A 141365-nucleotide genomic window follows, 5' to 3' on the forward strand; every position below is an offset into this window, starting at 1 on the left:
TAATTGTAAGCGACAGTGAGACAAAGAAAAAGAGTATTTAAATGAAGTCATATGAAATAGATATGTAGGCATTAATTACAACTTATTTTACAACAATAGAGAATTATTTACTGACCTGGATATTATCTTTATCTCTTTCTCACCAATAAGTTTAGCTACATTTTAATAAGATAAATGAAACACCTTTAGATTTTTTCTAATCATGAAACTACCTCTCAAGTGTTAAAATGTTACTCAAAAGAAATTCACTTTTTCTCTATAGATATGGGCATTTTTTTGCCAAATCAAAAAAATCGGTGTTGTAAAATGATTCATATATAAAATCTAGGATGGATTATTACATCAAGCTAATTCACAATATGGCAATAAAAATACTCTTTAATGGTTACAGATAATTTAACGCTTGCCTTTTTTATTAGCAAGGAAACACTTGGTCTGTGCATGAGTAGCAATGGCCATATGTGTCTATAATTAATTACAAATTACCTACTCAACTGGTGTTACCTGGAACAGCTGTTTTGTTTTTTTTTCTCTAAAGCTAATGTTTAAACATTGAAATGTTCATTAACTCTATAGCCATATGTACATTCGCATTTTTGTAATGCGGTAGTTTAATTATAAATATGAAAATTTATTCTTTGACAATCATCATAAGCATTAACATTTAATCAATAAAACGTGAACTCTTACACATAAGTGCTATGATTCCTGTTATTTAACTGTAGGAAGATGTCATGCCTATTACACTTCTCATACTCCCAGGGTTTGTAGACTTGTTAGGTACATTAATCAGAGAATATAATGACAGCAGAGCCAAATCTGAGATTAAATATTTGCCTGAATATATTTCATTATATTTCTTTCCTTGAATAATATGATCCTGTAAGCTGATACAATTCCATGATGCATATTACTAGGCATAAAACTTCTTGATTATTATTAACAGATAACATAAAAAGAATATTTTTCAAAAGGAGAGAGAGAAGGTGAGAGACAGGGAGATTCGACAAGGTTGAATAAAATCAAAGATAGAAGAGAGGTACGTGAAGAGTGATAGCCCTGGAAATACCTCAAAGCAACATGATGGGCTTCTAGTAGAACTCAAACAGTAGCAAGTAGTAAAATCTTCCTCTGTCAACAGTATGCAGGCTTTCAAGGTGGAAGGCGAACATGTACTGATCAAAAATATACATATTTCATAATAAAATCAACATACATTTTACCTTTCAAAAATTCACAGCAATGACTCTAACATCTTATCCTATTTAATTAAAGTCCTAGCCTTTGTCTTGCATAAGATATATCATTTTATAATAAAGAGGAAATTATCTTATACACTTTTATTACAAACCAAAAATATGGAAAATATTTTTCGCATTAAGTACGTCTAAATATGTAAGGAAACAAACTAGCACTTATAATAAAATATTACATGCAATGTATATGTATAATAGTGATATACACATATACACATACACGTATATATGTACCACAAACATTCATATATATGGATCAAATGTCTAATCAGTTCAGTGAGAATCAAATATGTCATGACACATACATGAACCATGCTATAGGATATTATTATAGAAAGTCCTCTTGACCAAGAAAAAATTATTTTAAGATATATATATCAAAATGATGAAAATATGAACATTTCTTTGAAAATTATCTAATCTAATTAAATTGTTCTTATCTATGTGCTCTGAGTGTAAAATATAGAAGCAGCATTGTATGTATCATTCTACATTTGTATTGATTTTACTCCACAGTATTTGACAATGACACGAGTGTGTTCATCTCATATTTCAGAATTACAAAAAAATCATGCTAATAATGAAAGGAGACATTGTATAGATAACACTGTATATCTAAATGAACTTAGGATAAAATACTCATATTCTGTAATAATTTTAAATGGCATCAGGACAATATCTGAGATTTAGATTAAATTCATTATATCAATGTTGAACAATAATCACTTCAAATCTAATATCCATAAAATGGACAGAATCTCTTTAAATATGTAGTTTTTGGTAACTGAGGCAAACAATTCAGATGATGCACAAAAACATAGTTGCATTGAATAACCTCTCATAAAAACTGTAAAAGTACTTCTAAGATATAACATTTTCCATGTGTATGTACTTTTATTATTAGTAGGAGCATATTTACAGCTATATAGTTATTAAGGCAGTGATATTTCCTATATGTCTTATAAGCATAAGGTATATTACACACTCTTGTGTTTTCTTTCTATCATTGTATACAGTATTTTATTTTCTAATTCCTCAGATGGGAAATAGATGCTTAGTGATATCATTAGTTGGATGATGGTACGTAGGAAATATCAAAGTGAGGATAAATATCTTAAGCCAAAGACTTTCATCTTAAACTTCATTAAAATGCTTCTTGCATCAAAACTTTATGGTTCGAATTTCTCTTTAAGTGACATATTCAATGCAAACATATGTTCTATAATGGTTTGATAAAGATAGTGTGTGTGTGTGTGTATCTGTGTGTGTGCATACAAAGAAACAGACATCACACAGTTATATCTTGGACAGGAGTCTGAAATGAACACCAAAAGAAACAGAGGTCAAACCTTGTAAAGAAAGGGTCAAAGACACTAAAGGAAAAAAAAATCATTTAAAACAGCATATAGGACAATGTGTCATAGAGTATAGAATGGTGAAATATGATAAAACATAAAAATTAGCAACACATAAATATTACAACTCTGCAAGAGCAGTTCAAACTGTAAAAGTGGCAACCAGAATATTATAGGTTCAACATCAAATGGTGATAAATTAAAATAAATCTTGTCAGGCACACTGAGAAGTTCCCTAATGTATCCAAGTAATTGTTAAAAAAGAGAAAGAAGCATGGCAAGAGAAGGGTTAACAGTGTGGCCTAACTTTCTTTTGCTGGAAGTGCCAGAAAGACAATGTTAAGAGAAAGACAAAAGATACAAGTGCCAAGATATATAAGCTTTCCATAAAATTAAGAAAATGTTTAGAAGGAAAAAAAGACATTTGAGAGACATAAGAAAACCAAAGATAAATGATGTTTTAAAGATAGATGAAGCAAGGCGATTCTGTAATAGCCTTGAGTCTCCTTTAGAATTGAAGAGACTGAAGAAAAGCGGTTAAGTATATTGGAAATGACCTTGTTAAAGATACTTAGGTAGTTATCGTTTTCAAGAGGTTACTTTTATAAACTTTTAATCAATGCAGAGTACACATGGGACATAAAATAGAAAACAACAGTAAAACGTGGTAGAGTATTCAAAGGGTAAAGAATGTGACACTGAGGTCATAAGGTAACAGGGAGAGAAGATGTTGTATGAAATATTATGACTCTCTGAAGACCAGATATTTTGGTATTTTATGGGCATTTTGGGAGTAATAGTCTGCAATCCACAGAGAGCAAGTGTATTAATCTCAACTCCATCTTCCTTCAGAGATGTGTCACTTATTGTAAACGAGCAGTCTCCCTCCAATAGAGACACAGAGAAACTCAAGTATCATTTAAGAAAAGAAAAAAATTCTGTTTAACATTAATGCTGAAATTTAATTTCATTGTTTTAATCAATATTTATAATATTGCTTCTACCTGAAGAACTTCCTTTAATATTTTATAAGGTGCATACCAGCTAGGCATGAATTATTTTAGCTTTTTAATTTTGGAAGCTATAAATTCTTTTACATGTTATCATATTTATCTCTTTAGGTATAATAATATTTTGATTTTATTAGCTGCAATTTCATTCATTGTTTATTTTCTCTCATAATGAATTTATATATTTTATAGCTGATTTTACTGTATATTTTTAGTCACATTCACACACTTATGTAAACTACACATGAAAATATGCATATATTTATACATTATATATAATTATGTCAACCACCTATGTTTTTTGTGTGTAAATACAGATGTAGATACACCTTCTCCCATTTGCTTCTGGAGTAAAATAACATGATATTACATTTTACATAATTACTATTACGGATTTTTGTTTGTTTTGCAGCAGAAAATGTTAACACAAACTATAGGTGATCTGCACATCTTTGAGCCATTCAAAATTCATTACAACTAAATAAATGTAGAAATAAATGTTCTCCAAATGGCTCATACTTTACTATTATTCTTCTCTTTTTTTCTTTTCTTTTCTTTTCTTTCTTTTTTTTTTTTTTGAGACGGAGTCTTAATCTGTCTCCAGGCTGGAGTGCAGTGGCGCGATCTCAGCTCACTGCAACCTCCGCCTCCTGGGTCCAAGCGATTCCCCTGCATCCGCCTCCCAAGTATCTGGGACTACAGGCATGCTCCACCACACCCAGCTAATGTTTTGTATTTTAGCAGTGATGGGGTTTCACCATGTTGGCCAGGATGTTCTCGATCTCCTGACCTTGTGATCCACCTGCCTTGGCCTCTCAAAATGCTGGGATTACAGATATGAGCCACCGCGCCTAGCCTATTATTCTTTAAAATGTCTGGACTTAGATATGAAACCTAAAACTATAAAAATCCTAGAAGAAAACCGAGAAAATACTATTCTGGATGTAAACCCTGGCAAAGATTTCATGACAGACTCCAAAACCAATTACAACAAAAACAAAAATTTACATGTGGGACCTAATTAAATTAAAGAGCTCTGCACAGAAAAAAAAAAAGTATCAGCAGAACAAACAGACAACCTACAGAATAAGAAAAACATCTGCAAACTATGCATCTCATAAAGGCCTAATATCTAGAATCTATAAGGAACTTAAATCAGCAAGCATAATACGATTTCATTAAAAAAATGGGCAAAGGACATAAGCAGACACTTCTCAGAAGAAGACATACATGCAGCCAAAAAGCATATGAAAAAAATACTCAACATCACCAATCATTGGAAAAATGCAAATCAAAACCACAATGACATACCATCTTACCACCAGTCAGAATGGCTGTTATAGAAATGTCAAAAAAATAACAGACGTTGGCATGATTTACAGAAAAAAGAGAACACTTATACACTGCTGGAGAGACTGTAAATTAGTTTAGCCACTGTAGAAAGCAGTTTGGAGATTTCTCAAATAACTTAAAAAAGAGCTATCACTTAACCCAGAAGTCCCATGATTGACTATATACCCAAAGGACTATACATCATTTTACCGTAAAGACACATGCATACATAGGTTCATTGCAGCAGCACCATTCACAATAGCAAAGACATGGAATCAATCTAGTCCCATCAGCAGTGGACTGGAATAAAGAAAATGTGGAACATACACATCTTGGAATACTACAGCCTGAAAAAAAAGAATGAAATTATGTCTTTTGCAGCACCATGGATGGAGCGGAAGGCCATTACCTTATTGAGTTAACCTAGGAACAGAAACTCAGATACTGCATGTACTTACTTCTAATTAGGAGCTAAACATTTAGTGCACATGGACGCAAAGAGGGGAACAAAACTGCCCTGCGGCCTACTTAAAGGTGGAGGGTAGGAGGAGGGTAAAGACTAAAGAACTACCTACTGGGTACTATGCTCACTACATGGACAAAATAATTTGTACACCAAACCACAACAACACGCAATTTACCCATGTAACAAACGTGCACATGTACCCTCTGAACCTGAAATAAATTTGGAAGGGAAAATAATGTTTTAAAATGTTTTTTAAAATAATTTTTAATTAAAAATAAATAAGTGTCTACTACTTTTTTATCAATAAAACTACATAAAACCATTGAAACAAATTTTTTGAGGGATTATCAATTAGTTAATGTTCCTATAGGGGAATTATCATCTAAACTAATTACAATTTTTAAAGAGAAATTAATGTCATCAGCTACAATAGATATAATACATTGTCATGTTTGAACATTCTGAAAAGAAAAAATTCAAGAAGTGACATGTTTTAAAGTAGACAATTATGTGCCCCATATGGTGGGTGACTATATATGATAGTTGAATAATTAATTTAAAATTTATTCTAAGTTATGATATGTTATTTTACCTGGGTTTTTAAATACCATCATGATTGAAATAATATTTGGTGAAAATAAGAAGAGTTAAAGAACATTGACTGAACCTTCGCTTAAGGAACTAAAACACAATTATGAAAAAGAATATACGTAAATGATGATCAATTATAAAAAGCAAAATGTCAAGTGGTACGTGAGTTCTTCTGTGTGCTTTGTCAGTCAAATGGCAAAGTGACCATTTCAGGCCCACAGCTTTTTCTATTTTTTTTTTTTTGTAATTTTTAAAGCATTTCTAATTTTACTTTGAGACTTTGTAGAAACGATTCTCACTAAAAATGTTGAACTTGAAGAAAAACATATATACAAGGTACAGCCACACAACTTATATGTGTTTAGGCATTTTGCCATTACCCTAGTTAAACAAAAATGCTAAAAGAGTTTTCAGCGTTACATAAAATTAGTCTAGTAAAAAATGAGTACTTTTATTTCAACTAACAGCTGTTCAAATATATATTTCAGATTCAGCCATAAATGGATTCAAAGTATAGTAATACATGTTAAAATGACATTATGAGTCTACAATGCACTTTAATTCAAAAGTTTCTGTATTAAATGTTACTTTTTATAAAGAAAAATATGACAAACTGAATCAAATATCTTGCTATCTTTTTATATCCAGTAAACGCCTTTTTAAATGGTAACAAAATAAAAAATCATAATCAAATATATTGTTAGTGTTAAAAGATTTGTAGGCTTGAGGAACACTTATGCTATAAGGCATTTATTTTCCTCTCTCCATCCTTCAAAAGTTCAGGACTCTTTTTTCTATAATTCAATAGTGTTTGTGCTCTGCCTTTATTAAAGCTCTCATCATAGTGTTTTGGTGTTACTGTGCCACCACTATGCTATGTACTTATATAGGGTTTAGTTGCCATGTGTATATGGTGTCTTATTTTTATTTTTATTCTTCCTAAGTACTGTGTTTGAGTCAACAATGATATAATATTTTTATATTAAATCATTGTTGATGATTCTGCAAATTTTTCTAATCAATATCTATAGAGCTAAAAGTTACATACAGTGAAATAAACAGATCTTAATACTATTTGGCATAAGCATATTTTTTATGATTTCTTTTAAATATTTCTATTTTGCCTTTTATTTTTAAATCAAAAATCTGTCTGGTATTAATATCTTACTTTTTTTACTAAGAGGCAAGTGTTGTGATTAATTTTTATTTTTATATATTTTCCCATCTCATTTAAGAAACTTTAATTTGCCATAGGATTGTCTTAGCACCCTATTTTTTAAGACTAATTTATTTCTTTCTGCATCCAAACTTGTGTGTTTGGTTTTCTGTATTTTTCTTCTGCTTCACTGATCTTTTTGTCTATATGTATTGCAATACTACATCTTATTATAGCCTCACGACTTTTTTTGAAATTAATTTTTTTGAATTAACGTGAGCCATTTACTATTGTTCTTTTTCACATTTGTTTTAACAGTTGTAAATCCTCTGCATCTCCATAGAATTACAGAATCAACTGGAAAATATCTTTTTTAAAACATGTTTACTTAGACTTTTATTGTGTTTCCACTACACGTCCACTCCACATTTCATGTGACGGATAAATTAAATATTGTTGTAAGCCATTGCGGTTTTGGGTTATTGTTATTACAGCGTACCTTAGGTTAAAGTGAAATATAAGCAAAGTTTAACACAAAGAGTTTCTCTCCAACATGACTTCCTTGACAAGGTAATTTAAATAGCAGTTCTAGTCACTCTTGACCTTATAATCCTTTTAAAATGTTAGCTTATGTCATCAACAAAAAAAATCAAAATTTATTGTAGTGAAAATGATTTATCTCTGTAATAGAACTATAGGGGTAAAGGAAAAATTTCCTCTTCATCTTCTGAAGGTTTACTAAAAAGTGAACTGAAAAAAAAATCAACTGAGACAAGGCATATCAATTTATTTGGTCATAGTCTTACATGACATTGATGTGTTCAGAATGAAGACCCAAAGATACAAGAGAAATCGTCCATTTTAATACTTAGTTTTGATGGAGAATGGATGGCCATGTAGAACTGTGATTGGACACAAGAGTTATGTTTTCATAATCTATTAGACCGAATGAGGAAGCCCCAGAAGGCCTGTCTGTCCAGATTCTTCAGTGCAGCCTTCCTTCCTTCTGGGTATGGAGCAGGACCCTTTCTGAAATGAGGGTCTTATGACCTGCAATCAAACAAAGTAGGTCAGATAATTTCTTTATGGCCAATTTTTACATAGAACAGCAGGGGAAATAGTAACATTATTAGGTTTTACAGCCGAATGGGGGTAAAAAGGGTTCCAGTTTCTATGATCGGTTTCTATGATCAACCATGAGGAAGAGGGCTTCCAGATTCTATGGCTTGGCTCTGGGGAGAATAAGGGTGACAGACAGGAGGGCATGAGAATGTCAGAGAGAAACGTTTCTTCTGGTGCTGTTTCTGAAGCCTTTATTTTGGGGTATTGTTTTCTGAGCCCCAACAGAATTAGTGCCAGGGGAGTAGGTTGTGAGCGGCTGCATGTTAGTCTCTAGAACACGGCCTGGTGAAAATAGGCACTTAAATACATATTCAAATAAAAAGTAGAGACATCCTCAACTCATTCTACTTTAGATAAAGTATATCAATTAGATTAAATCTTTTAGAGAAAGAATAATGTGAAACAAAGCACTCTTCTTTAACTGGGGATTTATGGTATACACATCTTTAGGCATATCTATATTTACATATCTAAAGAGAGATAAATACACATTTTATGACAGCTGAACATTAATTTGCTCATTCATAAATATTTTGTCACCAATATGTGAAAGTTTGCACATAAAACATGGAACAGTACTGCATAGTCAATAAATTTGCTTATAATCAAATAAGGAAATAAGTGATTCGTATATATATATAAAATAATCCTAAAAGCCAAAAGGCAAGTGTCATAGGAATAATTCCACATGCAATAAGAGTGAAGACAATAAAAAGTCAATAATTTCAAATGTTTTGAGCTTTTACACTGAATGAGAAGTCCACAGCATGAGCAACAAAGAATCATTGATGAATTTATTAAAATCAGGTTTAGTGCAGTGCTCTGGGTAGAAGTTACTACAGTTTTATTGAGAAGTAGTATGGAGACGTATAAAATTGTAGACATGGACTGAAAATCTCATTGCTAATGCTAGTTTTGATGGTAAGAAAAGAAAGCTTAGCTAGAGGGAAATATCAAAAAGATTACATATAATATATATTTATAATGTAAATTCTTATTTGAAACATTCTTGGTTAATAGTATGTGTCTACCTCCCTGGTTTATAAATTTAGCCTTTATCTATAGTTTTCTTTTTTAACAGTTTGGGAAAATGTATACAAATATTCACATTAAAAACATTATTTTTAATTTTTAAAAATTTTAATAAAAACCTTTTATAATAAATTGAAGACCATGTTCTCAATAGGACACTGTGTGTGTGTGTGTGTGTGTGTGTGTGTGTGTGTGTGTGTGTGTGTTCCATTAGGCAATAGCCATATTCTGAATACCTTTTCCTTCTCCATGAAGCAAGTTATGTTTGCCTTTCCTGAGTTTCATCCCACAGTGACTTGTACCAGTGGAATTTGCTATTGCTTCTTCAGTTGTTCTTAGTTCAACACATATAATCAATTTTCACACTTTCTAAAAGCCAATTTGCTTTATCATATAAACCTCACTATGTTGTCAATGACTAGTGATTCTCTTGTTACCTCTGAGAAGGAACACATTTTATTCCAGTATAACTTCATGTTTGTTGTAACTTTTTAGTAATGATAATTGCTTTAGTGATAATAATGGTAACTGTTTTAAGAATGTATGTATTATAGAAGGAGACCTGTAGTTTTGAGGTATAAATCTAATATCATTTTGTTCCTTACCTTACAACAAAAAAAGATGCCATATGAACTTTCAGAGAGAATATTTGCTCTTTTAAAATCCATCTGTTGAATATTGAAGACTGGTTTTTTTGAACTAATTCACTGAGGCAAAAAAATTAAAAAGTAATAATTTAAAATATGTGAACAAAGTCTTTGAGAAATATGGGATTATGTAAAGCAACCAAACCCACAGATTTTTAGCATTCATGAGAGAGAAGAAGACAACATAAACAATCTGAAAAACATATTTGATAGAATAATTCAAAAAAATTTTCTAATTTTGCTAGAGAGGTAAACATCAAGATTAAAGATATCCAGAGAACACCTGTGAGAAACTGTAGAAAATAAATACCACCAAAGCATACACTATTTGCACTGCACAAGGTCAATTAAAAAAAAATTTAAGACAGCTAGAGAAAAAGATCAGATTACATTCAAGTGGAACCCCATCAGGGCAACAGTGGATTTCTCACCAAAAGCCATAGAAGCCAGAATAAAAGGGGGGCCATTTTTGACATTCTAAAAGAAAAGCAATTCCAAACAAGAAGTTCATATGTTGTCAAAAAAAAGCTTCTAAAGTGAAAGAGAAATGCAAATATTTTATAGACAAAAAATTGCTAAGAGTATTTGTTACCACTACCCCAACCTTACAAGAGATCTTCAAGAGAGTTCTAAACATGAAGAAAAAGAGAGAGAGAGAGAGAGAGAATCAATACCTGCCACTATAAAAACACACTGAAGTGAATAATCCATTGACCCTCTCAAGCAACTATACAACAGAAACTACAAAACAACCAGCTGATGGCTTCATCACAGGATCAAAACCTCACATATCAGTATTAACCTTGAACATAAAGGGTCTAAAAGCGTTCACTTAAAAGGCACAGAGTGGCAAGTTGGATTAAAAAAACAAGATCCATTCATCTGCTGTCTTCAAGAGATACATCTGAAGTGTAATGGTACCCATGGACTCAAAGTAAAGGTTAGAGAAAGATCTAACACAAAAACAGAACACAAAAGAGAGCAGGAGTCCCTATTATTATATCAGATAAAACAGAATTTAAACCTACGATTGTAAAATAGGACAAAGACGGGCATTACATAATGATAAAGGGCTTAAATCAACAAGAAGATTTAACTATCCTAAAAGTATATGCAGCTAACATGAGAACAATCAGATTTATCAAACTAGTACTTCTAGAGCTACGAAAATACTTAAACAACCACACAGTAATAGTAGGGGACCTCAACACTCCACTGACAGCATTAGCTAGATCATTAAGGCAGCAAATTAACAAAGACTCTGGACTTTAAATGAGACACTCTACCAATTAGACCAAATATATATCCACAGAAGACTCCTCCCGCAACCACAGAATATATACTCCTCTCATGTATACGTGGAATACACTCCAAAATTGACAACATCCTTAGTCATAAAGCAAATCTCAATAAATTCAAGAAAATTGAAATCATACCAAGCATAGTCTCAGACCATGGATGAATAAAAGTGGAAATCAATACCAAGAAAATATCTCAAAACCGTACAATTATATGGAAATTAACTTGTTCCGGAATGACTTTTAGATAAACAATAAAATTAAGGCAGAAATCAAACAGTTCTTTGAAATAAGTGAAAACAGAGAAAAAAACATACCCAAAAGTGTGAAGTGCAGTAAAATCAGTATTAAGAGGAAAGTTTATAGCATTAAATGCCTACATCAGGAAGATAGAAACATTGGCCGGGCACGGTGGCTCATGCCTGTAATCCCAGCACTTTGGGAGGCCGAGGTGGGTGGATCACCTGAGGTCTGGAGTTCAAGATCAGCCTGACCAACGTGGGGAAACCCCATCTCTACTAAAAATACAAAATTAGCTGGGCGTGGTGGTGCATGCCTATAATCCCAGCTACTCGGGAAGCTGAGGCAGGAGAATTGCTTGAATCCAGGAGGTGGAGGTTGTGGTGAGCCGAGATCGTGCCATTGCACTACAGCCTGGCAACTCCAGCCTGAGTGAAACTTCGTCTCAAAAAATATATGTAAATAAAAAAAAGATAGAAACATCTCAAATTAACAACTTAACATCACACCTATGGAAACTAGAAAAATAAGAACAAACTAAACTCAAAGCTAGAAGAAGAAAAGAACTAACTCAAATTAGAGCAGAACTTAATGAAATTGAGATCCAAAAATCTGTATAAAGAATTAATAAAACCAAAAGTTGGTTTTGCAAAAGAATAAATAAGATCAATATACCACTAACTAGATTAACAAAGAAAAAAATGGGAGAAGATCCAAATAAGCATAATCAGAAATGACAAAGGTGACATGATAATCCCCCAGAAATATAAAAGTTAATAGCATACTGTTATGAACTCCTCTATGTATACAAACTTGAAAATCTAGAAGAAATGGGTAAATTCCTAGAGACACACCACCTCCCAATACTGAGTAAAGTAGAGATCAAAACCCTGAGCAGACCCTTACTGAGTTGCAAAATTGAGTTAGTAAGAAAAAACATACCAATCATTAAGAGCACTGGACCAGATGCATTCACAACCAAGTACTACTAGACATACAAAGAATAGCTGGTACCAATATTATTGAAACTCTTCAAAAAATTGAGTAGGAAGAATTTCTCCTTTACTCATTCAACAAACCCAGCATCACCCCAATAGCAAAATCTGTCAAAGATATGACAAAAAAAAAAAAAAAAGAATCCACAGGCCAATATCCCTGATGAACACAGACACAAAAATCTTCAACAAAATACTAACAAACTGAATCCAATAGCACATCAAAAATTAATTTACTATGATTAAGTGATTCTTGTGATGCAAGGTTGGTTCCACATACACAAATTAATAAATGTGATTCACCACATCAACAGAATTAGAAACAAAAAACATATGGTTATCTCAATAGATGTAGAAAAAGCTTTCAATAAAATTCATCATCCCTTTATGTGAAAAACCCTCAAGAAACTAGGCAGCAAAGGAACATACCTCAAACTAAAAAGAGGCATCTATGACAAACTCACAACTAATATCATACTGAATGGGCAAAAGCTGGAAGCGTTCCCCTTAAGAACAGGAACAAGATAAAGATACTAACTCTCACAGCTTCTATGCAACATAGTACTAGAAGTCTTAGCAAGAGAAATCAGGCAAGAGAAATAGATAAAAGCTATCCAAATAGAAAAAGGAGTCAAATTAACTCTCTGCACTGACAATATAATCCTATACCTAGAAAACCCAACAAAATAAATTTACAAAAATTAGTAGAATTTATATACACCAATAACATTTAAACTGACAGCCAAATCAAGAATATAATCCCATTTACAATAGTGAGAAAAGAATAAAATACCTGGGAATACATGTAACCACAGAAGTAAAAGATATATATATATAAACATAACACACACACACACACACACACACGCAGAATAGCAAAACACCCTTGAAAGAAATAATAGATGACACAAACAAATTAAAAAATATTTTAGGCTCATGGATTGAAAGAATCAGTATCATTAAAATGGTCATATTGCCTAAGGCAATCTACAGATTCAATGCCATCTTTTTCAAACTACCAACATCGTTTTTCGCAGAACTAGAAAAACTATTCCAAAACTCATATGGAATCAAAAAGGAGTTTGAATAGCCAAAGCAATCCTAAGCAAAAGGAACAAAGCCAGAGGCAACACATTACGTGACTTCAAACTATACCATAAGGCTATAGTAAACAAAACAGCATGCTACTGGTACAAAAATAGACACATAGACCAATGGAATAGAATGGAAAACCAAAACGAAAAAAAGAAAGCTGCACATCTACAATCATTTGGTCTTTGACAAAGTTGATAACAATAAACAATAGATAAAGTAATCCTTATTAGTAAGTGATGCTGGGACAACTGACTAGTCATGTGCAGAAGAATCGAACTGAACTCCTACCTTTCACCATGTATAAAACTTAACTCAAGACAGATTAAATATTTAAGTGTAAGACATAAACTATAAGAATCCTGGAGGCTGGGTGCGGTGGCGTACGTGTGTAATCCTAGCACTTTGAGAGATGGAGGGGGGCAGATCACTTGAGGTCAGGAGTTCAAAATCAGCCTGGACAACATGTGAAACCCCGTCTCAACTAAAAATATAAAAAACTAGTGGGGCATGGTAGTGCAAGCCTGTAATCCCAGCTACTTGGGATGCTGAGGCAGAAGAATTCCTTGAACTCAGGAGGTGGAGGCTGCAGTGAGCTGAAATTGTATCACTGCACTTGGCTGGGTGACAGAGTGAGACACTGTCTCAACAACAACAACAAAAAAAGAATCCTAGAATGAAACCTAGTAAATTGTCTTCTCAATATCAGCCACAGCAAAGAATTTATGCCTAAGTCCTCAAAAGTAGTTGCAACAAAATTAAAATTGGCAAGTGGGACCAAATTAAGCTAAATAATTTCTGCACAACGAGAAAATATCAACAGAGTAAACACACAACCTACTAAAAGAGAAAAAATATTCACAAACTATGCATCTAACAAACGTTTAATATCCAGAATCCATAAGGAACTCAAGAACAAAACAACCCCATTAAAAAGTCAGCAAAGGATATGAACAGACGCTTTTCAAAAGAAGACGTACATGTGGCCATCAAACATCTAAAAATATGCTCAACATCACTGATCAACAGAGAAGTGCACATCAAAACCACAATGAGATACAATCTCACACAAGTCAGAATGGCTATGATTAAAATGTCAAAAAATAACAGACGCTGGCAAGGCTGTTCGGGGCAAAGAACGCTTATTCCCTGTTGGTGGGAATGTAAATTAGTGTAGCCACGGTGGAAAGCAGTTTGAAGATTTCTGAAAGAACTTAAAACGGAACTACCATTTGACTCAGCTATCCCATTACTGGGTATATAACCAAGGGAAAGTATATCATTCTACCAAAAAGACACTTGCACTCATATGTTCATCACAGTACTATTCACAATAGCAAAGAAAAATGTGGTGCACATATACCATGAAATACTATGCAGCCATAAAAGAGAACAAAATCATGTCCTTTGCTGCAACATGGATGGAGCTGGAGGTCATCATCCTAACAAATTAATTCAAGAACAGAAAACTGAGTACTGCATGTTCTCACTTATAGGTGGGACTAAACATTGTGTACAAATGAAAATAAAAGTGGGAACACTAGACACTGGAGACTTCTAGAGGATGCAGAGAGGGAGGAACTGAGTGGCTGAAAGAATTATCTATTGGGTACCATGCTCATTACCTGCATGATAGGAACTTCCATTCCCTAAACCTTAGCATCACATAACGAACTTATATAACAAACTTGCTCATGTACCCCCTAAATCTAAAATGAAAGGTGAAATTATTTTTATAATGATAATAAAAATAAATAAATTGCTTCTGTGGTTTCAACAGTTGCAATTTATAATGAAATTGGATACTGCAATTAACCACTCTCTGATCAGTACAAATTTGAAAGCAATATGCCTTAATCACATTTTGCCCAAATTAGAATGGCTGAAATGCATTCCATTTTGCCCGTGAATTTTTAAAAATCATTTTGAAATAAGGGAAGGGGGTAATATAAGTGATGAATGAGACTTTTCCACTTCACTGTGGTGGCTAAACAATTTTTAAACTTGGTATTTATCACTACACATCAGAAAATACCATTTTGGGGAGATATATTTTATCAACTTAAAATAGAACACACTAGGATACAGGCTGGATTAATATGGATATTTGATAAGCATGAAACACTTTCGCTATCAGAGATAAAAGAGAATATGGGCTCAGGCACAGTGGCTCACACCTATAATCCCAGCACTTTGGAAGGCCGAGGTGGACAGATCACCTGGAGTCAGGAGTTCAAGACCACCCTGGCCAACATGGTGAAACCTCATCTCTACTGAAAAAAAAATTCAAAAATTGGGGCCAGGGGCGCTGGCTCATACCTGTAATCCCAGCACATTGGGAGGCTGAGGTGGGCGGATCACCTGAGGTCAGGGGGTCTAGACAAGCCTGACCAACATGCAAAATCCTGTCTCTACTAAAAAATACAAAAATTAGCTGGGGTGCTGGTGGACCCCTGTAATCCCAACTACTCAGGAGGCTGAGGCAGGAGAATCACTTGAACCTGGGAGGAGGAGGTTACAATGAGCCAAAATTGAGCCATTGCACTCCAGCCTGGCGACAGAACGAGACTCCATCTCAAAAAAAAAAAAAAAAAAAAAAATTAGCCAGTTGTGGTGGCAGGTGCCTGCAGTCCTAGCTACTCAGGAGGCTGAGGCAGGAGAATTGCTTGAACCCTGGAGACAGAGGTTGCAGTGAGATGAGACTGTGCCACTGCACTCCAGCCTGGGCAAGAGAGCAAGACTCTGTCTCAAAAAAAAAAAAAAAAAAAAAGAAAGAAAAAGAAAAAGGGAGAGAGAGAGAATATGGGTGAAGTAAGCAAACAATGGTATAAAGGTGCTTTATGGTTTTAAAAAATAAAATGGTAAGCCCATTTATGTGCTGAGATGACCACCGCAGAGTCATCATTAGATATATTTTAATGAAAAATAATTTGCCTTATTTACTTGTCAGAGACTGCTTTTTAAGGAAAGAGAAGAAAGCCATTTTTCCTCAGTAGGTCTAAGCTACTGTCACCTTCACGCCGAATGAAGCAATAGCACAGCAGCATATCACTTAAAGGATTCACTGAGGAGGATGCATTCTGTTTATATTTATCACTGTTATTCTTTTAAAATGGCCTAACTTATTCATTGGAGAGGAAGACCTTAATCAGTTTAAAATTGCCTTTATGTATAAGAGTACTTACTAGATGAGCAGCAGGTGTAGCAGTCAGAATGATTGAGAAAATATATTTAAAAACAGTGGGAACAGAAATTAGATAGCAGAAATGGCACTTAATTTCCTCATCATGCTCATAGAACTGTAATGGTTTCAGAGAAAGCATCAGCTGTTAGAAAATGAACATGGAAGTATATAAAGAACCAAGTATTTAAGGAACTCAATGACACAAAAGTACAGGTTACCATGAGAGTTCTTGGGGGCATGTAATGATTCTTGAAGTCGTCAGAGAATGCTAAAGACAGGAAGCGATAACTAGATCACGAAACTACAAACACGGTTTGGATAAGATTGAAAGATGCATTAAATAAATAGTCTTTGAAAAGGTTGGGAAGTGAGAGAATGATTCATATGTTTTACAAGGCAAGGATATTTAAGAGAGACTTGCAAAAAGTCCAGCAGAAGGGCGAAATGAGCTGGGCAAGATAGATTTCGGATTTTTTTACTGACTGTAACTAGAACTCACTGAAAAGTTTTTATCTGAAAAATAAAATGACTTTTTTAAAGAAAGAAACATATCTAGCTAACATTGGAGACCAGATTAAAGTAGACAAGACTGGCTTCAGGCAGATCACATTAGGAGACTGACCTAAGACATTTGGAAAGGAAGTGAGAGTCAAAGAAAAGAAGAAAATGTCTGGGAGTTTGGAAGTCAATTTTGGAAGTCAGGGTTGGGGAAAAGGGATGCTTAAATATGGTTCCTATATATTTGCTGATGTTAGCGTCACAGTAAGTTATCAAAATAGAGATGTCAGTAATAACCTCATATCAGAAGTAATCTGATTATGGAGGCCATAAAAAGCCAAATGAGAACTCGAAAATGGAGATATAAGTGATGATGACTTTGGAACACAGACAGGTTTACCAAAAAGTAGATGTTGATTGAAAGGATTTATTAAAGTGAGAAAAGTTGATATTACAAAAGTGAAGTGATAATTTATACATATGAATAAAGATTAGTCTCTGAGAATAGAGATTAGGATGGAATTTACAGAAATAAAATAACTAGCCTTACAGACAAGGAAGAAAAATGCTTTGCTCCCTGAAAACAAAAGGAAGAAGGAAAGATGTGAACCTAGCGCAAATGAAGACAGCTATAGCCGAGGTGGCAACTAATCATGGGAGGTTTTATTTGATAGTTTTTAGCTTCTTCATAAAGTAGCAGTAGAGATCATCTGTAACATTGAAGGGAGAAAAAAAAGTAAATTTGAAAAATAAATAGAAGCTCAAATAACTATGTGGAAAAGCGGGAAGACAGAATTTACTGTTTTTAGTAATGCAAATCTGAAAGTCATTAAAGACCATGAATTGATCAATAGTGGAATTTATCTGCTTTTATTATTACATTGAACTGGTCTTCTCCAGCAACTCTTAACAACTTGCATGCAATAGCAAAAAATAATACATGGAAAGGTTTGGCCAGGAATGTGCAATGTTAAAAAAAGAGTTGAGAATGCTAGCAAGATAATGTTTGAAATGATGAACTAGGGTAATTTAGGCTTAAAGGAGTAAGGAAAGAGGAAAGAATTAAAAAAGTGAAGGAAATGAAGTGTAGAATGAGGCAGAAACATAGAGGATTTGGAGATAACTAAAGAAGAGATCAGGAAGTTTCTAGAACCACTGACCTATAATTATGTGTTTCACACTATCTATGTCACCCAGCCCTGGAATTTTCTGTTAGGCCAGACCCACTGGCAACTTCAACTGTTGATATCAGTCTCCTTTTCTTAATAATACATTAGCATTTCTAGCTAACTTATTCAAGTTTTTCCTGAATAAGAAAATGGTATGAAGATACTTAACACTTTTAGTCTACAATTTTTTTCTGTTTTCTTCACCTTTGTAATATTCTTTATTCCCTTCTTTTCCACGTATAGTTATTCTTCCTTTAACTGAAGGTTTTTGTTCTGTGGTGTGAATGGTGCTTGAGATGAAATTTTTTCTTTCATGATTTTGTGCTTTCTAGTGTAGTTTCTCATTAAACTTTATGCACTCTTCATTGGGAGTCATCCTTGGAAGTTATAAGCCAAGTGTGTCATGACACATGGATGGTTTTTAGAGGTAGTATCATAATTAAGTGTTTCAACATTTTCTAGTACACTTTTGACATATTTAATTTGGTTCATTTAATAGTTGTTCCATGTTGATCCTAAATGTGACATGAAATAATGAATGAAACAGTTTCTTTGTTGAAGAACTATTATCAACTAATCCGACTTCAAAATTATTGACTTTATTTTGTGATTGCATGCTTAATGTCTCTGCAAATTCCTGAATATTTCACACTTCCTCAGTATATACATGTGGTGGGGTTCTCTGATGTCTTAAGTAACTTACAGATAACCCTGAAATTTATGCTCTTACTCCCAGTAGCCTTGTCAAATTCATAAACAACTACATGCAGAAGAACAAAGCTTTTTGGAGGGAAAATCCAAAATCACAAGAGACAAACACAAATCTAACTAACAAAATGAAAATGTTAAACTATTTTTTAAATTATTAATGTTCAGTAACATACATTTCAATATTTTTTCTTACTTTGCAGCAGCTATAACACATATGTTTGCTATTTTAAATTATAGAGAGATAATATTAGAATGTTAAGACCTATTGTGGAAGGACTTCTGGCTTCAAGATTCTAAGTGTCCTCCTGGGGACAAGATGGAGTAACTTAACAGGATTTTCTGGGGTCATCTTATTGGCACAAAAAGAAGAGACAGGAAGATGCTGTGGGAAGTGGTGGCACGTATAAGATAATTTTTTCATGGTGAAGTGGGGAAAAATTTTCTGTTGACTTTATGTTTATCTAATCTGTGTTTTAGATACTAATTCAGGAACCTAAGATTCAGTAGTTCTGTATGTTCTTGTTTTCTATTTTTGTAAATCTGAACTTTCATTAAAATTTTCAGGGACATAAATGATGCTGGAGGTCATTATCCTTAGCAAACTAACACAGGAAGAGAAAACCAAATACCACATGTCCTCACTTGTAATTGTGAGCTAAATGTTGAGAACTTACAAACACCAAGAAGGAAATTAGAGACACTAGGGTCTACTTCAGTGGGGAAGAGTGGGAGGAGGGAGAGGAGCAGAAATTATAATTATTAGATACTGGGCTTAATACCTGGGTGATGGAATAATCTGTATAACAAACCCCCATGACACGAGTTTACCTATATAACAAAAAGCTCATATATCCCTTAACTTAAAATACAATTTTAAAAAATTGAGTTGCTTAAATGAGTACTGTTTTCTGCTGTGATTATATATATTTTAAATACATGTATATTTTTTAAACAATATAGACTTGAGAAATTGCTACACTAATGTGAAACAATGTATATTAGAAGAAAATTTAATTTAAAAATATCAACATAATATAGAAGTAAAATAGTAACCACTTAGTTTATCTCTTTTCAAAAATAATAATTATACATTGTAATACTATAACATTTCTGCTTTAATTATATATAAATCTATAGTATTACTCAAAACTATTATATTAATCTCTAACTTTGGCTAAAGCCTCAACAAATATCTCACATTGGAAAATATTTAATTTCCAACATTGCTGCTACTTAAATGATAACATGAATAAGAATGACACGCACTTAATATTAACCAGCTTTTCATAAAGATAGGAAAATAGTCATATGCAAGTAAATATTCAAGTAAAACAGAATGCAGAAATTTGAGTATCCTTTATTAGTACTTAACTGGGTAGTTTGTAAAATTTATTTTCATCACTACTAAACATGAACATTTAATTTCAAATTATTTATTTCATAGATAAACAAAGCAGCTTCCTGGAATTATAGTCAGTTTCCACTCCAAAGTTTTGAAGGAACAATTTTTTTTAATGTAACATTTGTTTTTATTTGGAGAATGAGAATTCAGAAAACACAACTAACAAATTCCTATGTCTTTAAAATCGCAGTAAATGTAAAGGCATGCATTTTACTATTTTTTTGTAGTCTATATGCTAAGTAAGAATGAAGAAAGAATTTTGAATTTGCAGCTTCATTCCTCTGAGCCAATCACAAAAACAGAGCATTTGTCCCCTGTGTAATTATATGTTCCATGTTTTATTTTCCATAAAAATACTTTTTCTAAAAATTCAGTTTTCTGTTTTAGAGTTTTTTAATGAAAGAACTGGAACTTTTATGTTTTACTTTTATTGTAATCTTGAGCAGATAAATAGAACACTGATTTTAATGGTTATAGGCATAACTGTCTTAAAAAAGATTTTTCAGAGGATAATGGTTGATGTTGGGTGTTGCTGAATATATGGTAGTGATTCTTTGTTTGCAGAGGTCAGGGATGACCTATTTATATATGGCAATTATCACAATATGTTTTAAACTTCAAAATCCACAAAAGAACTGATTTTTTTTCTTTAGGTACATTAAGCACATGTAATGTGTTTTCATAAAATTTAGTAGTTCAGAAAGATGTACAAACAGAATGAGCTCTGGGCTACTACAGTCTGAAGAGATTGGATTCATAGCAGCTGTCATGTTGTCTCTATAACACATTGTATAATAGAAATAAAATATGAAACAGATGGATAACTAGAAATTGAAGCCATTTTTCTTCTGTAAAGCCCCTATTTCCAACTAAGATTACATTCTGAGGTACTGTGGGTTAGGACTTCAGTATATCTTTCTTGGGGTACAAAATTCAACCCATAACAACCAATAAAGAGGAATCCAATGCAGTAATATTCTGTATTTGGAAGGAGATGAATAGAAAAGTTTTTTTTAATTGACTGAAATATATTAATGTTTTAGAATTTGTCCATGGAGCAGAAGACAGAGAAAGAAACACTAGGTGCAGATTAAATGAGTTACTAAATATGTTAGTAATGTTATTTTCAATTTAAAAATAATAGAACAAAATGAGTAAATTACTTCTAGTACACTATTTTATGGTTACTATCTTTCAAAACTAAGAGGCTATGAGTGATGAGGCTGAAAATTTTAAAAATCTCATAGTTAATTTGAATTCATTCTTGTCACAAGAAAAAGAAAGCAAATGTATAAAAATATATGAAAATAAAACTTAGATATTATTTGTATTTTAAGGCAAATGTCTGCCTTTCACTTGTACAGATATTTGCAAACAAAAATGAAAACTTTTGGTTTATACTGATATCTGCATATCAGAACACATTCAGCCATGACATATTAAAATATTTCTGGAGACACAAAAAATTATTAAACTTCCCAAAAATATGGAATACTAAGTCATGAAACACTAAGGGTTTCCAGAGATTGATAGATATTGCTATAAATTATAAATTCCTATTAGGCTGAATCTTCAAAAAAGAAAAGCAAGACCAATGCCACTAAAAATGCTTGATCTCATTAAACTAAGGATCTATTCTCTGTAATTGAAAGTTGGCCTTCATTCCTTCTACAACCTGGCTCATAAAAAATTCATACCAACAAAATTGTTGGACAACTCATTCTTTCTGCTGGTAGGAGTTCAGTAATATCTGCTTCTCTTTAAATTGCAATTTCACACCTTTTCAAAGTTGTTTGTATCATGGGTTTGTGGGAGGGTGGGATGAAACAGAGCAAGAACAAAAAGAAATAAAAAAGCAAATGCACAGCAGGAGAAACAGAGCACAACCTAGAGCATGGCATACATTGCAGAACCCAGAGCCTGGACTCCAGTGCCAAGTAATTCCAGATTTCAATTCAGATTTAATCATTCATAGATTTAATCTAAGTACACATCAGTTTTCTTTTCTGGAACATGGAGTTAATAACATTTATTCCATAGAGTTGTCCCACTAAACAAATGAGATTATGCATATGAGATATTTAGTATAATCCTTGGCATATAATAAGCATTTAGTAATTGCAGCTAATTTGTGTCACTCAAAGTATAGACATCAGATGATATAAATTTCAAGCCAAAACAAATAAGTGGAAAAAAACAAATTTTGTTTAAAATGATACAATTATTTAAGCAAGTTATATTTCAAAGTTAAACTTTGAAAATCTCTCTAATAAATATTAGAAAGCAATAATTTGACATTGACAATATTTACCCAAAACCCCATTTATATAAATAAAACATCATAAGTAGAAGAGGGGCAGGAAAAAAATGCAATACATTATAGTCTTTATCTTGCATTCAAAGAATAAAAATTTATTCTTTTAATATGATTGTGACAACCAGAAAATGTATTTACATAATGATAAAGTTAATACATTTAGAATTCTTGACTATTTGGTTACATGATTATTATTATCTAACCAGAATTAGATAACTCTAGTTATCTATCTCTCTCCTGCCTATACATTCATATGATTTAACCAAGATAAAATTGATTAAATTGATCACTTTTAGAAATATGTGTATCTTCATTAAGCTGGGTATTTTGTGATATTTCTCTTATATAGCATATAATAATTTGGTTGGAACTGTATTAGAAGAAATTAGCAACTTTCACTTTGAAACAACTTTTTGCAAAGTAGTTGAATAGAAAATAATTAAGGGCTAAATTTCTGATGTGCCTCGGGAAAATTTAAGAGGCTATTACTTGGACATCCTTTTGAACTTTCAAGTCAATGAAGTACCTAAAATTTTGAACTCTGGGTTTCTACTCCTACAAATGATGAGTGATTTTTAGAGCACCCGAAAATTTTCTGTATATCAGGTATTATTAGTAGAAATAAAGAATGCAAGCTTAACTAGTTCCATTCATGAATTATCATAGATAAATTACATTTATTATTGCAATAGAATTAAGCAGTAATTCAAAATTATACCTGAGTAGCAAGTGTTTTAGAATAGCATCATTTTTTTAAATAAAAGCTTTCTCCGCTTTGGTCATTATTTGAAGTTTTGAAATTTTATAACATATTATGTACCCTATAACCTGCCAAATTGAAAACTAAGAGCAATATTACTAATTACATTAAGGCAGGGCATAATAGTCATGATAAAAAAAATTACACAACTTTTAAGGACAGCAATCCATGATAGAAAAAAATAATATGTAGAGTTTAGCTAGCATAGAAACTCACACTGAATTTCACAAAGTCCTATTGAGTAACATTCTTTTGTATGTAACACAACACTACATGTTTAGCATTCTAAAAATAAATGGTAAGCTTACAAAATAAGTAATAACTACAAATTATATGTATGATACTTGAAATACAGCTTACAATTTAAAAATGAATTCTGACACATAACATTTAAATTCATTATCCTTTTTTGTAAATAGATTTAAATATGTTCTGAGATATATGTCCTCTTCACTATTTAAACAATTTTGCTTTTCCCCAGGTTTGTAAATTATAATAAATCCTTCATTTTGTTTACTTGTCACAACTTGTTCAGAGATATTCAAAATATAGTACTTAGTAAATACATGATTTAAGAAGAAAATCAATAATTTTTGTCAGAATTTTCTTATGTTTGTTTATTCTTTTTTCCTTAATTTTTACAAGAGTTTACATTTCTAAAAAAGTAATTTATTGTCTGATTAAGGAAGGAATAATAGACTTTTAATTGTTCGTCTTGTTTTCATTTTTGTCACCCATCAGTCCATTCTCCAGACAGGATCCAAAGGGATTCTTTCGATAAAGTCAAAGGTCTGTATTGAAGTGTGCAGGGGTCTCTGGGCTCAGACTCCTCATTAGCCTACACCACATGTTTGTCAGATGTACTCTGCTTACATTCACTTTCTAACCCTTGATCAGGAGAGACTTTTTTCTACCCCGGGGACTTTGTACAACCTCTTGTATCTACATAGAACATTCTTTTCCCAGATCTTCGCAGCATGGCTGTTTCTTGTCACTTGGCCTCAACTCCTGACTCCCATTATAAAGTACATCCCTCAGCTTAGGTCTCTCATTCAGCTTTCTCACATTAGTATATTAATTTTTTCTCATAGAAATTATCACTGTAAGAAGTTATTAATTTATATTAATCTCTATCTCCACCAGAATAAAAGCACCGTAAGACAGTGACTAGTTTGCTCTTTGGACCCACATCAGAGACAGTCTTTGACATCTGTAAACCACTACAAAATTTAGGACAAATTAATGACAGTGAGCAAGGAAAGGAAAAATTGGAGTGGGAATTAGATCTATGTACATATTAACTCTGTGAATGAGAAGCTAAGGAAAATAATTTAGTTTTGCTTGATTTCCTTTTGCTCACTATTAAAATGAGGATTTTTAATTAAGCAAATTTGAAAGTCTCTTCTTTAAGGAGTCTCCACACTCTTTTCCATAGTGGTTGTACTAGTTTATATTCCCACCAGCAGTCTACAAGTGTTCCCTTTTCACTGCATCCATGCCAACATCTATTATTTTTTATTTTTTTCATTATAGCCATTCTTGCAGGAATAAGCTCATCTCTCTAAAATTGTAATACTAGACAATTTTAAGTTGATAATAATGCTATCAGACAAAGTATAGACTTTAGTCACGTATCTTTTTTTCTGTAGAAGGCGGTTGGATAAAAGTAGTATAAAATGTCTTACAAAAAAAGGGAAATTATCATGTCGTATATCTAAGGCGGAAGCACAATGCTCACTCAGAGAATTTTTTGATGAAAATGTGCTCGTTAAGTAATATTTCACAGATAATGAATTTAAGTGATGGTCATTAAATATTCTGCCCCTTTACAGATAGGATGTTTAATTTAAATATATGGATTTGTTGAATAGGTTAATAAAAATCTTCCTCTGTTTTCTATTAACTTTCTCTACCTCTTATACCTATTATTAAGTCAAATCTTTTCTTTTTTGATTAAACATAGAGAAAGAATTTATTTTAGGACAACTTTTAAAGTATCGTAGATGTGATTTTTAACAAAAGGAGAAAAGCATAATCCGAAAATGTAAAGAGAAATGAAGGAAGTTCTCTGGAGTTCTCCTCTATAAAAAACTTGATTATGGATGAAGGATATAGATGAGATCTACCCTATGGACGTTCCAAGTTTATAGATTTCTTTTCTTCCCTTTTATTTTTAGTTTACATTTAATAATTGTACGTATTAATGGAATACAAAAGGATAATTCAATACATGTATACAATGCATACATCTCAAATGTTTATTATTTCTTTGTGTTGGGAACATTCAAATCCTTTTTTCCAGCTTTTTGAAAATTATTGTTAACTATGTACACCCTGCAGTGCTATAGTGCACTAGAGAGTATTCTTATCTAGCTATAATGTTGTATCCGTTAACTAACCTCTCTCTATCTTCTTCTCCCTGAAACCTTTCTAGCTTCTAGTAATATTTTTTCTGCTCTCTATTTCTGAGCTCAGCTATTTTTTTTAGCTCCAACATATAAGTGAAAATATGTGGTATTTATCTTGCTGTACCTTGACTTATTTCACTTAACATAGTGTCCTCCATGCTTATCCATGTTTCTGGGAATGACAAGATTTCATTTTTTATAGCTCAATAATATTTCATTGTATATAATCACATTTTCTTTATCCAATTATCTGTTGATGGGAATTTAGGTATATTTTGTATCTTAGCTATTGTGAATAGTGCTGCAATAAATATGGAGGGTAAAGGTATATATTTGATATACTGATTTCTTTTCTTTTGAATAAATACAAAATAGTGGGAACCTGAGTCTTTCAGCAGTTCTATTTTTAGTTTGAGAAACCTCCATACTGTTTCTATAATGAATGTATTAATTTCTATGTCCACTAACAATGTATAACAACCCCCTTTACTCCACATCCTTGCCAGCATTTGCTAGTTTTCATGTTCTTAATAGTCATTCTAACTGGGATGGGAGGTAGAATCTCATTTTGATTTTGATTTGCATTTCCTTGATGATTAGTGATGTTGAATTTTTTCTTCATCTGTTTATTGGCCATTTGTATGTCTTTCTATGAGAAATGTCTATTTATATTCTTTGCCCATTTTGTAATCAATTTTTTTTGATGTTGAGTTGTTTGAGTTCCTAGTATATTCTGAACAGAAATCCCTTGTCAGAGGAATAATTTACAAATATCTTCTCCTATTCTACAGATTGTCTCTTCATTCTGTTGGCTGCTTCCTTTGCTGTGCAGAATGCTTTAAGTTTGATATAATCCCATTTGTCTATTTGTGTTTCTGTTGTTTGTACTTTCAAAGACTTATGCATGAAATATTTGCCTAGGCTGATGTCCTGAAGCATTTCCCCTATAGAAGTATTTTTATAGTTTCAGGTCATAAATTTAAGTATTTAATTCATTTTGAGTTGATTTATGTATACAGTGAGAGATAAGAAGTTAGTTTATTCTTCTGCATATTGATATTTAGTTTTGCCCACATAATTTATTGAAGAATGTATTTTTCTCAATGCATACTTTTGGCAAATTTGTCAAAAATCAATTGCCTCTAAATACCTGAATTTATTTCTGAGTACTCAGCTCTGTTTCATGGGTCTGTGCATCTGTTTGTATACCAATACCATGCTGTTTTGGTTAAGATAGCTTTGTATATATTTTGAGGTGAAGTAGTGTAATGTCTCCTGCTTTGCTGTTTTGCTCAGGATTGCTTTGTCTATTCTGAGTCTTTTTTGATTCCATATAAATTTTAGGGCTATTTTTTTCTACCTCTGTGAGGAATGTCATTGGTATTTTAAGAGAGATTCTGCTGACCTTGTAGATTGCTTTGTGTAGTATGATTATCTTAACAATGTAATTCTTCCAATTCATAAGCATGATATGCCTTTTTATTTTAGGGGTTCTCTTCAATTTTTTTTCATTGGTGGTTTTGAGTTTTATTGTAGAGATTTTCATTCACCTCCTCAGTTCAATTTATTCCTAAGTATTTTTTTCATAGCTACTATAAATGAGATCACTTTTTTGATTTATTTTTCTGGTAGTTTGTTATTGGAATATAGGAGTACTGAAGATTTGTGTGTACTGATACTGTATCCTGCAATTTTACTGAATTTATGTCTCAGTTTTAAGAGGATTTTTTTGTTGTTTTTTGGTAGAGTCTTTAGGCTTTTCTATGTATATAAGATTATATCATATGCAAATAGAAATAATTTGACTTCTTATTTTTCAATATGTATGCCATTTATTTATTTATATTGCCTAATTGCTTTGTCTAAAATTTTCAGTACCGTGCTGAATAACTGTTGTGATATTAGGTATCCTAATCTTACTTCATTTCTCAGAGGAAAGGCTTTTAAGCTTTTCCCCATTCTCTCCCCGTTCATCTGCATCTCGTTATTGGGCCGTGAGAAGAAGCAGCCCGACCCTCGGTTTGATCCGGGAACATAGTCATGGCTTAGATCACTGCAGTGGAACAGAAAATATCTTTATATTTAACTATAATAATAGTTAAATATAGATCTGAAGCTGCTTCACTTGAAATGCCTCTGAACTAGCTGATATGTAGGACAATCCTTTACATGTTCTAGATTGTAAAAGAAGATAAGAAAAGAAAAATAGCTCAGAGCAGTCTGAGCTATGAGAGGTGTGCAAATTTTATCGGGCCCAGAGTGACATAAGTGTGGGACTTCAATCATGATCTCTACACCTACGCCTGGGGGCAATTGTTTAAAGGCATCTAAAAATCCTCTCCACTGACTGCCCTGTGGACTCAGAAACTGAGTTTCCAACTATTAGCCTTTGTTTTTGTTTATTTTCATAGAAATGCCCTCTCATTAAATGCCTGATGGCTAGTACCATCTAGCAGATACCACCTACTACCAAGTCCCAACTGAGGATTCTGCTGGCTTTAACTGAATGAGAAAAGGGACTTCGATTGTTCAAAGCGGGGAACTGACTCGATTTTGAGCACTCTATTTCCCCTCTCGACTCTACATGCCCTGGGGACATTTTGGTCTGAGAACCCTTCTCTCACCTCAAGAATCAGATTCAGAATCAAAGGCTGAGCTTGTTCAAGGCAGCAAAGCTGATGGCCCGTGTATCTGGGGCACTTCCTTCTTCTCTGCACCACCCCTGTTCAACTTTCTTCTGAGGGAAACTTCAGCACATTTCAGTCATGTGTCTGCTGGGATGTATACGGAGGCTTGATTCCGAAGCCCTTCCAGGAGGACAGGAAGGCTTCTTCCTAGGCCTGCAGGGATGGTCTGTCTTCCCTCCTCGAGCTTGGCTGGGTCTTGACAGACAGTGTAGATCTTAATTAAAAAAAAAAAATCTATCCCTTTATTTATTTTCATAATCTTTTGTTAAAAAAGAGTAAGGTGTTTGTTTTTACATTTTTGTTGCTCTGTAGAAAGAGAATGAGGATCTAGGATTCCCCTGGAAGAAGCAGGGGCATTCCTTCTCTGATTGGTGCCCTCAACTGGACACACACATGCACACACAAGTACATGCACATACGTGTGCAGATACACACACATGCACACACACCTGTGGGATATGATGAGGTTTCTCTTCAAATAATCTGATCAATCTTTTATTCTTTAATTCATAGTACCCCCCCTCCTTTCTCCTTTTTCTTCTGTTTTCCTTTCTGCCTTTGTTAGATGCCCAGGCACACCACAGTACTAGGCGTTATCAGTACCACCAGCTCACATTCCTTTCCTTATTTGGAAAGAGGACTAACTTCCTAGCTCATTACAGACACCCCTTCCTCTTCGTCTCCATTTTTTTTTTTTTACTTGCCCACCTTCTCTAAAAAAATCAAATCTTTAGCCAACTGGGATTAGTTTAGATTGTACGACCCGACCCCAGCCAATGGAAAAAGGTACAGGGGAAGGACTTGTGTCAGGAATAAAGGCTCTGCTGCCTCTTTGTTCAAGTGTGCTCTCATGGCGACTGGCCAAGGAGGCACCCCTCTGCACAGAAGTAAAATTGCTTTGCTAAGAATCCTTTGTTCGAGTGTTCAATTTCCTTAGGATTTTGAGCGTTGTTCCTAACACACCCTTGAAACCCCCCACACTCACACAGTTACCTACACGGAGGGCACATACCCCCACACCCGAACACATATATACACACACGCGTGTTCTTGTCTGGCTTTCACATCCTGGGCTACAGAGATTGGAGGAGATCAGGAGAGGAGACTGGGGAGCCAAGGGAGAGTATGGCAGCAGAGGAGAGGGGTCCATTAGGAGAAGAGGCCACACTTCCCAGGGGACCAGGGAACTCCCTTTCCTGCTGCGACTTTCTAGAATCTTACATTTCTCTTCCTGGACTTGGGAATTGATTCTCCAATAATTAAACCAGACGGACTCCAAGTTTATGTCTTTCTGGGGGTTGAATTCCTGTGGAGTCTTGAGCTGAACACATGAGTTCTCTGTGGCCCTTCTGGACTCTTCTTGCCTTCAGTGATAAGGGAAGAATGAGGTACACACTTGGGGTTCAGATTTGTATGGAGACAAAATTTATTAGAACAGGAGCAAAAAACAAACAAAAACTGGAGGGGATCAGTGCGGGAAAGAACCACACATGCTGATGTCCCCCGAACACTTAGAGAACTATCCCCTGTTCTTCCTCATCTCTAGTCATGAAAGTGGCGGATTTGTTTAATTAGTTATTTCCGATCTCTTTATACTCTCGGGGAATATAAGGGGTCAGCAGACTTCCGCTGAAGCCACCTCACAGCTGGGGTGTGCAAGTGTGTGGTGACCACATTTGTCTTCTTGTGGCTATTGAGATGAGGTTTTATTACTAATGACTTACTCATCCTCCCTGCAGACCTAGGGCTTCTCCCCTGTGTGTGTCCTCTGGTGACTGAGGAGGTGTGACTGCTGGCTAAAGCCCCGCCCACACTCCCTGCAGACATAGGGCTTCTCCCCTGTGTGCGTCCTATGGTGAATGAGGAGGTGTGACTGCTGGCTAAAGCCCCGCCCACACTCCCTGCAGACATAGGGCTTCTCCCCTGTGTGTGTCCTCTGGTGAATGAGGAGGTGTGACTGCTGGCTAAAGCCCCGCCCACACTCCCTGCAGACATAGGGCTTCTCCCCTGTGTGTGTCCTCTGGTGACTGAGGAGGTGTGACTGCTGGCTAAAGCCCCGCCCACACTCCCTGCAGACATAGGGCTTCTCCCCTGTGTGTGTCCTCTGGTGTCTGAGGAGGTGTGACTTAACGCTAAAGCCCCGCCCACACTCCCTGCAGACATAGGGCTTCTCCCCTGTGTGTGTCCTCTGGTGAATGAGGAGGCTTGACTTAACGCTAAAGCCCCGCCCACACTCCCTGCAGAGGTAGGGCTTCTCCCCTGTGTGTGTCCTCTGGTGTCTGAGGAGGTGTGACTTAACGCTAAAGCCCCGCCCACACTCCCTGCAGACATACGGCTTCTCCCCTGTATGTGTCCTTTGGTGTGTAATAACATCTGATTTAACACTGAAACCTTGCCCACACTCTCCATACTTGACTTTTGCAATTCTTGAGATTCCTACCCCCACAAATAATTTGCCTGTGTTCCCTGGATTCACTTTCTGGCCTGTTCTGGACTCTTCTTCCATTATTCTTTTTCCCACTCTACAGCTCCCCATTTGTCCTTTGGGTGGGCTAGAAAAGGCCCTTGAAATCTCCCTCTGCCATGTCCTTTTATTCAAGAGTTTGGACCTTTCTTTGATCTCTTGACCTTTGGTTTTGTCATTACGGCTGCGTGGATCAGGATATTGCTGCTCCTGATTCTGATCCCCTGGGCAGGGATTCTCTGGTTGGAGGAGTGTTCTTGCAGATGGTCCTGGGAAGTTCTGAGAGGAGTGATTGCGTTCTACATGTTGACTGAGAAATTTCTGACTTGAAAAGGCCAGACAGCATGAGGGACATGGATGGATCTCTGGCTTTGGTTCTGAAAGAGGAAGTTTTTGGTCAGGGTAGATGTTTTGTTCAGGCCTTACCACATATGAAGGTATGAAGATCAAATGAAGAAACAATCATTCTTCATATGTTAACAATGCAAGCTCTCTCCCACCAAGTGCTGGATGGACCTTTACAGTCCATTTTTCCATTCCACTTTTATTCACTACATCTTAAAAAATCCAGAAATCCCACATCTTGGGCCTTTTCTACATATCTGCCAGACTAGGTAACCTCAACCAGCATCAGGGCAGTGTCATTCCTTATATAGATGGAACTGCAGTGACCTTTTCCCCACACTGCAGGTATTTTCCAAGTCCTATAAAGCCTTCCCTGATCACCCTCTGCCACATCCTCCCTCCCTGGTCCCTGGGCACTTTTGCTGACACGAGGTCTTCAGCTATTTTATTCTATTGAGAAATAACACTCTTGATGACTTAGGTGAGATTGTCCTTAGTGACTTCCTAAGAGGGGAAAAGGATCTATTAAGAGCACTCAGTCTGGAGATCCACAAATGTGGTTAAAGAGAAGATGTGCGAGCAAATCTGAGTTTGAGTCTCCTCATTCAAAAGGACATATTTAATTGAGGACTGTTATGTGCCTGGTTCTCCATCAGGAAGTGGGATGCAGGTTGGCCAACACAGAGTGGTCCAGGTCCCACTGACTAAAGGACTCTGGGTCCTGCTACCCCAACTAGGTGCATGGATTCCATTTCAGATTCCACAAATCATGAAATGAGAATATGTTCTCTCTCAGGCTGCCCATCAAGTATTCATTTTTGACATATTTCATTCAGTCTGAGCCCATTTCAAATACAATAGGAAGTCTTGTTTCAAAATATATCCCTACTCAGACTTACCTCCGTGCTCCCCACCTTCATCCTGCCCACCATTCTCTCATCTGGAAACCGGAGCAGCTCTGAGGGGATGACCCACTGCCGCCTATTTTCCAAAAATGAACCAAAGCTGAACTCTTTCTGGCCTTAGGACCATTGCACTAGCTGCGCCCTGTGCCTGGAACCCTTGGCCCACAGGCACTTGCACTTCTCAAATGCTGTCTCCTAAGAGAAATCTTCCCTGACAATCCCCTGCAACACTCTACTCTCACCTCACACGGATCCCCAGGTATTCTTTCTGGATTCATTTTCTTCAAAGCACTAATCACTGTCTGATATTACACATATGTCTGTATGTAATCATATGGTTCCCTAATTCACATGTCAAGAGCAGTTTTTCTGATTGTCTTGATCAATCTATATTTACACTTCCTGCAACATGGTCTGGCACTGAGTAGGAATTCACATGACAGCTAATTGAGGTAATTAATGAATGAATAACAACACATGCATATCATTAGGAAATATCAAGGAAATGCCAGAAGAAACTACCTTGTTGGGAGAGCTGGTAGGTGTTTGAGAACTTGATTTTTCTCTTTAAGTCTTTCAGCACTATATGCTGTTATATACTTTGTGCATGAAGTACTTAGAATATAAAATCAGAACAAAGATTTAAAAATATAAAAATTGTTCCAAAGAGGCAAAGGTATATAACATGAATGTTTAATTTTGGAAGCCACTGATTTGAAATCTTACTGACTTTAGATGGCATTTTACTGTACTTAAGAGTTAAACCATGAAAATTCTCTAGGATAATTCTTTCTTTCCTGTCCTTTTAAAAGAGTAATAGTGATGCCTACCTCTCCCTGCCATGAGCTCTTTCTTCCACTTGCTGCCCCACTTGATGCCCAGTTCCTGGCCGTATTCATCCCCATACCAGACCAGCAGTTCACAGCCTGGTCTAATGACTCTGCAGGTTCTATAGAAGATCTGCCTGTGGTACTGGAAGGCCACCAGGTTCTGCTCTTCATCATCCCGGGCACAGTTCACATACCTGGGGTCAAGGCAGGCAAAGGGAAAGAAAAGAGGCAGTGAGTTCCCAGTATCTGTCAGATCCAGGTCTGGCCCATCACCTGCTGGTCTAGGCCTCCATGGTCTAGTGCTGACCACTTCCCCCACCACTCCTCCGGGAACCTTCTGCTCATTCCTAAATCTCTTTCACAATGTCATATGAACTTGCACTTCTGACTACAGTGTTCATCCTGCCTAGAATGTTTCCCTGCCATGCCTAATCAACCATTTTTTCAAAGCCCAACTCCAGACTTACCTCCACCTTGACTGGCCATAAAACACATTGACTTCTAGCTTCTCTAAACTCTAAATTAATTCTGTTTTATACCACAGAACTTGGTGCTTGATCATGTACTCTGCTTTTAGATTAGTGCACATCATTCTATACTCAGCCCAAGTCCATCTTTCTTTGACAGGCCTTCCTTAATCACCTTACAGTTCATTCAGGTGCCATTCACCTGACTTCCCCAGAATCCCAGAGAAACTTAGAAGTCTCTTTCTCTCGGCCCAATAACATAGAACAGTAATAGTTGATTCATTTTTCTATTCTCTGATAGAACGAGAGCCCATTGTGGAAAGGGGCTGAGTCATCCTGCAGCTCACTTCTGTTCAAGTAGTGAACCTCACTTCCTAACCTGGAACATACAAAGTGCTTAATAAACGTGGATTACACAAATTAAAGCATGAATTCAGAGCCCCCCGTGAATCTAGGCTTCTCAAGGTTTATCTTGGTGCCTCAATTTTGTCTAGCATACATATTTATGTTTTGATACCAATAAATCGTAATATCTATATTTTTATTTTTTATTTCTAAATGTTGATAGTATAAAACAGCATTATATGGAGAAAAATAGAAATAGGGAATGTGAAAATCATTGAGGGAGGCATAATGATAAGGAAGGAAATCCAGCTTTGTGAGAGATGAAGGTTCTCTCTGAAACTCAGAGAGCTACTAGCCTTACCTCATCCAGTTGGCCCAGGATTTATCTTTTCCGTCCACATACTCATAGCAGTTTCTCCCCTTGGTGATCTGAGTTTCAGAAAAATAAGGCAAAGGCTTTTTAGAGGGTAAAAATCAGAAGAATTATTTTACTCCACTGTCATCAATGGCCTTTGGGCCTGCATAGCTTCAGCTGCCAATTGAGACCACATGGTATGTACCTTAGTCATCATCTATCTACACATCTGAGTTGGTTTGTCCAATCAGAGCAGAAGCTCCACAGGGAGGATGCACTTCTTTGTCTTTGTACCACTCTGCTCCCATGTAACCTCTGATCTCTAAATAGGAGTTCCATGTTCATGCAAAGACCCTTGAGTACACAGAGCTAACCATGTTATCCTTACCTATATACTAACATGTAGAAGATTATGTCCCACCAAAGGCACAGAAGGGATGTGGGAAGACAGAACAGGGGAAATGGCAGGCTCTTCTTACCAGCCAGGAGTATCCATTGTTGGCTGCCTCTTCGTCTTCTGTAATTCGGCCCTTATAGGGGCCAAAGTGCAGACCCAGCGGCAGATCAGATGCCTCATTCCACACTCCAAGTCCAGCCTGAGGGATGCCTGATGGCCCAATTCTCAGCCCTGGGGGCAGACTGAGGGCTGAACGGTTGGGGTGCCCCTTGTCCACTGCACTGTCCTTTACAAATATAGGGGGCCCATGGGCAGCACAGCTGTCAATGAAGAAGTTCTGACACATCTCACAATCTGGAAGTGAGGGAAGCAGAGATTAGGAAAGTTGTAATGCATGTTCCTTGATATAAGAGCTTCAGAAAGAGCTTGGCATCCACATTATTTAGCCCTAATCCTGTACTCTAATTCATTAGAGTAAGGGAATGATTTGTGGGCCAAATGATGAAATTATTGCACCAGGACATAACAGCAAGCTGTGTGAGTGGCCAAAAGTGTCACTTACAGAGGTAATCATCATCCTGCGGCTCGCTGACCTCTTTGTATGCGTGACCCTTTCTTTCTCTCAGGCTATACATTTTTCCTTCAGTCTCCTTCTTCCTGAGTTCTAGGTTGGAGAAGAGTAGATGGGTAAAATTGGGAATCTGGGGTGTTTGTCCTTGTTTCATAAGAAAATGTGAAATCTACCATCAAATTAGCATCTACCTTTCTACATACTCTAGTGTCCCCCTCTTTAACTACTGCTTCAGAGAGACTTAGACCCCATACCCACACTGACTGCAGATGCCTATTTAATATTAGTTTCTGGCTGTTCTCATTATACCATTAACTTCCCAACATTCCTACTTACAAAATGGTTCATTCATGCATTTATTCATTTGGAAGATATTTCTTGAGGTCACATTACATCTTAGGCATTGAACAAAGGCCTGGACATACAACACTAAGATAAAGTATGATCTCTATAGGGGATCTTCTACAAACTAGTAGACATGTGATGGAAGAGGAAATGTAGAAATGCACAAAAGAATATCTATTATCAGAGAGGTACTTATTGGACACCTTGCATGTATTGGTTCATTTATATTTTATTTAATGCTTTCAAACAATATACTTGGTCTATATATACTTGGTCTCATTTTACAGATTACCATTCAGGAGCTCAGAGAATTTATAAGATTTGCCCAAGGCCCCAGTGCTTCTATGTAGATTATAACCCAAGTGAATGACTTCAAAGTTAATGTTCTTACATGCTATTCAATACTGTATCCAAGGCTGGGCATGGTGGCTCAAGCCTGTAATCCCAGCATTTTGGGAGGCTGAAGTGAGCAGATCTCTTGAGGCCAGGAGTTTGAGACCAGCCTGGTCAACGAGGTGAAACCCTGTCTCTACTAAAAATACAAAAATCAGCCGGGCACAGTGGCGCACGCCTATAATCCCAGCTACTTGGGTGACTGAGGCAAGAAAACATCTATTTTCATGGAGGCAGAGGTTGCAGTGAACTGAGATTGCGTCACTGCACTCCAGCCTGGGCAACAGAGTGAGACTCTGTCTCAGTGAACAAATAAATAAATAATTTTAACAAAATACTGCATCTACCTTCTGGTCTCACAGTTGAGTCCAGCTTAAGCCCAGGCCTATGCAAAGTCCACCCCACATAGGTAGACCATACTCATCAACCTTTCTAGAGGACATAGAGGGACTAAAGTCCCCCCAAATATTTTTTCTTACCCAGTTTTAGCCTTGAGTGCTGTCCAGAGGTACTTGCTTCTCCAGGAGGGGACACTGGTTTCTGAGCCTGCTCTGAGCCACTTGCATTCAGTAAATTTGCTGTTCTTGACAATTCTTTCAAACTAGATTCATTACTGAATGACACCTTGGGCATTCCCTTTAATGTGAGAGTTACATATTAAAAGACAACATGAATTTCTTTAGTTCTTTACGGCTTGCGACATGTTTTCATATGCATGACTCTAGTTAATGTTCAAACCTTGAAAATACCTAGAGTGTCTAAATACTAGAGGGAAAAGAGAAGGTCTAAGTGAGTAGTGAATCTGGGACTCTAACCCATGTCTTAAGGCTCTTTCTTTCAACTTTCTCTAAAATGTTCTGTGTAAGTCAAAGGGAAGGAGGAGGAATACTTGGGAAGACTAGCTGGAGAATCAACAAGATCTGTGAAAGAAGGGGGTAAGGGCTTACAAAGAGAAGGAGGGAATCTTCCATAAACTAGTAGACTTTTGATGGAAGGGGAAATGTAGAAAAGCACAGAGGGACAAAGCACATCTGGAAAATGAGGTAATAGAGCAGTAAGATTGGGAACAGAACAAAGAGACGACTGGCAAAAATATATCTAGACAACCAAGAAAATGATGTCAAAGTTGCATGTTGCCATATCCTGGAAAGAATATTTGGCTTTGGAATTAGATTAATTAGTTCCTGTACCAATTCTGCTTGTCTGCTTGAATAAGGGTGTATTGTTAGCTAATTCTCTTTAGTTTCCTGATCCAGAAATTGGCATACTTTTTTTTTTTTTTTTTTTTTAGAAGGAGTCTCGCTCTGTTGCCTAGGCTGAAGTGCAGTGGCACGATATCAGCTCACTGCAGCCTCCACCTCCCAAGTTCAAGAGATTCTTCTACCTCAGCCTCCCGAGAAGCTAGGATTACAGGCATGTGCCACCATACCCAGCTAATTTTTGTATATTTATTAGAGATGGGGTTTCACTAGGTTGGCCAGGATGGTCTCGAACTCCTGACCTCAAGTGATCCACCCACCTCAACCTCCCAAAGTGCTGGGATTATAGGCATGAGCCCCCGCACTCAGACCATGCTAATTCTTTTTTTTTTTTTTTTTTTTTTTTTTGAGAGGGAGTCTCACTTTGTTGCCTAAGCTGGAGTGCAGTGGCACGATCTCAGCTCACTGCAGCCTCCACCTCCCAGGTTCAAGCAATTCTCCTGCTTCAGCCTCCCAAGTAGTTGGGATTACAGGTGTCCACCACCATGTCCAGCTGATTTTTGTAGTTTTAGTAGAGATGGGGTTTCACCATGTTGCCCAGGCTGGTCTTGAACTCCTGACTTCGGTTGATCTGCCCACCTCCACCTCTCAAAGTGCTGGTATTACAGGTGTAAGCCACTGCCCCTGGCGCTAATTCTTAATATTGTAGTGAACATGAAAGATAATAATGTTCACCAAAGTGTTTTTTGAACTACTTACTACAGTATGAATGTGAGATTAATAATTTTTCTCACCAGGTGCAGTGGCTCACACCTGTAATCCCAGCACTTTGGGAGGCCAAGGCAGGCGGATCACCTGAGGTCAGGAGTTTCAGACCAGTCTAGCCAACCCCATATCTACAAAAAATACAAAAAACTAGCCAGGTGTGGTGGCAGGTGCCTGTAATCCCAGCTACTTGGGAGGCTGAGGCAGGAGAAAAACTTGAACTCAGGAGGTGGAGGTTAAAGTGAGCCGAGATCACGCCACTGCACTCCAGCCTGGGTGACAAGAGTGAAACTCTGTCTCAGAAAAAGAAAAGAAAAAATAATTTTTCTCACAGACTGGGTGCAATGGTTCACATCTGTAATCCCAGCACTTTGGGAGGCCAAGGTGGGAGGATGGCTTGAGCCCAGTAGTTCAAGACCAGCCTGAGCTACATGGCAAAACCCTGTCTCTACAAAAAATGTAAAAATGAGCCGGGCATGGTGGTGCATGCCTATGGTCCCAGCTACTCAGGAGGCTGAGGCAGGAGGATCACACTAATCTAGGAGATGGAGGCTGCAGTAAGCCGAGATTGAGTCATTGCACTCCAGCCTGGGCGAAAGAGCCAGACTCTGTCTCAAATCACCCCCCACCACCACCCAGAAAAATAACAAACAAATGAAAATTATCTCATAGTCCTGATAACATCTCTACAGTTGAAATCTAACTCAAAGATATTTTCAGCATTCCTTGACCCTGTTACTTATCGTTTAATTCATAAACTTGGAATCAGTCATTCAGAAAACGCTAAGGAGGCTCTCAGAGGCCCTGATCTGGGCTTGGGAGTTCTGAGAAGAATCAGATATGGACCAGACTCCTGAAGAGCTCACAATGAAGAGGCAGCAGGCAGGCTAAACAAATAATTCCAAACAACATGACAGTTCCCTAATTGGAGCCCAGAGGAAGGAGCTGTTACTGCCTTCTGTAGGAATGAGCATTTGAAATCAGTTCCAGAAGAATATATTTTTACTTAATAGGATGTAACCTATATGAAGTCCTAAAACATTTTCTTATTTGTTGTTTCTCAGTCTTCAAACCTGAAACTCCTCAGGGCTGGAAGCTGTTTCCTCTGATCAGAATGGGTCCCTTATGAGGGTAGGGACCCTATCTCCTTCTGGGACCAAACACAGTATGAACTGTCTATTTACTTGGAACTTCCCTTAATCAGAGTGTTTTAGTGCAAATCTCACTTTACCATAACAGAAAAAAACTGAGGTTGAAAAGTCAGTTGGACGAATGATGTAACACATATGGGTAAGACAGCATAAACTTTATAAAACTATGAAACTTTTAATGATCTTGTGTTAATGATCTTGTAAGTGCTTTAGAGAAGGAGTTTTGGATTAGACTGCACCAACACTGAATGTGAACCCAGGGATATAACTGAACATTTTTATACCTCAGTTTTCTCATCTGTAAAATGGCTATAGTTACAACATCTACTTAATAGGTACTATATATAAAGTTGAATAGGAACTATATGTAAAGTTTATTCATGTAAAATGCTTAAAATAAAGTCTGAAAATATTGAGAAAATAACACCATGGTAGCAATTATTGTTGCTGTTCTTATTAACTCTTAAAATAATGATGACGTCAGACACTGTACTAAAGAGATCAGGAAAAGAAGGCATTAGTTCCTATGATAGTCTGTACATTCTCCTCCTCTTACCTGTGTTTGGATCCATGAGGAAGGTTTCTTGTCAATAGGATTTGGGAAATACTTACCTTCTGGTGTTTACGCTGTTCCACTCTTAAGGCCATACAAGGAGGTTTGACTAAAAGGTGATGAGAAATCAGTGGTTTGGTTGGTAAATGTTTCCAAACACTAGAGATTCTCTCTTCTATTTTTTATTTTTATTTTTTATTTTTGAGACGGAGTCTCCCTCTGTCGCCCAGGTTGGAGTGCAGTGGCTCAATCTCCACTCACTGCAACCTCCCTCTCCCAGATTCAAGCGATTCTCCTGCCTCAGCCTTGCGAGTTGTTGTGAACTACAGGTGTACGCCATCACACCCGGCTAATTTTTGTATTTTAAGTAGAGACAGGGTTTCTCCATGTTGGCGATGCTGGTCTCAAACTCCTGACCTCAGGTGATCCACCTGCCTCCGCCTCCCAAAGTGCTGAGATTACAGGCGTGAGCCACCATGCCGGGCCTAACTCTGGAGTTTCTCATTAGAGACAGAGAATTCTGAATCAGAGAGTGATGATTCCAAGTATTATCCAAAGGCGATTTGGAAATGTTTTCTGAAGTATCATTAAGGCCTATGTTTCTATTAGAGGCATTACTAATTTTCTTAAGACTTAAAAAAATAGATAAAACTTCATCTTTGTTTCATCCTGTCTATTAAGGTATACCTAATAAGGTACCTAATACATTAATTTTTAAAATGTAAATTGACCTTTCACGACAAACACACTGAACAAACTAGGAATAGAAGGAAATCACTTTAACATAAAAAGGTCATAAAAGAAACGCCCCCACAACCTTTTTTTTTTTTTTGAGATGGAGTCTCGCTCTGTTGCCCAGGCTGGAGTGCAGTGGTGCAATCTTGGCTCACTGCAAGCTCCGCCTAGTGGGTTCATGCCATTCTCCTGCCTCAGCCTCCTGAGTAGCTAGGACTACAGGCGCCCACCACCATGCCCAGCTAATTTTTTAAATTTTTAAATTTTTTATTTTTAGTAGAGACAGGGTTTCACCATGTTAGCCAGGATGGTCTTGATCTCCTGACCTCGTGATCTGCCCATCTTGGCCTCCCAAAGTGCTAAGATTACAGGTGTGGTGGTGGGCGCCTCTAGTCCCAGCTACTCGGGAGGCTGAGGCAGGAGAATCGCTTGAATCTGGGAGGCAGAGGTTGCAGTGAACCGAGATCGTGCCACTGCACTCCAGCCTGGGCAACAGAGCAAAACCCCATCTTAAAAATAAAAAAAAAAGAAAACTATAAATATTTTTACCAAAAAATTGTTAGAAGTAATACATGAATTTGGGCCGAGCATGGTGGCTCACACCTGTAATCTCAGCACTTTGGGAGGTTGAGGTGCGCAGATCACGAGGTCAGGAGATCGAGACCATCCTGGCTAACACGGTGAAACCCCGTCTCTACTAAAAATACAAACAATTATCCAGGCATGGTGGCGAGTGCCTGTAGTCCCAGCTACTCGGGAGGCTGAGGCAGGAGAATGGCGTGAACCAGGGAAGTGGAGCTTGCAGTGAGCCAATATCACACCACTGCACTCCAGCCTGGGCAACAGAGCCGATTCCGTCTAAAAAAAAAAAATAATACATGAATTCACCATACAAAATCAACACCCCAAATCAGTTGTGTTTCTATTTAGTAACAATGAGCAATCCACAAAGGAAATTAAGAAAAATACCCCAACCACAATAGCATCAAAAAGAATAGAATAATTACAAATAAACTTAACCAAGGAGGCAAAAAACTTGAACACTAAAAACTACAAAACGGTGCCGACAGAAATTTAAGGAGACACAAATAAATGGAAGGACATCTTGTGTTCATGGATTTGAAGACTTAATATTTTTAACATGTTCATACTATCAAAATGATCTATAGATTCAATGCCATCTCTATCAAAATGCCAATGCCATTATTTTCAGAAATGGAAAAATATCCAAAAATTCATATAGAATCTCTAAGGACTCAGAATCGCAGAACCAATCTTGAAAAAGAAGAATAAAGTTAAAGGCCTCATGGTTCCTGATTTCAAAGCATATTACAAAGCTACAGCAATCAGAAAAGTGTGGTACTGGTATAAAGACAGATATATAGACCAATGGAACAGAATAGAGAGGCCAGAAATAAACCCTTGTGTATACGGTCAAATGATCTTCAGCAAGGATGCCAAGACTACACAATGGAGGAAAGGACAGTCTGCAAGAAATGGTGTTGGGAAAATTGGATATACATATGCAAAAGAGAAGACAGACTCTTACCACATATCTCATATAAAAATTAACTCAAAATAGATTAAAGACTGAAATGTAAAACCTATAAGTACAGAACCTCAAGAAGAAAACACAGAGGAAAAGCTTATGACATTGAAATGAACAATAACTTCTTGTATATGACACCAAAAGCATAAGCAATAAAAGCAAAAATAGACAAATAAGACTACATCAAATTTAAAAACTTCTGTGTAGCAAAGAAAACATTCAACAGAGTGGGAAGGCATCCTGCAGAGTGGAAGAAAATATATGCAAACCATATATTTGATAAAGGGTTAATGTTGCTGAGTGCAGTGGCACATGACTATAGTTCAGCTATTCAGAGGCTCAGGTGGGAGGATAACTTGAACCCAGGAGTTTGAGACCAGCCAGAGCAACATAGTGAGACCTCTGACTCAAAAAAAGAAGATAAAGAGTTAATATCCAGGCCAGGCGCTGTGGCTCTTGCCTGTAATCCCAGCACTTTGGGTGGCCGAGGCAGATGGATCACTTGAGGTCAGGAGTTCATGACCAGCCTGGCCAACATGGTGAAACCCTGTCTCTACTAAAAATACAAAAAATTAGCTGGGTGTGGTGGTATGTGCCTGTAATCCCAGCTACTCGGGAGGCTGAGGCAGAATAATCGGTGGAACCTGGGAGGTGGAGGTTGCAGTGAGCTGAGATCGCTCCATTGCACTCCAGCCTGGGCGACAGGAGTGAAACTCTGTCTCAAAAAAAAAAAAAAAAAAAGAGTTAATATTCAGAATATATGAAGAGCTCCTATAACACAACAACAACAAAACAAATAATTAAATAATGAGTGCTATGGACTGAATTTTGTTTCCCCCAAATTCATATGCAGAAGCATATTTAATACCTCAATATGATGGTATTTAAAGATGGAGCCACTGGTAGGTAATTAGGGATAGGTGATGTCATGAGGGTGGGACCCTTAGGATGACATTAGTGCTTTTGGCCTGGCGCAGTGGCTCATGCCTATAATCCCAGCACTTTGGGAGGCCGAGGAGGTGGGCAGATAATTTGAGGCCAGGAGTTTGAGACCAGCCTGGTCAACATGGTAAAACTCCATCTGTACTGAAAATACAAAAATTAGCTGGTGTGCCCCTGTAGTCCCAGCTACGTGGGGGGCTGAGGCAGGAGAATTGCTTGAACCCAGGAGGTGGAGTTTGCAGTGAGCTGAGATCGCACTACTGAACTCCAGCCTGGGGCAACAGAGTGAGGCTGTCTAAAAAAAAAAATCTTCTAGTAGATATTATTGCTTTTATAAGAAGAGGAAGAAATTCCTTCTCCTTCCTGATGTGGGAACACAAATAATTCACGTAAATACACAGTGAGATGGAGGTTGCCCACAAGTCAGGAAGAGACCCCTCACCAGAACCCAACCATGCTGGCACTCTGATTTTTTACTTCCAGGCTTCAGAAATGTCAGAAAATAAATTTCTGTTGTTTAAGCCACCCAGTGTGTGGTATTTTCTTGTGGCAGCCTGGGCTGACTAATACAATGGGCAAAAAACTTGAATAGACATTTCTCAAAAGAAGATACATAAATGGCTAAGAAGCATATAAAAATATGCTTAACATCACTAATCATCAGGGAAATGAAAATTAAAACCACAGCGAGATGTCACTTATCCTGTTATGATAGCCTCTGTCAAAAAAACAGAAAATAGCAAGTGTTGGCGAAGATGTGGAGAAATTTAGAACACTTGCTTATTGTTGGTAGGTGGCTTAGTCTGTTTTCTGCTGCTTTCCTAGAATGTAACAGAGTGGGTAATTTATGTGTGTGTGTGGTTTTGTTTTTGTTTTTGTTTTTGTTTTGACACGGCGTCTCGTTCTGTTGCCCAGGCTGCAGTACAGTGGTGTGATCTCGGCTCACTGAAACCTCTGCCTCCCGGGTTCAAGTGATTCTTCTATTTCAGCCTACCAAGTAGCTGGGATTATAGGTGCATGCCACCATGCCCGGCTAATTTTGTATTTTTAGTAGGGATGGGGTTTCATCAAGCTGGCCAGGCTGGTCTCGAACTCCTGACCTCATGATCCACCTGCCTCGGCCTACCAAAGTGCTAGGATTACAGGCATGAGCCACCATGCCTGGCCCAGAGTGGGTAATTTATAAGGAGAAGAATTATTTGGCTTGTGGTTCTGGAGGCTGGGAAGTTGAAGAGTATGGCCCTGGCATCTTGCAAGGGGCTTCAAACCGCATCATGACATGGTGGAAGGGTAAGTGTGCTTGTGAGACAGAGAGAAAGACAGGGAAGGGCCCAACTCATCCTTTTCATCAGGAACCCACTCCTGCAATAACTAACCCACTCCTGTGATAGTGTCATTAATCCATTCATGAGGTTGGAGCTATCATTACCTAATTCACCTCTTAAAGGCTCCACCTCTTAATACTGTTACAATGGCAATTAAGTTTCCAATACATGAACTTCCACACATTCAAACCATAGTAGTGGGAATGTAAAATGGTGCAGACACTGTAAAATACAGTATAGCACTTCCACAAAAAATTAAAACCAGAACTACCTTATGATCCAGAAATTCCACTTCTGGGTATACAATATATTAAAAAGAATTAAAAACAGGATCTCAAAGAGATATTTGCACACTGATAGTTATTACAGCATTACTCACAATAGACAAGAGGTGAAGCAACCTAATATCCATTGACAAATGAATGGATTTTAAAAATGTGGTATATACATGGAGTGGAATATTATTCAGCCTTAAAAAAGAAGAAAATCTTGTCACATGCTATGACATGGGTGAATCTTGGGGACATTATGCTAAGTGATTAAATAAGCCAGTCACAAAAAGACAAATATTTAATGGCTGATTCCATGTATATGAGGTATCTAAAGTAATCAAATTTATAGAAACAGAATTGCAGTTGCCAGGAGCTGCAGGGAGGAGGAAATGGGGTGTTATTGTTCAATGGGTATGGGGTTTTAGTCACGCAAGATAAAAAGTTCTAGGGATCTATTTCACAACAATGTGCATATAATTAATAAAGTTGTACACTTAAAAATTGTTAGAAGAGTAAATATATGTTATATGATTTCTTACCACAGTAAAAAATAAATTAACTTAAATTGGGGATTTTAACTGAGTTCAGATAAAGATGTATAGATGTGTGGTAAACCACGGGAGATAGATTCCCTCTAAAGAGCCATTCTTTTCATGTCAAAACATTGGCAGAAAAGCAAACACTGGCCTTTCATACCTCTTACACCATTTTTAGGTCCTAAGGAATCTAAAATCCATAGATGGTGAAATCGTAGACCCAATCCAAGTTGCTATCTCTAGTTTGGGCAGATTGACTCTTTTTACTTCTAAACTCTCCTAACCAAGCAGTAGAAGAGGAAATGAGCTTCACACTTCTATTTTATAATTATGATACATTATTTTATTTACCTGATGCTGTCTCTGGTCAGTGACATATGGGAAAGATCAGGGAAACTAAACAGCTCTCTCAAACCCGCTCCAGAATCGAGACAAAGAAGTAGATTCATTTTGGTATAAGAGGATCATATAGTATGATTAAATGTACATAAATGATATATCTTTACTTAATATTATTTCTTCTAAGAAATTTAAATCAATAACTAAACTATTATGAGATTGGTATTAGAAAGCTTTTTCGTGGATTTACAGTTTAATTAAGTTTGCTTTCATTGTTCTATGATGTATTAACAATGTTTAGCAAAAACAATTAAAAAAATGACAAATTTTAAACATATAGAAAACAATGGAGAGTGGTACTGGAAAACCTATACATCCATCACCATTCAGTCCAATGTCAACATTCTGTCACAATTGTTTCAGATCTTTTTATGTTTATTTCAAAATTTAAAAACAAAAATAAAAACATATAAAAAAACTGACCAAGCCACAGTGAAGCCACCTGCCAGCCCTTCCTTCTTTTGTTGTGATGATAAATGTTCTGAATTTGGCACTCTTATTCACATTTAGATTTTATACATTTACCAGTTATTATTGTATCTATAAATACTATATATATTTTACAAGTTTTAAAACTTTATATGAGGCCAGGTGTGGTGGCTCATGTCTGTAATTCCAGCACTTTGGGAGACCAAGGCGGGTGGACTGAGGTGGGTAAGGAGTTCAAGACCAGCCTGGCTAATATGGCAAAACCCCATCTCCACCAAAAATACAAAAATTAGCCTGGAGCGGTGGCACATGCCTGTAGTCCCAGCTATTCAGGAGACTGAGACAGGAAAATCGCTTGAACTTGGGAGGTGGAGGTTGCAGTGAGCTGATATTGTGCCACTGCACTCCAGCCTGGGCAACAGAATGAGACTCTATCTCAAAAACAAAAACAAAAACAAAAAACAAACAAACAAACAACGTTATATGAATAACCTCTTACTGTATATACTGTCTTGCATTTTGCTTGTTTGTTGAACATTTATGCTTTTGAGGGAAGATTCTTTTTCCTTTGTTAAATTCTGAAATGTAGCTGAGACCTAAACCCAGGCTGGTTTCAGGAGGTCACTATTTTTCCCCGCCCTGAGATGGAGTCTTCTCATTCTGTTGCCCAGGCTGGAGGGTGGTGGCACAATTTAGGCACACTGCCACCTCTGCCTCATGGGTTCAAGCTATTCCCCAGCCTCAGCCTCCTGAGTAGCTGGGGTTATAGGCACCCACCACCACACCCGGCTAATTTTTTTTTTTTCCTGTATTTTTAGTGCAGACGGGGTTTCACCATATTGGCCAGGCTTGTCTCAAATGCCAGACCTCAAGTGATACAACCACCTTGGCCTCCCAAAGTGCTGGGATTACAGGTGTGAGCCACCATGCCTGGCCGGGAGGTCACTTCTAATTCTTCCTGGGGGCTATGCACGGTGCCTCATGCCTGTAATCCTAGCACTTTGGGAAGCTGAGGTGGGAGGATCGCTTAAGCCCAGGAGTTTGAGGCTGCAGTGAGTTATGACTGCACCACTGCACTCCAGCCTGGGTGACAGAGTGAGACCTTGTCTGTAATAATAGTAACAATCATCATCATCATTATCATCATCATCATCATCATCATCCCAGCACTTTGGGAGGCCAAGGCAGGCGGATCACTTGAGGCCAGGAATTCGAGACCAGCCTGGCCAACATGGTGAAATCCCATCTCTACAAAAAATACAAAAATTAGCTGGGCATGGTGGTGCACATCTGTAGTCCCAGCTACTCGAGAAGCTGAGGTGGGAGAATTGTTTAACCCGGAAGGCAGAGGCTGCAGTGAGCCGAGATTGCACCACTGTACTCCAGCCTGGATAACAGAGGGAGACCCTGTCTCAAAAAAATAAAAAATAAAAATAGTCCAGGTGTGGTGGCTCATGGCTGTAATCCCAGCACCTTGGAAGGCCAAGATGGGTAGATCACCTGAGGTCAGGAGTTCGAGACCAGCTTGACCAACACGGAGAAACCCCATCTCTACTAAAAAAAATTTACAAAAAATTAGCTGGGCGTAGTGGTGGATGCTTGTAATCCCAGTTACTTGGGAGGCTGAGGCAGGAGAATCGCTTGAACCTGGGAGGTGGAGACTGCAGTGAGCCAAGATCACGCCATTGCACCCCAGCCTGGGCAAAAAGAGCAAAACTCCATCTCAAAAAAAAAAAAAAAAAAAAAAAAAAGATCCTACTTCCCTTCCCTCTTACCTTGCTGCCTAGGGGTCCATTCTTCATCAGAATCTTCTGTGTCATCCACCTGGAGTTTGATGGCCTGCCTTCGGTGACACATGAAAGCTGGTCGAGTGGCTCTGAGACCTGAAAAGAAGCAAAAATTTTGTTCTAAAATGGAAGAGCTGGGAGAAGGAACAAAGGGTAGTGGCAATGGAAAGCACCACAAAGCCAGTGCTGCTCAGTCTGATGAGCTGGGAGAGTCTTGAACAAGGTCAAGATGTGACCTCTGCATGGTCAATATCCACACTCAGCCCCACACTGATGCAAAATAACAAAATTTCCCTCCAGATTTGTCTACATGAAAAAGGGAATTGTGGGCAGATGCCGCCACCTGAGAATTAAAATAATATAGGGACCAAAGACCTGTTTTATGTCTCCCAGGCTGGTCTGTTCCCAGCACTTCCTGTTACCTATAGTAATCAGTGCATTATAGTTCCTTTTCACATTCCTATAGCGAGTTTTCTCCCAGTCTCCCATCTCTGCCCATTCTTCCTTGGTGAAGTATATGGAAATGTCTTTGAAGGCATCTTTGACCTAGAGGAAGTAACAGATTCCATCAGTGATTTACTAGTACACATCCAGCTGGTCCTTTTCCTCTACCCTGTGTGTAGGACATAGCCTGGGGCCTCTGGGAGTCTCTGTGAAACATAAAGATCTTCCCTCCTTCTCCAGATTGTGTCCCGTTTAACTGAGCAGACCCTGAGCATTTTCCTAGCTCTCTGCTGACACAGAGCAGTTGCTGATGCTAGTGTTCTTTTCTCCCCCATGTCCTGGCCAGGACCAGCTGCCCCCATTCCACGCACATTCAGATAGGGTCCCCCAAGGGTACAGGCCAGGAGTCTGCAGCACTCCAGAGATCAGCTCCTGCTAGGAGTCCAGCTTCGCCTCCTCCACTTCTCACCATGGGCTTCCGCTCTGTTCTCTCTGTGTCTTCTTCTGGGCTCTCCTCTTGGGACCTTTCAGGGCTCATGGTGCTGGGACTGTCTCCAAGGCCCTGCTCCAATTCTGAGTGTGAGAAGGGCCCTGAGTCTCCCAGCTCCTAGGCCAAAGGCTCCTGTGGAAGGAGAAGGTGCTGAGAGGGGGCAACAGCCCTGAGCACTACCCAGAACCAGGCTCTGTCTTCTCCATCTGGCTGGGTGTTCAGAGCAGGAAGATGTGGGTTCCTGGTGAGGTCTCGAGCACCCCAAGGAGATTTGAGGGTACTGATGGGATGGGAAGGCCTCCACTGGCCATGAGCTACCACCTAATGTAAGCTGGATTTTGTTCTTTTAGTTCCCCTGCAGCTAGGCTCATTTGGAGAAGGGTGGCACAGGTGCCTGGAGGGTTGTAGCTACCGGTGTTTGAGGGGAGTCCTGAGGTGTGAGAGCCAGAGGAGTCCCAAGGAGACCTTGAGGCCGCCCGACTGCTGAGACTTGGGTCAGACTGAGGGGCAGAGTTCTGTTTCAGCGAGGCAAAATGAACATTTCGCATAGACAGGATTTGGGGACCTCTACCTGAGGATTCTAGAAAAATCCAGGAGTAAAGCAGTCTGCATCTCTAAGGGGAGCTATTTCTCAGGTTGAGATTTGGGGTCCCTCAGGCTGGGGTCCCTCAGCCTGAGCTTTGGTATCCCTCAGGCTGATAGTATCTGTGGTTTTTTCAGGATGAGATTTGGGGTCTTTTAAGCTGAAAAGATTTGGAGTGCTCAAGCTGACAGGATTTGAGATTCATCAGGTTAAGGGGATTTGGGGTTCCTCAGGATGAAAGGATTTGGGATCTTTGAGGCTGAGGAAATTCTGGGTCTCAGGTAAAGGAGATTTGGATCTCTCATAAAGGGGTTTTAGGGTCTTTGACACTGAGGTTATTTGGTCCTTGAAGCTGAAGGGATTGAGTTTTCAGGCTATTTAGGTTATCTGAGGTTGGGGAAATTTGGTCTGTCTGTGGGTGAGATATTTAGGGTTCCTCAGGCTGAAGGATTTGGGTTGCCTTAAGGTGAAGGGAATTGCGGCTTCTCAGGCTCAGAATATTTGGTGCGCTAAGCATTAGGAGATTCGCTGTTCCCCTGGGTGAAGGGATTTGGAGTCTCTGAAGCTGAGGTACTTTGGGGGTTTCATGCTGAGGGGATTTTAAATCCCTCAAGGTGGCAGGATTTGGGGTCTCTTGAGGCTGAGAGAATTTGGAGCTTCCCAGGGTGAGGGGATCTGGGGTCTCCCAAGCTAAAATTTGAAGGTCTCGGGATGAGGGTTTACAAGGGTTTCACGCTGCACGACAAAGGCTCCCCATGCTCTTCACAGTCTCCCGTGCTCTCCTGCCGCGGTGTTCACCCTGGCCGGGCGTCCTCTCAGAGTCCCTCAGGAGGTGAGATGTGGTGGAGGGCGAAGTGACAGGCTGTACAGCTGCCAGCCAATCAGCACGGAGACCAAGGCGAGCCCGCCATTCGGCAGTCAGGAGGCGCTAAATGGGCGGGGAGTAGGGCGGAGCCTTGCCTGTCAGTCACGGGCACAACCCGGTTTTGGGCTCAGGAGGTGGGGGAGGGGCCTGGCTCTTCCCGCCCCTGAGGAAGGTCCCTCGCCTCCCAGAGGGGCTTGCGTGTAACCCTCCGGCGCGCAGGCGCAGTTTCGCGGGTTTTAATTCTTGGTTTTCCCCAACTCCGGTGTTTGCGACTGAGTCGGGAGTCGGGGCTGCTCCTCACGTCCCTCCGCAGGCCTGGGTCTTCTAAGGGGACACTGTGTCTTTTTGAATTGCAAGAGTTCTTGCACTGATTCTCATCTGGGAGGGTTGGTGTTCCTTTAACTGTGGTGTAAGTTGGGTATTGTCAGCTGGCTTCGTTTCTGGATGCTTCAGAGGGCCAGGGTTCTGTACAGGACCCTTACGTGTGGGTGAATTGTGCGCAGGCGTGCTTTGCGGTGAGACGGGAGAGCAATAGCCCTTTACCAGCTCCTGGGCCTTGGGGGAGCCTCCTGTGATCACTGGCGGCTGCCTGCGTTTCTTTTGTTAGGTGTTCTGGGCTGCGGGGCTCCCTCGGGCAGAGGCTGCATAGGTCTCCCCTTTTCTGGACTGGCCCTCTGGAGGGAGGCATGCCTCGCTCCCTCGCTGCCCAGTGTCCCAAATGTCTCACCTCTCTCAGTGCTCTGAGAGTGGGGGCTCCTCCCCCGTTCAAGTGCTAGCCACAGATCTCCCCCCCGCCCCCGGTATCCCTAGCTACGTGCCACAGCCCTGGGGACACCAAGAAGTATGGCTTGAGGTTGGGCTCTCGCTGTGCTGGGGAATCCAATGTACTCCTGGGTCACGGGGAAGGTACTCAGGTGGAGCGATGCACTCAGGCTGGGCTGCAGAGGCTGCACTGTGTGTGCACCTGCTCTTGCAGAGTGGCTAGGCATGGGCCCTGGGAGGGGCCAGTGGGCAGGAGGACTTGCAGAACAGAGGCACCCAAGTCCCACAGGGAAGCTGCCCCTGCTGTCTCCTGGGTCAGAGGTCAGCTAATGCCAGAGTCTCCTGCAAGGAGATACGGAGCCTGGGGGATTGGCATCTGTATTAGTCCGTTCTCGCACTGCTATAAAGAAATACCTAAGACTGTAATTTCTAATGAAAATAGATTTAATTGGCTTATTGCTCGGCAGGCTGTACAGGAAGCATGATGCTGGCACCTGCTTGGCTTCTTGGGAGACTTACGCTCATGGCGGAAGGTGAAAGGGGAGTCAGCACTTCACGTGGCCAGAGCAGGAGGAAGAGAGAAAGGCGGGGAGGTGCTATACACTTTTAAACAACCAGATCTCACTATACAGTTCCAAAGAGGGATGGTGCTAAACCATTCATAAGAAGTTTGTCCTGTGATCCAATCACCTCCCACCAGGCCCCACCTCCAACACTGGCGATTACATTTCAACATAAGATTTGGACAGGGACACAGATCCAAACCATATCATTCCATTGTATGGAATGCTACCGTATGATGCATTATCTATTATCATTAACTCAAAATAAATTGAAGACTGAAATCTAAGACCTAAAAGTACAGAACTCCAAGAAGAAAAAAAATAAAATCTTTATAACATTGGAATGAGCAATTACTTCCTGGATATGACACCAAAAGCATAAGCAACCAAAGCAAAATTAGATAGATGGGAGTACGTCAAACTTAACGTCTGTGTAGCAAAGGAAACAATCAACAGTGACGAGGCAACCTATATAGAACGAGAGAAAACATTTGCAAATCATATAACTGATAAGGAATTAATATCCAGAAACTTATAAAAAAAGTCTTAAAGCTCAACAACAAAAAATAACTTGATTAAAAAATCAAAGATGGGATGCAGTGACTTATGCCTGTAATCCCAAAACTTTGGGAGGCCAAGGAGGGAGGACTCTTTGAGGCCAGGAGTTTCAGATTAGCCTGGGCAACATATTGAGGCCCATCTCTACCAAATTATGTTTTTTTAATTAGCTGGGTGTTGTGGTCCGTGCCTTAAGTCCAAGCTACATGGGAGGCTGAGGTGGGAGGGTCACTTGAGCCCAGGAGTTCAAGACTAGCCTGGGCAACATAGGGAGATCCCGACTACAAAAAATTAAAAAATTAGCTGGGAGTGAGACTCCATCTCAAAACAAAACAAAAAACAAAACCAAACAAAAACCCCCCAAAACCTAGGAGTGCCTCTATGGTGAGAGTATGTTTAACTTTAATAAAAACTGCCATATTGTTTTCTGAAGTTGCTGTATCATTATGCATTCCACTAGCATTGAACGAGAGTTCCTGTTGCAACTTATTTTAATTTTATTTATTTATTTGTTTTTTTGAGAGAGAGTCTTGCTCTGTAGCCCAGGCTGAGTGCAGTGGTGCGAACACTGCTCACTGCTGCCTCTACCATCCAGGCTCAAGCAATTCTCCCACCTCAGCTGGGATTACAGGTGTGTGCCACCAGGGCTGGTTAATTTTATTTTATTTTTTAATTTTTGGTAAAGATGGGGGTCTCACATGTTGCCCAGGCTGGTCTTGAACTCCTGGTTTCAAGTGATCCTCCCGACTTTGCTTCTCAAAATGATGGGATTACAGGGATGAGCCACTGTTCCCAGCCTCCTGTTGTAATTTTTATTACATTAAAAAAAGGTTTTAGTCACATTAGTAGATGCTCAGTGGTATACCATTGTTGCATTAATTTGCTTTTCCCTATGACATGTGCCATGAGCATTCTTTTGGATGCTTGTTTGTTGTCTTATCTTTTTTAGTGAGGTGTCTACCTTTTAATTGTGTTGTCTTCTTGCTGAGCATTAGAATTTCTTTGTATATTTTGCATATAAATCCCTTTCAGGTTTGTTTTATAAATATTTTCTCTCAGTCTGTGGCTTGGTTTTTCATTCTCGTAGCAGGATGTTTCAGAGTAGACATTTCAAATTTTAATAAAGTCCACATCATCAATTTTTTTTTTCTTTTATGGACTTGCTTTTGCTATTGTATCTAAAAATTTATCACCAACCCAAATCCATGTAGGTTTTCTTCTATAACTTTTACAATTTTATATTTGGAAATTGAAGTCTATAGATTATCTTGAGTGATTTTTTGGTCGAGCCATGAAGTTTGTGTCTTTGTGGGTAATTTATAAAGAAAAGAGGTTTAATTGGCTCATGGTTCTGCAGGCTGTCCAGAAAGCATGGCTTGGGAGGCCTCAGGAAATTTACAATCACGGTGAAAGGCAAAGAGGAAGGAGGCATGTCTTACATGGCTGGAGCAGGAGGAAGAGGGTGAAGGCACAAGTTCTACCCATTTTTAAACAACCGGATCTAATGGGAACTTATTATCACAAGGACAGCAAGAGAGAATTTACCACCATGATGTAATTACCTGCCAACAGGTCCCTCCTTCAACATATGGGATTACAATACCACATGAGATTTGGGCAGGGACACCAATCCAAACCATATCACAAGCATAAGAGAAATGTGTTATCTTTCATTGCTTCAAGTATGTATGTGTGTGTTTCTTTGTAAAAAAAAAACAACATTTTTATCTCTTGCCATGTCAGTGGGGGAATCTATACAGCTACAATTATAGACCATACTTTAAAAGAGTTAGTTGTAAGTTTAAGATGAATAAAACCTGAAGCAAATGGAAATCCATACTTTCTCCAGGATTTTATAAAGTGTTAGAGGATAGTGGTTTCATATCAGTCTCTTTAAGTGCAAACCTTATGCCAATTTTGTAAAAACCTGCATTAATAAAGCATTATTTTAAGGACCATTGGGGAGATGAAAAATAAAGGATAAATTATCTTATTTCTTAATGCACAATTTAGTAGATGAAAAGACATACTTCAATAAATTGGTATTTGTACTTTTTAGTTTGCTAATTTTATCTTTATTTTTCCAAATGAATAGTAACCATGCTTTTTAATGTGTTAAACAAAACTGCTATTACCTTATATGTGAGATTCAAGTTCTAAAGATTCAAAAGCTTTAACTCAAGTTTCAATAATGTTTGAAAATATCTTGCTGAACTTTAAAGAAATGTGTGCAATTTGTGCAATCAATAACAGTGTGGCAAACTTACTTTGCATATTGCTTTTTTTTTTTTTTTTTTTTTTTTTTAGATGGAGTCTCACTCAGTTGCCAGGCTGGAGTCCAGTGGCACAATCTCGGCTCACTGCAATCTCTGCCTCCTGGGTTCAAGTGATTCTCCTGCCTCAGCCTCCCGAGTAGCTGGGATTACAGGTACACACTACCACACTCAGCTAATTTGTGTATTTTTAGTACAGACGAGGTTTCACCATGTTGGCCAGGATGGTTTCAATCTCCTGACCTCGTGATCCGCCTACCTTGCCTTCCCAAAGTGCTGGGATTACAGGCGTGAACCACTATGCCTGGCCCACATACTGCTTTTATGTAACTTTGTTTTATATCAGTAAACTTCTGGTTTATTTCTCCTACAACCCACCATGAAAAACATCAATGAGATAACTAGAATATCTGCTTTTCCTTATGACCAATTAGTGTGTGTCCTAGAAGGATTAATCCTCCTGCAAAAACAAAGCCACACTAATGACCTTATCAGGTTCCACTTGAAAGAAAGAATAGGCAATACACAGAAGGGAGATTCAAGACCATTCTTTTTTTTATCTCTTTCCCTGTCGTATACTCAGGCGACCAAAGAGCATATGAAGACATGATTAAATATCCTTTTGGTCATCAGCTTCCAAACCTTCCTGCCAGCCAAAGCTGGAATTTTCTTCTAAAAAGGAGGAGAAAATTATACTCTCAGACCTAAATATTAAAAAGTTGAAATTGCAAATGGTATACTGGGGGGCATCTTGAGTACCTTCAGGAAATAAAATTATCACTGCTCTAACTAAGGCATGAATGAAGCCACCAAAGGATGAATAATTACGGGTGAGTTTGGAGGGTCACATCAAAAGATGTAAGATAGAAGAATCAAAAGAACTTGGAGACCAATTAGGTATGGAATTTGAAGAGGAAGGTGTAATCAAGTATAATTCACATTTTCCATCATAGCTATTCACTAAGATGATGTTTCTTCAAAACAAATTTTAAAAGACATACATAAGCATTATTTATTTTAAACACTTGCATAGTAAGTCTTTTAGTACATAGTTGCACATAGAGGAAGACAGGGACCATTTATTTATTTGAAGCTTGTCAAGAATTCAGCCATACATTTCCCAAATATTTACTGAAGGCAACTATGTACCAGGCACTGGTTTTGGTTTGGATATAAAATGGGCAACTAAGTTACGGTTTCTCTTTTACTTATAGTGCTTGTATTTTACTTAATACTACATTCTCAATCAAATTGTTACCCAAATAAATTTATGTTAAATTCTATGAAGGAAGAATGTGTATTGTGCTAGAAGTTCATAACTGAAGGATCCTCTGCTAGTGGGGCAGGATAAAGGGTACAGGAAGCAACATTAGAACCAGGGTCTGAAAGATGACAATACACTAGCCTACAGGGTAAAATCAGTCTAATGGGAAGAGGGAGAGAAGGTGAAAGTATTTCACAGGGCACCAATGTCATGGAAAATGTAAAAAAAGATGAAGATAAAAATGCAAGTGGGAGATAGACCATATGGGTACATATAAATTTTATTCTCAGTTGTATTACAAGTAGTGTTTTGACTGGCAGTATAATACGCATAACCACAGCTTATGAATGTCAGAAACTGTACACTTGGTTATAAACAACCATATGCCAACAAATCGAAAAGCCTGAAGAAAATGGGTAAGTTTCTAGACACATTCAACCTGCCAAGAAGAAATAACAAACCTGAATAGATGAATAAGTTGTAACAAGTTTGTGTCAGTAATAAAAAGTCTCCCAACAAAAAAAAGCCCAGGACCTGATGGCTTTACTTCTGAATTCTATCAAACTTTTAAAGAACTAACACCAATCCTCAAACTATTCAAAAATATTGAAGAGGAGGGAATTCTTCCTAATTCATCCTATGAGGCCAGCATTATCCTGATACCAAAACTAAACAAGGACACAAAAACAACAAAAGCTAAAGGCTAATATCCATGATTAACATAGAAGTAAACATCCTTAACAAGATACTAGTAAAAAAAATTCAACAGCACATCAACAAGACAATATACCAGGATCAAGATAATTTATTCCAGGGATGCAAGGATTCTTCAATATACACAAATAAATAAATATGATACACCATGTCAAAAGAATAAAGGACAAAAGCCATAAGATCATCTCAATAGAAGCATGAAGAGCATTTGATAAAGTGCAAGACCCATTCATGAAAAAAACTCTCAATAAATTAGTTATAGAATAAACATACCTCAACACAGAGTGCAAAGTTTGGAATATGTGCAGTCTGGCAAAGTAGTAGGAAAAAAAATACATTTCTGCAGAAGAATTCAAGCCAGATGTTGAAATCTGTGTAAGTAAAAAGTAGCCAAATGTTGATAACAAAGATAATGGAGAAAACGGGCATTTTAGAGACCTTCATGGCAGCTCCTCCCATTAGAGGCCTGGAGGCCTAGGAAGGAAGAAAGATTTCATGGGTCCAGGGCCCCACTGTTCTGTGAAGCCCTGGAACATGTGCCCTAAAGCCCAGGCACTCCAACTTTAGTCATTACTAAAAGGCCCCAGATACATCTCAGCCTGAAGCTCCAGAAGATGTAAACAATAAGCCTTGGTGGCTTTGACGTGGTGCTAAGCCTATAGGTGCAGAGAGGGAAAGAGCTGAAGCTTGGGAGCCTCTGCTTAGGTTTCAGAAGATGTATGGAAATGCCTGGATGTCCAGGCAGAAGTCTACTGCAGGGGTAGAGCCTTCATTAAGAACCTACTTCAGCAGTTCAGAGGGGAATTGTGGGGATGGAGCCACCACACAGAATCCCCAATGGGGCACTGACTAGTGGAGCTGTCAGAAGTAGGCCACCATCTGCCAGATCCCAGAATGGTAGATTCATCATCAGCTTGCATAATGTGCCTGGGAAAGCCACAGGCAGTCAATGTCAGCCCGTAAAAGCAGCTGAGGAAGCTATACCCTGCAGAGCCCAAGGGGCAGAGCTGCCCAAGGTTTGGAATCTCACCCTTATATCACTGTGGCCGGGTGTGAAACATGGAGTCAAAGGAGATCATTTTGGAGTTTTAAGATTTAATTACTGCTCTGCTAGTTTTCAGACTTGCATGGAGCCTGTATCCACTTTGTTTGGCTGGTTTCTCTCCTTTGGAATGGGTGTATTTACCCAACGCTTGTAACCCCATTGTATCTTGGAAGGAAGTAATTTGTTATTGATTTTACAGGCTCATAGGTGGAAGAAACTTTCCTTGCTTCAGATGAGATTCTGGATTGTGGAGTTTTGAGTTAATGCTGAACTGGGATAATACTTGGAGGACTGTTCAGAAGGGATAAATGTATTTTGCAATGTGAGAAGGACATGAGATTTGAGAGGGGCTAGGGTCAGGATGATATGGTTTAGATTTGTTTCCCACTCAAATCTCATGTCAAGTTTTATTCCCCAGTGTTGGAGGAGAAGCCTTCTGGGAGGTAATTGGATTATGGGGATGGATTTCTCCCTTGCTGTTCTCATAATAGTGAGTGAGTTCTCCTGAGATCTGGTTGTTTGAAAGTCTGTAACACTTTACCTTTTGCCTCTTCCTCCTGCTTCAGCCATGTAAAACGTGCCTTGAACTGTGAGTCAATTAAACTTCTTTTCTTTATAAATTGCCCCATCTCAAGTAGTTCTTTATAGCAATGCAAGAACAGACTAATACAGCTTACTTATGTGTTATAATATATCTTGTATGTAAGGCTAATGTGTTGGGCCCTATTAACATGTTGAATAATCCGTTACTCAAAATCCCCCCAATGAACAAGCATATGTCATGTGAAACAAGCATATGTCCTGGGTCCATGTTATTTGACATGTAGATTATGAAAGATGGTAAGTTAAAACAACAAATCTTTGACTCTTCTTTGCCACATCTATTGTTTTTTCCTCTGGCCAGCTTGTTTATTTACAAAAAACTACCACATCAACCTCTCTACACACATATACCTTTCTGATTGAAAAATGTTATGAAGAAGAAAATTATTTCTTGAGGCTAAGAAGACGATTGTATGTTTCTCATATCTTAAGGACTCATTTAAGGGTTGCAAGTAAAGAACAATGTGCATAATCACATTCCAGTTGTCCGAAATCTAGCTGAAGTTAGGAATCATGTTTCCTTAATTTTTTCAAGGCTATGCTATTAATATTTTGATTAAGTGCATTAATTTTTTAAAATTTATTAAAGACTGAGATTGTCATCTGTATTTAATAAAATAAACATATTTAAATACTGATCAGTTTATAATTTGTATCATTATTTCTATTTTTATACCTACTTAAAGTATATATTTATATTATCTCTTTGGAGCATCTCTTTTACTAGCAGATTTTTTTACTCAGTTTAAATTTCACAAACCAAATGGAGGATTTGTTGTGCTCCCTGTGTTGCCTCATAACTCTTAATTAAAGATTTATGTGTAGTCCATGGAAAGTAGAAAGCCTGTCATTAAAATTAAGAATCATCACCCTCCATTGAATTTTGTCAGGTGCATAATGTGTCACTGAGAAAGCATTCTGATTCTTATCAATGCAAATTTGCAAAGCTGAGAAATAACCAGGGGAAAAGAGAACATTCTTGAATAAAGAGCAAATATAGCAATCTTTGTTTTATCTAGATTAGCAAAAAATTACATTAAATAACCCATATAGATAATTACTAAATTCAGCACCCCAAAACATTTTGTCAGATTGAGTAACTAGCTTTAAGGTGGTTCTTTTACTTCTTTTTTCTTTACCAATTCTAGAAAAAAGATTAAAGAATATTGATAGAAAAATTTCTGGTAGCATGGGGAGACCATAAATGAGTTATAATAATGCCCTGGTTCCAAAGGACCCAATTTTTTTCTCCCCGTTATTCATCACCATGACCTAAGCCTTTAAAGCATTACCTGAATCATACTAGATTCCCATAAATATCTCTCTCATTGTTGGACCATCTGTTTATTTGGAGTATTTTTCTAAAATGCAAAATACGCTTTCTCGAACATAAGCACAATTTACATTGTAATATAAAAAGAAGCATAAGCAGAGAAGTTATGTCTTTGACTTTCCCTCTTCCTGTCTCTGCCAAATCACTGTCATGTGTATGCTATTTATTATTTTCTTTATTTTTCTCAAATATTTTAAGCAAATGAAATTATATTTTTATCTGTATACCTTTTGGAATAAAGGAGAACACTATATATAATATTTAGAAGCTGATCTTTCAGTTTATCAACATATCCTGGTGAGTTTTTCTTAGTAAAAATAAATTCTTATATTCATTTTTTTCTGCCTTTTTTTTTCTTTTAGAGGACTATAACCCATTTTCTATTAATGAGCACATGGAATCTTTATTGTATTTTTCTATTATAAACACTTCTACAATAATTGTGCCTGCATAAGATTTATTCTATATTTATACTGCTGTATTTCTGAAATAGAATTCCAAAATTCATAATTTTGTCAGGTACTGCCAGATATTCCTCAATAAATGCTTTTCTATTTTCTACCCACACAATGAACGCATTGAAATGCTGTCTCCCTAGAGTGTTACAGGTGTGAATTGCTGGGTTTTACTTGCATTTATCTTACCATGAGGCAACTTGACCACTTTTTCATATATATATCAATGCTGTTGCTACTTTTTCTGCTTTCCTGTGCCTTCAGCCCATTATTTTTAAATCAGCATGTTGGTCATTTTCTTCTGAATTGTAGGTGTTCTGTGCAATGTGGGAATATTACTCCTTTATTTGTAGTATGAATTGCAAATATTTTTCTAGTTTGTTATTTTTACCTACCTCTTTTTTGCTTGTGATGTTTTTAACAGCGTCTACATTGAAACAGATATTACATATTTCATTATTGTAAAAATGTCGCAATACTTTTTATACTTTATGGTTTAATGTTTTACAAGTAAGTTCTTAACTATTTGACATTTATCTTATAATGTAGAAAGAAAAATTCTGAATCTAAATTACCTTCCAGTTATCTCAATATCTTTTACTAGGAAGTCATTTTACAAACTCACTGATTTTAAATGCTTTCTTTGTCTTATATAAATTGTCTATTTATGAATATATACATTTAAAATATATGTATTAATTGTATTATATGAAATAGACATGTGCTCTGTTCATGTTTCAATATCATAATGGCTTAAATATTGGTAAATTATACCATGTTTTAATTATTGAAGGTCTAATACTTCCCACCAACCACTTAACATTTTTTTTGTGCTAGAAAATTTCTAGAAAGTTTTCCTTGTTTACTTCTGCATGTGTCGGTGTCAGCTTGTCTACTTACAAAAACAGAGATTAATTAAATTAGATTTAATTTAAATTAAATTAATTTAAATGAATGAATTCAAATTAAATTCATGAAATAATTAAATTAAATTAAAATTTAATTCATTAATTTATATTTGACTAATTTTAAATTATGTTATAGACCATTTCTTTACATACATTTTACATATATTTTGTAGTTTTTACTTGTTCTTGTTAATATTGATGATGTAACATAGATCTCCTTTATACTTTAAAGCCAGTTCTTGCTTGCATGCATGTGTATATCTGTGCATGTGTGTGCACTCACACGTTTGTAAAGTCTATTCATATTTATATGTAAAATCTATTGTTTATATTTTATCTATATATGTATGTATATATGATATATAAAAATCATATATGTGAAAATAACATATTTATATAGTTTATTGATGCTAGTATATTTGTTTTATATCTCACTAATAAAACACTTCTTGTCATTTTAATTTGATCTTATAGAACTTCCACTTTTATTTTCATATGATCTAAAAGAAAGATATAATTTTATATTTTTCTAATTCTTTAATTGCAACTTTAATATCTATAAGTTGTTTATTGCATTCTCTAACACTTCCATTATAGTCATGAATACATTACTTTTGAAAGCCTATCTCAAATAATCCTTTATTGATAAGAAAACTTGATTTTGAGATATACATATATATTTGGGTATACATGTATACACATATATATGTTACAGATATAGATATATGAAATAATGATTTAAAAGAATTTTCATTAACTTATATTGATGTAATAGTTATGGCTCAACAGTTTTGGATATTGCCAAGTGACTTTTCAGTATATTAGGTAATATTTATGTGATTTTTTTTCCTCCTGGGATCTCTTAGTGTGATAAATTATATTAAAATATTTTCAAATGTTGAGTTATCCTTTTGTTCCCAGACTAAATCCCACTTTAATATCATGCTGTATTGTTTCATCTACATGTAAGTGAGATGTACTTACAGATTTTTAAGAACCAGTTACCAGAGTTTGTATAAATAGCACATTCACTTCTTATAAAGCTTTTAAATATTTATCTTTCTCTGTCTATCTCTTTCAACAAGATCTGGAATTCTTAATAGCACTGAGAAAATCTTCTCTTAAACTTTGATAGTGTATATTATAATCTAGTAAATATAAATGAGCCAGGCACTTGGAGAAGGAAGCCTGTTCTAGGGATAGTAGTATTTGAAAAATATTATTTATTTATTCTAGATATTTTTCCCACATACATTTTGTCTCTTGTTCAACATTACGAAATTTATATTTTTCTAAAAATTATCTAATTTTTGCATATAGCTGTGCAAAGTATCTGATAATTTTTTAAATTTCCTCTATTTTCTTGATTAATTTTCTCTTCTCATTTTTATGAATGATGTGTATGTTTGTATACCCTTCCCCTTTAAGGCTGCCTAGATTAGCTTGTGATAGAACTATTTTGCAGAATTTTCAAAGGACAAGCTTTATAATGTATTCACTTTACTTTTTTCTAGGTCTTTAATTTCTTCCTCATTCTTCATTAAATCTTTTGTCTTTTCTTTGGTTTGTTTTTTCTGTTTGTTATTGACATTATGAAATTTTAAAATCATTTTTTACACTTTGCTTTATATTGATCTAAGATTTCAAGCTACAGGTTTTTTTCTGAATGAATTTTGTCTAAATACACTGTGTTTTCATTATCCCTGGCTTAGAGAAATACAACACTTTCGGTTTGAATTTCTGCTTTGACCTAAAATGATCTGTTTAATAAAAGCATTTAAAAATTTGCATTAAAAAGTCTGAATTTTTTGAATATATATGTGGTAATATCCTGTTTTGATTTTCATTTCTACTTATTCTCTGTGTATTTTTGAGATAGTAGTATAGAGGTCGTAAGCTTAAATAAAGATGGAATGTGTTAAGAACTGCACCCTCACTCCCCAGGACAGCACCAGTAATATTGCTGGTACTGAATAAATGTTTTCTGATTCAATATTGACAAAGCAAATTACATTTTCTTCTGAACTTTCACCAATCATGTTAGCTTCCTAAGGGCAGAAATTTTGAATTCTGCATATATAGAATATTATTACTTTCTTTATCTCTATGTAAATATTGTTATACTTTACACACACACACATACACAAACAAGAAAAAGCAAATAACAGTATTACTTAGAGGGATAGAATTCATTTTACCACAATATCTTTTCCATCATTGTTTGCTTTTTTCTTGTATTTTCTAAACTAACATAAGTCAGACTACTAATTATGTACAAAGAAATAAAAATTGTCAGAGAAGGAATAAATACAGGTAAAATAAATGTTTTTTAAAAATATTAATTAACCGACCCATTAACCACTAAAAAATAACATTTGCTTAAAGCAGTGATAATAACAATGTATTATGTAAGCATATAATGTGAATAAGTAAAATGAAAGGTACAATGTCAAAAGGATGGGAGGTAAGAATTAGAAACACTGTGTCATAGTGTCCCTGCACTATATGTGAAATGGTAGTTTTATTTGAAAGTAGACTTATACGGATTACAAATCTATACCGTCAACTGTAGGGTAGCCACTAAAAAATTAAAAAATAAATAGGTATATGTGATCTACTAAGAAAGAAGATAAAATAGAATCACATAAAATGCTCAACTGAAATCATTCAAGGCAGGAAAAGAAAAATAACAAAGAACAAATGCCACAAGTAGACAACAGTTACAAAAATAGATCTATTAATCCAATTTCATCAATATTGTGAATGATCAAAATATACCAATCAAGATAAAAAGATTGTAAGAGTGGACCAAAAAACAAAAAGACCCAATTGTGCTGTTACAAGAAACTCACTTTTCTATAATTACTCAAATAAGTTAAAAGTAGAGTTGAAGCCAATGGCAACTAGCACACATAGTGACCCATATTTTGATTTCCAACACTATTCTATGACAAAAAGACCCAGAGCTCCTTGGTGAAATGATTGATACCAGGTTTGAGTCAGGAAATATACAAGATAAGCATAGATCATAGTGTACCATCAATAATTACACGATGCTGGTGGGGGTGGAGAAGATTATGATATGTCAAAAGAATACTGAGCACTTTGGAAAGCTGAGATGAGAGGTTTGTTTGAGGCCAAGAGTTCAAGACAAACCTGGGCAACATAGAAATTCCCCATCTCAACAAAAGATATACAAATTACCTGGGTATGGTGGCATGTGTCTGTAGTTTCAGCTATTCGGGAGGCTGCAGCGGGAGATTCACTTGAGCCCAGAGGTCGAGGCTGCAGTGAGCCGTGATGGTGCCAATGTGATCCAGCTCTGGCAACAGAGCAGCAGACACTGTCTCTTAAAAATAAAATAAAAAATGGTATAAAAGACATCTGAAAGACACCCCTGACCACCACCACCAATGGCCAAGCATTCTGAACAACATAAATAAAGTAGGTTGGCTTAAAACCTAAAATGTAAAACAAATATTAACAGAATCATTCTAATATTAATAAATGATTGAATAAAAAATTGATGGGAAAATAATCAAATATACTATGTAAAATTCCAAATAATTTATGAAAACACTCCCGTGGCAAGGAGGTAGAGAATAAATCCCCACTATTTAAGTGGGCTGTGCACAGTGCTTTTCTTCCAGCAAATACAGCACAGAAAGGGAAGAAAAACACAAAAGCAATTTCACATTGGGGAAAAATGAAAAATACTACCTCAAGCCAAAGATAAGGTTCACATCAAAGTGATGTCATATGAAAAGTGTTGATCCCTGAGAAACCAGGGGCCAAGATGGCTGACTAGATGCAGCAAGGACAAATAGCTGTCCAAAGGAGACCAGGACATTGGGAAGACTAGTACACTCTAGACATATTCATGTAAGATGCACAGAGGACACCGTCGCTGATCTAGAGAGGAAGGAAGCTGGGAACCCTGCATGGGGCTACCAAGCATCAGGACTTGTTCCTGGCTCCCAGAGATTCCTGACGAAGGGGTGAATTGAACAGGCAAGGAGTGACTCACTCTTGTCACAGCCTTCCAGGATCCTGGCATCAGGGGACTCCACAACCCCAACAGACACCTGAGCTGCTACAAAGAACTGTTTGTCTAGGTGGTAGGGGTAGGACCCCACCCTTTGTGGAGCCCAGAGTGTTTGGTGCAGGAGTGTCTGCTATGGAGCACAGGCAGGGACACCCATCCCCCCAAGGCTTATCATGCTCATCTAGGAAGGTTTAGTTTTGGAATGACTGTTGAACCTGAACAGGGCAGTAGAGGTCTCGCCCATGGGATGGGGCCAGTCTGATCTGAGGACGCCCCCATCTGCTGTTCTCTCCTGGGGTCTCAGCCTAGCTGCTTCCATGTGCAGTGCATCCTAGGACATCTAACCAGGGTGTTTCTTGGGGGCCCGCATCATAACTCGTTGGCTGGTAAACCACGCTTGACCATTGGAAAGCTCCAGCAGAGTGGCCCCTGCCAATGTTCACCAGGCCACCTACACTCTCCCTCCACAACAACCTCCCCCATACCTTGCTGGCACACACTCGCCCAATGCCATCACCCACTGATATTACCCATGCCTGCATACACACACACGCAATTAGCTTCCTCTCACCAGTGGGCACACAAGCGCCACTCTGCACAACTCCTGCCACTACGAGATGATCACATCCCAAAGAGCCCCTACTCCATGACATGTGGGGACCCAGCAATGCTGCCATAGCTGGTACCAACAGGGAACAAACCCTAAAAATTCTGCCTCACTTGTGCTGACATGCAGCTGCAGCAAAGTGTGCACAGACACTGGCAACCCTGTCCTCACCTGCACTGTGCCCCCACCACACCACCAGTGCAAGCACACGGGAACACTGCAGCTCTGCTTCCCAGGTGACCACCCACCCAGTCAACACACATGCACAACTGCTGCACTGCTGTGGCTGCTGGCATGCGCAAGTGAGAACAGATCCCACTGCCAGTGGGTGACAAAGCCCTTTAGCCATCACCACCCATCAGACTGCTGTGGCCAGCAGATTGGAAACACCTCGGATCTTCCAGTGCAGCATGTTTTTAAATTCAAGGGGCCAGATAACAAAGCTGGGACTCCGTGCCAATCCCCGAGAGTTAGAGTACATATTCCAGGAGTGCTGTGCTGAATCTTGGCCCCCTAAAATCTTTCAGAAATGGGGCCAGTCAACTGAACCCACCATATACCACAATCAAACCTCCAAGTGCACCAAAGAAGATAAAAGAAAAAAAAAACACACTCAAAGGACAACATAAAAGACTGAAGGAACACCAGGCCACAAAGATGAGAAAGAAACAGTACAAGAACTGAAAACTCGCAAAGCCAGACTGTCTTCTCACCTCCAGGCAATGACACTAGTTCCTCAGCAATGGTCCTTAACAATTAAAATGAATGAAGCAATAGAAATAGAATTCATAATATAAACAGAAAAAAGCTCATCAAGAATCAGGATGAAGTCTAAACTCAATCCAAAGACTTTAAGAATATAATAAAATGATCAGGAGATGAAAGAGAAAATGGCCATTTTTCAGAAAGAACCAAACTGATCTGATACTGCTTACAAACTTACTTCAAGAATTGCATAACACAATTGCAAGCATTAACAGCAGAATTGACCAAGCTGAGGAACTTCAGAGCTAGAAGACCGGTTGTCCAAAATAACTCAGACCAAAATAAAGAAAAAAACAATGAAGAAGAAAGAAAAACCTTCAAGAAATATGGAATTATGTAAAGAGACCAAATCTATGACATTGGCATCTCTGAAAGAGAGAGAAAGCAAGCAACTTGGAAAAAAGACTTTTAGGAAATTGTCCATGAAAATTTCGCTAACCTTGCTAGAGAGGCCAACATTCAAATTTAGGAAACGCAGACAACACCTGAGAGATGCCGTTCAAGATGGCCATACCCAAGACACATTGGCATGAAATTTTTCACATTTGAAATAAAAAAAAAAAATGTTATGTGAAGCTAGAGAAAAGAGGCAGGTCACTTTCAAAAGGAACCCCTCTAGGCTAACAGCAGAACTTTCAGTAGAAACCCTACAAGCCAGAAGAGATTGAGACCCTACATTTAGCTTATTAAAAAAATAAATTCCACCCAAGAATTTCATATCCAGCCATACAAGCTTAATAATCAAAGAAGAAATATAATCCTTTTCAGACAGGTAAATTTTGAAATAATTCATTACCATTCAACCTGTCTTACAAGAGGTCCTTAAGGAAGTGCTAAATATGGAAAGACCATTATTGACCACCACAAAAATGCGCTTACATACGTAGAGCATTGCCACTATAAAGCAACCCCACAATCAAGTCTGCACAAAAACCAGCTAACAACATAATGACAAGATCAAATCTGCATATGTTAATATTAACCTTGAATGTAAATGGGATATATGCTTCAATTAAAAGGCACAGAGTAGCATATTGGATAAAGAAGCAAGACTCAAGAGATCCATTTCACATGCAATGATACCCATAGGCTCAAAGTAAAGGGATGAAGAAAAATCTGCCAACCAAACAGAAAACAGAAAAGAGCAGAAGTTGATATTCTAATTTTAGGAAAAAAACAGACTTTTAGCCATGATCAAAAAAGACAAAAAGAGGAGCATTACATAAAAGTGAAGTGTTCAACTGAACAGTAAGATCTAAATATCCTAAATATATATTCACCCAACACAGGAGCACCCAGATTCATAAAGTAAGTTCTTAGAGACCTATGAAGAGACTTAAATAACCGTATAATAATAGTGGGAGATTTCACCACCACACTGACAATATTAGACAGATCATATAGGCAGAAAGCTAACAAAGATAGCTGGGACCTAAACTTGATATTTGACCAAATGGACTTAGGAGACGTCTACAGAACTCTCTATTCAAAACCAACACATTACATACATTCTTCTTTTTTCGCATATAGAAAATACTCTAAAGTCCACCACACAATCAAACATAAAACAATTCTCTAAAAATTAAAAAAAAACTAAAATAATACCAAACAAACTCTCAGACCACAGTGCAATAAAAATAGAAATCAATACTAAAAAAATTGCTCAAAACCATTGCGTTGCATGGAAATCAAACTACCTGCCCCTGAATAACTTCTCAGTAAGTAATGAAATTGAGGGAGAAATCAGGAAGTTATCTGAAACTAATGAGAACAAAGATACAACATACCAGAATCTCTAGGACACAGGTAAAGCAGTGTTTAGAGGGAAACATTTAACTCTAAACACACACATCAAAAAGTTAGAAAGATCCCGGCCGGGCGCGGTGGCTCACGCCTGTAATCCCAGCACTTTGGGAGGCTAAGGCGGGCGGATCACGACATCAGGAGATGGAGACCACCCTGGCTAACATGGTGAAACCCCGTCTCTACTAAAAATACAAAAAACTTAGCCGGGCGTCTTGGCGGGCGCCTGCAGTCCCAGCTACTTGGGAGGCTGAGGCAGGAGAATGGCGTGAACCCGGGAGGCGGAGCTTGCAGTGAGCCGAGATTGCGCCACTGCACTCCAGCCTGGGCGGCAGAGCGAGACTCCTTCTCAAAAAAAAAAAAAAAAAGTTAGAAAGATCCCAAATTACCAACTTAACATTAAAACCAGAGAAACTGGAGAAACAAGAGCAACCCAGCCCCAAAGCTAGTAGGAGAAAAGAAATAACCTAAATCAGAACTGGACTGAAGGAAATTGTGATATGAAAGAAAAACCATAAGAAAGGTCAATGAATCCAGTAGTTGGTTCTTTGAACGACTAATACGATAGATAGACCACTAGCTAGACTAATAAAGAAAAGACAGAGCGAGACTCCATCTCAAAAAAAAAAAAAAAAGAAAAAGAAAAACAGAATAACCAAATAAACACAATCATAAATGACAAAGGGCACATTACCACCAACCCCATAGAAATAAAAACACCCTCAGAGGCTACTATGAGCACCTCTTTGTACACAAACTAGAAAACCTAGAAGAGGTGGATACATTCCTCAAAATGTACAACCTTCCATGATCGAACCAGCAGGAAATTGAATCCCTGAATAGACCAACAACAAGTTCTGAAATTGAATCAGTAATAACAAGTCTACGGACCAGAAAAAGCTCAGGACCACATGGGTTTATAGCTTAATTCTTCAAAACATAAAGAGCTAGTATCATTCACACTGAAACTATTCCAAAAAATTGAGAAGATACTCCTCTGTAATTCATTCATTGACGCCAACATCACCTTGATACCAAAACTTGGCAAAGACACAAGAAAAAGAAGAAAAACTTAAGGCCAATAACCCTGAGGAACACTGCTGCAAAAATCCTCAACAAAATACTTGCAACCAGAATCCAGCAGCACATCAAAAAGCTAATCCACTAAAATTAAGTAGTCTTTATCCTGAGATTCAACATTGTTTTAACTCACATAAGTCTATAGACGTGATATATCACACAAACAGAACTAAAAACAAAAACTACCTGATAACTTCAATAGACTAAAAAAAGCCTTTTGATAAAATTTAGCATCCCTTCATATTAAAAACCCTCAATGAACTAAGCATTGAAGGAACATACCTCAACATAGCAACAATCATCTATAACAAACCCACAGCCAACATCAAACTGAATGTGAAAAAGCCGGAAGCATTCCCCTTGAGAACAGGAACAATCCAAGGATGCCCAGTCTCACCACTCCCATAAAATATATACTGGAAATCCTAGCCAGAGCAATCAGGCAAGAGAAAGAAATAAAAGTTATCCAAAATAGAAAGAGAGAAAGTCAAACTGTCTCTGTTTTTACACAATATGATTTCATACTTAGAAAACTGAATAGTTTCTGCCCAAAAGCTCATAGATTTGATAAACAAGTTCAGCAAAGTTTCGGGATATAAATCAATATACAAAAATTAGTAGCATTTCTATACACCAACAACATCCAAGCTGAAAGTAAAATCAAGACTGTAATCTGGTTCACTATAGCCACAAAAAGAATAAAATAGCTAGGGATACAACTAACTAAGGAGGAGAAAGATCTCTATAATGGGAATTATAAAATGTTGCTCAAAGAAATCAGAGCTAACATAAATAAATGGGAAAATATTTAATGCTCATGGATAGGAATAATCAACATTGTTAAAATGGCCATACTGCCCAAAGCAATTTACAGATTCAATGTTTTTCCTCTCAAACTACCAGTGATATTTTTCATAGAATTAGGAAAAAAATATTTTAAAATGTATATCAAACCAAATAAGATCCTGGATACTCAAGGCAATCCTAAGCAAAAAGAAAAAAGCTGGAGCCATCATGCTACCTGACTTCAAACTATACCACAAGGCTACAGTAACCAAGACAGCATGGTACTGGTACAAACACAGATACATAAATCAATGGAATAGAATAGAAAGCCCAGAAATAATGTTATACACCTACAACCATCTGATTTTCTACAACATTGACAAAAACAAGCAATGGGAAAAAGAATCCCTATTCAATAAATGATGTTGGGATAACTGGCTAAACATATGCAGAAGATTGAAACTGAATCCCTTCCTTACACCATATACAAAAAACAAAACAAACAAAACCACAAGATGGATTAGAGACTTAATAGTAAAATCTAAATCTATAAAAACCCTGGAAGATAATCTTTGAAAAATTATTCTAGACATAGGCCCTAGCAAAAATTTTATGATGAAGATACCAGAAGCAATTGCTACAAAAACAAAAATTGACAAAAGGGACCGAATTAAAACTAAAGAGTTTCAGCAGATCAAAAGAAACTAACAGAGTAAACAGGCAATCTGTATGATGGGAGAAAATATTTTCAAATTATGCCTCTCACAAAGGTGTAATATCCAGAATCTATGGGAACTTAAATAAATTAACTAGCAAAAACAATCCCATTAAAAAGTGGACAAAGAGCACAGACACTTTTCTTTTTTGAGACAGAGTCAGTCCATGACCCAGGCTGAAGTGCAGTGGCTTGATATCGACTCACTGCACTGCAACCTCAGCCTCCCGGGTTCAAGCAATTCTCCTGACTCAGCCTCCTGAGTAGCTAGGATTACAGGCACATGCCACCACACTCGGCTCTTCTTTTGTTTTTTGTAATTTTTTTTGTTTTTTATTTGTAGTAGAGACGGGGTTTAGCCATGTTAGCCAGGCTGGTCTCAAACTCCTGACCTCAAGTGATCCACCCGCCTTGGCCTCCCAAAATGCTGGGATTATAGGCATGAGCCACCATGCCCAGCCAGGAACAGATGCTTTTCAAAAGAAGACATACACATGGCCAACAAGCACATGAAACAATGTTCAACATCACTAGTCATCAGAGAAACGCAAATGAAAACCACAATGAGATACCATCTCATACTAGTCAGAATGACTATTATTAAAATGTCAAAAAATTACAGATGGCAAGCTTATGGGAATAAGGAATGCTTATACTGCTGGTGGGAATGTAAATTAGTTTAGCCATTGTAGAAAGCAGTTTTTGGAGATTTCTCAAAGAACTTAAAACAGAACTACTATTTGACCCAGCAATCATATACCCAAAGGACCATAAATTGTTCTACCATCAAGACATGCATGCATATGTGCATCACAGCACTAATCACAATAGTGAAGACATGGAATCAACCTAGATTCCCATCAACAGTGGAATGGTTAAAGAAAATGTCATACCATATACATCATGGAATACTATACAGCCAGGAAAATAATGAAATCATGTTCTTGGAAGCCATACAAATGGCGCTAGAGGCCATTATCCTAAGAGAATTAAGGCAGAAACAGTAAATCAAATACTGCATGCTCTCACTTATAAGTGGGATTTTAACCTTGAGTACACATGGACCCAAAGAAGAGATCAACAGACACTGGGTCGACTTGAGTGGAGGGTGTTAGAGGGTAAGGATCAAGAAACTACCTATTGGGTACTATGCTTATTGCCTGGGTGATAAAATAGTCTGTACACCAAACCTCCGTTATATGCAATTTACCTGTGTAACAAACGTACATGTATACCCCTGAACCTAAAATAAAAGTTAGAGACAAAAAAGATTATGTAGCCTTGATATAATGTGGTGAAAATACCACTTTATCTCTGTGGTCTTCCTCTGGAAAACACATTATTGCAGTGTATAGTTTCCCAGGGCGGCTAAATTCCCAAGAATTGAGTGTTTTAAAATAAGAAGAACTTATTCTCTTACAATTCTGGAGGCTAGATGTTTCAATAAGTTTTACTGGATTGAAATCCAGGTGTCCATAGGGCAGTACTTTCTTCAGGAGCCTAGTAGATAATCTGTTTTTTGCCTCTTTCATCTTCTGGTGGCTGCAGCATTCCTTTGCTTGTGGCTACACAACTCCTATCTCTGCCTCTGTCTCCTCGTCTTCTATGTGTATAATGTCTCCATCTTATCTCTCCTAAAGAACATCTGTTATTGGATTTAAGTCCAAATAAGTAATTCAGGATAATCTCCTTATGTCAGTGTTCTTAACTAAATGATATCTTTAAAAACTTTTTGTAGGAAGGTAATATTTTTATGTTCCAGTCATTGGAAACTGATATCTTTTGGTGTTTTTTTGTTTTTTTGTTTTTTTTTTTTTTTTGAGACAGCGTCTCACTCTGTCACCCAGGCTAGAGTGCAGTGGTGCAATCCTGACTCACTGCAGCCTCCAGCTCCCAGGCTCAGGTGATCCTTCCACTTCAGCCTCCCAGGGATCTTGTACTACAGGCAAGTGTCACTACGCTTGGCTAATTTTTGTAGAGATGGAGTTTTGCCATGTTGCCCAGGCTGGTCTCGAACTCCTGAACTCAAGTGATGTGCCCATCTCAGCCTTCCAAGTGCTAGAATTACAGGCATGGACCACCATGCATGGCCTGGGTGGTCATTATTAAATCTACTACCAAAAGTCTAACATGAGTGAAACATTTAAAAGATCTCAATTGAAAACACTCTCTCAGTAATCTACCAGTCATCAAGGTCATCAAAAATAAGAAAAGTCTGTGAAACTGTCACAACCAAGAGGAGACTGAGGACACATGACTACTAGATATAATGTAATATCCTGATTGTGATCTTGAAAAAATAACAACAAAAAAAGACATTAGGAAAAATGTGAAAATTCTGATTAAAATATGGATTTTAGTTAATGATGATGTAGAAATATTGTTTCATTGTTTATGACAAATTTACTATAATTATTTAAATAATTATATTATAAAAAACTGGGTATGGATATATGAAAACTATACTATTTTTGTAATTATTCTGCAAATATAAAAATGTTCTAGTAATACTTATTAAAATAAAAAATTGTATTTAAATTTTCAAAAATTGAATCAGCATTTACAAGTATACTGGCTGTTTCTTGCAGGACTGCTATGAAACTATGTAGAACAGTAGCATGTGTTAGAAGCCCTGCTTCTCTTTTGCCTTCTTCCCGCTGCAGCCCGCTCTCAGTGTGACAGCAGGAACTGTGACTAGTACGGTCTTACTGACTCACCATTGCCCCATATAGCCTTGTGTACAGAGGTGAAACATAATAATAAATGACAGGGAAAAGAAGCGAGAGTAGCTAAGAGAATACAATTTTCTCAAATTGGATTACTAACCAGTGAAAAATGAAGACATATGGACATTTTTTCCATCAACATAAATTGTGCCATCCTTTTAAATATAGGCCTTATAAATATAATATGTAGAATAAAATTATCAAATTTAAATGTAAAACTCTTGGTTGTAAAATAGTGATGATGCACTGCACATATATACATAAAATGAAAATGGGTACTGTTTATACGTTTCTTAATATTGTTATAGAAATAGATATTATAAATACAATTTTCTCAAGATTCATAAATGGGTTGAGATTTATTTGTACCTGCAAACTAATGAGTGAGCCACCTACAATAACAGTATTATGAATGCTGACAGAAGACACGGGACTCACGGGTCAGAGATAAATGAATTTATCATTCTTTACAATAGCAGTAGCCAGAGTATTAGTATTTGTACCAGTTCCTCAAGATTTAGTTTCCTCAGTTTCTCCCACTGATATGAAGAGAACAAAACGATAACAGAATGAATATAGTTACATATATTCAGAGAAACAGAGAGAAAAAAATTTTTGTAAGGACTTTGCTTACATTATTATGGAAACTGACAGATCCCAAGAACTGCAGGGTGCATTGGAAGGCTTGAGATTCAGGAGAAATGGTGTAGTTCTATCCCAAAAACTGGCAGGATCAATACTCAAGACGAGCCAATGTTTCAGTTCAAGTCAAAGGCAGAGAAAAAGCTGATGTCCCAATTCAAAGGTAGCTAGAGAATTTTCCTCTTAAACATCATTTTAGTTCTATTTAGTGCCTCAACTGATGAGATGAAGTGTTCCCACATTAGGGAAGGCAATCTACTTTACTCAGTCTATCAATTCAAATGTTAATCTCAGCCGGAAATACTCTCACGAACACACCCAGAATAATGTTTAATCAGATACAGTCATGCATAGCATAGCGATGTTTCAGTCTAGAATGAATTGCACATCCAACAGTGGTCCCGTAAGTTTATAAGACCATATTTTTACCAGAACTTTTCTGTGTTTAGACACACAAATATTTATAAATGTGTTACAATTGCGTACAGTATTGACTGCAGTAACACGCTGTTCAGATTTGTAGCCCAGGAGCAATAGGCTATACTATATAGGCCAGGTGTGCAGTAGGCTGCACCATCTAGGTTTGGTTATTATACTCTATAATGTTCACACAAAAATGGAATTGCCTAACAATGCATTTCTCAGAAGGTATCTCCATCATTAAGTGGTGCATGACTGTATCTGGACACCCCATGGCACCGCTGAGTTGACATATAAAATTAACTGTCACAGGCTGTCAGCCTTCCTGAATTTGGCTCCAAAGGAGATATTAAGCTAATTTGACAAGTAAGCCTGTTATTGCCTCTAGTGGAGACACGATCTCTAATTTCAAGGCAGCTGTTGCCAAACACATCCTTGAAATGATGGTCTAGACCAAAGGCAGGCACTATCTCTGCTCACAAGACATGCAAAAATACAAGAGATTATGGAGAATTGTTTACCAACAAATTTGAGATCTTCTTGTCTCCATAACTAAAAATATCCAAATGGACAAGTATTTTATACGTGTAATGGAATGCTTTTGGCATTTGATATGATGAGGTTAGAAGTACAAACTTACATACGTAGGAGAGATTGGGGAAAGTGCTTCCCAAACTACATATGCAAGTAATGATATAAGTTGTAAAAGTTTTAAAATTTGCCAGCGATTCCACACATAAACATGAATATAGAACCATGGCTATGAAGAAGTGATTTGCCAGAACATTACAGAACTTAATTTTGAAACCCAATTTTAGGTAAATTGTTCCCATAGTGTGGTATAAAAATACTTCATCATTTTTACTTGTACATAGTTTAATAGAAAGAATATCCAGTTAATATTACATAAATATTTTATGTTTCACTTGTATTAGATAATGAACAAATTAGGTCAGGTTGATGAATGTGTTCATTTTTCCAAATTATCTTCCTGAAAAATAAAAACAACAAACCAATAAGCCTTCTTCTAATAATACCTAAATTAAAAATATTGAAGATTTCTTCACATATTTAAGGGATACTTATTTATGTCTTTAAAGAATACCAGTCTCTCAACAGGTTTTGAAAGATCCATCAGCAAATTCACAATAGAGCAACACTTTTGTTAGAATTTATTTGAAGTTAATTTTCAAATTAATATTTTACTTTCTTACATACAGTATATTGCCTGCCAACTCTAAATTATAAAAACATTATTTTATTTTTATATAAATATATTCTCCAATACTATTGGCAATAAAAATAAATATACTAACTATAATGAAACATATTTCATTATTACCTGAGGTCAACATTTTTTTAAGGAAAAACCATCCAATTTACTACATAAAGCATGATAAAAACCTTCATGAAGACATCCCCAAAGTTATTTTCTTTTACACATTTATGAGCCATTACTCCTTGCTTTTTATTATGACTTTTTATATATGCGTGAAATCATAGTAAAATAGGATTATGGTTTGTATATTTGGAACATTGCATAATTGTATAATCCTGTATGTACACAGTACTGTGTACCAAGAAAGTGTATTGCAACTAATATTTTTAACCTAAAATTATATTGTAGATATATCTTTGATGAAGAAAACAGCTGCAATCCATTCATTTTCATTGTTACATAGTAACCTACTTTATGAATTCACCTCATTATATGAATCTATTCTTCTGACAACAGACATTTGGTATGGTTCTACTACCTGTCATAACAAATGACATGTCTAAAAACATACTTGTATGCATATTAATGCACACGAGCAGTGATTTCTCTAGAGCTTATACCTAGGATACTCATTGCAGAGAATTAATTTACATGCATCTTTAATTTTACAAGCTAAATTCAAAGTGATCTCCAGATAGTTATAACAATTTACCAGCAGGGAACAAGCATTTCCATATTCCTATATTCTTTCCAGTACCTAGAATTGCCTGGATTTTTTTAAATCTTTAACCAAGCTGTTGTGCTCAACTTTTATATTTTATTTGCCATTTTTTATTCTTTTCTAAAACAATTGTTAGTTGTTTCTTAAACTTAACTCTCCAGGGCCCACATAAAACATTTCTACTGTAACATGATGTTTTTCTCTCTCTAGAATGCTTTATGAGGATTTTTAAGTTATTTGTTAAATATATGATACTAGTATTATGCATGCATCAAAACTTTCATATTTTGAGAAATTTTATTTCATATTTTAAGAAGAATGATAATACTATTATTCATCATTCAGATTTAAATACTTTAAATATGTCCTAAAAAATTATGGAACAAGGCTGGGCATGGTGGCTCATGCCTGTAATCCTAGCAATTTGGGAGACCAAGGCTTGAGGATCATTTGAAGTCAAGAGTTTCAGAACAGCCGGGATGGCAAAGTAAGACAACAACTCCACAAAAAAAAAAACTAATTAAAAAAATAAAAATTAGGTGGGCATTGTGTCACATGCCTGTAGTCCTAGCTTCTTGGGAGGCAGAGGCGGGAGGATCACTTGAGTCCAGAAGTTTGATACTACAGTGAGGTATGATGGCTTCACTGCACTCCAGCCGAGGGAGTGTGCTATTCTATTTCATTATTTCCTTATATACCAATCTAATTTATCCATTCATAGCCTATTCTGATTACTTGTTCATATGAGGTCCTCCTCTTGTTTTATTTTGTATTTTTATTTTTGTTCTTACGTTTCCAACATTTACTCAATCTTCATGCTATAAATACTGAACTTGACAGTATCTTTGCAAATTATGTAGTATTCTCTTTAAAATAAAAATAATCTACAGCAATAGTCCATCATCTACTTCTGAATATTTCCCAACCCTACTCTTTTACTATTTTTGTGATTCACCCATGTGATATGCTTTCCTCTATCTGTCCAATCTATCTCTATCTATGTATCTCTGTCTCTCCATCTATCTACCTATGTATCTATTTAGATATTAAAAAGAGAGAGAGAGAAAGAGATAGTTTGTAAATCTTACAATTATCTCCAATTCCTTGTCTTGCAAAATATGTTACAATAAAATAATCCTGTATTTCTCCTTATAAGAATTTTCTAGGATATGTATTAGAGATCAATACATCTGGATCAAATGGCAAAAATACATTTTATTTTATTAGAATAAATGAAACATCAACCCACATTCCATTCATACACTAAATATTTATAAGTACCCTACTATGTTCCAGGCATAATTATTAGTGCTAGGAATACTTCTGGAACAAATATTCTTAAAAAGAAAGAAACTGCTTTAGGAAGACTCATATATTAATAAGTGTATAAAAACATTAAACATAATTAAGTTTCAATATTTATTATAATGTTACAAGAGCCATAAAAAGTAGTAGAGAAGGTTTTGGAAGTCCTGGAGTATAAGAGGAAGGGTGTTCATATTATGCCTCCTATAGTTTGACCGGAGACTTGATGGATTCATGCTGATATATGGAAGGGGAACATTCCTGACACATGGAACAGACATTTCAAAAGCCCTGTGGTGGAAATATAGCTTAATGTTCAAATGACAGATATAAGCTGATGTGGCTGAAGCAGAGTGACCCAATGTAGAAGTGAAATACAAGAATACTGGAGAAGGTGGAAGAATGTGTGGAGCCTTGTAGGCTTTTGCTTAGAAAGACATGAAGAGTCACTGGTGGAGTTCGAGCAGAAAAGTTACATCTTCTGACTCTTCTATCAACAACATCAATAAAGCTGCTGTGTTGAGAATATGTTGTACAATGAAGATGGTGGATATAGGAGAATGCAATAGGAGGCCATTTTAATAGTAGAGGAATAAAATCATTGTAGCATGGAAAGTATGATTTTAGTAGGAAATGGAAAGTGATTAAATTCTAAATATATTTCAAAATTTGATCCAAGAGAATCTTCGAAAGATGTAATGTGGGGTATCAGAAAAATATGACTCGAATATTTTTGAGCAGTAACTAAAGAAAGACCAATGAATAGTGCATATATTGCAGAGTGTGTGAAGAGGGTTGAAGAAGTTAACTTTTGGGTATGCTAACTTTGAGATTACTGCAGATGCCCCTTCATTTATGATGGGATTATTTCTCAAAAAGTCTATTGTAAGTTGAAAATATCATAAGTGGAAAATACATTTAACACACCTAACCTAACGAACACTATAGCCTAGCCTAGCCTAAATTGAACATACTCAGAACACGTCTATTAGTCTACAGTTAGACAATATTATCTACCACAAACCTATTTTCTAATAAACTGTTTAGTAGCTCATGTAATTTATTGAATACTGTACTAAAAGCAAGAAACAGAATGGTTATGGGTACCCATAGTACAAGTTCTACTGAACATGTATCACTTTCACACCATCATAAAATCAAAACATCATAAACTGAACAGTTGTAAATCTCTACTAGCCATACACATAGAGATCTAAAGTTAGAAAGTGAATATATATATATACATATATATATATCCTGAATTCAGGAGGCGATCCCATAGATCATTTAAATATGTGAGCCATTAGTAAAAAGACAGTACTTAAAGCAAAGGATTAGATGAGATTACAGAGGCAAAGTACCTAGACAGAGAATATAGGAGGTCCAAAGATTGAACATTGAGATAATCCCAAATGAAAAAGATGAAGTTTGCCAGCAAACAAAACAGCCATTAAGACTGAAAGAAAAGTAAGTGTGTGTTGTCTTGGACACCGTTTAACAAAAAACTGCTGAGAAATAGAGTAAAACATGGACTAAGAAACAATGACTGGATTAAGAATGTGCATCAGCAGTACACATGAATTTGCATTGCCCTACATTCTCACAAGCATATTGTGGACAATCTGATTTTTAAAAATTATTTAGTGCTGTTTATAATCGTGATCTTTCATTGCTAATGAGTTTGATAATTTTTTCATAATGTCATAAGATCATTTCCCTCATTCTGGCACAGAAACCCTAAATTTTGATTTAATTGATTATATCAATATATACCTTCTATTTCACACTTTTTGCATCTTGTATTTTTTTTTAAAATGCTGTCCAAAATTTATTTTATCTGTTGTATTAGTTTGTTTTCATGCTGCTGATAAAGACATACCCAAGACTGGGTAATTTATAACAAAAAAGAGATTTAACGGACTCATGGTTCCACATAACTGAAGAGGCCTCACAATCATGGCGGAAAGTGAAAGGCATGTCTTACACGGAGGCAGGCAAAGAGAGAATGAGACCAAGCAAAAGTAGAAACCCTTTATAAAATCATCAGCTATTGTGCGACTTATTCACTACCACGAGAACAGTGTAGGGGAAACCACCTCTGTGATTCAATTAGCTCCCTCTGGATTCCTCCTATGACACATGGGAATTACGGGACACATTTATTTGAAATGAGATTTGGTTGGGGACACAGCCAAACCATATTACCTGTCATATTTAATTATTATTACACTAGTAACCCAACCTGCATTTGAGGTGTAAAATCCAACCTACTTTTCTCTTTACTGAGAACCATTTTTGATAATGACATCTCTTAAATAATTCACTCTTATTAATTTGTGTACTTTTAATTTTATGTTAGAGTCTCACATATGCATAGTTTTCTTTGGTATTCTCTATTCTGTTCTGTTGGTCTATTTTTCTTTTCCTGTGCCAATACCACATTGTTTTTCATTGATATACTTTTTTAGTATTTCTTAATATCTTATATACAGAGTCCACAATTTTTGCTCTATTTCAAAATTGACTTAACTATTCATAGACATTTCCTCAAATATAATTTTGTACCAAGTTCCCAGGGTTAATTTTGGTGACATGTATATTGTTTATGGACCGATGCTGTGACAGAAAATAGAATCTTGGGACCCCAAACTCACTATGCCAAAGGGAAAGTTAAGCTTGGGAACTGAGTCATGCAACACTGCCTTCCTTTTCTTCCCAAATAGCTGTAATTTTACAACCCTGTGTCACAGCCCCATCCATAAGCCATGTTCCCACAACACAGAAGGCCACATAACTCCCCAGATGGGCTCCCTCACAAATTGCTTGGAAGGAAATGCCTCGAACTTTGCTTAAATCAACCTCTATCAATTAAGACACCTGCTCCAGTCATTTTTTGGTTAACACTACAAACAGATTTTAATACCTTTAAAATGCTAGGTCATTTTGTCTGTGTTCATATTGTACGTTTGATTTTTCATATGTTCTGTTATATCTTTCATAGATGTTTATATTTTTTGTATGAGGCCTACGCATTACTTACCATTAACTTTCAGCTAATTTATAGAGCTTCTTTGCTACTATAGATATATATTAATTTATATTACATTTCCTAGTAGGTTTTGCTGAGATGAAAACATCACTGCTGACTTTTTATAATTAATTTTGTATCTGAAATAATTGCTGAGCTTGCCATTTATTTCAATATTTTGTAAGTTAATCATGTTGGGATTTCTGAATAGATGATTATATCATCCTCCCCTTAAATCTCTCTCTCTTAGTTTTTATAATGTCCACCAAAATCTCCAGTGCCTTACTAAGTTGCCTTCACATTTTCCCTTTTTTTTCTGCTGCTCAATATTTAACGTTGATGAAAATGTGGAGAAAAGGGATCCCTTGTACACTGCAGGTGGGAATGTAAACTTGGTATAGCCACTATGGAAAACAATACACTGATTACTCAAAAAATTAAAAATGTAATTTCCATGAGAAGAGAAAGAAAGAAAGACTTCTGTCTACCTGATGAGGCCGGAATCATAACTCACTTCATCCACCAGGAAGTTTCTCAAAGCGTGCATGTATGTGTGTGTGTGCATGTGCATGTACATTCCCTCAGACTCAATTTCCCTGTTACATCTGTCAGAGTTGCCTAGCCATATTATTTGGTTATCTTGTCTGCATCATGATACAAAATGTTAGCTGTGAAATTATTTGATAATACTGAAGCCCTTTTTAGTCTATTCATATTTTATACTATTTAAGTTTAATAAAAATATAAAGACTAATTCCAGGTACATCTCTACACATTTTCTAAATTTAAAAGAGAAATACGTAGTTTCCAATTTTTCTAACAAGTCATAAAGTTGAAATTTTTCAATGCCGTTTCCTCCAGTTGGCATGCTGATTTACTTCTCTTAAGCAACAAATACAATAGTATATAAATGAGTATAGTAAATAAGTAACGATTTTAAGGATTTAAAACTATATCTATAGATGTACAGTAAAATACTGCAATTAAAATAACTCTACATTTTGTAGAAATCTGCATACAAATCACAATTATGCAAATAAATCAGAAGTTGTGAACTTTCCTTGCAATGCTTAAAGTTAAAAATAGGTTCCAGATCTAAAAAACAAATCATATTGATTTTCTTCAATGATTTTGTTTCCATACTGATATGGCATTCAAAGCAAAAAGTAAAACAAGAAATGACGATGCCAAAAGACCATTTGAAAGCCAATCTTAGAAAAGAGGCAAGCAGAAAAAAAGCAATATAATTGCTCAACATCAATGTTACTGCTATTTAATTCATGAGACTCTATTCTCTAGCAATGACCGAGAAACATGCTTATGCCTTTCATATTTGTTCATACAAAGAACAGAAGACTAGAGCATTTACCCATCTACTACAGCACATATCAATTGAGGCTTATCGCTAAAAATATTAAATCTTACATAGTCTCAAGTTGTGCCTCAGTAGGCTTGCATTGTTTCAAGGAAAGCCCTGTGACTGAAAATGAGACACATAGTGTGTATTCCAGGTGACATTATCAATATAAGGCAGAAATGTTATGGAATTGACCAGCTACAGCTAAAATTAGGTTAAGCCAAATGGATATGACTATGGTCTACCAAAAGAAAGAGCTATAATCCATCAATTACACTAAATTTACTATGACTTTATTTTATTATTTTGACACAGGGTCTCACTCTGCCACCCAGGCTGGAGTATGGCGGCACAATCATGGCTCACTGCAGATTCCACCTGCTAGGCCCAAATGAATGTCTCACCTCAGCCTCCTGAGTAGCTGGGACTATATACTACCGCTTTAAATTCACTTTGTCATTGGGTCTTCAAGACAATGTTTACAACAAAATTAAAAAAAAAAAACTTCATAAAGAAAGGTTATAACAGTCTCTGCTCTCATGAAAATTAGATGGATATGCAGGTAAGAATTACATATATACCCACACACACAATGTGTCATTCTGATAGTAGATGAGAATAAGCATGATAATGAATATGCAGTAAGTATAAGGACAAAAAAATAGTGTTGATATTTGTGTGGATGTTCATAAGATTTAGTAATTCCAGCCCCCTTAAAAGACTAGCTTATTTAATGCTAGGTTTGACTTAATACTCAGTCTCTAGGTCTAGAATATCTTCTAATGAAAACCTCAATAAATGTATATTGCCTAAAGAGGTTAGGATATAATAAAACCCATTTTGGATTATGGAAATAACAAGTCATCAGTGCATTCTGAAGAAGGTATATTTATCTTAAGCAAATGCATACTGACATTTTTATTTTTAGTTTAGAAAATGTATGTATATAGTTCTTGCTGAAGGAAAAGAAGCAGAAAATTCACTATGTATTTACACTTGATCATCTGTTAGCAGAGCTGAAAAATATGTAAATAGAATGAGTTGGTTGCATATATTACAACCTCTTCTTATGATTCCACTTTCATTTCACCATAAAACTGAGAAGCTTCTGAGAATTGAAAGATCTCAGCTTGCTCTTGGTTACTTACTTTCATCGTTGATGAAGCACTTAGATTACAAAACACCTGCATATTTTTGAAACGTTTTGCTTTACAGTTTACAATAGACTGTAAGAATGTGTGCATATGTTTATGGCCACAGGTAACAAGATGCAATAATGAGAAGGAGAATAATGCAATAAAATATTATTAGTGATCTCTCAGCAGAATTTCATATAGATGATAGCATATATTCTGTCACTACAGACAAGAGTATCTAGAAATCAACTACAGAACAATGGTTAACAGTTTATTTAATACCTGAAGTGTTTTCAGTAGCACTTTGGAAAGACACTGTTCTGAGTGAATGATAAGGCAGCTTTCATCTAGATAACCTTAGGGAAATAATGGTTTTCACTGCACACATAAATTTTTCTCACATCGATGAAGTGTTCTTAACACAGCTAAGAAATTGTCACTTTTTAAAATAAATTGAGTAACTTTCTGTTATCTATTAAATAAATGAAATTACTCATCTGAAGTAAATAACAATTTACCATTTGTGACTGATCAAGAATAGAAATTTCAGTCTTGCCATCTGTGCCAAAATCAAAGTCAAATACAAAATAAAAATGAGCTTAGGAAGCAGCACCAAAGACAAATTGTAGATGTAATATGGCAACCTAAGGATAGATTGTACAGTACATATTGGCATATACACTGGCTTCAGGCCATCAGTTGATAGGCACTGTCATTTATTTTTGTGGCTAACAGAAGTCAGTTAAATTAAGGTTGGGCAATTCCCATGGAGAAATACACATAATTAGAGACAAGAAGAGGAATGAAGCATGTGTACGGTGATGAATTAATCAGTGTGAACCTGCCTCAGAATTCACTTATCTGGCTCTACCTTTTAAAGCAATCCTGTATCTCTAGTCCAGGTGTTTACAAATTATACTCTCTGTTTTTAATTTTAACACTGTTTTGGAAACTGATACTACTTTTATATGATGATCTTTTCATAGCAAACTATCTCTGTTTTTTGAGGGTTTCTATCATTTGTACTCTCTGCTATTAATTATTGAAAATGATGAGACTCAGGCTGGGCATGGTGGCTCACGCCTGTAATCCCAGCACTTTGGGAGTCCAAGGCGGGTGGACACAAGGTCAGGAGATCTAGACCATCCTGGCCAACATGGTGAAACTCTGTCTCTACTTTAGATCTACTAAAAACGCATAATTAGCCAGGTGTGGTGGTGCACGCCTGTAGTCCCAGCTACTCAGGAGGCTGAGGCAGGAAAATCGCTTAAACCCTGGAGGCAGAGGTTGCAGTGAGCAAAGATCGCACCACTGCACTCCAGCCCGGGCAACAGTGTGAGATTCCATCTAAAAAAAAAAAAAAAAGAAAAGAAAAGAAAATGATTTGACTCTCACACTCCTTCTGAAATTAGATATATTTACTTTTAATATATTAAATTACATATATACTTATGTATTCAATCTATATTTATTTATTAAACTTCTGTGAATTAGTCTTTTTCCCTTTCACCCTCTCAAAGCCAGTTTTTGAGAAAGTAGCCTCCATAGAAGTATGACTAGATTCTTTAAAGTTTTCCCCTAACTGGATATGTGGTTTACAAATATTTTCTGGCAATCTGTAGACTTTTTGTTTTGACTATTTCCTTTGACTTGTGATAACTCCAACTTTTTCTTTTTTCTTAAAATAGTATTGGCTACTCAGGGTCTTTTGTGGCTCCATGTAACTTTTAAATTTATTTAAATTAAAAACTGTCATTGGAATTTTGATAGAGATTGCTTTGGGTAGTATGGACTTTCAAGAATATTAATCTTTTTAACCCATGAATATAAGAGACCTTTCCATTTATTTGTGTATTCTCCAATTTTTTATTAATGTTTTAAAGCAATAAAAACCTCAAAAATTGTGCAAAAAACCAGAATAGACTTTTTTTAAAGAAGGCATAAAAATGGCCAACAGACAGATGAAAATCTGTTCAACATTACAAATCACCAAAGAAATGCAAACAAAAGTACATGAGATGTCGTGTTACATCTGTTAGCATGGCTATTACTTTTAAAAAGCCCTATAAATTAATGTTGGCAAGAGTGTGGGGAAAAGGGTACCCTTGTACACTCATGAAAAATAATATGAAGGTTTCTTACAAAATAAAAAATAAAACTAACATGTGAACCAGTAATCCCTTTTCTGGGTATACATTCAAAGGAAATGAGATCAGTACTTTGTGGAGATTTCTAAGTTCCCATGTTCATTGCAACATTATTCACAATAGCCAAGATACAGAATCAACCTAAGTGTACATCAACTAATAAATACAGAAAGAAAATGTGGTGTGTGTGTGTGTGTGTATATATATATATGTATATATGTGTGTGTGTGTGTGTGTATATATATATATATATATATATATATATATATATATATATATATATATAATGGCATACTAGTCAGCCTTTACAAAGAAAGAAATGCTGTCATTTGCAACAACATAGATCAACCTAGAGAACATTATGTTAATTGAAATAACACAGGTACAGAAAGACAAAAACTACATGATCTCACTTATATGGTATCTAAAAGTATCCAATCCATAGAAACAGACAGAGAGTGGAACCATGGTTAATAATTGACATTCTATGAATATGTCCCTTAAAGTTCATGTGTAGGAAACTTAATCCTCAATGCTGTTAAGAGGTGGGATTTTAGGGGTGATTAGATCACAGAGTCTTTGTCCTCATTAACAGATTAATACCATTGTTGCAGAACTGAATTTTTTATCTCAAGAGTAAGGTCCTTATGAAGGATAAATGCAGCCCCCTTTCTCCCTCTCTTGCTATGTGTACCATCAGCAATGTTATAATGTAGCAAGAAGGCCCTGTCAGATGCAAGCCCTCAATCTTGGACTTTCCAGTCTCCAGAGTTGCAAACCAATAAATTTCTGGTCTTTATAAATTACCTATCGTCAGGTATTCTGTTACAGAAATACAGAACAGACTAAGACACCAGGAGTAAAGAGAAGGAGGAAATGAGGAGACACAGGTCAAAGGATCCAAAATTGCAGTTACGTATGATGAATAAGTTGAGTAATCGAAGGTACAGCATGATGGCTGTAGTTAAGAATAGTGCATTGTGTACCAATGAATTCCTAGGACAGTAGATTTCAGGTGTGCTACCACCAAAATAAATGGTGGTAATTGTGAAGAGATGGATATGTTAATTTGCTTGACTATAGTAATAATTTCACTGTGGGTATGTATATTAAAGCATCATGCTGTACACCATCAATATTTACAATAAAATATAAAAGAAATGTGAATAACCTGTGTCCACCATGATGTGAGAAGCACAAGGACATGGAGGATAGATGGAATATCAGATATTGTGTGGACAGAAATATTAGCCAAGAGACTAGATATGTCAGTAAAGAAGCAATTTTTGATGTCAGATCTCTAACATCAACCACCCTCTGCCTGCTTCAGAACCCTGATGGGTACACACCCCATGTGATGCCAGGTAGATAACAGATGAATGATGAAATGAGCCCATCCTAAATTCCTGACATATTGTGAGCAGCATTAAATCACTGTTTTAACCCATTATATTTACAGACAGGTTAGCATGGAGTAACATATAAGCAGACATTACTGATCTGATGCAATTATCATACACAAATTTTGTTGCCACATGTTTCACTATATTCATTTATTTTCTAGTTTATTCAAGATACAGAGGCCACTTTCTCCTTGAGTAGCTCATCAAAACATAAGTCCTAGGTCTGCACAATGATTCTGAAAAGTCTTGTCCCTATAATGACAAAATAAAGTATTTGACTCTATTTAACCCAGATCCTTGGTGTTGAATTTAATATCCGGGCACGAAAGTCAGAGGCCAATCTTTAATTGTTATGAACATAAAATTCTAAGTTCTAGCTTTTGCTGTTCTTGGAACCCTAGCATTGCTAAAGGTTCTCCGTGGTTCAATCTTAAGCCCCTTGATGGAAACTATTAAGTACATTGTTGACAGATGGTGTTCCCTGTGTAAGACTTTTGAAAACTCTGACTTAAATGTTCTAATGGTACTTCAAATTCAGCATTTTCTAACTGAAAAAAAAAAAAAACTCTGTATATTCACTTAATATTTTCTAACTTTTTCTTTTTTATTGCAGTTGCCTTGATTATTCAGTAACTATCAAATTTGTTACTGTTTCCATATATTTTTCTTCTAAATATTTGTTTAATGCACTCTTTCTTCTCCATTACCACTGACTTCTTTCTGAGACATACAAGACATATTTATGTCTGTGTTACTATATAATCTATAGATTTTTATAGTTTTCAGTAGTCTATCTTTATGTAAACATGCCCAGCTATTTCAATTGTACAATTTTTATTATATTATATGTATGTTGAAAATCCATTCATAGTTACACTCTAACATTGACAGTTCAAACTTCATTAAATCAAACTAAACAAACCAGCACGTGTCAGAATAACATCTCTTATGGATTGAATGTCCGTGTCCCCTGAAAACTCATAGGCTAACATTTCAATCCACAATATGCTGACATTAGAAGATGTGGCCTTTGGGACGTGATTAGGTGATTAGGTCATGAGGGGAGAATCCTCATGAATGGGACTAGTGCCCCATATAAGGAGGAATAAGAGCTCTCTCTTCTCCCCTGAACACCTCCTCTCCTGCCATGTGAGAATTCAATGAGAATTTGTCAGTCTGCAATCCAGGAGAGGACACTCAACTGAACTTGACCATGGTGGCCCCCTAATCTCAGATTTCCAACCTTCAAAATTGTGAAAAATAATTTTCTATTGTTTGTGAGGCACCTTCAAGTTTATGGTTTTTTTGTTATACCAGCCTGAACTGACTGGGGTCACATCTAAAAACATTACTACTGCTTATGGCAACAACCACATATTTTTTGAAAAGTTTACCAGGCCTTTTATAATCTGCTCTTAGTTTATTTTTCCTCTCTCACATTATTTTCTTTGACTTGTTTGATCAACTCAAAGAAAAGTTTGTAATTCCTTAATCTTATCAAGTTCACCCACAGCTTCAGATCTTTGCATACCATGTTCTCTCGGCCTGGAGCATCCCTAGTTCTCTTCAACGCCTCTGTTTTTGACTTTGTAAATGTTATTCAGTCAGTGTGGGTTTAGCTCCCATTTCCTGAAGAAAGCCTTCTCAGGTTTCCTGCATTTTGGTTTATTGCTCATCTAATGTATTATTTACTGTTAAGTAATCACAATAAAAATGGGAGTGACTTTATTTATTAATGTATTTTTATCATCTAGCCTCTGTGGTAAATTTTCAAAAAATGTTTGCTAAAGCACAGAATGAGTAAATTAATTGACTACTCTCTAAATTTTTTGAATGATTAATGTTCCAATAAGTAAATGAATTAATCTACTAATCAATACTTGGAAAGTGCTCACCTCTTTTAAACTTGGCAATAGTTCTCTCTCTCTCTCTGTGTCTTTCTTTTTTTTTTTTGTTAGCTCTTACAGCGAAGGATAAATCTCTACAACTTTAAGGGATTTGGATATACTTAGCACGAAAACACCTCTTTATGCCTAGAGAAGTTAAATCTTTTGCCTAAGGCCATGTAACATATTAAAAGCAAACTGTATCACAACATTCCAGGGGGATTTCTCCACAGAAAGACATTGGTGCATTAGTGGTTGCATTAGTGCTGTCTTGATGCTTCACAAATCACCACAAACTTAAGAGCTGAAAGCAACATGTATTTACTGTCAGGCCTCTGAGCCCAAGCTAAGCCATCATATCCCTTGTGACCTGCATGTATACATCCAGATGGCCTGAAGCAACTGAAGATCCACAAAAGAAGTGAAAATACCCTTAACTGATGACATTCCACCAATGCGATTTGTTCCTGCCCCACCCTAACTGATACAATATATTCTCCCCTGCCTTAAGAAGGTACTTTGTAATATTCTCCCCCGGCCCCATTAAGAAGGTACTTTGTAATAATATTCTCCTATTCTCCCCCGCCCTTAAGAAGGTATTTTGCAATATTCTCCCTGCCCTTGAGATTGTACTTTGTATGTCTATCCCAAACCTATAAGAACTAATGATAGTCCCAGCACCCTTTACTGACCCCTTTTTCGGACTCAGCCCACCTGCACCCACGTGAAATAAACAGCCTTGTTGCTCACACAAAGCCTGTTTGGTGGTCTCTTTACATGGATGCGCGTCACATTTACTATCTTGCAAGTTCCATAGTCCTGTGCTTAGGATCTCACAAGGATGTATTCAGGGTGTCAGCTGGGGCTGAGGTTTTATCTTAGGCTCGAGATACTCTTTTAAGTTCACAAGGTTGTTGGCAGTACTCAGTTCCTTGGTTAGAAACTGATGACTTGTTTCTTTAATACCAGCAGAAGAGCACTTCTGTACCTTCCAGGCTCTACACTTTAAAGGGTTCAACTCATTAGGAGGTGAGATCTACTCTGGATGATATTCCTTTTCGGGGGGAAGTAGGAGAGACCTGAGAATATAATGGGATATCACTTCCACTATTTTTTATCTTATATGTAAAGAGATTTTGCAGATGGAATTAATATCCTTAATTAGTTAAGTATTCTACTTGACAAATTTTAGTCAAGTATAACACTCAGGTCTCTCCTACTTGCCAGGGAACGGGATTACAGTAGGGCAGGAATCATTGGGCTTACAAGAGAGGTAATAGGGTTTTCTTTTAAATATTTTTAATAAACCTTCTGTTAATTTCATTTTTTTAATGAAAGAGAATATTGATGTTAAAGTTGATACACTTTTTGACCACCTATTTCTGGTAGCATTTGCCTTCACTCACACTGAGACAACCACTATCACAAATTTGATAAATATGCACAACAGCTTTATATATGAACACATGATAGATAATAATATTACTTGTAATTATCTTAAATTATACAAAAAATACCCTTTACTTTATGTTATTGTAATAGCCCAACTAGTTTATCTTGCCCACTGCCCAGAAAAGCTAATGCACTGAGAACAGCAGGTTTTTGCAGCAAAGAGAGTTTAATTAACACAGCACTAGCCAAGTGAAAGACAGAGTTTGTTATTCAAATTAGCCTCCCCAAGAATTCAGAGGTTAGGTTTTTTAATGGATAATTTGTCAGACAAGGGGCTAGGGAATGGGTGCTACTGATTGGTTGAGGATGAAATCATAGGGGTGTGGAAAACAGTGCTTATGCCCTGAATCAGACTGTGGGTGGAGGTCACGAGATTGATTGAATTACGCATCCCAGGTCCAGGATTGAGTCATAAATCACAGGTCCAGGCAGAGTCAGTGTGTAACCAGTTCAAAAAAAATTGCAAAATACCAATCTTGGGTTTTACAATGGTGATATTATCCATAGGAACAAGTGGGGAAGTTACAAAGTTTTTGACCTATGGTGTGGTAAGCAATTACGTAAAGGCAAGCTGCGCATGCATTCTGCTCTACCGGCCCAGTAATCCTAACATGTGGCCTTTCATTAGTCTTACAAAGGCAGTTTCAGTCCCTGAACAAGGAGTGAGTCAGTTTAGGGAGGGCCTACTATCATCCTTGCTTCAAAGGTAAGCTATAATCTAAATTCCTGCCATGGTTAGCTTGGCTTAATGCCCAGGAATGTGAGAGGAAAGCCAGCTTGCCAGGCTAGAAGCGATATGGAGTAAGCCATGCTAGACTTTCACTGTCATAATATTTGCAAAGGTGGTTTCATTATGTTGCTTTAAAATTGGTCTTTTTTTAAAAAATGTATATTTTGGGACAGTCTCTAGTGTATGTAAATTAAAATTATCTATGAAGTATTAGCTCAATGTTTTAATCTGGTGCATAGAAATTTTCTGCATTCCTAATGATTTCATAACTGCCTAACTGCTAACTTTCTTTTAAATAAGAGTTTTTTCAACATATCTGCAAATTTGTAACCTTCTGGTTTTTTGTTAGTTTGTTTGTTTGTTTCTGAGTCTTGCTGTGTTGCCCAGGCTGGAGTACAGTAGTGAGATCTGGCTCACTGCAACATCTGCCTCCCGGGTTCAAACAATTCTACTCCCTCCTGAGTAGTTGGGATTACAAGCAGCTGTCACCTCACCTGGCTAATTTTTTGTATTTTTAGTAGAGATTAGGTTTCACCATGTTGGCCAGGCTGGTCTTGAACTCCTGATCTCAAATGATCCTCCTGCCTTGGCCTCCCAAAGTGCTGGATTACAAGGTGTGAGCCACCACACCTGGCAACTCCTAGTAATGTGCTGTGTTTTTCTAATTTCATATTTTGCCTCTGGAGTTAGGTGCACATACATTCATGGTTTCCACTTTTTAATTACCGTTTCTTTGTTAAATATGAAATTCTGTTGATCCATATGTATTCACATATTTTGTATTTGCAAAATTCTCTACATGCTAAAATTTATCTGCAAACTCAAAATAAATTCTGATGACACTTTTTGTTCTTATCTGTAGACATGCTGAGAGTGACACAAAATGTTAGTCTTCTGATGTGTCCATTCCTAGCTGAAGTCAAACAAAGTGACACTGTGCCTTCTTTTTTCAGCTCTCTGATGAGTTGACCAGAGTGTGGAGACTGTCCAATCAGGGTGCTGTAGTGTGACAAGCTCCAGCTCTGGGAACCAGTGGGATGGGGTTTGGATCCCAACTCTGACATCTGCTAATAGGATGTATTTATTTGTCAAACATATCTACCATTTTAATAGGCAACATATATTCCTTTATTTTCATTGCAATTACTGATATTTTTGTATAATTTCCACATGCTTATTTTTTCCAGTGATTAATATTTGCTACTTCTTCACATTATTTTTATTTTTCTTTGTGTTTTTCCTAACCTGGTGAATGCTTTCTGCCCTTTTTCTGCTTCTTTCAAGTTAGAAATTTTTTTATATTCCCACTTTAAAAAAGTGCTACTATGTATTTTACTAATTATTGCTTGAGCAATTTAGTGCCATGGGAGGGAGGTGCAGGATGCATTTAAAGTTACATTTTGTATTTTATTTGCAAATAGTTAAAGAATATTTGTATATCAGTAAATATTGTACATATAAGTATAAAAACTGACAATAACAGAGATGTCAAAAGCATGCATAGAAAGGCTATAATTAGCCTTATCCCTGGATGACATATTTTAACTGGAAACAACTCTAGATATTACAGGTAAAAGAGATGAGGAGTTTATTTAATTTCTTTTTTTTTAATTTTATTATTATTATACTTTAGGTTTTAGGGTACATGTGCACAATGCGCAGGTTAGTTACATATGTATACATGTGCCATGCTGGTGTGCTGCACCCATTAACTCGTCATCCCTCTCCCCTCCCCCTCCCCTCTCCCCCCATTCCACAACAGTCCCCGGAGTGTGATGTTCCCCTTCCTGTGTCCATGTGTTCTCATTGTTCAATTCCCACCTATGAGTGAGAACATGTGGTGTTTGGTTTTTTGTCCTTGCGATGGTTTACTGAGAATGATGATTTCCAGTTTCATCCATGTCCCTACAAAGGACATGAACTCATCATTTTTTATGGCTGTATAGTATTCCATGGTGTATATGTGCCACATTTTCTTAATCCAGTCTATCATTGTTGGACATTTGGGTTGGTTCCAAGTCTTTGCTATTGTGAATAATGCCGCAATAAACATACGTGTGCATGTGTCTTTATAGCAGCATGATTTATAGTCCTTTTCTTATCACTTCAATACCTTTAATCGTTGGTTACAAATATTGATGTCTTTTATATGAACTGTATAGATGTTAACAATCACTTTTATCACAGTCAGAAAGTGATTGGAGTTTAGCATGAATTGTTACTTCAGCTTTTAATGCTTTTTTTAGTAATTTATGCAATTATTTGGGTCAACTATAAGAATCTTTACTTTTCTTCTGATCTTAGTCATAACAAAATTTTGTTTATATCTCAAATAAATCATGAAAGTAATAGGTATTTTATCAGGAATACTTTATAAGAAAGTAACATAATTTAGAAACATTATAATTTATTTATCTATGTGTCAAGGCAATTCAATATAATTTATTTTAATAAGGTAAAGCCAAGTATTTGACAAAAATCAATTATTAGTTTTAGGGGATTGGAAAACAAAAAATATTATGCTCAATTTTCTGTAATTATTTTAATAACTGCTTTTTTACAACACTCAGTCTTCTAAATTGGAAATTTAATTGGGTTTAAATGTTAAAAATCAAACACTTTCCAGTTATTTATTTATTTATTTTTATTTTATTTATTTTTTTGAGATGGTATTTCACTCTTGTTGCCCAGGCTGGAGTGCAATGGCGCGATCTCAGCTCACCACAAACTCCACCTCCTGGGTTCAAGCAATTCTCTTGCCACAGCCTCCCGAGTAGCTGGGATTACAGGCATGCACCACCATGCCTGGCTAATTTTGTATTTTTAGTAGAGAAGGGGTTTCTCCATGTTGGTCAGGCTGGTCTTGAACTCATGACCTCAGGTGATCCCCCTGCCTTGGCCTCCCAGAGTGCTGGGATTACAGGTGTGAGCCACCGTGCCCAGCCACCCTCCAGTTATTAAGAAAATCTTAGAGATATATAAATTCTATAATATGAAATTTGGGACATATTTTCAAAATTATTTTTTTCAAATATTATATTTCACTCTTCCTGCCACACATACATTGATAATAAAAGCATACGGCCTTCCCTTTCTTACACAAACAATATTTGAATCTTAAACTTCATACGGTTTATTGACCACTCCAGCACTATAGTACTGCTACAGGTTGTTTAAATGTAACACTTACAATGTTGGTCATTTATTTTCCTGCCTCTTAAAATCTTTAATTTTCATTTGTTAGTCACTATAGTAATGAAGCTGCAAAATGCTGTACTTACTCAGAATGATCTCTAAGTGAATTTAAAAGCATATGTTCTCATCTTTATCAGACATTCTGTTTCAATGAGATATATTGATGAAAAATGTCATTATGTAACATGTTGTCTTTATATTCTAGAAGAACATAACGTAGCATTGTGTTTGGGAGTTAATTTTCATTTGCTTTCTCTAGGTTATGTTCACCTTTCTCTACTCTGCTCTACCTCGAAAGATACCTTGACTCCGCCAGAGAGCATCAGCCCAAATGTGCTTGATGTCTGGCTTCTTCTTGGGTTCAGTCAATCAGAGTTACAGATCAGAGACAAAGGCAAGAACTATTAGAACCATCTCCTCTCCAATTCTCCTATCTTCATAGACCACCTCAGGATCTATATCATTACTAACATTACTTCACGATCTAGTAACAAGATGTTTGCTTCCTGCCTCTGCATGCCTAAGGGTGGTATAAAAAGCTTCACATTTTTTTATATGCCCTGGATATTTCAACATTCTTGTGAGTCCTCTTGATACTGTCCAGATCTCTGTAAACAGACAGAGATCTTAGTCATAACAAAATTTTATGTCTCTCAAATAAATTGGGCCAGGCGTGGTGGCTCACGCCTGTAATCCCAGCACTTTGGGAGGCCGAGACGGGAGGATCACGAGGTCAGGAGACCAAGACCATCCTGGCTACCACGGTGAAACCCCGTTCCTACTAAGAATACAAAAAAAATTAGCTGGGCGTCGTGGCGGGCGCCTGTAGTCCCAGCCACTTGGGAGTCTGAGGCAGGAGAATGGCATGAACTCAGGAGGCGGAGCTTGCAGTGAGCCGAGATCGCGCCACTGCACTGCAGCCTGGGTGACAGAGCGAGAAAAAAAAAAAAAATCACAAAAGTTATTGAATACTGGATCATGAAGAATAATCTACTAGAAAGTAACATTAAATTTTGCTCAAATTTCTACCCAGTCTGCATCCTGCCACTTGCCAGAAACCAGATTTAATTGATTTGGTAGATATCCCCTCATGCTTCCCATCCCCTGCAATCAGAATAAAATAATCTCAGCCACGTCTTGTCACCTGATGTCCTTAGAAGTAAATAATTACATTAAATTTTATACAATTTGCCTTTAATCGAAATATGTTTTACACTTTAAATATAGGTCAAATCAAATTCTAATTTATAATGGGTCTAAAGTGTTTGAAAGTTAATGTGAACACGTAATTGCCATGCCACTGTTAGCAATGCTTTTATTAAGTGCCTAATTTTTCACAGTGCTTCATCAAATGCTTAATATGGAAAATATTTAGTAACAATTTATGATATTTCCATAACTTATGATGTTATCCTGTTTCCCTACTTTTTTCCCAATGTACATGTTATGCAATCTCTTATGTGATTGTTTCTACAGCTCAATGAATTACAAATGATTAACTCCAGTCTCTGAGGAAGGTCATAGTCCTTGTCATATCATTTGGCATACTTTAATACGGGAGGACACTACAAAACCAATACAAACTGTTCTAACTGGATTAGCTCATTCAGTTAATCTGTCTTAAAAGATGCTCTTCAAAATACATGCGCTCAAAATCTCAAACCCAGAGAGACCACTATTCCTCTAGATAGAGGTTCAAAGTAGTAGGGGTTGGAAATTAAAATATAAACACACACACACACACACACACACACACACACACAAACATATGCACTTTAACTAAAAATATTAATAAGATGCATGTACTCTTGTGATTTTTTTTTACTTACATTTCTCTCCACTCAATATAAGTCTCCAACTGAAGGAACAGGTACTGAACAATGCATCAATATGGAGATCAGATTTTCATTAAGATGACAGTATGTTACTACAAAGATTAAAGAACAAATCGGAGCCTTTCACTCAAAACATGAAAAATCTATTCAAACTGCTGAGTTCTACTTCATCCTCCCCTGCCTCAACACTACATCATTGTCAGATCTTTTTCTTATTCAAGCAACTAAAGAGGGAATTGCTGTGTCTGAAATTAGATCATCATAGTAATAGCATTAATCGTAATTTCAACTGTTTAAGAATGCTCTTCAAATTTTGATTTTCAACGTATATGAAGAATGAAATAATTTTTTACTGTTTGAAAAATCATGACAAAGACCACATAATATAAACTTTACCTTCTGAACTATTTTTGAGTGTACAGTTCAGTAATGGTAACTATATCAACATTGTCGTGCAAAAGAGCTCTAGAACTTTTCCCTCTTGCAAAACTGAAACTCTATTTCCATTATAACAACTCCCATTCTTTCTCTCCTCTCAGCCCCAGAAGCTAAAATTCTATTTTCTGTTTTGATGAGTTTGACTATTGTAGACACACTACAGCATTATTCACAATAGCCAAAGTGACAACAACCTAAATGTCTATCAACTGATACATTGATAAGGAAAATGTTTTCACACATTTTAGGTAAGAAAATGGCAGTTAGAGAGACGCCCCAACATATTTGTTCTTTCAAATGTACCTTAAAATCCCTTAATATTTTTCCTTACAAGATCCTTTTTGAAATTGTACAACTAAACAAATAATTAAATTCCTATGAAACTGGCTCCTTGACCTTGACCCTCTGTGGCAACTATTCAAATGTTGCATCCCATTCCAAAGAAAGTAGACACAGGATTTTCATTCATTCTTAAGTGTTCAATTCAAAATCTGCAGATATATTTTTCTATTTAAACACAAACTCCCACCAAGCGCGCATGCAGAAAAACACCTATACAAATAACACCACTTCATAAACTAAGACACAAACCAATAAACCAAAGGCAAATGAGAAAAGCAATCTCTATACACGTTTTTCTTGAATAGTCTCCTTGGCCATTATTTAATTTATATTTCCACTATTTCAGTATTTTAGCTCAAATTTCTCCAAAATTGTTCCTGACACCCTACACCAATCAAAACCACTTCATGTCTATAATTTGGCCAGAAAAAATATTAAAATTGTTATAGGCTATTATTTTCACACAATAAACATATACACAAAAAGAGAGAAAATCAATCATGAGCTTTGAAAACTTTTATTGATGACTATATTTTCCATGCCAGTGTTCTAATTCATCCTTAAAATAATTCATAGAGGCATCATTTATAATGCGGCTAAACACTCCCAACTGACTGCCTCCTCTACCCAAGACAATTACGTTAAATGTATTCTTTCCTCACACAAAGAACAAAGGATAAGATTTTTTTTCCTGTTAATGAAACTGTAACTATAATGACAATAAATTTAATTTTAGATAAATCTCTGAATAAATACAGGCTACTTCTAACTAGTACTCATTTTTTAATTAAGCTAAGAAATACAACAAATAATAGGTGCAGATGATTATTTTAGTCTATAGGATTTGTTACATTTTTGTACCCTGATGTGAGTACATAAACACAACCTTTTCCAGTAGTCTCAAAAAATGCACTGCTCTAAAGAATGTGTTCTTCTTGGAGAAATTTATTTTTTAAGCGTGATTAACAGAATTGAAATACCTTATAAATTACTGAAATTAGAATACTCTGTAGAAGATGTTGCTATGAAGAGTAAAGTCATACCAGTAGAATACCATTTTCAAATTTTACTTGTTCCTTGAACTTCAGCACAGCTACTAGGAGGTTGGGTATGGTCATTAATTTGTGTTCAGCAGTGATATGGTTTGGCTCTGTGTCCCCACCTAAGTTTCATGTTGAATTGAAATTCCCATTGTTGGAGGTGGGGCCTGGTAGGAGGTGATTGAATCACAGGGGTGGTTTCTAATGGTCTAACACCATACCCCTCCAGCGATCTCGTGATAGAGGTCTCAGGAGATCTGGTTGTTTGAAAATGTTTAGCATCTCCCTTTTCACTCTCTCTCTCTCTCAACTGACAGCTATGTGGGTATGTGCTTGCTTCCCCTTCACCATCCACCATGATTGTAAGCTTCCTGAGAGATCCCCAAAAGCAGATCCTTACAGAACAGTAAGCCAATGAAACCTCTTTTCTTTATAAATTAAGCAGTCTCAGGTAGTTCTTTTTTAGCAGTGTGAGAACAGACTAATAAAAGCAATATCAATGTACAAGGACCGACATAAAAGACCATCATTTTTGTAGAATTTTTATGTAAACACAGAGAAATTTTCTTTAATGGGGTCCATCCTGTAGAGTTGCCAAAAGAAAAAAAAAAAGAAATTTCCAAGTGCAAAAGCCACAAGCCTGGTAAGCCTCTCACAATTTCATCAACTTTCAGTTTCTAAAATATAGTTTCATTCACCTATATTTTTGAGGAAAATTATAAAATTAATGTCACTGTTATTTATACTTTTACTACTACAGATATTATTAATGGTAACTATTCATGTAACATTGATTCTTGTGATGGAGAGTGATCATTATCCCTCAATATTCTTTATAGCCTTTTCCTAACTTTACAAAAATCTAGAGTTTCAGGTTGTCATCAGATCACTCAGAATAAATATTACATTTCCCAGCCTTTCTTGAAGCTAAGTGTCCCCAGATGTCCCAGTTTCACTCAGTAGGATATAATATAGGTGTCCTATGGCAGCTTCCAGGAATCTTTCTTAAGAAATAACTAATATTTGCCTTTCTCTTCCTTTTTGGATGCCAATACTTAGAATGAGTATGTCATAGCTATAGCCTGATCTCAAATTATATAATAAAGGCCCCCTAGAAAAAGCTGAAACCTGAGAAAGTGGGAATCCTCTGTTACAACACAGAGAAAATACTTTACTTTCCCACCACAGTAATTATAGAATAATTAAGCTTATGAAGGAAGTTACCAGCTTACATCTCTTGTATACAAGCACTTTTATTAAAATTCATTGATATAAATGTATGCTAATTTCACACTTAGACCTTGGTTGGTGAATTGCACTTTAAAAAATTCATTCAGCTGTGGATATTTGTGTCACACACACACAGATCTTCAGCTACATTTGGACACAGGATGCTTCTTTGTGTCCTAGCTGACTGAACATATCACAGGTGGAGTTTACCATATCTAAAGTTTTCTGAGAAAAGGTTCTTTCCCCAAATGCCAAGGTCTCAAGAAGCAGATCAGGCTTGGTTACTGACTAGACCAAGATAAACAATGGGGCCTAGAAAACCACAAGGTCTGGAATAATTGGTCTGTTTGGGAAGGATCATGGTAATTAGCTCAGCTGATGAGATAAACTTTTTCTTTAACTAGAAAGTAAGATGAATTGCTTGTTCTAAATGAGTGAATATGATAGTAAAGTCCTCTAGAGAAACAGAACTGCTTAGTGAGAGAGAGAGAAGGAAGAATCAGGTAGGTCCTCAAGTTGGTTTATTAGGTTGATGCAAAAGTTATTGTGGGTTTGTTATTACTCTTAATGGCAAAACATGTAATTACTTTTCTACTAACAAAATAGGTCCTGAATGACTTTTCATTCTCAGAATAAGTGCTATATTTTTACATATTTTTTAATAAATATTTACTTTTTCTTATAACTAAAGGAAAGTCACACAGGGGACTGAGTAGAGTGATTATTGTAAATAAATATGGCACTAGCTGTGGTTTCAAGGCAGGGCATGACTCAGTGAATAAATCTTCATTCTTATATGGCAAATGCAGTTTATATTGATGAAGGTGGTAATTAATCAGGTGTTTGTTATCACCTGGGACCAGAAAATCAGCCTGTTAATGGTGAGAATGGAAAAATGTTGTCTCTGCCTTTCATAAACACTAAAAGAATAAGGAGTAAAAATATCCTATCTAATGGCTTCTTCTCAGAGCAAAAGGCAATTAATAGCGAAATGAAGAAAAATTCCCAAACAGCTTGCCTGCTTACAAAGATAAGGGAATTCAGTATCACTTTGTGAGCATAGCAGTATTCTTCTCTGACCTCATACAATAAGAAGAGAATATTACCCAAAGTCCAGGACATCACCTGTCCGATTGTCATTACCATTCATGCCACTGCCTACTTTTGTGACACAGAGTTGTTCCTTGTGAGGCACCATGAACAGAAAATAAACCCAGAGGTAATTCTTCTCTCAGAGAGCAAAATCAGCTATCTTCCTGACTTTGGTCATGTCATACCAGTAGACTAAACAAGTCTTGACACCAAAAAAACCTTTTGACTTTTTCTGGCTGTAAGTTTCTTCCAAGCTTTTCACTGAAACTTCTCAACATTTCCCAGTGACCTCTGCAACTAATCTTATTTACAGAGATGTTTTCTCATTATTTATAAAGAGAAATATGAATAGGGCAGAAATATGAATAGGCAGATACGTGGCATAGATCTGAGTAGTTGTGCACCAGTTTCTACTAGCAATGTTTCTTGTGGTAATGTCAAATGCCTTCAATTCCTCCAGCTGGCTCTGCAGATGATTAGTGCTCCCTTGGAGGAATTGAATGGTTTGAGAAAGACTAAGAACATTTTGCTGTGAAGTATTGTTGCCAGTCAACAAGGTTTGCTTATCTTTCTTCCAGCTACCTTGCTAGGACATCTAATTGTAGGTATAACTGTGTGAGTGGTTCATTTATACGCCACAGAATCTCAGCTTTTTAAATCAATTACTCAGTGTCCTGGAAGTGCTCGGAATTGGTTGTGAACCTCTGAAAAGAATCCTACAACTCAAGATCTAATTCAATAAGATGTTTCCACAGACTGTCAAGCTGCAAATTTTGTTGGAGGTTGTGCTGGGAGAGCTGGTGGTCACACCAGTGCTTTTCCTCTATCTCAAGTGCCTTCCCCACCTGCCAGGTCCATCACCATGTCAGTTGCATCTTCCAGGGAAGCAGGCTTCCAGTACTTTAGTCAGCCCTTGTGGCTGCCCCATGTTTCCCAACAAGCTCTTCCATGTCCAGTGAGAACTGATTTCGGAGGCCCTTCTCTATCTAAGCTATGCCTCATAGGTGTAAGCACCACATCTCTCCCCACAGCCTGGAAATTACCAATTGCAAGTGGTTTTGCAAACTATTTACCACAATCCTATTAGAAAAACATCAAAAATTAACTGCATCAGAAAAATTATAGAAAATGGTTACTATGTAGAACAATGGCCTGTGCCAGCTTGAGAAGTGATTGAAATCACTTCTCATATATATGTCACTCGTGTCACTGCATCCTGGTTCCAGGTAGTTTGGTGGACAACCTAAGGGGAGAATGAACATTTGCTCTTCCTTTCTCCATAATCCCTTTGCTGATGTTGTGTGTCTCATAAATCTTCTGCTTATTCTCCAAACCAAACAGCATACAAGTGAGTTTATAATTGTAGTTTAGAATATTTTCATAACAAGTAATAAATGTGTACTTTTATTCATATTGGATTATACTTTCTTTCATAAAATCATCTCCAGGAATTTATGAAGTGGTAAAAAGGAAAGTGATTTGTAAGAATCTCTGGTCTTTTAAGTTAATTGACATCAAATAGCACTAAAAATCACCACAACTTGTAATCTATTGTAATCTACTGCATAGCCTTAGTAGGCTAAGTGAGGAGAATCAGAGACTGTGATAGGTGAAATTAGAAAGATAGATAGTTTTGTGACCAGAAGAGCTTTCTTAATACTTAAAACTGAGTGGGGAAGTGCCTAGTTTTGACTCATATTTAGACATTTTTCCTGGAAATGTCCTCAAAGAATTTAAATTTTTAATACAAAAATACTTCTCACAAACTTCAAAAAGAAAAATTTTGCTAGATTCAGGAAAATCTTTCCTGAAACTTTTAAGTTTTTTTTTTTGTTTGTTTTTGTTTTTTATCTCATGGAGACGGAACTAGGAGAGTAGAACTGAGAAGAGTTTTAAGAGATTTTGGTCATCTAGGTGGTTGGAAGCTAAAAATAGCCTACATGTCTATTTATCTTATCTTAACCAAAATTTTACTTGTTTTCCTTCTTAATTTGACTTTCTTTTCAGCCTAAGGAAAGAATATGTTCTGTAGATAAAGTCGGGTAAGAAGAAGAAGGAAAAAATATAATATTAGTGCATATTTGCAATTAACTTGCTGTCGTGAAGGTTAATTAATAATCAGGGAATTAAAAGCTGAGGAGAAGCAAGATTTTGTCAAGAAGCATATGGCAAAAAGCATGTGACATACAGGGTGTCTTAAAAGATAGCATCCTGGGAATTACCATCAGCAATAGAATAGAGTTAAAGAAAACTTCATTGCTTTACTTAACATGCATTTAGTAAAGTCCATCTCATTTAAGTCAAGGTTACTCAACCTTTGTGTCATTGACATTCTGAGTTAAATAATTCTTTTTTTGTGGGGGTTGTGCTGTGCATTTCAGGATGCTGAACCACATTCCTGGCCTCTACTCAAGAGTTACCAATATTTCCCTCCTTCATACCCCTCTAGTACAGACAATCAAAAACTGACTTAAACATGACCATATGTTCCCTTTGGTACAAAATCACTCCATTTGAGAACTTTTAGTAAAAAAAGTAATATGTGTTTTTCTCCAATTGGGTTTCTGCACATACATAAGGAAAATTTGAAAGTATCGAGAAATCTACTTGCAGGAAAATTGACCAATCATTTTTATTTGTATAACCTTTTACGGAAGTATAATATACATACAAAAAAGTACATATATCCTCAATGAACAGACCAGTGAATTTTAACACACTGAGCACACCTGGGAAACTAGCATTGAGATCAAGAAATAGAACATAACCCACAACAGTTGGTTCACCTTGTGCCCTTTCCCACATTCTACCTTCCAGGGGTAATGATTTTCCTGACCTCTAACAGCCCAGATTGATTTTGCCTGCCTTTGTCCTTTCTGTGAATGAAATCAGAGGGTCAGTAGTCTTATGTCTGGGTGTTTTTCCTCTCAATATTGTTTTTATAAGATTCATTCTCCATGTGGTTTTACATTATTTTCATTAATGCTTAGTGTCAGATTCTATAAATGTAGCTCTATCTACGTGCTATAAATAAGCATTTGAGTAGCTTTCTTTTCTTTGTTTATCACAAATGAAGCTGTGATAAATACATTTAGACAATGTTGTGCGTATGTGTGGGTGTGCATGTGCTGTGTGTATGTATAAATATGCTTCCATTTCTATCCAGCATTCACTCAGGAGTAGAACTGCTAGACAATCAGAAATGTGTTTGTCCACATTCATAGCCAATATACCTAACACAAAGTACCAAAAAGATTGGCTTTTCCCCACTGTAACAGAGTGTTGTCTTTTTGATAAATCAGGTAAACACATGTATATTGATCTATTTATAGACTTTCAATTCTTTTCCATTACTCAGTTTGATATTTGTTATTGTGAGTCTTTCTGCTTTGTTCTTCTTTGAGGTTGCCATGAAAATGTTTGCCTTCTAAAACACCATACAAATTTAGGAATCAGCTCGTCAATTTACACACAGACATACAAACTGTAGATTTCTGGCATTTTGATAATGATTGCATATACTGTACTCTAATTTATAGATCATTTCCATCTTTAAAATATCAAGTCTTTCCATCTATTTGTGTGATATATACTCAATTTCTTTAAGTATTCTTATATTTGTTGAGTTTTATAGTTCTTAAGATAGAGCCCTAAATATGTTTTCTTGGATTTATTTCTCAGCATGTAATATTTTTGATGCTGCTATGAATATATCTTTTCAATTTGTATTCAATTTAATTGGTCTGTTCTTATCTTTATTATTTATTTTCTTCTACTTTCTATAAACATGTTTTGCTGTTTTTTGCTTAGTTTCTTATGGTGAAATCTTAAGTAATTTAATTTTAGCCTATGTTTTTTGAAAATATATAGCTTTTATGGCCATGAATTTTTCCATAAGCACTTCTTTAGCTTTATGCCATTTATTTCAGTACATTATTTTCACTATAATCCACTTAAGAATATTTTCTAATTTTTGTTTTAATATTTCAGCCATTCTTTACTTAGAAATGTGCATTTTGTCATATGGTCATTATGCCAGCAACCCTAGAAAATTCACTTTCGGATTCTAACATTTGTCTTTAGATTATTTTGAATTTTACATAGTGTACCATCACATACTCTGTGATTAATAACAGTTTTTACCCTTCTTTTCCAATTCTTATGTTTTTCTCCCCCTATTGTTCACACTACAATGGCTAGGACCTTAACTGTTAGGCAATACAATCTAGTTATCATTCCAATCCCATCAAATATGGAGCTGGATTGGAATGGATTGCAGGCTTAGTAAGAATTTTCTGGTTTGCTGTTCTTTCTAGAGTGGTACCCACCTAGACTTTTGACTGTGAGTATGAAGGCACCCTCACCTCAGCCATGAAGGAAGATTCAGTGATACCCTGTGATATTCCCAGGCCATTTCTCCGCTTGTCACCACACACTGCTGCAAATTCCAGCAAATATTTTACAAGGGATACAACGGTGAATACGTTGGAAGCACCACTCTTAGCATGTCTTTGTTTTCTGGGCATCTAATGACTACTGGAGATTTCATTCTGCCAGTTTGAAAGATTGGCCAGTCTTAAGTCTTCTCTGTGCTCCAGAACTCAGGAAACTACCACTGATAATCTTGGTAGTATGCTTGAAAGCCCTTGAGATTTTAGGTTTTTTTCTCCAGCCCTCCTCTAACACTTAGAGCTTTGCTGGCATCTGTCCCCTGGCAACGGACCTCTGCCTCAACTAAGCTAGACCTTTAGCTCCTGCCCAGGTGTAACCAGTGTCCCCAGGTTGGAAAAACTAGCCAATAACAATTAGCTCAATCCAGAAAGTTTCTTTTTGTTTGTAATTTTAGTTCAATAAGTCATCATAGTTTCTACAGATCTTGGATACCACAAAAAAAACCACAATTCTTGTCATTTATGTGACATAGTTTTCTGGTTCTTGCAACAAATATTGGCCTTCATCTTCCTACAGTACCCTTCTTTGGTAGCAGAAATCTCCCAATCACTTTTTTCTTAAATATTTCTGTCACTAAAGTGAAATTAATATAACAAAACCTATGAAAGAACACAATTTAGTGGCACTTATTATTTTTAGAATGGTGTGCAACTAGCACTTTTAATTCTCCAAAAACGTTTTTATCACCTAAAAAGAAAATCTACTTATTAAGCACTCATTCCCACTTTCTCCCTCTTCACTCAAGCTCTGAGGACTACCAAACTGTCTAAAGATTAATGTACCCTGGATACCTCATGTGAAAGGAATTGTGAAAGGAAAATAAATCTTGGGGCCCCAAAATCACTAAGTTAAAAGGAAAAGTCAAGCTGGGAACTGCTTAGGGCAAACCTGCTTCCCGTTCTATTCAAAGTCACCCCTCTGCTCACTGAGATCAATGCATATCTGATTGCCTCCTTTGCAGTGGATAATCAGAAACTCAAAAGAAGGCAACCATTTGCCTCTTATCTACCTATGACCTGGAAGCCTCCTCCCTACTTCAAGTCTTCCAGCCTTTGCTTCAAGTTGTCCCATCTTAATTGATGTCTCATGTCTCCCTAAAATGTATAAAATCAAACTGCGTTCTGACCACCTTGGGCACATGTCATCAGGACCTCCTGAGGCTATGTCACGGGCGCACGTCTTCAGCCTTGGCAAAATAAAGTGTGTAAATTAACTGAGACCTGTCTTAAATTTTGGGGGTTCACATACAAGTGACCTTTTTTACTTATTTTATTAGCATAATGTTTTCATTGTTCACCCATGTTGTATCAAGTATCAGAACTTCATTCCTTTTTGTAGTTGAATTTCATTGTATGTATATGCCAAATTATTATTCTTCTAATGATGGACATGAGTTCCTTCCACTATTTTGCTATTGTAAATAATGCTGCCATAAACATCTTTGTACAAGTACTTCTTTGAATACCTGTTTTTGATTCTTTTGGGTTGATACATAGGAGTGATTCATAGGAGTGATGATACATAGAAGTGATGGGTCATGTGGTAAGTCTATGTGTAACTTTTGAAGAGCAGGCATTTTTTTTGTTTAACTTTTTTAAGGAAATAGTTGATTTGAAGTCTTTATCTAGTAAGCCCAAAGTCTGTGCTTCTGCAGGGACGTTTTCTATTAATTTATCCTGTGAAAGGACCATTTTATCTTGTTTCTTCAAACACTTTGCATTTTGTTGTTCTTGTTAAGAAAGAGGACTTTCTAAACAGTGTAATGTGCTAACTCTGGAAATCAAAATGATCCCCTTGTTCAGTGTTTTGTTGTTGTTTTTACCCTTTGGCCTGGGATGTAGTTGTTTGCTTGTTTAGTTATTTTTATAACTGTTAAAATGACCGTATTCCTCACATATGGTCTCTAAAATCTGTTTCTTTAGCTTGTGGACAAATAGTGTTTGCTCAGAGATTTCTTTGAACGTCGGAGACAATAATAATAATGATGATTTAAAAAACTGTGTTGGGACACGTTTTCAGCTTTCAGCCAGGGCCTCTACATATCTGTCTTAGCCTTTGCTTTCTGCTTGCATTGAGCCTAAAGATCTGCCACAAATGAAAGCCTAGGTCTTTTCTAAGCATGTATGCTTTCCTAGGCTCTCTGTGGTTTACTAAATTTTTAGTACAGAAGAGTGCTTTATAACACCCTAATTCTAAGAGTCTCTCATCCTCCTCCCACGTTTTCAGCATATCTCATTTGGCTCCGTAGTAACCATTTGCCCCAGGCAACAGCAAATTGTTCATTTTCCTTTCACTATTTTTGAGTGATGCCCTCTGCCTAGTATCTAGTCTTCTGCTCTGAGAGACTTCCAAATTAGGTGAAACAAAGATGAACTTCTTGCTTCTGTCCTTCCGGTAGCCCCAAAACTGGTCAAAACAAATATGCAATTCTTTGAGAACAAGGTCTGCTCTGCTCCCTCTGGAACCAGGGACTGGAAACACAGATCGCTGTATTCAAGGCTACTGCCAAGCTGGGGTTGGGGGCAGGGACAAAGGAAATCTCAACTGCTGCAAAACTTATTTTCTAAATCCACTGATTCTTGATTCAGCACTTCCTTGCTCTAAACCTTTGAACCTTTGACTATTTTTCAGTTTCAACAAAGTTGATTGACAGTTTTTGATTTTTGCTTTGTGTGTGTGTGTGTGCATGTTGTTTCTGTGATGGGACAAGCTCTTGGAACTACCTGCTCTGCCATTTTCAGTGACTGCACTTCCTATTTTTGTTTCACCCAACTTCAAAGTCTTTGCCCTAGAGAGCTACTATTAACTTCTTATGAATCACTGCCCATTACTGACATGCAGTACCAAGGTTACTGTCTCCTAGCTCTCTCCTGATCCTTTCAGAATTCTCTAACAAATTTAAAGTGGTTAGTTGCATCTCCTCCCAACCATTTTTGAGTGCACAACTGGTACATACTAAACCGAATGACATAGTCTTACGACTTGGAAATGATATGGAAACATATATATCTATATATCTATATGGAAATTATGTATACACACAGATATATACACTCTCCCACACACAGTACACACATACTTGGACATTAATTATGACTGGCATACATACATGGAAATTATATATGACTGGCAGCAAGGAGAGTTGGTACATGCTATATTAGTAAATATTTTAAAAAATTGTCTCAAATAAGATGATACTCTTAGCTATCCTATTTATTCTTTGCAACTTTAGAGGACTGGGACATGAAAAGGTTTAATTGGTAACATATGCAGCAATTCCAACTAACTTTATTCAGTTTCTGAATCCCTGAAGGAGATTTGACTGTCAAATCTGTAGTAGTTTAAGAAGGAAACTTGAGTCACTCTTTCTCTTCCTCGTAGAGCAATGGCTGAGTTCAATCTGTAGAGATTAAGAAGGTTTAATAAAAAGAATAAAGATGCCATACTTTGCATTATTTTTATTTAGGACATTCCAAAAATGGAGAAAAATTTTACATTGATTAAGATATCTCTATAAGAACTTTAATGAAGGGAAGAAATTTATATTTAATCTGGGGTAGAGCTCAATTTACTGTCTGGGCTTTCCTATCATGAAGGAATCTATATATGACTTCTTCCTTCATATTAGTCTCTATATGAGTGGTTAGGTTGTTCAGTGTAAGTAAATAAACAAAAGAATGCTCTCATGATATCAATAAGGCACCAAATAATTGTGTACATTTCTAATATAGTGACATCTGCACAGTAATGTTTAACAAACTTTTTAGAAAAAGATAATGCAAAGATGTCTAAAATTAGCAGCTTCTTTGCATAGAATGTAAATGCAAACCTAAAATTTTAGCAAAAACAATGAATTGTCATTACAAGTTTAGTATCAAAAAGCTAGCTGTTACTTTTGTTAGAAGAAACACTTTAGACAAATTTAATTTAACAATTTAATTGCATAAAGAATGATTTGCAAATTGGGTAGCCCTTCAACCAGAAGAGAATCAAAGCTACTCTGGCACTGGTGTCATAAGCATTTGAACCAGAATGACACCATCTTGAATAAGGCCTGGGTGAAACAAGGCTGAGACCTACTGAGCTGCACTTCCAGGAGGTTAGGCATTCTAAGTCACAGGATGAGATAGGAGGTCAGCACAAAATACACATCATAAAGACCTTGCTGATAAGACAGATTGCACTAAAGAAGCCAGGTAAATCCCACCAAAACCATGATGGCAAGGAAAGTCACTTCTGGTCATCCTTACTGCCCATTATATGCCAATTATAATGCATCAGCATGCGAAAAGACACTCCCACCAGCACCATGATGGTTTACAAACGCCATGACAAGGTCAGGAAGCTACATAGTATGGTTTAAAAAGGAGAGGAACCCACAGTTCCAGGAATTGCCCACCCCTTTCCCAGAAAACTCATGAGTAATTTACCCCTTGTTTAACATATAATCAAGAACTAAGTATAAATATCCTTAGTCCAGCAGCCCAAGCTACTGCTCTGCCTATGGAGCAGCCAATTTTTTATTCCTTTAATTTCTTAATAAACTTGCTTTCACTTTATGGATTCTCCTCCAAATTTTTTCTTGCATGAGATCCAATAACCCTCTTTTGGGGTCTGGATCAGGACCCCTTTCCAGTAACACTGATGCTGAGTCAAAGAGGATATATGGATAAAAAAAGAAAAATGATGTAAATAAATGGAAATGAGATACAGAAACAGCTGGATTAGTTACAACTTGGTGTTTGCCTTATTTGAACTTGGTTTAAACAGTTGGCTTCCTTTAATTGCCTGAAACTTGGTAATTGCTACAAGAGTAGGGTACAGGTTGTTTGTACATTCAGATTGGCTATAGTTTGCTTTTACAAAGAAATCTTTATGTCTATCTTAAAATATATAAGGAAGCAACTTTAGGCTAAATTCAATTTAACACTTTTTATAGCTTAATATTAAATGTGGCAAAGTTAATATCCTTAAGTCTATCAACTTCTAGATTGTTCTTCTGATCACTATATTGAAAATACATAATAATAAATAGAAATTCACATTCATCTGAGTATGATGGAGGAAAAAACAAAATTTGGCTAGCTTTGCCCATACAGAGGCATCAACTTATAAGATTACTTTTATTTCTGATAACAGTAGGGTCAAAGACAGACAGCTTCCCCTTTGTTCTATGAAGACTCACTAAAAATGAAGTGGCAATAGGCAGATTAATAGGAGAAAAGATATGCAAAATATATTTACCAAACATAACATGGAGGAATTACATGAGTATAATTACCCAATAACCCAGTGAGGTTCAGATGTTTATCGGTTCTTCTTAGGACAAGGGAACAGGAGAGGTATAGAAGTAAATGTATTTTAGGGAAAAAAGAATGAGCTCAAAGAATAATGACCTGGGACAAAGTTTCCCTGAGGTCTGGGGGAGGTGGCAGGAAGGTGAGTGGCAGAACTTTGCTTTGAACAAAAGTTGTCTTATTGTGAAAATAAAGGCCCTCAAGTAAACCCTTGGAGCAGCCCTTAGAGAAAGAGATGAAAAGTCTGTCTGGTCATGGTGAGGACTCCTAGCTTCTTCTCTTCGCTGTGGTAATTCTTTCCTGATTACTTGATGAGATTACTAGGAAAAGGGTCTTAAGACAATTGCATTTCTTTTAGAGACAGGCTTTTTTAAGTCAGATAAGAAATTTATTTTTCCAGAAAGAATTCCTCCATGTGCTTCAGGAAAGAAAGGATCAGAGATGGGAAGGGGAAGGTCTTAGAGAGACTTTGGTTCTGAGGCATATTTCTGAGGCCTTTTAATTTTCTTTAATTCTAACACTCAAAATGCCAAAGCATTGTATTTTGAGGTATCATTTTCTGTGCCCCAACATAATCAAATTAAATCCTTACACCCTCAGCTTCAGGACTTGTAGTGGGTAAGGTGTTAGGGTTCTACCCTTGAAGCAATCAAAAGCAGTGTACAATACTTGATGAAGGTGCTTTTACGATATTATCAGAAACAGGCTTGGGATGGTTATAATCACATTGCAGAAGTTTCTAAATATGGCCTTAAGGTTCTTCTCCACTCTTCACATTGAGAGAGGGGTTTATATCTTCCCCGTCAGTCTAGGCCTCTATGGCAGCTTGGCCAGTAGAATATGGGAGAAGCGACACTGTGCTGTGCCAATTTCCTGTCCAGACATTAAAAAAGCAAAACAAACAAACAACCCAGCAGTTTCAACTTTCTAAGTCTAAGGAATTCGTTCTTGGAATCCAGCCATGATGCTGTAAGAAGGCCAAGCTTCCCATGAGAAGTCCACATGGAGAGAAACCAAAAGCTATCACAAACTTGCCGGCTATGGTCACAACATGTGGAGGAGAGATGAACTATCCCCATTAAGCCTTGCCCAGATGACAGATTGCTAAGCAAAATAAACAGTTATTGTTTTAAGATACAAGATATAGGTTGTTTGTTACGGAGCAATAGATAACAAGAGCACACCTACACATACGCATACACATAAATTTCTTATTATGTCTCAAACATATGTTGCTAAGCAAATTTACTTGAGAAAAAAATATGTTCTTATAATCTTGAATCTGAAAATGTCACCATAAAGAAATGCACTAAACTTGCAAGATAAATCACAAAATTCTACTAAATTTCTAACTGAATATTATTTTCCATTGAAATTAATGTACAAAAAACATTAATGTCAACATATTATCTGCATAAGAAAGACCTTTATATCAAGTATCATGTAGAAAACCCTTGTACACTCAAGGAATGTTTATTTGGTATATTATTGAGATGGTTTTTCAAGTTAAAAACAAATCTACTTTCCTTGCAAGTTAACATTGGTTGTCTTTAAGTTTGGTTGAGAATTATTTGCAAGCATGTAATTGTTGTATTTTTTTGTTTCATTTGAACGTCTTCAGTGACAGCAGGATTCTCAGATCTCTTGTGTGACATCTTGTTTTTATTTGGCTGGAGAGTAATAATAAATGTAGCCAATAATTTCCTTTTCATAGCCAGTATTTGTAACACACCGCTCTGTGCTACAATTACTTTTGAAGCACACAATTGGAAGGTAAGAACAACTAATCACCCCTAGATTGCATCATATTTGTTCTATTTTCAATGAAAATCACATGACACATTTCTGTACCAATTCTTTAAATGCCTTTCCTACCAAATTCTCTGTTTATAACCATTTGCAACCTGATATATGTATCAGCAAATAATGCAAGTGGAAAGGTAGTTACATTATTATTAACACACTTTTATTCAACATTCAAAAGAAACTTGGCTTGTCTATTCATGTTCATTTTCATGCTTCATCTGATATTCATGATACAGAATAATAAATTTAATATCAGTGAACATATTTTTGCCTAAAAGAATCAAAATCAGAAGAAATTGCTCACTAATATATATTCTAGAAGTAATTCTATATCTAGTCCCAAGAGCTTGAGAAAAATGAAAGCAAATTTTTAATTTTCAATAGTGACAATGAAACAATCATTTGAACAAACTTACTGATCAGATTTTAAATTTCATGTGCTCTTCCATAGATTTCACAGTTTAAACATTCTTCTAATTCTTCAGTGAAGTTAGATGACAAATTTAATAGCATATATTTTCCTTTTTTATTAAAAAATTATTGTACATGCTGCAATAAATAGCAACATTGATTCAGTGAAATGAAAATGCAATATATAAAATATCTTATTTTTATTGAAAGCTGTAGTAGTTATATTTGACATACAACGTAACACATATATTTAAAATTACAGCTTGAATTTTTTTTTTTTTTTTTTTGAGAAGGAGTCTCACTCTCTCGCCCAGGCTGGAGTGTAGTGATGCCATCTCAGTTCACTGCAACCTCCGCCTCCTGGGTTCAAGCGATTCTCCTGCCTCAGCCTCCTGAGTAGCTGGAATTACAGGCGTGAGCCACCCGCCCGGCCACAACTTGACATTTTTTTACACATGTATATACAGGTGAAACAATTATTCCCATCAAAATAATAAACATAGCAACCATCTACAAACTTTTCCTCCTACCCTTTTATTACTTCCTTCTTACTCCGTTCCAGATTCCTCCAGATAACTAATGATCTGCTTTCAACCACTATAACTATGTTTCATTATCTAAAACACATAGTTTATTTTATTTATTTATTTTTGTGACGGAGTCTTGCACTGTCGCCCAGGCTGGAGTGCAGCGGCACAATCTCGGCTCACTGCAACCTCCGCCTCCTAGGTTCAAGCGATTCTCCTGCCTCAGCCTCCCGAGTAGCTGGGATTACAAACGCATGCCACCACACCCAGCTAATTTTTTGTATTTTTAATAGAGAAGGGGTTTCACTATGTTGGCCAGGCTAGTCTTGAACTGACACCGTGATCCTCCCACCTCGGCCTCCCAAAGTCCTGGGGTTACAGGCCTGAGCCACCACGCCTGGCCTAAGTATAGTTTATAAGAATCGAATTGTACAGGATACGCTTTCTTCGCATATTTGTCTTTTTAAAAACTTGTAGCTATCTTAGTGCGTGTGTGCATATGTATAAATGCTGGTATCGAACTCTGGGTCTACATTTTTCAAATGACTAATGACGTTGAGGAAATTTGCACATGCATATTTAATAGTCATCCATAGATCTACTCTGGTGAAGTGCTTGTTGAAATCTTTGGCCAGTTTTTCATTTGGTTGTTTATTTTCTTATTGTTGATCTTTGAGTCTTTTATGTATTCTGGATACAAATCTTTTGTCAGATATATACTTTGTAAAGATAATTTCCCAGGACATGGCTTGCATTTTTATTATCTTAAATTTTTACTTTTGATATGTGTTTTAGTCCATTTTCACACTGCTATAAAGATACTACTGAGGCTGGGCGCAGTGGCTCACGCCTGTTATCCCAGCACTTTGGGAGGCCGAGGGGAGTGGATTGCTTGAGGTCAGGGGTTGAAGACCAGCCTGACCAACATTGTGAAACCCCCTCTCTACTAAAAATACAAAAATATCTGGGCGTGGTGGCGGGCGCCTGTAGTCCCAGTTACTCACGAGGCTGAGGCAGGAGAATCGTTTGAACCTGGGAGGAGGAAGTTTCAGTGAGCCAAGATCGCGCCACTGCACTCTAGCCTGAGCGACAAGGCAAGACTCGGTTTCAAAAAAAAAAAAGAAAAGAAAAAAGAAAAAGATACTACTGAGACAGGGTAATTTATAAAGGAAACAGATTAAATGGACTCACAGTTCTGCATGGCTGGGAGACCTCAGGAAACTTCCAGTCATGGCGGAAGGCAAAGGGGAAGCAACTACTGTCTTCACAAGGCAGCAGGAGAAAGAAAGAGAGCAGGAAAAACTGCCGCTTTTAAACCATCAGATCTCCTGAGAACTCCCTATCACGAGAACTCCCTATCACGAGAACAGCATGGGGGAACCTCCCCCATGATTCAGTCACCTCCCACCAGGTCCCTCCCTTAACACCTGGGGATTACAATTCCAGATAAGATTTCAGTGGCGACACAGAGCCAAACCATATCCATGTGTATGATTTATCAACATTTTCCTTTCATGGATCTTGTTTTTGTTGACATATATGAAAATTCTACTTAACCAAAAGCCATAGGATTTTTTCACCTATGTTCTCTTATGTATTTTTTATAGTTTTATCATTGACATCTAGCTCTATGATTAATTTTGTTTTTTTAATGTAAGTTTTGGTTTTGGTTTCTGTATTGTTTGTATTTTTTGCTTATTTGTCTACAGACATCTAATTTTCCCAGCACAAATTTTTTGTAATGTCTATTTTTTTTTTTTTTTTTTTTTTTTTGCCCTTAACTTGGCGTCTTTGTAGAAAATCGATTGACTGAAAAGGTAAGCCTTTATTTCTGGACTCTCAGTTATACTCATGGACCTATTTGATTATAATTTTGGTAATAACACGCTACCTTTATTATTCAAATTGTACAGTGTATTCAGACTTAAGGTGGTATAAGTCCTCCAATTTTTTTTTTCAAAGTGGTTTTGGCTAGGCTCAATCTTTTACATTTCCACATAATTTTTAAAATCACCTTGTCATTTTCTATTATAAAATAACGTGCTGAGATTTTGATAGGAAGTTCGTGTAATCTACAGAACAGTTTGAGAAGAGTTCTCATCTTAACAATTCTGAGTCATTCCATGAACATGAGATACCTCATCATTTACTTAGGTCTTCTGTACTTTCAGCAATATTTTGTAGTTTTTAATTGTTGCTTTAAACATATTTTTATCGTAGCTTCTAATGTAAATGTGAATAAAGCTTTTTTCTGAGATTTTATTTTTATGTCTCTTATTGCTAGAATTCCAAAATGCATTATTGTACATTAATCTTGTATCCTGTGATTTTTGCAAACTGTATTTCTTTGTTTTCTTTCTGAGTGTATGTATTCCTTAGGATTTTCTATCTATAGGATTATGTCATTTGCAAATAATAACTATCTTACTTCTCCTTATTACTATGCATGCTTGTTATTTAAGTTCATTTTTATCATTTTATTTTTGCCATATAACACTGGCTAGACCCTTAGCATGACATTTAATAGAACGGGAGGAGTAGACATTTTTTACTTTTTCTCTATAATAGGAAAAGGAGTGTTCAACCTTTCACAACTAAACATGATATTAATTGTCATTTTTTTTGTTTGTTTGTGGTATGTGTCCTTTATCTAGTTGAGAAAGTTCACTTCTATTTCTTAACTTTGAGAGTTTTTACTATGAAGCAGTGTTAGATTTTCTTCATTTATCATTTTTTATGTCTTTTAAGATGATTATGTGTATTTTTGTGCTTCACTCTCAATATACTACTAATAAATTTATAGATATTAAATTACCTGTTCAGTTCTTGAATTAACCCCATTTGGTATAGTATATAATTCTTTATTTGTTTCTTTTTTTTTTTTTTTTTTGACAGAGTTTTGCTCTGTCACCAGGCTGGAGTGCAGCGGCGCAATCTCAGCTCACTGCAACTTCTCCCTCCTGGGTTCAAGTGATTCTCGTGCCTCAGCCGCCCGAGTAGCTGGGACTACAGGCACATGCCACCATGCCCAGCTAATTTTTTTGTATTTTTAGTAGAGACGAGATTTCACCATGTTAGCTAGGATGGTCTCAATCTCCTGACCTGGTGATCCGCCCACCTCGGCCCCTGAAAGTGCTGGGATTACAGGCATGAGCTACCACGCCTGGCCAGTATAGTATATCATTCTTATATTATGCTGAATATAATTGGCTAATATCTTAAGATTTTACGCATTTATGTTTATAAGGTTATTGCACTATGAATTACTTTTCTTGTGATTTTTTGTTTGGTTTTGGAATACACTAACCTCTTGGAAATGTGATTAACACTGTCCCCTTCTCTTCTGTTCTCTAGAAGTGTTTGAGTAGATATGGTATTTTTTCTTCTTTAAATATTTGATGAAATTTACCAGAGAAGCCATCTGGGCTGGCCTTATGTTTTGTTGTTGTTGTTGTTGTTGCTGTTGTTCTTTTCTTGAGAGGCTGGTTATGCTTTGGGAAAGATTTTTAATTTCAAACTTTTTTACGGATGTAAGTTTTATTCAGGTTTTCTATTTTTTCTTGAATTAGTTTTGGTAACTTCTAACTTTGTCAGACTTCGGGTGGATTAGACTCGGTATTGGTTAGAACCTAATAAAACCTTGCTGCAGTTTCATTAGAGGTCCACTCATAGTTTGTCCTGAAAGTTGGGAGAGGAGAAAGTTGGGAGAGGAGAAAAGTTGCTCATTTTCTCCTAATGAGCAAATCTTTGGTCATTCACGTTATATGGAAAGAGAAGCAGACTAGTGACAGAATGTATGCAGAATCATGGGGTGTGGCAAATAGCTTAGCAGGTTTTTGGAAAGTCTGCAAAAAAAAAATGAGACTAAGAACAAGAATGTCTGGGGAACCACATGTCAATTAACCTACAGGAGTGGACATGATATATGATCTTTGTAGTATATGATAATACCCAACAAAAGGCATGTGCCATTGACAATGCACTAAACAACCAGACAGAAACAATGACTCAGCCATTTGATGTAAGAAAGTCTCAATGGCCCCTTTAGTCCTGAAAGGATAAGTGCATAATAATAAAGTTGCTATAGTGGCAAGGGTGGTCATGAATGAACCTAGTGACATAGATTCCAACTCACTAAGGCTGACCTAGCTACTATGGCTTCAGAATGTCCAATATTCAAACATAAAAGTCCAATTCAGAACCCATGATATGCCCTCATACATGAAGAGACCACATGTACTCTACAGTAGCAAGTTAATTACAGTGGAGTCCTTTGACACCAGAGGTGAAAGCATCAAAACCTATCCCAGGTACAGTTCCTGCCTTCAGGGTCTCAATTAGCATCATCATTCAAGGAATTACAAATTGATATAGGACTAGCACAGCCTCAGAACCTACTTTAGAGCAAAACAGTGTATCAGTGTACAGTTTACTGTGGCATCAACTACTTCTGTTATGCACACATACGCACACACACACACACGCACATGCACCCCACCCAGAAGCTGTTAATCAGAGAGAGAAATATAAATGTAACAGTCTATGAAAAGCACAACTGATGTGCCTGTTTAAGGATAATACTCTGATAAGGTAGAACACTGTATTTCAAAATGCAATATATCCCCTAAATCAATAGCTCTCATATGGTGCTAGGATAAAAAAGTTGACATATATGGATTTGATAGCTGAGAGTGGTTCTCAGTAAGTAACTGAACTTATTTTTATTTCCAGCTACCCATTTAAGAGGTTTTTACTTATTTCTTTTTTTTTTTTTTCCTCAGAGATCTGGGTTCCTGTGGAAGAAGGCTTTCACCAGAGTACACAGCAAGAGTCCCTTTAAACTTCAATCCTTGGCTGTTGTACGTATACTTCAGGACTTGTTGTCAAAATACCAATAATCAAGAGAAGGTGTCACAATCTTAGTAGTAGTAATTATCTTGATCATCATAAAGAGATAGAAATGTTATGCAGTGAGGTCAGAAAACAACATGCTTGATACTCATGTCCTCCCTGAGATATCTCTTGGCATTTTCTTACCCAATTTTATTGTTTAATGCTCATGTACAGTAGGCTGAGGGAAGCATGAAGACCTGGAGTTCAAACCCCCCTGGGAGTGAATAACTTCTTGGTCAACATACGAATAAGACCCTAAGCCAGTGAAGATGCTTGTTAAAATTGACGGGAATCTAGAACTGGTTTTTAAAAAAGAAAAAAAAAAAAGAGAGAGAGAGAAGTAAATTATGTCTTCAAGACCAGCTACAGTGGTGATGTTGAAGTTTTTTCCACTAAACTTCCTGTTGCAATTTACCCCAAGAAATATGAACAGTGCAAATCTTGAATGAAGAGTTTCCAAAATGTATTACATAAAGTATGTGGAGCTGAAGAAAGCAAAAGGTTGGACTATAATGGATGCTCTTTTGTGCCTCCAAGATACACCCTTCAGTTCTGAGGCTTTCATTTGTCCGTCCCCTGAGAGTATTGCTGCCTGATGTCTTTCTCCTGAGCCTTGAGACTTATGAAATTGTCCTTGGGCAAAGGGAGCTGCCTTACCAGAAGAAACCCTCTTTCTCTAGGACTCTACTTATCAAATGGCTATTGATATGATAGTATAAATGCTTGTGCCCCTATATCAAAGCAGAATTCTAAAGAACCATTTTAGCAGAGCTGCCCAAGAGATTGGCCAAGACCTCCTTGAGACTGTTTCACAGTTCAAGTTCTTTTTCTCGATCTTAATTTTTTTATTTCTCAATAGGTATTAATCCTGAGAACTCTCCTTAATAAAATTATTATGTGCAAATTTTCATCTCCAGATCTGTTTACTGAGAAACTTTGCTATATCTGAACACAGCACATAACGAAATCATCACTCTATTCTAATCAATAAACAGAAAATAACAATGGACTATTTCGTCTGCTAGCATATCTGATAGGGCAATAGTGTATTTGGGTTAAAATATTATAAATTTAGACATTATAGGTCTAAATTTTAGATAAATTATAGGGTCTATTTATTCAAAATAAGAGGTTCAATACACTTGTGATTCTGTAATCATTATCCTACTTCATAATGTGGCTCACTAATGTTGATCACGTGGGGACAGTGGGCAAGAGTAAGCAAGACGTGTGCCTTTTTATTGGCACTACTGGAAAGTAATCAAAAAGGTTATATATTAATGTTTTATGTCTCGTGGAAAAGTTACACATACGTTTTTGAGAGAAAATTTAAAGGGCAAACATGGTAAAAATAATTTAAGAAACAGAAACACTGTGGGAAATATGAGTTGCTCTATGTATTTAAAAATATAATTGTACAAACAAATATGTAATCACCCAAGGGGTTCTTCCTGCACACTGCACAAAAATCAATTGACTGAGACTGTAGTATTGCAGAAAATAAAGAATTTAATAGATGCAAGGACAGCCATGCAGGAGAACTAGAGCTATCACTCACATCAGTCTCCTCAAAGGCTCAGATGTTAGGGTTTTTCAAGGATAATTTGATGGGCAGAGGGCTAGGGAATGGAGAATGTTAATTGTTAGCGTAGGGGATACATTCACTGGGGGTCAAAGTGGGTTTTTCTTTCTGCTTTCGGTTCCTGGGTAGGATCACAGAACTAATTGAACCAGTTTACCAGTCTGGGTGGTGCCAGCTGGTCCATCAGAATGCAGGGCCTGATGAATGTCTCTAACAACAATCTTAGGTTTTACAATAGTGATGTTATCCACAGGAGCAGTTGAGGAGGTTAGGAATCTTGTGGCCTCTGGCTGCGTGACTCCTGATCCATCATTTTTAATCTTGTGGCTAACCTGTTAGCCTTACAAAGGTGGTCTGGTCCCCAGCAAAGAGAGGGTTCATTTCAGGAAGGGGCTATCATCTTAGTTTCAAAGTTAAACTATAAGGTAAATTCCTACTATGGTAAGCTCAGCCTACACCCAAGAATGAACAAGAGCAGCTTTTAGGTTAGAAGCAAGATGGGGTCAGTTAGGTCAGATTTCATTCACTGTCGTAATTTTCCTATGTTTGATTTTTTCAGTGTCATAATTTTTGCAAAGGTGTTTTCAAATACACTTTTCTTTCTTCAACTCATAAATAGCAACTGGACAGCTAAGTAAATGCACTAGGATTCTCCAATTAACTAACCCCTTTACGTGGTCCCTTCCCTGCCAAAAAGCTCAAGTTTTCTTATATAAAATAATTCTCCCAGAGTTTTTGAGATTATTCTAATAAAAATTGTAAATAAAAATTATTGTAAACGATAAAATTGAAAGTCGATATCTCGTCCCTTTAATCCCACTTAATCAATTTTTTTAAAGTTTCAAAAATCATTTGCTAACTATGACTTACTATTATTGTTTTTATTTACTAAAAAGTTTTCAGGTTGTGCTTCAGTCAAAAAAATACAACCTACTGATAATACACTTACTGAATTCGTAAGTATTAGAGTCTAGGTCATTCATGTAGCTATACTAATAAATAGTATGGATTTGCTAGAGAAAATGCTAAGCAATTTATTCTGGTGGGGGAAAAAAAAGAAGTCTTTGGTTATGGAGCATTGAGATAATTAGGGTGGAATTGGCAATACAGGGGATGATGCTTCAACTTCAAGTCCCTTGAGTGCAGAGCACAGATTGAACAGCTGTTGGCCAGAATCCAGGAGGTCAAAACTGGCCAGCTGTATCTTTGGCCAGCAGTGTTGAGTGGTACTCCATTTCCCCAAGCACAAAGGGCAAGAAAAAGTGAGGAAGTCTTAGCTTTTCAACTGAAATGCATGTGGAAATTTCCCCAGTGGATGATACCTTCCTCTAGATATTAAAGCTCAGGGCAGGCAGATGGTGGTTCTGTCAAATAGCTTGCATTAGAGACTCCATTCTTTTGAGAAAAATTACAAACTTAAATTTTAGAGACATAGTACTTGATATAGGTTACCACTACGTTAAATGACCGCATGATTTAGAGATGTTTGATGTCAAAGCATTTTAAAAATAAAACCATAAATTATACAATCTTTTACAAAGTGAGTTAGAAGCTTTATTTATGAGGATTGTGGTAATTAAAACAACTGAATTACAAGGAATTGCATCGAAGGAATTTTTCTGTGTTGCTTTTTAGCTTGTTTTCTGGCAGGTGTCATGAGATGGTCAGATAAATGCTCTAGTATATTATTCAATAATTATTAAAACATGTACTGCATTACAAAAATAATAAAAGGAAGCTCTTAACACCTATGAGTTAGTGTAAAAAGTAATATTGGTCAGCAGGAGTGGTTACTCAAAGCAAAGCAGCGATGTACACTCAAGCAATATTTAACAATAGGGAAACCTGAGAAATGTATCGTTAGGCAATTTTGTCATTGTGTGAACATAATAGATTGTACTTATACAACCTAGACAATATAGCTTACATTACACCTGGCATATACGGTATAGCATATTGCTTCTAGACTACAAACCTGTATGGTATGTTACTGTACTGAAGACTGTAGGTAATGGTAGCACAGTGGTGAGTATTTGTGTATCTCAACATAGAAAAGGTACAGTAAAAATCATAGTATAACAGATAGAAAAACATACACCTGTACAGGGCACTTACTGTGAATGGAGCTTGCAGGACTGGCAGTTGCTCTAGTTTAGTGCATAAGAGAGTGGCAGGTAGATATGAAGGCCTGAAATTCTGTGGTAGATGTCATTAACAGTGTACACTCAGGGTACACTGGATTATCAAGAAATATTTCTTCAATAATAAATTAACCTTATCTTACTGCTATGTTTTTACATCATAAGCTTTTAAAGTTTTTAACTTTTTGACTTTTTAGTAACGTTTAGCTTAAAACATAAACACATTGTATAGCTGTACAAAATATTTTCTTTATATCCTTATTCTACAAGCATTTTTCTATTTTTTAAAAATTTTAGTTTATTTTTTCCTTTTAATTTTCTTGTTAAAAACTAAGAAACACACACACATTAACCTTGCCCTACACTGGGTCAGGCTCTTCAATATTACTGCCTTTTACCTCCATATCTTGCCCCACTAAAAGGTCTTCAGTCACAATAACAAGCATGTAATGATTATCTCCTATGATAAAAATATCTTCTGAAATACTTCCTGAAGGACTTGCCTGAGGCTGTTTTATAGTTAACTTATTTATACCCTAAAATAACAATGAAATGTATAGTATATTAAATACATAAACCAATAGTATAGTTAGTTCTTATCATATCAACTATTAAGTATTGTACGTAATTGTAAGTACTATATACTTTTATATGCCTGGCAGTTCAGTAGTTTTATTTTACAGCAACATCACCACAAACATAAGAGTAATTCATTGCACTGTGATGTTACAAGGACTATGATGCTACTAGGTGATAGGAATTTTTCAGCTCCGTTATAATCTTAGGGGACCACCATCCTACATGCAGTCAGTCGTTTACTGAAACGTGGTTACATGGCACACGACTGCATTTGAAGCCAAGACCACAGCTCATCACAGGCAGCTGTGGAGTATGAATTACCCATCATAATTGTTCTGTCTTAAGGCAAATATGCTGGGAGTTTATATCTTTTCATTCTCCAGTCATTGGATATGGGCAGTTGCCTAAAAACTGGCATGACTTTGGGCAAGGTTGCTCTCTTGGGCTAAAAGAAGCTTCTTGGAGAGCGTTTCATCTGAGACGTGTCATTGACCAATATTCTCCAGGTTCAGGTCCAGTAGTCTTATAAACCCAGAGAATCTATCTTGCCAGCTTCAAAATAACTTAAAATACAATATAAAAGTTTAAGTACCACTGTGACATGAATTATTAAAATATTGATATAACCCTTTGATTATTTAGTATAGATATTTTGCAATTTAACAATATACTGTTTTGCTGTATTTTTTTTAATTTGCCAAGAATACTTAATGTAATGAGTGTGAGTATGAGCAAAATTTTTCTATTTTCTCAGTGCTGAAAGTCTATTTTCTGTTGCATTAGAAGAATATCACATTTTACGTGCTTTTTTTTTTTTTTTTTTTTTTTTTGAGACAGAGTCTCGCTCTGTCGCCCAGGCTGGAGTGCAGTGGCGCGATCTCGGCTCACTGCAAGCTCCGCCTCCCGGGTTCACGCCACTCTCCTGCCTCAGCCTCCCAAGTAGCTGGAACTACAGGCACCCGCCACCACGCCCAGCTAAATTTTTGTATTTTTAGTAGAGACAGGGTTTCACCATGTTAGTCAGGATCTTCTGACCTCGTGATCCGCCTGCCTCGGCCTCCCAAAGTGCTGGGATTACAGGCATGAGCCACCGCGCCTGGCTTTTACGGGCTATTTATTTGTGATCAACAAATACAAGTGGAAGACTACATAGCAAAGTGGGAATCAGTATTGGAAATATATTTGCAAATAGATAATGGAATCCATGAGAGTAAATATTCAATAGGAATAAAATATGAGAAAACGTAATCCAAAGCTTGGTGGATATTTCACAGCTGGTAAAGGAAAAACAAAACAAAACAAAATACATCAGAAGCAACAACAAAGAAAAATAGACTCATAAGTGGCCAAAGGTATAATTAAGCTAGCAAAAAAATAATGGTTCTGTGAAAACCAAGAGAGAAGAAATTTATATCGTTTATCAATAACATGAAAAATTACAGTGATGTCAAGTAGAATTCTTACTGAAAAAAAGACCTTAAATGTGCAGATTACAAGGATACTCATCCCATATATTCAGGGTCACTCTGAAAGTGGTAGTGCTGATGTGACAAAATAGGGCTAAATTCAGATATGTCTCGGACGTATTTTACTATCTTCTATGAGGTAAGCCAAATTCAAAAAATGGCCCCCACCACATTTTTTATCATTATTATTGGGAATGCCAATATAATGAAAATCACGCTATTGAATATGTTAACATACAAGGCCACAGAGACCTAGAGAATGTAATTAAGTGTGCTAATCAGTTGACACTTATGATCGGGTAATGACCATGGTCCAATGTAATCACATGAGCATTTGAAAAGCAGAGTTGCCAGCTGGTAGCAGAAGAGGAATTCAGAAAGATTAAAGTGTGAGAAAGACAAAACACATGGTTGTGGACTTTGAAGACAGAGAAGGTGACGTGAGAAGTACAGGTGGTCACTGCTTGCAGAGAGCCAACAAGGAAAGTGGAACCTCTAGATCTCCAACTGCATAGAACTGGATTCTGCCATTGATCTGAAAGAATCTGGAAGGGGATTCTTTTCCAATGTCTCTAAATAAAAGTTTAGCCTGATCAACACCATAATTTCAGCTTTGTGATAACCCCAACATAGAATTCAGTTGAGGTCACCCAGACCTGTGACCTGCAGGACTGTGAGCTAATGAATGGGTGTTGTTTGAAGTTATTAAATCTGTGGAAATTTGTTTTGCAGCAAAAGAAAAGAAATATACCCCTATTACTTAAGGAATAAAACTATCCCAAATTTGTGAGTAGCATCCCCACCAACACACACATGATTTTTCTAGAAGTAGATATTAGAAATTATTCTTTCAAGAAAAGTGAACACTTTCTTAATGAGACACAGATATATAACCATTAAAGTCAGCACATGATTGAGGGATGGAATGAATCACATTCTGAACTATTGCTTCTGATGAGCATGTGTATTTATGTATACTTATGCACAACTACATTCAAAGCCTAAATTCTCATTCATTTCTCATATTAAAAATTGGTGTGATCTCTCACTCCTGGAACTTCATCTGGATTTATTTCTGACCCTTGTTATTTTATATTATATATTACATACATTTGCTTAATTGGAATTCTAAAAACCTGAATTCAAATTTCAGTTTCAATAGCTATCAACTATACACACTTCAAGTTACTAATTTGTATCCTCACTGTATACCAGGTTGCTTATTTATGTTATTCAAAGGGTAAGTGAGACAATATATCAAAGACCACTTAGCCTAGTGTTTAACACTTGATGTATGCAAATATTATTAGTAGAATCTGAACTGTGTCAAAGATAAGAATAATAATTTAGTCATTACCGTTTCCTCTATAATATTTGCCAGAGTTTATTACGTAAATGAAAAGTTCACATATTTTTATCTCAGAGTGTTTGGCAAAAACAATATTCTTATAAAGTTTTCATATATAGAAAATAGTCTGACTTACATGAAAATGCAAAACCTTTAAAGAATGTACATTTAATAAGTTCATATATATTTGTATATGTAGTTATACAAAACTTAAAGAGACTAGAGAAACTTGGAAACAATATATTTGGATTCCGGCTGCAGAAAAATATCTATAAATGACCGTTTATTGACAAATTGTTGAAATTTGAAAATTGAGTACAGATTATTTTTTAGTTTCTGATTTTGTTAACTATACTGTAGCTATTTAAGATAATAAGCTTACTCTTAGGCTGAGCACACTGAAGTATTTAGGGGTTAAGGGTAACACTATCTCCAACTTACTCTCAAATGATTCAAGAAGAAAAATAATATATGTATATGTATAAATAAATAGATAAATAGAACAAAACACAGAGAGAGAGAGGGGATGATAAAACAAGTGAGACAAAAATACAAGCAGGTAGTAAATTTAGCTAAGAGTATCTTGGAGATTCTTGTACTAATCTTGCAACTTTTCTGTAAGGTGAAAATATTATAAAATAATGATATATTTCATAAAAAACAGAGTAGTATGCAACAAATGTATAACTTTCTAATGTATAATGATAACTGATATGAAATTTCAAAACAACTTACTAAGATATAATGCTGATTGATATGAAATTTTAAAAGACTCATTATTACAAACATTTCACTTAGTAAAATATGAATTTGATGACTAATACAAAATATAAAAATTTTAAATGCAGAAGACATCTGTTACAATATACAGTTATGCTATAATAAAATGTGATAAAACCCATAAAACCTCATAGCATTTTATTAATGCCTTAAAGCTTCCATCATTTAAGATGTATAATTATTTGATGGGGTAAATCAATATGAAGTCCTTGCTGCACTAGTAGTCATTCTGGAGAAGTTGCATTAATAGTGCTACACCTCCTAGTCTGCCAGCCATAATCATTTTTGTTGTTGTTGATGTGAGACAGAGTCTCATTCTGTCTCCCAGGCTGGAGTGCGTTGGTGAGATCTCCACTCACTGTAACTTCCACCTCCCAGGTTCAAGCAATTCTCCTGCCTCAGCCTCCTAAGTAGCTGGGATTACAGGCGCATGCCACCACACCAGGCTGGTTTTGAACTCCCGACCTCAAGTGATCCTCCTGCCTCGGCCTTCCAAAGTGCTAGGATTACAGGCTTGAGCCGCCGTGCCCAGCCCAGCCAAGATAGTTCTAAAGTCATAGAGGAACTTAGAAAACTAGTCAGTTAAGTTACATTACATCAATTTTATCTGCCACTTAACAATACCTTTCATACTTCAGTTTCTATAGATAAATGTTCTTAATTCTTAACCCAAATTTTTCAATAACAAATGTATTTTCCAAGGATATAACAGAACTATCTAACGTCAATGACTATGAAAGGTTTCTAAGGAACAAGAGTTGAAAGGGGTGGCAATAATAATTACTTCCAAAATATTAATTATAATCCTTTTGTAGATATTTCATCTTAAAGTTGAATTATGCCAGCCATTAGACACTGAAGTATGATATTAAACTTTTTTTTTGGTCATTGGCTTCACAGCATTGTACCTTCAATTTGCATCGCATTGCTATTTGAAACTAGTCTTGCACATTAAGAGAAGCATTTTACTGTTTTCATTTAGCACTTCACATGAAAAAACACACTGTGCTAAATTTGTAAAAGCCTTATTTTTTATTTTTTCTTTGGATAGTCACCAGAACGATCAGATCTGATTTTGACACATGCTTTCATTAACAGAGTATACATTTAAAATGTATATTGCTCCATGCACATGAACCTCTGCTTTCTTTTTACTCATTTTTAATTTTTTCTTTACTAATTTTGTAACTATTTTATTTCATGGCGACTGCATGTAGTTTTGTAAGCTCTATAAAATCTGTTTTTTAAAGAGATGAAGCAGGCTGGGCACAGTGACTCACCCTGTAATCCCAGCACTTTGGGAGGCAGAGGTGGGTGGATGCTTTAGGCCAGGAGTTTGAGATCAGCCTTGGTAAGATGGTGAAACCTCATTTTAGTCTCTACTAAAGTTAAAAAATTAGCTGGACATGGTGGCACACACCTGTAATCCTAGCTACTTGGGAAGCTAAGGCAGGAGAATTTCTTGAACCCAGGAGGCACAGGTTGCAGTGAGCCAAGATCGCACCACTGCACCCCAAGCTGGGCAACAGAGCAAGACTCTGTCTCAAAAAAAAAAAAAAAAAAGAAATGAAATGAAGTGTAATGGAAATAAAGCCTACCACTACGTGTCTCGGTATATACCAAGAAGCCATTTTGCCATAGTTCATCAGCAATGAAACTTTTCAGATATAGTGAGTTCTTATCTGACTACATAGTCACCTTCCTCATTAAATTATCAGGTTTCCTTAATTCCTGCTTCTGCACCCATAATACCTGTATCATTTGGTACATATTTCCAAGAAAAGTGCATTCAATGCATGCATAGCTTCTTCATCATATTAATAATAGAAAGAAGTTATTCTGCACAGCAAAAGTTAGGTTATGAATATTGAGCATAACCTAGAACATTTACAGACAAACGGCACATCAAAGTGTAATCACTTTTTGTATTGCAATCTTCATGTTTCTTCTTTGAATCGGTAATCAAATATATTTCACATTACTCAATCTACTGATAGTTGGGTACTATCTCCTTTTCTTAAGAGTCAAAATCCCTGATAAATTTAAATTTCATCATCCTCCACAATAGAAAGGAAAACAAAAGTATATAAAAAGCACTATTTATGCTTGTTATTTATATGACTAATGCACTGGCAAGAAGACATGTAAGAATTGGTGCTGGCTCTCTGAAACCAATGGAAGAATCACTTGGCCCTATGCAGAAGTTTATTATAATCATAAGTAGGTATGACTCCGCAATTTTCCTTGTATTTAGAGCACTGATAGGAAGCGAAAGATTATCCTCATTTACCATTCCAATATTCTTGGCAAAGTGGCTTTGAAACTGCTATACTTTGTGACAGAAATGCCTTCAATGTTGAAAGCATTGACTTGGAGATGGTTCACTACAGCTGATTTAATTAGTTTTGAAATAGAATAGTGATTCAAGTCTAGTTCTGAACTCAGTGAGACTTCACAATTTTGTAAATGTGTCAGTGTATTTTAATATCTCATTAATTAAATCATCTGTATGTAATTATCCCAATTTGTCTCACAATTAAACTATTTTAGTATATCTACCATATCATTAACATTCCTTTAATGAATAATTTTGGTATCACACAATACAACAATAAAATAAAAATGTGCTCTGTTTTAAGATTTTAAAGAGCACAAAATCCTTGTACCCTAAAACAAGATAAGTGAATTTAGCAGGACCCTTTGTGTCCTCCTTAGAAGAGCGGAATTGTATCGTTGCTCTTTCTTTTAAAAGATAAACACTTTAGCAGGATATAACACTGTTTTGAGCAAGCTGCTGTCATTTTATTATGCACATTTGGGTTTCATAAATGCTAACTTTAATGATGCAATATTTCCTTTGTAAAATTATCTTTTATGGTGAATGAAGTAGTCATTAATTTCACTGTAAAGATATAATTTGTACATTTTAATATATTTTTCAACTAGTCTATTTGTGTGAGCGTAGCAGCTGGTAGCTCCCAAAAGAAGACAAGACAGTAAAAACCCTACCTGAGTTCTATAATATCTTTGATTCCTCTTCCCTACCACATAAAACCAAGCTTTAAAGTTTTATTTCTCTGTTATGCTGGTATCATAGCTATTTTGTACACAAGTATATCCATGGTGTATGAGGGTTGCATGGGTAGAGCAATTACACCAGATTGCACAATAGTTTGTTAATGCTCTATTACTTTTGCATGCAAATAGCTAAACTAAATAGTCTGGGACTCAGTCATTTTAGTTGTACATCTCCAATTTAATATGCTGTTTTTAAAAGTCTGCTCATCCAAATTTTTACTACACATATTTCCCATTTTTTTTCTATTTTCTCTTCACAGGTATAATTGAATATTTCTGAACCCACTGGTTTGTGGGTATATAAGAAAACACATAATGTACTATTTTTTTCTCCAGCAGGACAAAAAGGTTAAAATACTCTAGAGTTTCATTGTAAATCCTATAAATGGATTTAAATTTAAAAAAACATTTTAATATATATTGGAGCAAAAATAACAAAAATAGCAAATGTATGACAGGTATGTAACAAAAGCAAGTCAACTAAATGCAACACCTTCCAAAGAGAGTGCATTCTGGATAAAAGAAAGTTGAATTACTTATAAATTCAAGACTACTATCTACTTTTGTCTTGAGTAGTTCTCTCATAAGCAAAGCAAATTAACACAAGTTATTTACTTAAATTTGTTTGGAAAAAAATGATTCTCATTTTAAGTTCAATATTTAGTTAGCTGCCTTTTAACAGAATTAAAACAAAAAAAGTAACCAAAACAGTCCACATCAAGTTGAGAAAAAAAAATCTATAATATAATATGACAATGCTTCTTGATGAATTCAAGAATACACATTTATCAGCAGTTTAATCATGCTAAGTACTTTGGTGTCTTAATTCACTGGATGTTATCAAATTGCATTGATGAGGAACATTTCTGGGTACAAAGCTTTACTACTTACTAAAGAAAAAGTGACATCTTCAAAGATCAAAATTTAAAAAATTGTTTTAATTGGTAAGATAAGAACTGATTTGTATTTCTTTTAAGTAAATGTCCTTGATAATCTAAATGTATTTATGAACAGTAGAAAAGGAAAGTTTAAAAACTACTGATAAAACTTAATCATCCTCTTGTTGCCCTCGGCTCTTGCCCCTTTGTGCCTTCTTGGTAAAATTGTAATTCGGATACTGCTAATTACTCTACTGCAGTTTCCCTGGGCTGTGGATGGCAGAATGCAGATTGATGTTAGAGAAGAAGTATCATAACACTGCATAAAGCAGGCTTTTTAAATCCTAGAGCCCAAGCAGAACTGGACTCTACCACTGAAATAAGGTAGGGAACTCACTAAAACAAAGAGTATATTTATCCAGAAATAATGTCAGACACGGCAGATGGCACACAGATACAGAATACCCAGACAGAGAGGGAAAAACATGTTGCCTTTAACAGTCAGTGAAAACGCACAGAAACAGATGACAAGAGCTTGGGAAAGAGGAAATGCGGCTCGTATATACATAAAGGCTTTTCAACCTCTTACCATCTCCTTTGCAAAATTAAGTTGTTTGAAAACCCATTAATTGTTCACAGTATTTGTGTATGTAGGCCTAAATTATTTATAAACATGTGCTTTTAATCTGGTTTCAATCTTTATTTTCTTCCAAAATTTTAAGGTAAATACATTAAGGCATCCAGGCAAGAAGAAAAATTTTGCACATGCTAGTCCTCCACACTCATATCCATCACAACTGCCAAAAAGGGCAAAAATGTAAAGGTAAGGAGTCAGTTGATGGACATTCCTAACTTTGGAAAACAAAACAGGTAGGAAGGACAGGCTCATTCTTGCCTCTCAAGCTGAGCAGTGCTGGAATTGCATCAGCAGCAAGAGAAGAAAGAACTTTCTCCTTGTCTTAATCTGTTTTTTGCTGCTACAACCGAATAGCTGAGATTGGTTAATTTATAAAGAACAGAAAGTTCTTTTCTGCGGTTCTGGAGGCTGAGAAGTCCAAGATCAAGGTGCCCATATCTGGCTAGGGGCTTCTTACTATATCATTCCATGGTGGAAGGCAGAAACGCAAGAATTTTTGCAGGTGAGATGAGAACAAAAGAGGAAGGGGCCCAAATTCATTCATTAGGAATGCAACTCCCACAAAAACGCCATTAATCTTTTCATGTGGGCAGTGGCCTCATGGGCTAATCAACTCCCAAACGTGTTACCTCTCAAAACTGTTGCCTTGGGGATTAAATTTCCAACATATAAAATTTAGGGGACACATTTAAATCATTGTGCTTCACAGACAAATATTTATACCAAGTAGGAACTAGAGCACTGTAAGAGAAGAAATATTTAGTTATAGCTGTGAATTGTATTGATTGGGTAGAGATGAAACTCACCGATCTGATTCTAGCTACAATTAGGACTTTCTCTCAAATCTCTTCAGGTGTCTGGATTTCCAAGGGGGAACTTTAATCTATTTGTTTCTTGGTATTTTAAGTCACAGTTTCCCCTTTAGCAGCCTCCCCAAATGTCACCCTGTTATTACAAACCATTTATTAAAAGCTCCTCTGTTTTCACTCACAGTTGTTTGAAGTTTTCCAGCTTCCAATCACTCCCTAGTTTAAATACCAGCACATATTTGAGGTTTATGTTACAGCAGCATGACATTCTCTGTCCCAAAATCTGTCTTAGTTAACTATTGCTATATAAGAAATTACTCCAAATTTTAGCAGGTTGGAAGATAAGTATTGATGCTCCCCCAGTTTGTCTGGTTCAGAAAATGATTTTACCAGTTTGTGTGGTTCAGGAATTTAGCTGGATGGTTCTGACTCAGGAGCTCATGAAGGTGCAGTAAAGATGTCAGGCAGCGCTACAGTTAACAGAAGGCTTTGTTGCAGCAGAAGAAACCACTTCCTAGGTGAGTCACTCATATTGCTATGGGCTACAGGCCACAGTTCTTTTCTGTCTATATGCAGACTTCTGTTCTTCACCACATGGACCTCCCCATTGGGATATTTGAGTGTCCTTACAATATGGGTGTCTTTCTACAAAAGAATAGAGAGAAAGAAGGAGACATGGACAGAATGAGAGAAGACCTAATAGCTTATATGACCTGGTCTCAGAAGTGATATGCCATCACTTCTGTTGTGTTCCACTGGTCACACAGACAGTCCCAGATACAATGGGGGATACTGCACAAGGTCATGAGTACCAGGAGGTAAGAATCACATGGGGCTATCTTAAAGCCTTGCTACCAAAAACTCGTTAATATTTTTGTTCCCTAGGAAAAGATGTGGACCTTTATGACTATTTTTTTCTATAATTAAATGAGTAATGCTAAATGCATGTTATCAGCATATTTTTTATAGTTAGCTAATTTATCACTACAAGATTGATCTTGCCTGACGTTGTTAATTGTTATCACATCTCTTCTACTAACCTCTTGGCTGCAGATCAAAAAATTAATTTTTGGAGGAAAAGAAGTCATTTTATGATACACTCATTGTGATGGTTAATTTTGTTTGTCAACTTGACTGGGCTACAAGGTGCCATTTGGTCCTACACTCCATTTTCTGGATGTGTCTTTAAGGGTGTTTCGGAGTGAAGTTATCATTTGAATCTATAGAGTGAGGGAAGTATATTGGCCTCCTTAATGGACCGATGGGCTTCATCAATTCAGTTGAATGTCTGAATAAAACAAAAAAACTGATCCTTCTGGGAGTAAGAAGGAACTCCTCCTGCCTGACTGCCTTTCAGCTAAGACATTATGTTTTTCCTGCTCTCAGGTGTGAACTGAAGCATTGAATCTTCCCTCTAGGTCTCAGTTCTAATGGCTTTCGGACTGAAACTTATGCCATTGGCTCAGTTGGGTCTCCACCTTGCTGACTGCAGATCTTGGGATCTGTCAGCCTCTGTAATTATATGAGCCAATTCCTTATGTCAGGTTGTCACTGAGGTCCAAGGGGGGTCTCTGGGCAAGTGGCAGATAGCTGGAAAAACACTCTAGGAATAGTAAACAGTTTCAACATGGCTTTTACTCTCTCTGTGGGTGCAAGGGAGCCATGAATGGCAGCAAGCTGTGGGTGCAAACAAGCCATGGGCACAAGCAATCCATGGACACATGCAAGCTGTATGTACAGCATTAGCAGGGTAATTACACCTTTTACAGACAATAGTGACTCTGAGCCAAGCATGAGTGCACATGAGTGGTTACTTAATGCACCTCATGTGGTGTGGTTACCTAATATGTGGCGTCGTGTACCTGTGCTCCAAACTTGCTGAGTCATGCTGGACCAGATGTCTGCCTCGGCCTATTCTGGACAGCAGTACATCCATTTTCCTTACACTCCACTTCCTAGGCTGAGGGAGACATAGGCCTTGGACACACAGGTCTGACATATAGGCCTTATACATAGGTTTTGGGCACACAGGTCCAACAAAGGCTGGAAACATAAGCCTAACAAATAGGCTCTGGGCACACAGGCCTGATACATACACACAGGCCTGACACACAGGCTTAACACATAAGCCTGACACATAAGCTCTGGGAACACCAGCCTGATACACAGGCTTGACTTATAGGTCTTGGCACACAGGTCTGATACAGAGGCTTGGCACACAGGCCCCTGACACACAGGTCCAACACATGTGGGCAACCTACCCATGGTTACATTACCCCAATGTTACTTTATACATTAAGCCAGGTTTTTTGTTCCCCTACCCTTTTTGTTCCTACCCTTAGGGACATTGGGGCAGGAAGCAACAGGTTACCATTCATTCCCATACCTGGTTGGAGGAGGTCATCCTTCTTCCCATAGGTTTTGCCACATGGGTTGGCCCTATATGGGCCAGTGACTAATTAGTCAATTCTGTAACTTCCAAGTTAACCTCCTTGGTGATCACCATCCATACTGCTCTAAATTTAGCCAATTGGCTACTTTGTCCACACCTGGTTTCAAACCATATGGTGTCAGTACTAGGTTGGACTGCAACAGTGGTTCAGGCAGCAGTAGGACCTTGGCTGGACCCATCTGTGTACCATGCCCCATCAGGAATGGAGGGATGCCCTTTCTTAAATGGCAATGGCTCAGGCTCTAGGGATGCCTCAGGCCCAATGGCCTCCTCTTGCATTAGGACTACAGGTCCCAAACTTCTTGCAACTCTGGTGCTAAAGGACTTGTACTCAGCATACTCCACTGTTCTCAGTAATCACCCCACTTTGCTAAAGTGGATGTCTGTGCTGTCTGAATCCAGGGGGTCATTACCTATGGATGTATACACCCCACTATTGGGTAAGTCATCCTCATAATGACTGTAGCCCATCTTGCCATGCTCTTATGAGCCTAAAGGGCAGCATATGCAGTTACTAACTGCTTCTCTATCGGTGAATACCAGAGCTCTTCTCACTCCCACAGTTGGGACAAAAAGCCAACTGGCATTCTCGAGTGCTTCGTGCACTGCCACAGGCCCCAACCAAAACCGTCTGTGGTCATGTGCACATCCAGCTCAAACAGGTGCCCCTGGTCAACTACCTGTAAGGCTTGGCCCTGCTGAATAGCCTGCTTGGCTGTCAGGAAGGATGTCTCAGCTGCATCATCTTAATTCTAGGCAAAAGGAGCACTGCCACTTCTAAATCGGCAAGAGAATCAGAAGTTAGCATAATATCATTAGCAAGACCACAACACATGGTGAGACTATGCACACAGCCCTGCAGCAACACTGTGAAAATCCATTGTTGCCCTCCCATGAAGGCAAACCATTCCTGGCTCTCTAGAGCAATGTCGATTGAGAAGAATGCATTGGCCAAATCTACCACATAGTGGCACCATCCCAATTCTGTAGTCAAATGGTCCATCAAATCCGTGACAGATGGCACAGCAGCCAAGCCATGTAAAATATCCAACTCCCAGAATGTATTCAGGTATGGAAGAGACATACACAGTACGTAAGCATGAAGCCAAACAGCCTATGCCAAGGTTCAAAAATACAGGTTTTACTTTCATTGACCAGCTTTCATAACTGTCTATGTATGCAGCTTTGCCCAGAAAATTATCTGGGTGCAGGGACTAGTGGATTGCTAAGTCCACATGTTGCCTCCGGTCATCTGGTGTCCCCCAAACCCGGGCACCTCAGCCACTTCCCTAATCAAGTAGAAAAGGCTCTACATTTCCTCCTGGCTGCAGCAAGTAGCCTTTGAGTTGAAGCATCCAGGCAGGACCAGGTCACACAGCAATGTCTTTCTCCCCCTTGGGCATTTTCTGAAATTTTTGGTCCACAGACAGCTGTCTCCATAAAGTTAAGAGTACTTCATTGGGCTGCTTATTGATTTTCTTAGTCAACCCCAGCCAAAACCAAATCTATCCACATCTGTGAGCATGTCACTCGTTGGGGCTCCCTTTTTACCCATGGTGGGGTGGCCCTGCAGGCAAGGCATCTTCCCCTTCTTTAAGGCATAGACCCCTTGGTCCTGCCAACAGCCTTTTGCTTCCCTGAGAGCCGCCGTATCAGTGGTCACTTTACATATGTGGTGCCCTACATATGGGAGAGGACAGTAACTAGAGAGACAAAAGTGCTCAGGCGCACAGAGCCCAACATGAGATCCTTCATGTGGGAGGTGAAACGTCCATCAGCTGGCCCCGGGTATTCAGGTCAAATACAGCCTGTTGCATACCCATCTCTGGATGACTTGCACCAAATCTGCATACAACTGCGAGTTTCAGGTATTTCACCAGCATCATTCCACACAGTCCATATGACTGCCCACAGCCACTCGATCAGGGTGTGGTCACCTTGCCCTTATGCCAACCACCTACTTACTTGCAGCTGCTGATGGAGAGAGGAGTGAGTCTTGATAGATGTCAGCTTCTCCATCTCAGAGGTGGAACAGGATATATTATCTGCTGCCTCATCCCAGCAATAGCCAATTCTCTTTCTGACAGTCATGCTAATTATTATTTTTTAAACTATAAATAATACAAACACACTCCTCTGTTTCCTGTCTCACAGGTGATCCTTTGGATGTTTTTTAGGGCTCATGGCCCTATGTGATACCTTCTACTTGTACCCACAAGCACACACTCCTCCTGACTGTACTCTTCTCATATAGCTCTCTTGCTCCATTCTTTTGCTCCAGTTATACCGGCTTTAATAATATTCCTCAATGCACCAACAGCATCCCTGCTTTGGAGTACTCTCTTGCTGCTCCCACTGCCTGGAATTGTTTCTGCCATTATGCATTGTTCTGTCATTTTATTTTTTTGCCTTTGTCCAACATAACAGTAGCAGAGAGGCTCTCTCTAACCACCCCATCTTAAATCGCACTTCATTCCCTCATCACTTTCTTTCCCCTTGCCCTTGATTATCCTTCTTCCTAAACCCTTTGGCTTCCAGACCTATTATATATTTATTTTCTGATTTAATTATTCGTATCTCTTTAATAGAGGCTATGCTTCATAAAAGCAGGAGCTTTTGTGGGACTTTTTCTTCCCAGAAGCAAGAGCAGTGTTTTCAGTCCTTCACTTTCTGTTCAGCCTTCAAGCAAAGCAATACAACGCTTGTCTTCTAATGTCTGTGATAGTTCTCATTGAGAGAAAAGCTGGAGTGATGGCAGAGTCTGATGTCAGAGTGTGCTTTTCTGATCTGTACCTCTCTCCTGCCCCAACCAGTTATTTAAAAGGCAAAAAAAAAAAAAAAAAAAAAGCCAGATATCAGAGAGAACAGAGAACTGTTAGCTATTAGACATATATTTCTATTTAAATATGTATTTTATTTTGTAACTGTCATACGCGTCCATGTGAAGAGACCACCAAACAGGCTTTGTGTGAGCAATAAAGCTTTTCAATCACCTGGGTGCAGGTGGGCTGAGTCCAAAAAGAGAGTCCGCGAAGGGAGATAGGGGTGGGGCCGTTTTATAGGATTTGGGTAGGCAGTGGAAAATTACAATCAAATGGGTTGTTTTGTGGCCGGCAGGGGCAGGAGTCACAAGGTGCTCAGTGGGGGAGCTTCTGAGCCAGGAGAAGGAATTTCACAAGGTAATGCCATCAGTTAAGGCAGGAACTGGCCGTTTTCACTTCTTTTGTGATTCTTCAGTTGCTTCAGGCCATCTGGATGTATATGGGCAGGTCACAGGGGATATGATGGCTTAGCTTGGGCTCAGAGGCCTGACAGTAACTCCATATGTAATTTTGCAGTTATAATAATTATTTTTCTTAAGGCCCTAAAACGGAGTATAAGTAGTTTGATTTTTGGTGGTTATATTTTTGAAGCATAGAAATAAATCTGGCATGCTACTCTATTTCACTAAAGAATCCTCTTCCAAAATGTGGTTCTCTAGGAAATACATTTTTAATTAGGACCTTTTGTGATTTATTTTTTAAATCTAGATTTGCTTTTATATCATTTACTTAATGTAGTATTTGGTTCTAATAATACTAAAAAAAAAACTAAAAAAAGTAATCGCATAACACCATGCTGTAGGCTGAAACAGAAGAGAGTTTTGGAAACAATCATGTATAATTTTGGATCTTTCCAGTTTAGCTTTTGATTCTAATTTAATTTTCAATTTATGCCTAATGTGCTTCTTAATATGTAAGTAGATTTTTCTTCCTATAGTGCTGTTTGACTAGCTAAATATTTAGATTCAGTTAAATCTTCCTAAAAAAGTTCTACCTAGGCAGACCTTTCTGTTATCTGCAGTTAAATTTGTTTCCACTGAAGTGATCTTCAGTTCTCAACATTTGTTATTTATGGGCTTTGTTTTCATAGTTCTCTACCCTGGCAGAACATGCTTTCTTTGAAGGCAGCTAGAGTTGGTATCATCTCAAGTATAAATGTAGGTGGAACATGAAAAAGTTTGAGTAAACATTAGATATTAATTTCCACATTTGTTTAATAGAGAAGAACCCTGACTTTAATAGGCTCACTGTCCAGTAGTGACTATAAACATATACAATAGTTTACATTTAACTATTTATAAAATAGTTATTAAAAAATACAAAAAGCTAATAACAATGTATGCCAGAGAGGGAAGAGAGAGGCCCTCTCATATTGTTTTATATTGTTTTATACTCAGTACCTGTTTTAAGAAAAAAACAAGGAAGTGAAATCAAAGACAGGCAGCCCCGCACGAGGCCCAAAACCAGGCCTGGGACTGCCTGGCGTAAACCCAGTAGTTAAAAATCAACTCATAACCTAGAAACTGATGTTATTCAGAGATTCCAGACACTGTATAGAAGAACATTGTGAAACTCCCTGCCCTGTTCTGTTTCTCTCTGACCACCAGCGCATGCAGCCCCTGTCATGTACCCTTTGCTTGCTCAAATCAATCATGACCCTTTCATGTGAAATCTTTAGTGTTGTGAGCCCTTAAAAGGGACAGAAATTGTGCACTCGGGGAGCTCGGATTTTAAGGCAGTAGCTTGCCGATGCTCCCAGCTGAATAAAGCCCTTCCTTCTACAACTCAGTGTCTGAGAGGTTTTGTCTGTGGCTCATCCTGCTACACCAGATCCCTAGCATTCATTAGAGATTGTCTCGCTTTTAAGAACAGATTGTTCTCCAGTCAGTAACTGGAGAAAATGCATAATAAAATATTTAAATGCAGAATTTATTTTATATAAATATGAATAGACAATACCCCAAGGGTTGTTTTTCCTCAATCAATAATTAATTAATTAAATAACCCACTATCTAGCACTTAAGCACTAGCTAAAATGAGTGGCATATGAAAGAAGAAAAGTGGTCATTCTACAGACCTTATTATAATTTCTATTTTTCACAAGAAATGGAAATATACTAACATAAAGTACCAGACTGACACAATCATCATAACAGTAACACAAAGCTGAGATTTTTAAATTTCTGCAAGATGGTAAATTTACAAGGTTACAGTTCCTCTCAAATGAAATCAACTATTAAACATAACATTTGATCAGAGGAGGTCATTTTCTTCCCACAGGTTTTGCCACATGGCTTGGCCCTATATGGCCAACACAGCATTGGGAATTTACAAATTTGAATTTATTGTTAAACAACAATAGCAAAAATTGTGGCAACACAGCATTGGGAATTTGTTGGTTCTGAAAGATGGTTGATTTAATCTGGAGCAGAGGTATCCAGGAAGAATTTTTTGACAAATTAGAATAAAAGAATACATCTCCCTGGAAAAACACATGCTCACACCAAATTGCATAAATCAGCAACAGTAGCAAAAACTTTTATTCCAGACCAGTATCTCAGCAGTCTTGCTCTGTTCAAGTGTTGAGTAAACAGTTCGGTGATTAACTACCCTGGGGCATTCACTCCCATGCACTTTCTCTTTTCAACCCCCAGGAGTAGTTCAGAGCTCACCCACCAAGCCATTTAACCTGAGGAGCTGGAGAGAATGTTCTGTCTCAAGGAATATTTGCTAGCCTTTTAGCAAATGAAAATGAGTCAGAGTTTTTTTCTGATATCTAGGGTTTTGGTATCACTTTGTAGTTGCATACTCAAATAACAAGACATCTGAGGAGGCAAACTAATTTAAAACAAACAAAATATTAAACAAAACAACAGGAACAACAATGATCAAAAGGAAAAATTTGATTACAGATACCACTAGACGTAGAAGTGTTCCATTATAGGCATTGATGATAAAATAATGAAAATATATCATCAATTTAAAGCAAAATATATAAATCATTTTACAAATGGGCTTGTTTATATATAAAATTATGTATAGTTGAAATTTGTTTACAAGATGGCAAAAATAGTGAAGGAAATGTATCTGAATACTAAATTATGGGTTAGAAAAACAAATGTAAGTTCTTTGTAGAAAAGGTTTCAATAAATTAAAAACATAAATTAAAATTATCTTGAATAGATGTAGAAAAATTAACAGGGTAAAAAATTCAAAGATCTAAAAAAAATGGAAATATTTAAATAAATAACAGAGATAAATTATCTTGAAACAAAAGCACATAGGATGCCAAATAAGAAAAATATGAAAAATTGTCACTGGAAAACATTTTAGTGAAATTCAAGACTATCAAGGACAATAAGAAAATTATAACAACTTTAAAGGTATGTTCCTATCACTTAGAAAAAATAGCAAGAATTAACATAATATTCACAGCAAAAACTTAAGATATGAAGCAATTACAACTATATATAACATTATATATAAAGAATTATATAATATATAACATAAATAAATATAAAATATATAATTTGTATGTATAGAATATATATTATATATGTGTATATATGGCAGAATATAATATATATCATATATTTTATATATAACATTTATAACATATGATATATATTATGTAATTATGTATATATACCACATCTAAGATATATTTTATACAAATGAATTATATTTTTTGTATTTATTTATATATATTAAACCTTGTATGCATGAAAAAGAAAAATATGGTTGGGAGACTGTATCTAGCAGATATTTTGACATCTTATAAACATCACTCATCAAAGTAGTTTTGTGTGGATACAATAAAGATTTTGAAGCAGCAGTTGATATACATAATATCTTGCTATATGAGAGATCAGTGAAAAAGAGAGAATATTCTATAAATAATGTTGGAAAAATGTGTTATCTTGTATCAAAAAATAAAAATGGATTTCAAAAATTCATTCCATCTCACATATACAAATTAAAGAGCAAAATGGGGATGTCAACATTAAAAATTTTAAATTGTAAAATAATACTTTATGACCTAGTGCTAAAGAAGTATTTTAAAACACACATGAAAATGTAAATAATGATATATTTGAGGACATTAACATTTCCTAAAAATGTGTCATGACTAGACAAGCCAAAGAATAGGAGAAAATAATTAGAATATGTTATTATATTTATGTTAAAATTGATTTTAACTTGTTCATTCAAGTTAACTAGGTATAAAGTTGAACTGTATAAAATGACTTAAAATCATCTGGGTGCGGTGAATCACGCCTGTAATTCTAGCACTTTGGGAGGCTGAGGCAGGCAGATCACAAGGTCAGGAGTTCAAGACCAGACTGGCCAATATGATTAAACCCCGTCTCTACTAAAAATACAAAAATTAGCCTGGCATGGTGGCAGGCACTTGTAGTCCCAGCTACTCAGGAGGCTGAGGCAGGAGAATCCCTTGAACCCAGGAGGCGGAGTTTGCAGTGAGGTGAGATCGCACCACTGCACTCCAGCCTGGGCGACAGAGTGAGACTCCATCTGAAAAAAATAAATAAATAAAATAAATAAAAACACTTAAAATTACTTCAAATATTTTAGGATAATAAATGATCAAATATTGTAAATTCTCCGTGCTTTAAATATATATATACTCTATGATCTGAGGATTTCTCTTCTAGGTATTTGCCAAAGAGAAATCCATGTGTGTGCACGCCCACCAGTCCATGAACAGAAATTGTCTTAGTATTAATATTTACAAATAAAATGCTAGGAATAACTCCTTTACATATCAACAATAGAATGAATAAATACATTTTGCTATTTGTTTAACCAAGGTCATACATCAGGAAAACAAATTAACTCCAATACTATATAAGAAAATTGCATAAAGCTGTTATGAATTTTTTAGAAAATCCACAGGAGAGTATGCAAGTATGACTTCATCAGTGCAGACAAAACCTGATAAAAATGACAAATGAAAGCAAGACATTTTTTAGAGGCTTGTAAATTTGTGATAAGGATATAATGATATGCAAGAGGATTATTAACGTGATAGTTGTTTTCTGCAGGAAACAGTATAGCCAGTGGTGTAAATTGGGAAGCATTTTCAAAGGCTTCAATGGCTCTCTTTTAGGTTGAGTGGTGGTCAATTATTCACTTTTATTTGTATGTATATTTTGTGTTTTTTTATATTTAAAATAGGTAAAGGTGATTGATAAGCAGGGTTTATTATTTCAGGTGAAACGAGTGCTTTGCTGGGGGGTCAAAATTAGATAAAGGAATGAAAAAGGGACAGTGTGGCAAGATCATAGATAAGAAATATAAGAAATTGAATTGTACTAGACCTCAGGCATCTTGTGAGTAGTAATAAAGAATTTACAGTTTAGATTTTACTCTAATCATAAAAGAGAGCAATAAACCAATTTAGATTTTTTTTAAATATGTCAATCTGGCTGCTGTATGGCAAAGTTTGTGTTTTGTTCTTCTCCAGAGTAAATAGTAGATGTGAAAATACCAATTTGGGAATTCTTACAGTAACCCATGTGGCAGATGTTGGCTTAGATTCATTTGATTGTCACAGGGCTGAAGGGAAATAGACGGCTTTGAGATATATATAGGAG

The 141365-nt window shown here is 36.6% G+C and overlaps 1 protein-coding gene and 1 long non-coding RNA gene across 3 annotated transcripts in view; both read right to left on the reverse strand.

The window, feature by feature from the left end:
- Positions 1-30130: 30130 nt before the first annotated feature.
- Positions 30131-113527, reverse strand: PRDM9 (PR/SET domain 9). 2 transcript variants are annotated; one of them, XM_055367487.2, is made up of 11 exons: positions 113477-113527; positions 63852-63996; positions 48210-48333; positions 47776-47883; positions 39873-39922; positions 36625-36781; positions 35399-35500; positions 34919-35190; positions 34446-34513; positions 33273-33466; positions 30131-31569 (listed from the first exon to the last, which is right to left on the reverse strand). In XM_055367487.2, the coding sequence occupies exons 1-11, from the start codon at positions 113515-113517 to the stop codon at positions 30470-30472; spliced, it is 2361 nt and encodes a 786-aa protein (XP_055223462.2). In that variant the 5' UTR covers positions 113518-113527; the 3' UTR covers positions 30131-30469. The 2 variants fall into 2 exon arrangements, with proteins under 2 accessions (XP_055223462.2, XP_030859242.3); XM_031003382.3 differs by lacking the exons at positions 63852-63996; positions 113477-113527 and adding exons at positions 48701-48853; positions 50028-50324.
- A 14787-nt stretch (positions 113528-128314) lies between these two features.
- The window catches only part of LOC129528032 (uncharacterized), a 17651-nt gene continuing 4600 nt past the window's right edge, over positions 128315-141365 (reverse strand). The window contains exons 2-3 of the long non-coding RNA XR_008673179.2: positions 133609-133705; positions 128315-131121 (exon numbers count right to left, since the gene is read on the reverse strand). This is a non-coding gene — a long non-coding RNA (uncharacterized lncRNA). The remainder of the gene's footprint in view (positions 131122-133608; positions 133706-141365) is intronic.

Source organism: Gorilla gorilla, chromosome 19 (assembly GCF_029281585.2).
Source record: "Gorilla gorilla gorilla isolate KB3781 chromosome 19, NHGRI_mGorGor1-v2.1_pri, whole genome shotgun sequence".
NCBI classification, from domain to species: domain Eukaryota; kingdom Metazoa; phylum Chordata; class Mammalia; order Primates; family Hominidae; genus Gorilla; species Gorilla gorilla.

Coding starts and splice junctions, on each gene's coding strand:
- PRDM9 (XM_055367487.2), bottom strand. CDS start 113,517: ATGACTGGAAGTTTCCTGAGGTCTCCCAGCCATGCAGAACT. Junction 63,997..113,476: donor TCTCCCAGCCATGCAGAACT/GTGAGTCCATTT, acceptor TTTATTTTTAAG/AGACAGTGTCTGCTGCTCTG. Junction 47,884..48,209: donor TAATGCACTGATTACTATAG/GTAACAGGAAGT, acceptor GCTTCTTTTCAG/GTCTCAGAGCCACTCGACCA.